The 132,459-nt window shown below is 40.8% G+C and overlaps 2 protein-coding genes and 1 long non-coding RNA gene across 4 annotated transcripts; 2 read left to right on the top strand and 1 right to left on the bottom strand.

Moving 5' to 3' along the window:
• The first annotated feature begins 21,180 nt into the window (after positions 1-21,180).
• Positions 21,181-60,656, top strand: LOC145509853 (putative adhesion G protein-coupled receptor E4P). 2 transcript variants are annotated; one of them, XM_081499303.1, is made up of 17 exons: positions 21,181-21,247; positions 22,816-22,909; positions 26,139-26,189; positions 27,265-27,381; positions 29,447-29,599; positions 32,011-32,051; positions 32,920-33,055; positions 34,529-34,636; positions 42,589-42,773; positions 43,345-43,512; positions 45,543-45,737; positions 47,501-47,736; positions 49,248-49,314; positions 49,882-49,973; positions 50,817-50,997; positions 54,963-55,058; positions 59,312-60,656. In XM_081499303.1, exons 2-17 carry the CDS (start codon positions 22,879-22,881, stop codon positions 59,420-59,422), a joined length of 1,968 nt encoding a protein of 655 aa, XP_081355429.1. In that variant the 5' UTR covers positions 21,181-21,247; positions 22,816-22,878; the 3' UTR covers positions 59,423-60,656. The 2 variants fall into 2 exon arrangements, with proteins under 2 accessions (XP_081355429.1, XP_081355430.1); XM_081499304.1 differs by lacking the exon at positions 43,345-43,512 and having other exon boundaries at positions 21,192-21,247.
• Positions 60,657-77,061: 16,405 nt separating this feature from the next.
• Positions 77,062-119,481, top strand: LOC145509852 (adhesion G protein-coupled receptor E3-like). The gene is made up of 19 exons (XM_081499302.1): positions 77,062-77,149; positions 79,438-79,488; positions 83,129-83,275; positions 86,070-86,216; positions 87,271-87,417; positions 88,474-88,620; positions 91,205-91,266; positions 93,270-93,368; positions 94,754-94,931; positions 98,355-98,474; positions 99,580-99,773; positions 102,373-102,531; positions 104,830-105,024; positions 107,710-107,945; positions 110,093-110,159; positions 113,949-114,040; positions 115,312-115,492; positions 117,276-117,371; positions 118,610-119,481. Exons 1-19 carry the CDS (start codon positions 77,116-77,118, stop codon positions 118,658-118,660), a joined length of 2,403 nt encoding a protein of 800 aa, XP_081355428.1. The 5' UTR covers positions 77,062-77,115; the 3' UTR covers positions 118,661-119,481.
• LOC145509862 (uncharacterized) lies at positions 101,623-104,451 on the bottom strand. Its single transcript, XR_014056503.1, has 2 exons — positions 104,025-104,451; positions 101,623-102,604 (listed from the first exon to the last, which is right to left on the bottom strand). It is a non-coding gene; the product is annotated as an uncharacterized LOC145509862 (long non-coding RNA).
• Positions 119,482-132,459: the final 12,978 nt, after the last annotated feature.

Genomic DNA, 132,459 nt, shown 5'->3' with positions numbered 1-132,459 from the left:
AATCCACTATGGGTGTACATGTTTTCCCCTTCCAGAACCCCCCTTCCACCTCCCTCCCCATCTCAACCCTCCAGGTCATCCCAGTGCACCAGCCCCGAGCACCCTGTGTCATGCGTCGAACCTGGACTGGCGATTCATTTCACATATGATAATTTACATGCTTCGGTGCCATTCTCCCATATCCTCCCACCCTCGCCCTCTCCCATAGAGTCCATAATACTGTTCTGTTTATCTGTGTCTCTTTTGATATCTTGCATACAGGGTTATCTTTACCGATTGACTAAATACCATATATATGTGTTAATATACAGTATTGGTGTTTATCTTTCTGGCTTACTTCACTCTGTATAATAGGCTCCAGTTTCATCCACCTCATTAGAACTGATTCGAATGAATTCTTTTTAATGGCTGAGTAATATTCCATTGTGTATATGTACCACAGCTTCCCTATCCATTTATCTGCTGATGGGCATCAGGCTGCTTCCATATCCTGGCTATCATAAACAGTACTGTGATGAACATTGGGGTACACGTGTCTCTTTCAGTTTTGGTTTTCTCAGTGTGTATGCCCAGCAGTGGGATTGCTGGGTCATATGGCAGTTCTATTTCCAGTTTTTTGAGGAATCTCCACACTGGTCTCCATAGTGGCTGTACTAGTTTGCATTCCCACCAACAGTGTAAGTGTTTTTCCACACCCTCTCCAGCATTTATTGCTTGTAGTCTTTTGGATAGCAGCCATTCTGACGGGTGTGAAATGGTACCTCATTGTGGTTTTGATTTGCATTTCTCTGATAATGAGTGATGTTGACCATCTTTTCATGTGTTTGTTATCCATCTGTATGTCTTCTTTGGAGAAGTGTCTGTTTAGTTCTTGGCCCACTTTTTGATTGGGTCGTTTATTTTACTGGAATTGAGCTGCAGGAGTTGCTTGTATATTTTTGAGATTAATTGTTTGTCCGTTGCTTCGTTTGTTATTATTTTCTCCCATTCCGAAGGCTGTCTTTTCACCTTGCTTATAGTTTCCTTTGTTGTGCAAAAGCTTTTAATTTTAAATAGGTCCCATTTGTCTATTTTTGCTTTTATTTCCAATATTCTGGGAGGTGGGTCATAGAGGATCCTGCTGTGGTTTATGTCGGAGAGTGTTTTGCCTATGTTTTCCTCTAGGAGTTTTATAGTTTCTGGTCTTACGTTTAGACCTTTAATCCATTTTGAGTTTATTTTTGTGTATGATGTTAAAAAGTGTTCTAGTTTCATTCTTTTACAAGTGGTTGACCAATTTTCCCAGCACCACTTGTTAAAGAGATTGTCTTTTTTCCATTGTATATTCTTGCCTCCTTTGTCAAAGATAAGGTGTCCATAGGTGCATGGATTTATCTCAGGGCTTTCTATCTTGTTCCATTGATCTATATCTCTGTCCTTGTGCCAGTACCATACTGTCTTGATGACTGTGGCTTTGTAGTATAGCCTGAAGTCAGGCAGGTTGATTCCTCCAGTTCCATTCTTCTTTCTCAAGATTGCTTTGGCTATTCGAGGTTTTTGGTATTTCCATACAAATTGTGAAATTATTTGTTCTAGTTCTCTGAAGTATACTGTTGGAAGCTTGATAAGAATTGCATTGACTCTATAGATTGCTTTTGGTAGTATTCTCATTTTCACTATATTGATTCTTCCCATCCATGAACACGGTATATTTCTCCATCTATTTGTGTCCTCTTTGATTTCTTTCACCAGTGTTTTATAGTTTTCTATATATAGGTCTTTTGTTTCCTAAGGTAGATATATTCCTAAGTATTTTATTCTTTTTGTTGCAACGGTGAATGGAATTGTTTCCTTAATTTCTCTTTCTGTTTTCTCATTGTTAGTGTATAGGAATGCAAGGGATTTCTGTGTGTTAATTTTATATCCTGCAACTTTACTATATTCATTGATTAGCTCTAGTAATTTTCTGGTGGAGTCTTCAGGGTTTTCTATGTAGAGGATCATGTCATCTGCAAGCAGTGAGAGTTTTACTTCTTCTTTTCCAATCTGGATTCCTTTTATTTCTTTTTCTGCTCTGATTGCTGTGGCCAAAACTTCCAAAACTATGTTGAATAGTAGCGGTGAGAGTGGGCACCCTTGTCTTGTTCCTGATTTTAGGGGAAATGCTTTCAGTTTTTCACCATTTAGGATAATGTTTGCCATGGGTTTGTCGTATATAGCTTTTATTATGTTGAGGTATGTTCCTTCTATTCCTGCTTTTTGGAGGGTTTTTATCATAAATGGATCTTGAATTTTGTCAAAGGCTTTCTCTGCATCTATTGAAATAATCATATGGTTTTTATTTTTCAGTTTGTTTATGTGGTGTATTACATTGATTGATTTGTGGATATTGAAGAATCCTTGCATCCCTGGGATAAAGCCTACTTGGTCATGATGTATGATCTTTTTAATATGTTGTTGGATTCTGTTTGCTAGGATTTTGTTAAGGATTTTTGCATCTATGTTCATCAGTGATATTGGCCTGTAGTTTTCTTTTTTTGTGGCATCTTTGGTTTTGGAATTAGGGTGATGGTGGCCTCATAGAATGAGTTTGGAAATTTACCTTCCTCTGCAATTTTCTGGAAGAGTTTGAGTAGGCTAGGTGTTAGCTCTTCTCTAAATCTTTGGTAGAATTCAGCTGTGAAGCCGTCTGGTCCTGGGCTTTTGTTTGCTGGAAGATTTCTGATTACAGCTTCAATTTCCGTGGTTGTGATGGGTCTTTTGAGATTTTCTATTTCTTCCTGGTTCAGTTTTGGAAAGTCGTACTTTTCTAAGAGTTTATCCATTTCTTCCAAGTTATCCAATTTATTTGCATATAGTTGCTGATAATAGTCTCTTATGATCCTTTGTATTTCTGTGTTGTCTGTTGTGATCTCTCCGTTTTCATTTCTAATTTTGTTGATTTGATTCTTCTCCCTTTGTTTCTTGATGAGTCTGCCTAATGGCTTGTCAATTTTATTTATCTTCTCAATGAACCAGCTTTTGGCTTTGTTGATTTTTGCTATGGTCTTTTTTGTTTCTTTTGCATTTATTTTTGCCCTAATTTTTATGATTTGTTTCCTTCTACTAACCCCAGGGTTCTTCATTTCTTCCTTTTCTAGTTGCTTTAAGTGTAGAGTTAGGTTGTTTATTTGACTTTTTTCTTGTTTCTTGAGGTGAACCTGTATTGCTATGACTCTTCCCCATAGCACTGCTTTTACCATGTCCCATAGTTTCTGGGTTGTTGCGTTTTCATTTTCGTTCGTTTCTATGCATATTTTGATTTTTTAAAAATTTCTTCTGTGATTTGTTGGTCATTCAGCAGTGTATTGTTCAGCCTCCATATGTTGGAGTTTTTAATTGTTTTTCTCCTGTAACTGACATCTAATCTTACTGCATTGTGGTCAGAAAAGATGCTTGGAATGATTTCAATTTTTTTGAATTTACCAAGACTAGATTTATGGCCCAGGATGTGATCTATTCTGGAGAAGGTTCCGTGTGCGCTTGAGAAAAAGGTGAAATTCATAGCTTTGGGGTGCAATGACCTATAGATATCATTAGGTCTAACTGGTCTATTGTATCATTTAAAGTTTGTGTTTCCTTGTTAATTTTCTGTTTAGTTGATCTGTTCATAGGTGTGAGTGGGGTATTAAAGTCTCCCACTATTATTGTGTTATTGTTAATTTCCCCGTTCATACTTGTTAGCATTTGCCTTACATATTGCAGTGCTCCTATGTTGGGTGCATATATATTTATAATTGTTATATCTTCTTCTTGGATTGATCCTTTGATCATTATGTAGTGTCCATCTTTGTCTCTTTTCACCGCCTTTGTTTTAAAGTCTATTTTGTCTGATATGAGTATTGCTACTCCTGCTTTCTTTTGGTCTCTATTTGCATGAAATATCTTTTTCCAGCCCTTCACTTTCAGTCTGTATGTGTCCCTTGTTTCGAGGTGGGTCTCTTGTAGATAACATATATGGGGGTCTTGTTTTTGTATCCATTCAGCCAGGCTTTGTCTTTTGGTTGGGGCATTCAACGCATTTACATTTAAGGTAATTATTGATAAGTATGATCCCGTTGCCATTTACTTTATTGTTTTGGGTTCGAGATTATACACCCTTTCTGTGTTTCCTATCTAGAGATCCTTTAGCATTTGTTGGAGAGCTGGTTTGGTGGTGCTGAATTCTCTGAGCTTTTGCTTGTCTGTAAAGCTTTTGATTTCTCCTTCATATTTGAATGAGATTCTTGCAGGATCCAGTAATCTGGGCTGTAGATTATTTTCTTTCATCACTTTAAGTATGTCCTGCCATTTCCTTCTGGCCTGAAAAGTTTCTATTGAAAGATCAGCTGTTATCCTTAAGGGAATCCCCTTGTGTGTTATTTGTTGTTTTCCCCTTGCTGCTTTTAATATTTGTTCTTTGTGTTTGATCTTTGTTAATTTGATTATTATGTGTCTTGGGGTATTTCACTTTGGGTTTATCTTGTTTGGGACTCTCTGGGTTTCTTGGACTTAGGTGACTATTTTCTTCCCCACTTTAGGGAAGTTTTCAACTATTATCTCTTCGAGTATTTTCTCATGGTCTTTCTTTTTGTCTTCTTCTTCTGGGACTCCTATGATTCGTATGTTGGTGCATTTAACATTGTCCCAGAGGTCTCTGATGTTGTCCTCATTTCTTTTAATTCTTTTTTCCTCTCTGTTTCATTTATTTCTATCATTCTGTCTTCTACCTCATTTATCCTATCCTTCATTATTCTACTGTTGGTTCCCTCCAGAGTGTTTTTGATCTCATTTATTGCATTATTCATTATATAATGACTCTTTTTTATTTCTTCTAAGTCCTTGTTAAACCTTTCTTGCATCTTCTCAATCCTTGTCTCCAGGTTATTTATCTGTAACTCCAATTTGTTTTCCAGATTTTGGATCATTTTCACTATCATTATTTGGAATTCTTTATCAGGTAGATTCCCTATTTCTTCCTCTTTTGTTTGATTTGGAGGGCATTTATCCTGTTCCTTTACCTGCTGTGTATTTCTCTGCTTTTTCATCTTGTTTATATTGCTGTGTTTGGGGTGGCCTTTCTGTTTTCTGGCAGTTTGTGGTTCCTCTTTATTGTAGAGATTCCTCGCTGTGGGTGGGGTTAGACAGGTGGCTTGTCAAGGTTTCCTGGCTGGGGAAGCTTGTGTTGGTGTTCTGGTTGGTGGAGCTTGATTTCTTCTCTCTAGAGTGTAATGAAGTGTCCAGTAATGAGTTTTGAGATGTCAATGGGTTTGGTGTGCTTTGAGCAGCCTGTATATTGAAGCTCAGGGCTATGTTCCTGTGTTGCTGGAGAATTTGTGTGGTATATCTTACTCTGGGACTTGTTGGCCCTTGGGTGGTGCTTGGTTTCAGTGTAGGTATAGAGGCATTTGATGAGCTCCTATCGTTTAATGGTTCCTGGATTCAGGAGTTCTCTGATGTTCTCAAGATTTGGACTTAAGTCTCCTGTCTCTGGTTTTCAGTCTTATTCTTACAGTAGCCTCAAGACTTCTCCACCTATACAGCACCGAAGATAAAACATCTAGGTTAATGATGAGAAGTTTCTCTACAGTGAGGGACACCTGGAGATGCTCACAGAGTTACATGGAGAAGAGAAGAGGGAGGAGGGAGATGGAGGTCTCCAGGAGGAGAAGATGGGAATCAAAAGGGGAGAGAGCAAGCTAGCCAGTAATCACTTCCCTATGTGCTCTCCACCGTCTGGATCTCTCAGAGATGCTCACGGAGTTACACAGGGAAGAGAAGAGGGAGGAAGGAGACAGAGGTGGCCAGGAGGAGAAAAGAGGGAATCAAAGGGGGTGAGACAGATCCAACCAGTAATCAGTTCTCTTAAGTGTTCTCCACAGCCTGGAACACACAAAGGGATTCCCAGAGTTGGGTAGAGAAGAAAAGGGGGAGTGGGAAGATGAAGGCAACCTGGTGGAGAAAAAGGAGAGTTAAAGGGGGGAGAGAGCAATCAAGCCAGTGATCTCACTCCCAAGTAAAAACGGGTTCTGAAGATTGGATTCTTGAAGATACAAAGTTGATAACAAATACTAAAAAGCAAAGATTAAAAATCTAGAGTAGAGGTTAGGTTCTCAAAAATACCATATTAAAAAAAGAGAAAAAAATAGAAAAAAAAGAAAAAACCCACCAAAGTCACAAAAATTATAAAATATATATATATATATATCAAGTTTACTTTAAAAATAAGGTCTTAAAGAAAAAAAATAGAAACAAAAATAGGGTCTTTTTTTTGCAAGTTATAATAGGTTATAAAAATGAAAATTGAAGGAGTAATAGGGGACTTAAAAATAAAAATAAAATACAATTTTAAAAAATAATAAAAAAAATTTTTTTAATTTAAAAATTGATAATAGTAAAAATATATCTAGGACTCTCTCTGGAGCTGTTATGGACAGTGGGGTTCAGTTCATTTTCAGATACTTCCTTGGTCCAGCTTGTACTTTTCAAGGTCTCTAGGCCCCTTTCTATGTAGTTGGTGCTAATTACAGGGTTTTAATCTGTTGCATCTGTCACTTCCAAAGCGATTCCCTCTGTTTCTTTTAGCTTCTTCTGTTTGCTGGTCTCTTTAGTGTCTAATTTCCGCCCTGACACAAGGGGGGCGGTGGTGGTCACTTTTATTTTTTTTTAGTCTCACTTGTTCAGTCGTGCTGTGGGGAGGGAGGAACACTGCAAACAAATCTCACTGGCGTGTGCTCACAATGTTTCAGCCACACTGGGTTTGCCCACACACAGCGTGTGTGCTTTCCCAGTCTACGCTCTCAGGCTCTAGGTTGCACTGCCGGGAACTGTCTGAAGCGGCCCCTGGGGTTGCCTGTACTTCCCAGGTCTAAGCCGCTCAGGTTCTGGTTCCCGGGTATTTCACAAAGACACAGACTTGGTTGAGCCTGGGTTTTGTGCCCTTCCCGGGTCCGAGCGGCTCTGGTGACCAGGTTTTTGGCTAGCGCGGTCGGGGGCTGTGCCTTTTCCCCTTCCCCCATCCAAGCCGCTCGGTTTTCTGGGTGTACAACGGGCGCAGCTTCCCAGGTGTGCCGTGCTCTCCCCTGGGGAGCTGATCTCTGGCTGTGACCCTCTCGGTGGGTGTCGACCCTCCAGAGTACCAGGAAGTCCTGGTTAACAGCGAGATCTGTTTGCAGTTTGTTATAGGATGCCTCTCTGGGGCCGCAATTCTGCCCTTCTGGCTCTGGCTGCCCTCGCCTGCCTGTCTCCTGTGGGGGATGGGCTGGTCCGCGGCCAGTTTACTCTGCTCAGTCCTTTGTTCTGTGAGTGGGTCTGGCGGTGTCTTAGGTTAAGGCTTTTCATGGGAAAGCTATCCCATGGTCTAGGTTGCTGTCTCAATCTAGTTCCCTCAGATTGCCAGCAGGGCATTCAGGCTCAGTCCTTACCTAAAGCAATGCAGCCCGCCCCTCCCTGCCCAGCCCCCGCTTGCTAGTTGGGGATGCACGCGTCTGCACTGTGCGCCCGCTGGGAATTTCTGTTAGGTATGTAAACCGTGGGTTTTAATTATCTATTTATTTTTCCTCCTGGTTATTTTGCCCTTTGCAATTCCAAGGCTCATCACAGACCCGCCGGAGAGAGTGTTTCCTGGTGTTTGGTAACTTCTCTCTTTTTTAAGACTCCCTTCCCGGGATGGATCTCTGTCCCTACCTCTTTTGCCTCTCTTTTTATCTTTTATGTTTTGTCCTACCTCCTTTCAAAGACAATGGGCAGCCTTTCTGGGTGCCTAAGGTCCTCTGCCAGCATTCAGAAGTTGTTTTGTGGAATTTGCTTGGCGTCTAAATGTTCTTTCGGTGAATTTGTGGGAGAGAAAGTTGTCTCCCTATCCTATTCCTCTGCCATCTGGTTATCCATTTTAAATATAGCAGTGTGTACATGTCCATCACATACTTCCCCCTGGTAACCATAATTTCATTCTCTAAGTCTGTGAGTCTCTTTCTGTTTTGAACGTAAGTTAATTTGTATTACTTCTTTTTAGATTCCATGTAGAAGTGATGTCATATGATATTTCTCCTTCTCTGTCTGACTTACTTCACTTAGTATAGCAATTTTTTGGTCCATCCGTGTTGCTGCAAATGGAATTATTTCATTCTTTTTAGCGGTCAAATAATATTCCATTATATTTACTTACCACATCTTCTTCTTTTTTTTTAAATAAATTTATTTATTTTAGTTGGGGGCTAATTACTTTACAATATTGTAGTGGTTTTTGCCATACATTGACATGAATCAGCCATGGGTTTACATGTGTTCCCCATCCTGAGCCCCCCTCCCACCTCCCTCCCCATCCCATCCCTCTGGGTCATCCCATTGCCCCAGCCTTGAGCATTTGTCTCATGCATTGAACCTGGAATGGTGTTCTGTTTCACACGTGATAATATACATGTTTCAATGCTATTCTCTCAGAACGTCCCACCCTCACCTTCTCCCTCAGAGTCCGTAAGACTGCTCTATGCATCTGTGTCTCTTATTCTGTCTCGCATATAGGGTTATCATTACCATCTTTCAAATTCCATATATATGCATTAGTATACTGTATTGGTGTTTTTCTTTCTGGCTTACTTCACTCTGTATAATGGGCTCTTAATATAGGAATTTTTGGTCCATCCGTGTTGCTGCAAATGGAATTATTTCATTCTTTTTAGTGGTCAAATAATATTTTATTATATTTACTTACCACATCTACTTTATCCATTTCTCTGTCCATGGGCATTTAGATTGTTTCCATGTCTTGGCTATTTTGTAAACAGTGCTGCTATGAACATTGGGGTACATGTACCTTTTCAAATTAGACTTTTCATCTTTCCCAGATATATGTCTGGGAGTAGGATTGCTGGATCTTACGATCACTCTGTTTTTAGTTTTTTTTTTTTTTAAGGAAGCTCTACACTGTTTTCCACTGAACATTACTATTTCTAAAATAACAACAGGTGACTTAAGTCAGGCTCCCTAAAAGCAGAACGTGGGAGGGGTGATTTTGGTGCTCATGATTTATTGACAGAATGCTCTGAAAAGAGAGAAAAAGTGAAGGAAACAGGATGAGGAACAGAAGCAGCCAGGCAAGTTTACAGTCTCAACTGGAACTTACTTTCAGCCTGATGCATGAATTGTATCTCAGCCTCATCCCATTTTGGCACAAGGGAACCAGTCATTTTTTAAAAAATCTCTGTCAGTCAGTTACTGGCTGTGTGCTGCCCCCACTGTGATGGGAAGATGTTTAACAGCTCCTGCTTCATGGAGACCAATTTCCAGCAGAGCATTGCAGGGCTGGTGGCTCAGACGGTAAAGAATCCCATAGCTAGAATGGAAATGCCTGCAATGCTGGAGACACGGGTTTGATCCCTGGTCGGGAAATCCCCTGGAGAAGGGAATGGCAACCCACTCCAGTATCCTTGCCTGGAGAATCCCTTGGACAGAGGAGCCTGGCAGGCTACAGTCCATGGGATCTCAAAGAGTCAGACACGACTGAGCACTTTCAGGAGAAGAGGGCAGACAACTGACCCAAAAAGGGGGTCAGGGAGACACACCAACAATAATAACGATTCTGCCCATCCTCATGACCAGCAAACATGACAGAGGAACTTGTATTAGCATTTAGATATGTGTTTGGAGCTCATTCTAATGAGAGTTGAACTGCACAAAAAAGATGTTTATTTCAAATGATGTTCCAAACTTCTTAGACATTCTGATAAAATCTTTCCCTTTCTAAAAGATCTTAGAGATTGTTTACCATACCATTTGACTTTTTAAATGATCTTTTAAATTTATTTTTAATTGGAGTATAACTTCTTTACAATGTTGTGTTGATTTCTGCTGTACAACATTGTGAATCAGCTCTATGTATATCGCCTCCCTCTTGAGCCACCCTCCCACCTCCCCCCATCCCACCCTTCTAGGTCATCATAGAGCTCTGAGTTGAGCTCCCTGTGCTATACAGTAGCTTCCCACTAGCTATCTATTTTACACATGGTAGTGTATATATGTCAGTGCTACTCTCTCAATTCATCTCACCCTCTCTTTCCTGCTCTGTGTCCACAAGTCTGTTCTTTACTAGGGAGTCTTCGTTCCTGCCCTGCAAACAGGTTCATCAGTATCATTTTCCATTTGGCTTTATTGAGACTAGAACACAACATGTTTTTTTTTTTTAATCGATGTATAGTTGATTTAAAATGCATGTTTCATGGAACTTTACTCAATGTTATGTGGCCACCTAGGTGGGAAGACAATTTGGGGGAGAATGTATACTTGTATATGTATGACTGAGTCCTTTCACTATTTACCCGAAGCTATCAGAACATTGTTAATTGGCCATATCCCATTACAAAATTTAAAGTTTTTAAAATGTGTTAATTTCAGGTATACCTCAAATTAATTCATATATATATATATATTCTTTTTCAGATTATTTTCCATTATAGGTTAGTTTGTTGTTCAGTCACTCAGTCATGTCTGACTCTGTGACCCCATGGACTGCAGCACTCCAGGCTTCCCTGTCCTTCACTATTTCCCAGAGTTTGCTCAAACTCATGTCCATTGAGTCGATGATGCTGTCAGACCATCTCATCCTCCATTGCCTCCTTCTCCTCCTGCCCTCAATTTTTCCCAGCATCAGGGTCCTTCCCAATGAGATGGCTGGCCAAAGTCTTGGAGCTGTAGCTTCAGCATCAGTCCTTCCAATGAATATTCAATGTTGATTTCCCTTAGGATTGACTGGATTGATTTCCTTGTGTACAAGGGGCTCTCAAGAGTCTTTTCCAGTGCCATAGTTCAAAAGCATCAATTCTTTGGCACTCAGCCTTCTTTATGGTCCAACTCTCACGTCCACCCATGACTACTGGAAAAACCATAGCTTTGACTATACTTGACTCAGACAGTAAAGAATCCACCTGCCAATGCAGAAGACCTAGGTTTGATTCCTGCGTTGGGAAGATCCTCTGGAGAAGGGAATGGCTACCCAATCCAGTATTCTTGCCTGGAGAATTCCATGGACAGAGGAGCCTGGTGGGCTATATAGTCCATGGGGTCTCAAAGAGTTGGACACGCAACGATTGAGACACAACTGAGCAACTACCACTTTAAAGGTTGCTACAAGATATTAAATATGTGCTTAGACTGCAAGGCTTTTATACTTCCAAATACATGTTCGATAAAGTGTTTTCATCTTTTAAAAAATAGGAAAAGCAGCTAAAGGAGACATTTCTAATGCTTTTCTTGGGAGGGAGCACATCTTCTCTTTTGCAGTTCTGTAAGGTACACGACTGAGCGACTTCACTTTCACTTTTCACTTTCATGCATTGGAGAAGGAAATGGCAACCCACTCTGGTGTTCTTGCCTGGAGAATCCCAGGGACAGCGGAGCCTGGTGGGCTGCCGTCTATGGGGTCGCACAGAGTCGGACACGACTGACGCGACTCAGCAGCAAGGTACAGCATCCAATGCTATTTGCTATTTTTACCCCCAGGTGGCGCTAGTAGTAAGGAAACTACCCGCCTCAGATGGTAAAGCGTCTGCCTACAATGTGGGAGACCTGGCTTCGATTCCCGGGTCGGGAAGATCCCCTGGAGAAGGAAATAGCAACCCACTCCAGTACTCTTGCTTGGAAAATCCCATGGACTGAGGAGCCCGGTAGGCTACAGTCCACAGGGTCGCAAAGAGTCGGACACGACTGAGCGACTTCACTTCACTCTAAGAGACGTGAATTCCATCCCTGGGTCTGGAAGATCTCCTGGAGGAGGGATCGGAAACCCACTCCAGTACTCTTGCCTGGAGAATCCCATGAACAGAAGAGCCTGGTGAGCTACAGTCCATAAAGTCACAAAGAGTTGGACATGACTGAAGTGACTTAGCACACACTCGTCTCACTTCTTTATAATCAATATTTCATCTTCCGAAACCTTACTTCGTGAATCATGCCCAACATTGATAAAAATCACCCAGTTTTCATGTAATTTGAAACTCTCAAGCTTCATCTGCCTTGGCTACAAATATAGGTTGGCTCGGTTTCCATATCTAAATTTGAACCACAGGATCTCAGATTGTCTTCCTTCCTCTTTCTTAGTTCTCAGAAAAAATTCCTCCTCAGGAGTTTGTGGGTGTTGCTGAAGTATTATTTGATATTTGCTCAGGGTGTGTTTCTCCTATTCTTTTCTCTGCTTTGTTCTTGAAAGTCCTTCATATGCCTCTTCAGGGTATCTTTCCCTGCTCAGCACAGCAATCTCTACCCACGACCAGGTCAAGCCTATAGAATGCTGAGATGCAGCTTGACCTGAGCTGTAAGAAGCAGTTCTGTACCCATTGTGGGGCTGCCATTGTCTCCCGGGCTCCAGAGCTGCTGCAGTTAGGCACAGAGTTAGGTACACTCATGAACACCACAGCACCGTCTCCCAGGCTTTGCTTAACTTAAGGGGCCTCCATGTAGCCACATAAGTCTTTTCAGTTCAGTTCAGTCGTGTCCGAGGTCTTTTGGACACACTGATACTCTCCACCCTTCTGACTTCTTTCTTGTCCTTTCAGTGGCAACTTCTCCAAACCTCCATATCTATCAGCTCACTCAGGTAGGTGTTTTGGAAGCTTTAGAAGGGTGTATCTTAATCATTATACAGGAATATGGAAATTCCATTTCTGGTTCAGTCCATATGCCGGGAAAAAAGGCAAGAAAATCTTTTAGGTAGCAGGAAAAACACAGGAGGCTTGGAGATGTTAAAAAATTTCATACTTTGCTATATATCTGAAACTAACATGTGTGCATGCTAAGTTGCTTCAGTCGTGTCTGACTCTTTGTGACCCTATGGACTGTAACCCATCAGGCTCCTCTGTCCATGGGGTTCTCCAGGCAAGAATACTGGAGTGGGTTGCTATGCCCTCCTCCAGGGGATCCTCCCATCCAGGGATAGAACCTGGGTCTCCTGCATTGCAGGCAGATTCTTAACCATCTCAGCCACCAGGGAAGCCCTCTGAAACTAAGGAAACACTGTAAATCAACTATATTTTATTGTTTTAATTGGAGGATAATTGTTTTACAGTGTTTTGCAGTCTCTGCCTTACATCAGCGCATATCAGTCATAATTATATATATATATATATCCCCACTCTCCTAAGCCTCCCCCTACCCCCCCCCATTCCACCCCTCTAGGTCATCACAGAGTGCAAGGCTGGGCTCCCTGTGTTATATAGCAGTTTCCCACTAGTGATCTATTTTACACATGATAGTGTATATATGTCAAAGCTACTTTCTCAATTTCTCCAAGCCTCTCTTTCCCCTGCTGTGTCCATAAGTCCATCCTCTATGTCTGCATTTCCATTTATTTGTAAATGGGTTCATCAGTACTTTTTTCCAGGTTCTGTATATATACATTAATATATGATTTTTTTTCACTTCCTGACTTACTTCACTCTGTATAATAATCTTTAGGTTCATCCACCTCATTAAAACTGACTGAAATGCATTCCTTTTTATGGTTGAGTGATATTCCATTGTATATATGTACCACAACTTCTTTATCCCTCACCTTTCGATGGACATCTAGGTTGATAGACATATATAGTTCAGTTTTTTAAAAAATAAGAAACTTCCCTGGTAGTCTAGTGACTATGATTCCAAGCTTCCATTGCAGGGGGTGAGGTTGGATCCCTGATAGGGGAACTAAGATCTTACCCACGCAGTGCAGTGTGGCCAAAAAATAAAATTAAGATTTTTAGAAATGTGCGCAGTCATTTATTCATCCTGTAATGAATCCATTTACTAAGTATCTACTCTCTAGATATGATACTAAGCAAGAAGTACATTGCTTTTTATTCCCCCATAGAACATACTTTCTAATGGCGAAGGAGACCCAATCAATAAGTGAATGAATATCTAAGTGGGCTGGATGTTGTCTGTTGACCCCTCCAAAGCCATTCAGTGGTCTGCCTGGAATGACAACATGTCTGGAGTATAACTGTGGACTTTCTTGGCCTCTGGCATTCAGTTGGTTTTGGCCAATGGGAAACACCAACAGAATATCATAAAAATGGAGGAGAGTGAGGTCAGGGTATTTGTTTTCTTAGCTCCTTCCTTACAGATCACCATGCAAGGGTTTCTGTCCATTGAATGGAGATCAGAGCTCCATAATCTGGTATACCAGTCTTTTCAATTACAATTTCTTACTCCTCGTCTGTTCTGATATTTTCTCAGTAGCTTGACATGTAATGTCTAAATGTCTTTAAAAAGAAAATGTAGAAAGGAATTGCCTGGTGGTACAGAAGTTAGGACTCAGCACTTCCACTGCCATGGCTGCTGCTGCTGCTGCGTCACTTCTTTGGGTTTAATCCCTGGAGGGGGAACTAAGATCCCACAAGCCATGAGGTGCAGTCAAAAAGATGTAGAAAGCGTCAGTTATGCAATTTTTGGAATTAATACTCACATTTTTAAGGGCACAAACTACAATACATTTGTTCTCCCAACCAGCATTTTGCATGTTGTAATAACTACACAAAGAAAGTGAAAGTTGCTCAGTCATGTCCAACTCTTTGTGACCCCATGGACCATACAGTCCATGGAATTCTCCAGGGCAGAATACCAGAGTGGGTAGCCTTTCCCTTCTCCAGGGGATCTCCCCAACCTAGGGATCAAACCCAAGTCTCCTATATTGCAGGAGGATTCTTTACCAGTTGAGCCACCAGGGAAGCCCAGGAATACTGGAGTTGGTAGCCTATCCTTTCTCCAGTAGATCTTCATGACCCAGGAATCAAACTGGGGTCCCCTGCATTGCAGGCGAATTCTTCACCATCTGAGCTAAAAAGGAATCCCAAATAACTACACAAATACCACAGAAAACAAAAGCCAATGTTTTATAAAATCCATTCTGGATTTTATGAAAAACAACATCCATCAAAATTCATGGATAAGGGATATGATTTTGCCAAAATCCAAACAGGTCAACCAGATTCTCTGTTTAAATCTGTATGGGACCAGAAATTAATTTAGTCTTAATTTTTTAAGAGATAAAAGTCACATAACATAAAATTTAACATTTAACCCATTTTATAGTGTACATAATTCAGTGTCTTATCAAAGAGTCAAAATGTGCAACCACATGGAGTCATGTGCAAATCACATGGGGTCATGATTTTAACCATCTTATGTTATAAGCTTAAAATTAAAAGGTGCTGGCTCCTTGAAAGGAAAGCAATGACAAATCTAGAGAGCATATCAAAAAGCAAAGACATCACTTTGCTGACAAAAGACCGTATAGTCAAAACTATGGTTTTTCCTGTAGTCATGCATAGATGTGAGAGTTGGACCATCAAGAAGGCTGAGCACTGAAGAATCAATGCTTTCGAACTGTGGGGTTGGAGAAGACTTTGAGAGTCCTTTGAACAAACCAGTCAATCCTAAAGGAATCAACCCTGACTGTTCATTGGAAGAGCTGATGCTGAAGCTGAAGCTCCAATACTTTGACCACCTGATGGGAAGAGCCGACTCATTGGAAAAAACCCTGATGCTGGGAAATATTGAAGGCAGGAGGAGAAGAGGGTGATGGAAAATGAGATAGTTGGATAGCCAACATGAACTTGTGCAAACTCTGGGAGATGGTGGAAGACTGTGGAGCCTGGTATGCTGCAGTCTATGGGGTCACAAAGAGTCAGACATGATTTTGTGACTGAAGAACAAAGAGGTTCCAAGCACACTTGATACAAAGGGTTTGTTTGAAACAGAAGTGATGGTATACTCTACAATCAAGGTAAAGTTCATGCCCAGTGAGCCAGGCAAAAAAAAAAAAATTTTGTATAAATCACTAATCAGGACTATTTGTCATCAAATCTAAGCTGCAATTCTAATAGGGCAGAGATACTGGGCTTTACTTTATTCTTGTGTCCTGCAGGATGAGACATCTTCATCATATTTTCAACCAATTCTCACACCAAAACCCACCATTTCAAAGTGTGCATAGTTCACTGAGAAACACTTGTTTGTAGATGACGGGCAATGGAGGAAGTGACATTTGTGTTTTGTGCTTTAGGTCCATGTGTTGGTCAAAGGAGAACGTTTCCTTCTTTTCTTGAAATGTAGCTTCTTCTTCCATGACAGTGGAGAAGAAAGGTTTAGCTTCAGCACTTCCCTGGTAGTCCAGTGGCTAAGAATCTGCCTGCCAATGCAGGGGGACACAGGTTCGATCCCTGGTCCAGGAACTAAGATCCCACATGCCATGGGACAACTAAGCCCGTGTGCCACAACTACTGAGCACAGGTTCCAGAGCCCATACTCCACAAAAGAAGCCACCACGATGGGAAGCCTAGGTACTGCAACTAGAGAACAGCCCCTACTTGCCACAACTAGAGAAAGTCAGCAACACAGACCCAGCAGAGCCCAAAATAAATACGTAAGATTTTTAAAAGACTATCTTTAAAAAAAGAGAAAAGTTTAGCTTCTTGGTAGAATGGTAGACATTCTAGAGTGCCAGGGTGTGTATTAGTTAGTGACCTGGTGAGAAGCAGCTGGACCAGTCAAGTGGATTAAACAGAGGGCTTAATGAAGAGACTTCATAGTGTGGGCAGACAGAAGCAGTTCTGAACCTAATTCCGATGTGTGTGGTTTTCACAAAACCATTCTCTGACACCAGCTGGGAGTCCAACAATTCAACTCAATTGTAATACTGTCTACCCAGAGGTAGCATTATAAGTTCAGGGCTTGGTCCTACAAGACTGCCCCATCCCTAGCTCCCAAATTCAGATACCAACACAAGTCCAGGTTGTCACCTGTGCTTCTGTCCAACTGACTACAGATCAGAGGTTCCCATGACCGACTCCATGAGTTCCATGAGTTTGCTAGAATGGCTCACAAAATTCAGAAAACATTTTACTTACAAGATTACTGGTTTATTATCAAAGGTATGACTCAATATTTGTCAAATGGAGGAGATGCATAGGACAAGGCACTGGGAAAGCACACATTATTTCTGTTCCCTCTTCCCAAATCTCTATGTGTTTGCCAACCCAGAAGCTCTCTGAATCCCAACCTTTTGAGTTTTTGTAGAGTCTCATTACATAGCATTCCCTGGTGGCTCAGCTGGTAAAGAAACTGCCTGCAATGCAGAAGACACAGGAGATGCGGGTTCAGTCCCTGGGTCAAGAAGATCTCCTGGAGGAGGAAATGGCAACCCACTCCAGTATTCTTGCCTGGGAAATTCCAAGGACAGAGGAGAATGTTGGACCACAGTCCAATGGAGTGGCAATGAGTCAGACATGACTGAGCATGAGCATGGGACATTACATAGGAATGAATGATTAAATTATTGCCATTGGTGACTGATTTGACCTTGAGCCCCTTTCACCTCCCTGGAAATCAGGAGGATGGGACTGAAAGTTCCTACCTTTCATTATGTGGTTGGCTCCACTGGCAACCAGCCCCAACCATTAGGTACTTTCCCAAAGTCACCTCATTAACATAAACGCAGTTGTGGTGGAAAGAGGCTTGTTATGAATAATTCATATTCACCTCTAGACAGCATATTAAAAAGCAGAGACATTACTTTGCCAGCAAAGGTCCGTCTAGTCAAAGCTACGGTTTTTCCAGTAGTCATGTGTGGATGTGAGAGTTGGACTATAAAGAAAGCAGAACACTGAAGAATTGATGCTTTTAACCTGTGGTGTAGGAGAAGACTCTTGAGAGCCCCTTGAACAGCAAGGAGATCAAAGCAGTCAATCCTAAAGTAAGCCAACTCTGAATATTCACTGGAAAGATTGATGCTGAAGCAGAAGCTCCAATACTTTGGCCACCTGATGTGAAGAGTCATCTCATTGGAAAAGACCCTGATGCTGGGAAAGATTGAAGGCAGGAGGAGGAGGGGGTGACAGGGGATGAGATGGTTAGATGGCATCATCGACTTGATGGACAGAAGTTTGAGCAAACTCCAGGAGATAGTGAAGGACAGGGAAGCTTGGCGTACTACAGTCCATGGGGTCACACAAAAAAAGTTGGACACAACCTAGTGACTAAACAACAACAATAACATATTGGGTGACCCTATCTCTAAGACCAGAATTATGGGTAGCCACTTTGCAGAAGTGGTAAACTGAGAAATGAAAGGATAATAGGGAACTGGGTAACATAAAGTTTATCACATTCTTCCACACTCTGGACTTCAACCCTCTCATTAAAGGAGCCTTCTCAAAGTTGGATCCATTTTCTTGGCATAGATGGAGATTGGGACCACTCGCCATTACCTGATTTTCTCCCTTGGCCACCATCATTGTTTCCAAATTCATTTTCTGAAGTATGGTCCATCCTGGCAATGTACTATTTGAATAACTTGGATGAAAAGAGAACTAATGGACCCTTATGCAATGAGAACTAATGGACCCATTATGCAAGTGCTCCGACTGAAAGGCTGTTACTGAGCCATGGAAAATGCCAGGATTCTTGGCCTCTGGAGGAGAGGAATTCAAGATAGGGCCAGTGACAAGGCTTGATCACTTGGAGCTTTTGTGTAATAAAGTTTTATTAAAGTATAAAAGAGATAGAGAAAGCTTCTGACATAGACAACAGAATGGAGCAGAATGAGTGCCCCCCTGCTAGTCTTTAGCAGGAAGCTATATACCTACTAGCAGGCTGCTAATTAAAGAACGGAAATGTCTCATAACTCAGAAAGGGGCACCAGGCCCCTCACCCACAAGATGCATTTTGAGATAACATTGGCACAAGGTGAGTCATCTCGGGCGATAAAACGATTGACATGAATCTTGAAGAAAGGCAGATTTCCAAGCAAATACATAGTCTCATTAATACAGCTTAAGAGAACATTTGCATGAGTAGAACATACTGGTTTGTTGAATAAAACATACTGATTTGTCAAGTCGGTTCTGAGTCTTAGGCAGAACTGACTTGAAGAAAGACAGAGTCTAAGATAAATACGTAGTTCATTAACATAGCTTAAGAAAAACATTTCCATAAGAAAAATGCATTGGCTAGCTCAAGGTATGAGAAAAGTTAAGTTTAGGTGTAACCAGGTGTTGTCATGGCAACACAGAATTTTAAAAGAAACCTCCTTTTAACTTTGTATAGAGAAGGGGAAAAAAATCGGACTTTTGTCCTCCTGCCGCTTAGTTCAATTCAGTTCAGTCACTCAGTCGTGTCCAGCTCTTTGAGACGCAATAGACTGCAGCATGCCAGGCTTCCCTGTCCATCACCAACTCCCAGAGTTGCTCAAACTCATGTCCATCAAGTCGGTGATGCCATCCAACTATCTTATCCTATGTTGTCCCCTTCTCCTCTGCCTTCAGTCTTTCCCAGCATCAGAGTCTTTTCCAAGGAGTCAGTTCTTCACATCAGGTGGCCAAAGTATTGGAGTTTCAGCTTTAGCATCAGTCCTTCCAGTGACTATTCAGGACTGATTTCCTTTAGGATGGACTGGTTGGATCTCCTTGCAGTCCAAGGGACTCTCAAGAGTTTTGTCCAACACCACAGTTCAAAAACATCAATTCTTCAGTGCTCAGCTTTCTTTATAGTCCAACTCTCATATCCATACATGACTACTGGAAAAACCATAGCTTTGACTAGACAGACCTTTGTCAGCAAAGTAATGTCTCTGCTTTTTAATATGCTGTCTAGGTCTGTCATAGATTTTATTCCAAGGAGCAAGTGTCTTTTAATTTCATGGCTGCAGTCACCGTCTGCAGTGATTTTGGAGACCAAGAAAATAAAGTCTGTCCCTGTTTCCATTGTTTCCCCATCTATTTGTCATGAAGTGATGGGACCAGATGCCATGATCTTCGTTTTTTGAATGTTGAGTTTTAAACCAGCTTTTTCACTCTCCTCTTTCACTTTGATCAAGAGGCTCTCTAGTTCTTCTTCGCTTTCTGCCATCGGGGTGGTGTCGTCTGTGTATCTGAGGTTACTGATATTTCTCCTGGTAATCTTGATTTCAGCTTGTGCTTCATACAGCCTAGCATTTCGCTTGATGTACTCTGCATATAAGTTAAATAAGCAGAGTGACAATATACAGCCTTGACGTACTCCTTTCCCAATTTGGAACCAGTCTGTTGTTCCATGTCCAGTTCTAACTATTGCTTCTTGACCTGCATTCAGATTTCTCAAGAGGCAGGTTAGGTGGTCTGATATTCCCATCTCTTTAATAATTTTCCACAATTTGTTGTGATCTACACAGTCAAAGGCTTTGGTGTAATCAATAAAGCAGAAGTTGGTACTTTTCTGATATTCTCTTGCTTTTTAAATCATACTTGATCTCTGGTTCCTCTGTCTTTTCTAAGTCCAGCTTGAACATCTGGAAATTCACGGTTCATCTACTGTTGAAGCTTGGTTTGAAGAATTTTGAGCGTTACTTTGCTAGCATGTGAGATGAGTGCAATTGTGAGGTAGTTTGAACATTTTTTCGCATTGCCTTTCTTTGGGATTGGAATGAAAACTGACCTTTTCCAGTTCTGTGGCCACTGCTGAGTTTTCCAAATTTGTAGGCATATTGAGTGCAGCACTTTCACAGCATCATCTTTTAAGATTTGAAATAGCTCAACTGGAATTCCATTACCACCACTAGCTTTGTCCATAGTGGTGCTTCCTAAGGCCCACTTGACTTCGCATTTTAAGATGTCTGGCTCTAGGTGAGTGACCACACCATTGTGGTTATCTGGGTCGTGAAGATCTTTTTTGTATAGTTCTTCTGTGTATTATTGCCACCTCCTCTTAATATCTTCTGCTTCTGTTAGGTCCATAACATTTCTGTCCTTTATTGTGCCCATCTTTGCATGAAATATTCCCTTAGTATCTCTAATTTTCTTGAAGAGATCTCTAGTCTTTCTCATTCTATTGTTTTCCTCTATTTCTTTGCATTGATCACTGAGGAAGGTTTTCTTATCTATTCTTTGGAACTCTGCATTCAAATGGGTATATCTTTCCTTTTCTCCTTTGCTTTTCACTTCTCTTCTTTTCTCAGCTATTTGTAAGGCCTCCTCAGACAACCATTTTCCCCTTTTGCATTTCTGCCACTTAAGAGAAAGATAAAAAATGTCTGACTCTTGCAGCCTATTTCCTCCATTTGGGGCGCCTTGGCCTTCCTGCATGTTACCATCTCACTACCAATGCCCGTAGTCATCTCATCCAGCCACAAGGCTCCTTGAGAAACTAAAGCTCAAGATAAGAAGAGATGTACTTCCTGTTTTGGTTGTTGTTAGCTTGGAGAAGCTGCCAGACTGGGTGACCAGCGAGAACTTTCATCTTGTGGGTAAGGAGGAACTGGTTTTGTGTTTTTTCCATGGAAAATACAAAGTGCTTTGCTTGTGATCTTGGGTCTTAAAAAAATACACTGGCTCTGGAAAGATTTTAAAGGATAGCTCGTTAGATGTCTTGTTGCTTTATTTTTAAATTTAAATTTATTTTAAAATTTATTTATTTTTAATTGGAGAATAATTGCTTTACAATACTGTATTGGTTTCTGCCATGCTTTGTCTCTTGAAAGATGCTCTAGGGACATTGTTTCATATTTATGTCCCTATTTCAGTTTAGTATGTACAGAACATAGTAAAATGTTTTCAAATACTCAAAAGAAATCATGAATTGTGTGTTGAGGGGCTTAAGGAGAACTAAAATAAAAAAGTTTCCATGAACAGAGTCTGAAGCAAATACTGCTTTGTGAAACTTGGTTCATTTTTCTCTCTATCTCTGTGAAGTAAAATGTATTTTTTATAATGGGTCTTGTTTAAAAAAAAACCACTCTCTAAATCAATGTTGCTAGATATGTGAAATAAACAGACCCAAAGAACAAATACAATATGATCTCACGTAGATCTAGAAACTACGGTAGTCAAACGCATAGAAGCAGAGACTAAAATGATGTTTTCCAGGGTCTGGGGAGGGAGGAAGATGGGAGGGGAAGTTCATAGAGTATAAAGTTTTAGTTACACAAGATGAAAAACTCCAGTGATGTGTCATACAGCTTAGTGTCTATAGCTAATGATACTGTATTGTAGACTTAAAATTTTCTAAGAGGGTAGATCTTATGTTAAGTGTTATTCACACACACACTCAAATCATAAAGAGTGCAGGAGGATATTTTCAGAGATGATGGATGTGTTTATGTCCTTAATGGTAGTGATAGTTTCATGTGTATATATTTATTTCTAAACTTATCAAGTTACATACATAAAATATGTACTTTTGCATGCTTCTTACATGATGACCATCCCTCAGTAAAGTGTTACAAAAAAAAAAAAGAAATCAAAGTCGCTAGAGGTCTCAGCTCTTCTGAAAAATATTATCACCATTTTCACATAAGATATTCACTTCAGTTAAAGTAGTTTCAAAAGAGTCTTAAAAAAAAAAAAAAGAATAACCACTAACTAGACTGGGTTTCTCTACGTTGAGAGTTTCTATAGTTTATCTTAGAGTAGGCTTTTGGAAGGGAAGAGAAGTATAATCAAAAAGAGAAATGAATGTTGAGAGAAGGGAAAAGATCAGAAAGTAACAAAGTATAACTCCTGGCAGATGCCAACATACAGAGTGTCTTGAAGTAAAGTCCATGGTCTCCAGATCTTGAGTTCTAATTATTCCCTCCAGATCACCAAATGGCCTCATTTATTTATATTCCAAGGAGCGACGACTACTACTACTAACCTTGCTCCTAGAAGCCATTATGCTATAATCATCCTTGCAGAACCTTGCTTATTTCCCAGAATTGGAGTTGTTGAGTCAAAAGACAGTTAGAAATGAAAGGGTTTTGACAAACATCAACCACCTGCCTTCTAAATTTTGTGACCATCCAAAATAAATCCTCATGGGGCTTAATTATCCCAGGAACCCTGTCACATCCCGCTTGGGAGCGCGTCTAAGGTTGTCATTCCTGGAACCTCGACTGCTATGGGGAGCAGGTGCCTGTTGCTGCTCTCTGGTGAGTAGAAGAAAGAATTCTTCCCACCCTCCAGTACCCTGGATACCCCAGCTTTGGTTGCTTTCCAGAATTTGGCACTTTCTCCAGAAATTCCTGCGTGCGTGTGTCCTACTCCAAACTCTGATTCTGAGTCTCTTAGTTGCTCTCCTTCAAAGCAGAACTGAGACAAAAACTTGGGTTTAATTAATTTAGGCTTCCCAGATGGCGCTAGTGGTAAAGAACCTGCCTGCCAATGCAGGAGACATAAGAGATGTGGGTTCGATCCCTCGGTGGGGAATATCCCCCGGAGAAGGACATGGCAACCCACTCCAGTATTCTTGCCTGGAGAATCTCATAGACAGAGGATCCTGGTGGGCTACGGTCCACAGGGTCCCAAAGAGTCGGACACAACTGAAACAGCTGAGCACAAACACACGTTTGGGAAGGAATCCCAGGAAGGCTTCAGGATCCTTTGGGAAGGGAAGCCGAAGAGAGAAGAGAGAAGAGTGATAGTGAGGGGTTAGCTCTGTGGGTAATTGGTACTCCAGTCCTTCTGGGTATCCTTTCAGTATGTAATGTGCCTTTGAAGGGCAAAGAATCTGGACTATGTGTCTTCCAGTCTTCCTCCCGTGCTTCTTAATACCCTTCATAGGCTGCAGAAAAACACCCTTTTACAGAAAGTTACAGTAAGTTATCTGCTTATTGTGCAGCCCCTTTCCGGGTAGGCTTAGGGGACATGGCAAGCATCTAACATGCTGCATATGGATATGTTTATGTCCTTGATGGTAGTGATAGTTTCATATGTATATATTTATTTCTAAACTTAGACCTGTATAGTGGTCCAAACTTGGAGGACCATCGCTTAATATATTATAGTGACTGGAACCTACCCACCCGTCTGCTCTGGGCTTTAGGGACTTCAAGATAATAAAAAAAATACCATTGGAGGAATCAAATACAGTTTAAGACTAGGCAGTTTATAAGCAGTTCTTACAGGCAAGCACGTGATGGTTATTACTTTATGACAGAAGTGAACATATTTTTTTTTCTGTAAAGAGCTAGGTAATCACTATTCTCAGCTTTGTGGGCCATTGTGATCTCTGTCTTAATGCCTCAACTCTGCTTGTTGCTTTATAAAAGCAGCCACAGAGTGGGACAGATCTTTTGGAATTTTTCTAGTGTGGTTTTCACAAAACTGCACTGGAAACCCCCCCCCCCAAAAAAAAGTAAATAAATAAATAAAAGCAGCCACCGACCTTTCGTGAACTGATGGGCACTGCCATGTTCCAATAAAGCTTGATTTATAGACATAGGAATCTGAATTTCAGGTAATTTTCACATTCCATGCATGCACTATATTCTCCTTGATTTAAAAAAAGAATTTAAAAGCCACTAAAAACAATTCTTAGCTCATGGGCTGCACAAAACCAGGCAGGGGTCTGCATTTGGCCCAAGGCCATAGTTTGCTGACTCCTGCCCTATGGTCATATTTCTTCTTTATGTGTCAAAAAAGCATTCATAAGGAAAATGCAGAGGCTTGAGCTTTTTTTTTTTTTAGCTGTGCTGGATCTTCATTACTGATTGCAGACTACTTTCTGGTTATGCTGCACAGGCTTCTCATTGCGGGGGCTTCTCTTGTTGTGGAGTACTGGCTCTAGGGTGCACAGGATTCAGTAGTTGTGGCACACTGGCTTAGTTGCCCCATGGCATGTGGGATCTTCCCAGACCAGAGATCGACCCTATGTCCCGTGCACTGGCAGATAGATTCTTGACCACTGAGCCGCCAGGGATGCCCAATGAAGTGTCTACAAAAGCACCAAAACAATGGGATTCTGAGAGCTTCTGGGTTGGTGAACACAGAGAGATTTGAGGAAAGTGGTGCCTGGAGAGGGCACGGAATCCCCACTCCCTTCCTCATACCTTGCCCAGTGTATGTCTCCCATTTGGCTCTTTCTGAGATATATTCTTCTATGCGTGCGTGCCAAGTCATTTCAGTCGTGTCCAACTGTGACCCCATGGACCGTAGCCCGCCAGACTCTTCTGTCCATGGGATTCTCCAGGCAAGAATACTGGACTGGGTTTCCATGCCCTCCCGGGAATCTTTCCCACCCAGGGAAACCCGCGTCTCTTATGTCTCCTCCATTGGCAGGCAGGTTCTTTACCATTAGTGCCACCTGGGTTGCGCAATATCCTTCTACAATAAACTGGTAATCCAGTAAGTAAATGATTTCTCAGAGTTCTGTGAGCTGCTCTAGCAAATTAATTGAACCCAGAGAGGGAGCCATTGGAATATCCAATCCATAGCCAGTTGGTCAGAAGCCCAGGGGACAACTTGGAATTGTGATGGGCATCTGAAGTCTTTGGGACTGAGCCCTTAACCTGGGATATTTGATGCTCTCTATGGGGAGTTAGTGCCAGAACTGAGTTGAGAGGGACAAATTCGGAGGTTGGGATTGACATATACACACTACTCTATATAAAATAAATAGAGGAATTCCCTGTTCCAGTGATTAGGGCTCTGAACTTCCACTGCAGGGAGCACAGGTCCAATCCTTGGTCAGAGAACTTAAGATCTCATGTGCTGTGCTGCATTACAAAAATAAAAAAAATAGATAACTAATAAGGACCTATTTTAGGCTTCCCAGGTAGCATTAGTGGTAAAGAATCCACCTGCCGATGCAGGAGACATAAGAGACATGGGTTTGATCCCTGGGTGGGGAAGATCCCTTGGAGGAGGGCATGGCAACCCACTCCAGTATTCTTTCCTGGAGAATCCCATGGACAGAGGAGCCTGGCGGGTCCATAGGGTCTCGAAGAGTTGGACACGACTGAAGCAACTTAGCATAGCACAAGGACCTATTTTATAGCGCAGGAAACTCTTCTCAATACTCTGTAATGGTCTATATGAGAAAAAAAAAATCTAAAAAAGAGTGGGGGGAAAAAAGAGAAAAAAAGAACTGAGTTTAATTTTAGGATATCCAGCTGGTGTCAGAGGATTGTTTATTGCTGTGGGAACTCCCGTCACACACACATTGGACTTGAGTGTAGAGTCTCTGATAGCTGTAATCAGTACTGTATGATGCCCTTCTGTGACATTAGTGTTTATAACCAGTCTAGAAGAATCTACAGTGAAGCTAGCACACGTATGACTTGACAAGAGAAGACAAAGCCCCCCGACTCACTCAAGCCTCAGCCAAGCAGAGCCTCAGAGCATCTCCCATCTGCTTTATCTGTGCCCTCATTCTTCTAGGTCTCAGTGTCATCCTGGCTCTGACAGGATTGGAAGCAAAGAAGGCTGGAGGTGAGTGTGTTGTTATTGTTCAGTTGCTCAGTCATATCCTACTCTTTGCGATCCCATGGACTGCAGCACACCAGGCTTCCTTGTCCTTCACTACCATTGCAAATACTTCATAGTTCAATGAGAAAAAAGACACCTTGGTTTGTTTTTGTAGTTGCATACATGAACCTCACTTTTCTACACTATTCACTTGTTGGTTATCCTCCTCGTGTTTCCTGCTTTCCAGCCCTCAATTGTTGTTTTTCAGTCACTAAATCATGTCTGACTCTTTGCAACCCCATGGACTGCAGCACACCAGGCTTTCCTGTCCTTCACCATCTCCCAGAAGTTGCTCAAACTCATGGGCATTGAGTCAGTGATGCTATACAACCATCTCATCCTCTCTCAACACTTTCTCCTGCCCTCAATCTTTCCCAGCATCAGGGTCTTTTCTAATGACTCAACTCTTCACATCAGGTGGCCAATGGATTGGAGCCTGAGCTTCAGCATCAGTTCTTCCAGTTAATATTCAGGGCTGATTTCCTTTAGGATCAACTGATTTGATCTCCTTGCTGTTCCAGGGACTCTCAAGAGTCTTCTCTGGCACCACCAGCCCCCAATACATGTAGCCCAAAACAGCTTTATTGTTGCAGTTTTTGTTTTTGTTGTTAATTATTCTGGTTAGCTGATTCATATCTAGAATGAGAAGCTGTTTTATTTTTAATCCACTGACTCAGTCAGTCCATCACTGTTTGAGGAAACTACTCCTTGGGGAAGAAGACCTTGAGAACCAGCATGTGGTGCACAAAAAGGATGCTAATGGCCAGAGGAAGCCCTCAGTAAGGAAATATAGGTGCTGAAATCTGGAAGTTCTACTGACAAGCAAAGGTGGTATTGGTGGCAGAGGTGGGGAATGGGGGGGGGAGCATGGTGAGCATCTATGTTCAGCAGTAGGATGAATTCCAAAAGGATGCCAATAAGCTATTCCCAAGAGGAGGTTCTTGTGACTGCAGCATCTGGTACATCATAGGTGCTCAATGAATATTTCTTGAATGAAATGAATGAACAAACGAATGAATGGATTCTATGTTCCTTGCAGTTTCCTGTCCTCCGTGCCCAGAAAATGCTAACTGCCTCAGTGGCACCTGCATTTGCAAAGATGGATTTCAGTTTGTGTCTCAGAGGTGGTACTTGAGCTCCCCTCAGAAATGTGAAGGTAAAGAAGAAGTCCGCATTCATCTTGGCATTTGAAAGGGACCAGGGGCAACCTTCTTAGTCTCAAATACTGTGTCACCTAGTGGTGCTGGTACTGCAATGATATAATGATATTACAAAGTGGAAAATATCAGGACTGCCTCAATATCCCTATAGAAGTCCCCAGCCCTTGCCTTCTTCTCACGTGCATCCTAATGCTGGCTTAGTGAGCCCTGATATTGGCTTGGTTTTTCTTCAGAAAAAAGTGGAGTTCTCAGGACACTGGACCCTTAAAGTCTCAAGCACTGGTGATTTTTTTGGGGGGGGGCAGTTCTGAGGCTTCCACAAAGGCAGAGAGAACCTCTTTTGTTTATCACTCAGTACATAGGAAAAAGAACAATATCACATGGCAGATGCCCAACAAATAAGTGTTCCCCAAAGGAACAAATGAATAAACTCTCTCGTCACTCAGCATCTTCCGTGATGTGGTCCCAACTTAGCTTTTCAGTTTCACTTTTCACTACTCTCATCAGCTCTGGCCAAATCTCTTTTTCATTTCTACAAATTCTAAAGGTCAATCTAAATGCCAAGGGCAATACCACTTCTGAATCCTAATTGCTGGAACTGGTTAACTGTTTGATGGCGTTGTCATGTCAATTCATTAGGTGAAATAGAAAATAGTAGACTATTTAAGATGTATTTATTCCTTTTGAACTTCATTTTACTGTGGAAAAATGTATAAATTACAATTACCATATTGCTCAGTTGTGTCCAACTCTTTGAGACTCCATGGACTGTAGCTCACCAGGCTCTTCTGTTCATGGGATTTCCCAGGCAAGAATATTGGAGTGTGTTGCCATTTCTTCCTCCAGGGGATCTTCCCAATCCAGGGATCAAACCCACATCTCCTGCGTAGGTAGGCAGATTCTTTACCACTGAGCCACTTGGGAAATCAGGTGTATCTTTCAGTGGTGTTTAATACATTCACATTGTTGTGCAACCATCTCTACCATCCAACCACAGAACTTTTTCATCATCTCAAATGGAACTTTTTACCCATTAAATGCTAAATTCCCATTCCTACTCCTCCCCTAGCCCTTGGCAACCACCATCCTATTTTCTATCTCTGTTAATTTGAATCCTTTAGGGCCCTCTTATAAGTGGAATCATATGATAATGTATTTATTTATTTATTTAACTTGTTTTTTCTCAATTATAGTAAAATATGTATAATGCAATTTACCATTTTAATCATTGTTATTTTTATTCACTGGTTTTCATTGACTACTTTGTTATTGTACTTCACTGTTATTTAGTACATTCACACTGTTGTGCAACCATCACTGTCTTTCATCTCCAGAACATTTTTCATCTTGCAGAACTGAAACTCTTTCCCCATTAAACACTAAGTTCCCTCTTCTCTCCCCCTAGCCCCTGGTACCCACCATTCTACATTCTATCTTGGAATCATATAATATTGGATATTTTTTTTTAGACGTTGTATTTTGAAACAGTTTGAGACTTAAAGAAAAACTGCAAAACAGTGCAATGAATTCTGTAAACCTTTTACTCAGTTCTCTAAGGTCAGCCAATGATATGACTACCATCATACAGTGAGCAAAATCAGAGGATGAATATTGGTACAATAATATCAACTGGACTACAGACTTTATGCAAATTTTACCAATTCTCCCCCTAAAATCCACCCTCCCTTTTTTTCCTGTTCTAAGAGCCATTTCAGGGTCTCACATTCCATTTAGTCATCTTGGTCTTGCCTCATCTAATATGTGACAGATTCTTAATCCTTCCTTGTCTTCTGTGATCTTGATCCTTTTGCTAGGACATCAGAGAAGGCCTTCTGAACTTTATTGCACTCAACAGTACATCCTAGAAATTACTTTGGCTTTATAAAGTAACTTCAGGAGAATTGTCATCTTTATATTGAATCATCTTAACCAAGGACAGACGTTCTGGGTACATTTATCAGTGATATTGGGTAGTAGAGATCTCATGAGCAAGGGAAAACAATATGGTATCACGAGAATAAAAAGTGATATTTTCTAATGATATTTTCTCTTGATTCACAGATATTGATGAGTGTGCGACTGGGCTGGCAAAGTGCAAGCAGAAAGCATATTGCATAAATGGAATTGGAAATTACTACTGCAGCTGTGTCCCACATTATCCTTTCCTCAACTGGATGGCTGGTATCTTTACATTGGATTATGCAGAATGTTATGGTAAGAATCTCCAAATACTCCAGTAATCAAATACTCCACCATGAAAAAGGAGGCAGGAGAAGATTCCTTGAGAGTTTCACCAATTTCAGGCCAGGGTAACAGGGTAGAGATCTGTCCTGGTCCTCACCCTTCAATCCATTGTTGTTCTTGGTAACTGTTTCCTGGGAGATTTCACTCAGCCCCATGGCAACAGTCACCATCTCCAAGTAGATGCCTTTGTCGTTGTTGTTCAGTCATGTCCGACTCTTTGCGACCCCATGGACTGCAGCACACCAGACTTCCCTGTCCTTCACTATATCCCTGAGTTTCCTCAAACTTATGTCCATTGAGTCGATGATGCCATCCAACCATCTCCTCCTCTGTCATCCCCTTCTCCTCCTGCCTTCAATCTTTCCCAGCATAAGGGTCTCTTCCAATGAGTCAGCATTTCGCATCAGGTGGCCAGTGTCACTTAAAATATGATGCTAGGTAGACAACAACTGATTGTTTTTATCTCAGTTAACACCTATTTCTTTGGGAAGGGTTTTCCACACCCCAAACATGGCCTTTTTCTGTATACTGCCAAGTCGTCTCATCCTATGTATTAATATGTTGGACTCTTATAATCACTCAATTATTTACTTGGCAACTTTGCCATAGGCTGCAGACTCCACAAGGGAACATATTTTGTCTCTCTTTTTAAAAAACTAGAGTATAGTTGCTTTACAATGTTGTGTTAGTATCTACTGTACAATGAAGCGAATCAGCTCTGTGTATACACATATCTCCTTCCTCCCATCCCCCTCCATTCCATCCATCTAGGTTATCACAGAGCACTGAGCTGAGCTCCCTACACTATACTGCAGGTTCCCATTAGCTGTCAGTTTTACACATGGTAGTGTATTTAGGTCAGTCCCAGTCTCCCAGTCTCCCAGTTCATCTCATTCCCCCTACCCCTTCTGTGTTCACATGTCTGTTCTCTATTTCTGCCCTGCAAACAGACTCATCCATAAATTTTTCTAGATTCCACATAAATGTGTTAATATACAGTATTTGTTTTTCTCTTTCTGACTTACTTTACTCTGTATGACAGACTCTAGGTCCACCCATGTCTCTACAAATGACCCAATTTCATTCTTTTTGTATGTTTGCTTTGTTTCTTCTACTTATTTATTATTATTTAATATTTAAATTTTACATTTTATCTGAAAATGTATTTTATCTTAATTCTTAGTAATTTTTTTTATCACTTTAAAGAAATCATTGTTTTCTAGATTCTATTGTTTCTGATGAGATGTTAGCTATCAGTCTAATTGGTTTTCATTTGAATATAATCTTTTTTTCTCTTTGTCTTTGATTTTCAGCAGATTTTTTTTTTGAGGTTTTTTTTGCTTGTTTTTTAAAAATTCATTTTTTTTTAATTGAAGGATAATTGCTTTACAGAATTTTGTTGCTTTCTGTCAAATCTGAACATGAATCAGCCATAGGTATACATATATCCCCTCCCTTTTGAACCTCCCTCCCATCTCCCTCCCCATCCTACCCCTCTAAGTTGATACAGAGCCCCTGTTTGAGTTTCCTGAGCCATACAGCAAGTTCCCATTGGCTACCTATTTTACATATGCTAATGTAAGTTTCCATGTTACTCTTCCCATATAATCTCACCCTCTCTTCCCCATTCCCCATGTCTGTTCTCTATGTCTGTTTCTCCATTGTTGCCCTGTAAATAAATTCTTCAGTACCATTTTCCTAAATTCCATATATATGCATTAGAATACGATATTTTCTTTCTCTTTCTGACTTACTTCACTCTGTATAATAGGTTCTAGGTTCATCCACCTCATTAGAACTGACTCAAATGTGTTCCTTTATACGGCTGAGTAATATTCCATTGTGTATACGTACCACAACTTTTTTATCCAGTCATCTGTCAATGGACATCTAGGTTGCTTCCATGTTCTAGCTACTATAAATACAGCTGCAGTGAATATTGGGGTACTTGTGTCTTTTTGAATTATGGTTTTCTTAGGATCTGTGCTCAAGAGTGGGATTGCTGGGTCATATGGTAGTTCTATTTTTAGCTTTTTAAAGAACCTCCCATCTCGTTCTCCATAGTGGCCATATCAATTCACAGTCCCATCAACAGTAAAAGATCATGGCATCTGTCTCTTTATTCACCTATGTCTATAAGATTTAGCCTCCTTCTTAGTAGGTGCTCCATAAACACTACTGACTGAATTTTTGAAAGAGAAACACCATCCTAGTGCCCTTTGAAAATTCTACTGTAGAAGAGATTTGGGAATTCTTAAAATGAAATTAGGATGGTTATTTCGGTACAGAAGGAAACACCCAACTTGAATGTGATTGGAAGAAAGATCTGTTAGAGTGTGTTGTTTCTCATATTTCATTTGACTGTTACTTTTCTTTCTCAGATGATGCCAGTAATCGGACACAGGTACCAGGGGACATTTGGGTAAGTAAGGTGTAGCCTAAGTTTGAAAAACAATCAGTCTTACCATACCTTTCTCTTACTCAAATACTACCATGGTCTCTATGCCTTTTGTTGTTGTTATTGTTCAGTTGCCAAGTCATGTCTGACTCTTTGCAGTCCCATGGACTGCAGCATACCAGGCTCTCCTGTCCGTCACTAGCTCCTGGAGTTTTCTCAAATTCATGTTGGTTGAGTCAGTGATGTTATGTAACCATCTCATCCTCTGTTGCCCCTTCTCCTTTTGCCTTCAATCTTTCCCAGCATCAGAGTCTTTTCCAATGAGTTGGCTCTTTGCATCAGGTGGTCCTCCAATGAATATTCAGGGTTGATTTCCTTTAAGGTTGACTGGTTTGATCTCCTTGCTGTCCAAAGGACTCTCAAGAATCTTCTCCAGTCCAGAGTTCAAAAGCATCAACTCTTTGGTGCAATGCCTTTTTTATGGTCCAGCTTTCACATCTGTGCATGACTACTGGAAAGACCATACATAGTCTTGACTATATGGACCTTTGTCAGTAAAGTGATGTCTTTGCTTTTTAACACACTGTCTAGGTTTGTCATAGCTTTCCTGCCAAGATGCAAATGTCTTCTAATTTCATGGCTGCAGTGATCATCAGCAGTGATTTTAGAGCCCAAGAAGAGGAAATCTGTCACTTACCCTTCTATTTGCCATGAAGTGATGGGACTGGAGGACATGATCTTAGTTTTTTTTAATATTGAGTTTTAAGTCAGCTTTTTAACTCTCCTCCTTCACTCTCATCAAGAGGCTGGCTCACTCAACCACACTTATGTATATTCCTGCTTTTCAAAGTTTCAATAACCATCTACCTAATTAGTTTTCTTTCTTTGAAAGGAAATTCTGAGGAACAATGGAAGCAAACAGTACATTGCAAAACAGGTGACCGAACTACTTCAATTTGTAGAACTGACCATATGGAACAAGAGTTTTGTTTCTCCAGGAAAGCATGAAAGTTCTGAATTTGACATAGGTAAGAAACACTAAGCATTAGTTTTAAAACCAGAAAATCTTATGAAGGTCATCTTTCATCAGGCCTTGCGTTAATATGTTCACATAACATGAACAGAGTTCACTTAAGTGATTTTTCCAAAATGTAGAAGATCACTCCCAGGTGACTATTCCCTTGGAAAATTTTTTATTTTTTCTTGTTAAATTTTAAAAAATTGAATTATAGTTCATTTATATTATTGTGCTAGTTTCAGTTATATGGCATAGTAGGGCTTCCCAGGTGGCACTAGTGGTAAAGAACTCACCTGTCAATGCGGGAGACATAACAGATGTGGGTTCAACTCCTGAGTCGGGAAGATTCCCTCGAGGAGGGCATGGCAACCCACTCCAGTATTCTTGCCTGGAGAATCCCATGAACAGAGGAGCCTGGCTTCAGTCCATGGGGTTGCAAAGAGTCAGACGTGACCGAATTGACTTAGCATGCACACATGCATGTATAGCATAGTGATTCAGTACTTTTGCAGATTACATTCCATTGTAGATTATTATGAGATATTGGGTATAATTTCCTGTGCTATTCAGTAAATCTCTGTTGCCTATCTATTTTACATATTGTAATTTGTACCTGTTAATCCCATAGTCCTAATTTATCCCTCCCCACTGCCTCTCTGCTTTGGTAACCATAAATTTGTTTTCTATGTCTGTAAATCTATTTCTATTCTGCACACACTCATTTGTATTATTTTTTAGATCCCACATGTAAGTGTTATCTATAGTATTTGTCTTTCTATGACATTTTATTAAGTATTATATTCTCTAGGTCCACCCGCGTTGCTGCAAATGGCAATATTTCATTATTTGTAATGGCCGAGTAATATTCCAATATGTACCACATTTCCCTAAGTCAGTCATCTGTTGATGGGCACTTAGGCTGCTACCATGTCTTGGCTATCATGCATAGTCCTGCTGTGAACACTGGGGTGAATGTATCTTTTCAAATTAGAGTGTTTGTTTTTTCTGGATCTATGACCAGAAGTAGAATTCCTGGTAGCTCTGTTTCTAGTTTTGTGTGTGTGTGTGGTGTGTGTGTGTGTGTTTAATGAAAACTGTTTCTTGGAAAACTTTTAAATGCTTAGCTTCCCTTGCTTAAAAAAAATTAGTTCTCCTTTCCCCAGGCACCCCATTACACATTGTTAAAGAAAAATTTTCCCTTTAAATATTCTATGGTAAAGGCTGAGCTTGCCTATTTTAGTTCCAGCTCTAGGAAGCATGACAGTCTTCTCTCTTCCCCTAAGTTGTGTGACCCATATGTGTTGCTTATACTTTCGACATTTCATCTCCACCAGTCAGAAATATTAGGGGAGGACCAAATGGTCTACCTTGCATGTAGTAAGTAAAATGACTAGTAATGGATCTGTCAAAGAAAGGAGTTATTAGCAAGTTTTTTAGGCATGAGAACTGAGCAAAGCAGGACTCACTTTCCTAATGTTTCCAGTTTATGAAACCAAGAAGTGCAATGAGACAAATGAGAAGACTGTTCTAGAAGCTGGAAACAACACGATGGATATCGACTGTCCAAATGTTTTCAAAGGAGCCACAAGAGGTACTGTGTCTAAGATGACCTATACTCTTGACCTATAACTTCTAGGCACTGTTGTCTCATTTCTAGGTGATGGAGCCAAGCTTCCAAAGCATTCAAGGTAAGAAGATTCTTCTGGCAGAATTTAAAGAACTGCCTTGACCACTAACCAGGCAATTTTGAGGACACAGTTTGTATGGATTTTGTGATACACACTGAGGTTCAAACAGGGATTCCTTGACTTAGCTCCTTAAAAGGGATGGGCTGGTGCATGCTCAGTTTCATGTGCTGACCCAAAAAGCTCACTCTTTTTTAAAAATTTTATTTTTTAAGTGAAGTCCCTGGTGGCTCAGCTGTAAAGAATCCACCTGCCATGCGGGAGACCTGGGTTTGATCCCTGGGTTGGGAAAATCCCCTGGAGAAGGGAAAGGCTATCCACTCCAGTATTCTGGCCTGGAGAATTCCATGGACTCTATAGTCCATGGGGTCGCAAAGAGTTGGACACAACTGAGTGACTTTCACTTTCATAGTTGATTTACAATGTCATGCCAGTCTCTGCTATATAGCGAAGTGACTCAGTTAATACACATTCTTTTTTTTTTTAATATTCTTTTCCATTGTGGTTTATCACAGGATATAGAATATAGTTGCCTGTGTTATAACAGTAGAACCTTGTTGTTTACCCATTCTGTATATAATAGTTTATATCTACTCACTCATCCCACACTCCCAGTCCTTCTCTCCCCTATCCTCCTCCTCTTTGGCAACCTCAACTCTGTTCTCTGTGTCTGTGAGTCTGTTTCTGTTTTGTAGATAGGTTCGTTTGTGGCATATTTTAGATTCCACATGTAAGTGATATCATATGGCATATTTGTCTCTCTTTCTCACTTACTTCACTTAGTATGATAATCTCTAGGTCCATCTGTGTTACTGCAAATGGCATTAGTTAATTCTTTTTTTTTTTTTGGCTGAGTAATATTCCATTGTATATACATACCACATCTTCTTTACCTATTCCTATGTTGATGGATATTTAGGCTGTTTCCATGCTTTGATTTTTTTTTTTTTTTTGCTTTTGTTTGATAAAGTTTTATTAAAGTGTAAAAGAGATAGAGAAAGCTTCTGACATAGACATCAGAAGGGGGCAGAAAGAGTGTCTCCCTGCTAGTCTTTAGCCAGATGTCATATAGCTACTAGCAGTCTGCTTAATTAGAGAAAGGAAATGTCTAAAAACTGAAGAGAATAGCACCAGGCCCCTCACTCACAACATGCATTTTGAGATAACCTTGACACCAGGTGAGTTGTTCCCGGCCATAAAATGATTGACAAGAATCCTGAAGAAAGGCAGGTTTCCAAGCAAACACAGTTTCATTAACATAGCTTAAGAAAACATTTGCATGAGTAAAACATACCGGTTTGTCAAGTTGGTTCTGAGTCTTAGGCAGAACCACTTGAAGAAAGAGTCTAGGGTAAATACACAGTTCATCAACATAGTTTAAGACAAACATTTCCGTAAGAAAAAACATATTGGTTAGCTCAAGTTTTGAGAAAAGTTAAGTTCAGGTGGAACCAGGTGTCGTTATGGCATTCCCCCCTTTTCTTTTAGGAGAATTATGTTACCTAGGGAAAGGGGCGTCGTTCTCATTCCATAACTGCTTCTGAGCTGATAAGGGGCATTGACCCCAAATTAGTGAGGCAACATGTTCTCCTAACCCTCATATTGAGGGTCTCTGATCGAGGGGCCCCAAGTAGTAGTTGGAGGAAGCTGCAGCAGTTGCAGGAGTTTGAGCAATCATTTGTAACTTAAAAGCCTTCATGCGACTGTTGTAGCCAAGCGTTTTGGGAAACAAACTCACTCAGAAGGACAATGCAGGTAGTGGAGTGCAGTTTATTACACTGGCTGGCCCAAGGCAGAGTCTTCTCTTAGCCGAGGACCCCGACCAGCATTTGTGAAAATCTTTTATACCCCATGTGTACATGTCCGAACTCACCACCCCAAATTCCTTGAGACTTACATAAACAAAGGAAGGGTAAATACAATCACAATAATCTCATCATTTATGTGTTATGTGTTCAAACAGTTAAACAATTGGCCAATAATCAATAAGCCCGAGGTTACACTCCGATAGGTACAGAAAAATTTATGGCCTGTCCAGAGACAGGGGTGATTAGTGTATGTTTTCTCTTAGGCAATGAGTAACCTGGATATGATCTTCAAGTTTCCCCTGTCTGGCGGGGGTCTTATCCTTTTATTGTCGTTTCCATAGACACTAAGCACAGAGTTTAGAGTCCATTAGAGAGGTGGCCAAGCATGATCAGCATAAACAGGCCTAAGATGGAGTCCAGGTCCTATGAATTCCCTCTTCACAACTAGAAGCAAATCTAGCTACACAGTTACAGATACAGGGAGCAAACAGCAAAAACAGAACAATAAGCAAAGTTAAAAGTCACATTATGCCCATAGTTAAGGTACAAATTGTTGCACTAGTCCATTTTAGGATTGTTAGATGTCATCAGATGAACAAGAGGCATTACAAATGATTGTTGTTTTTGAAGGTAGTCAGAGACTTGGAGAAAGTCCTTTCCCTGAAGTGGAGGAAGTTTTCCACTGATATAGAGGGGAGCGCTCCGCAGACCCAGCAGTTAGACTGATTGTGGAATGCAGCGTAGGAGTGAGCCCAGGACAGAAATGCATTGTCTTGAGGATCAAAGGGCAGGATTTTTGGAGTCAGCAGAAGCAGGCGCACATAGATTATCAGGCCCATCTGAAAAGTACAAAGTCAGAGCATAGAAAGTGAAGACATAAAATGACATCACTTAGTTCTTGTCAGGGTGACACCTCTTAACACAAATGTGGTGCACCCACAAATCAATTTCTGGCACCTTGAGATCTGTGGGAGAAGAAAGAATAACCTGGTAAGGGCCTTCCCAGAGGGGCTCGAGGGATTAGCCCCCAGATCCTAATGTTTTTATCAGGGCCTCGTTTCCAGGCTCAAAGAGACATTTGCTTGACTCACAGGCTGGGTCGGGAGTCACCTCCCGGAGTTCCGTCAATCCTTGTTGAAAAACTGAGAGCTGAGTTACATAATAAGTTAATTTCAAGGCTTTAGAAAAACTTTTCCATTGAGCATTTTCAGGAATTATTAATCATCCATCCTCAGACTGTAACCATCTTTTATCAGTAATCTTTGCTCCTCTTTTCTCATATCTTTCTAATTCTTCCTCAGTATATTGTGGTTTTTCCTGTTCCGTGGGACCCGTCCCGATCAAAGGCATCTGCAGTGAAGGGGTTTTGTAAAGTGCCGCTTTTCTGGCTTGACAATCAGCCAGCTGATTACTTTCAGCTACTTTACTCCAGTCCCTGCTGGGCCCTTTGCAATGCGTAACAGCTACTTCTTTAGGACAATATACAGCAGTTAAAAGTCTCTCGATCTCTCTGATATGCTTAGTAGGTTCTCCTGCTGCCATTTTAAAATGTCTTTCTTTCCATACTGCAGCATGAGCATGTTAAGTCAAATAAGCATACTTACAATCAGTGTAGATATTTACTCGCTGCCCTTTGCTTAACTCTAGAGCTCGGGTCAGAGCCACAAGCTCCACTAGCTGAGCACTCCTTCCCTGGGGGAGAGATTTCACTTCTAAAACCTGTTCAGCCATCACCACAGCATAACCTTCTTTATGCTTCCCATTCCGAACAAAAGATTGTCTAATGGGGTATCCATCAGATCTTCATAGTTTAGTTAAAAATTGGGAACAATCGTGATCAGGTGTTTCATTTTCCTTTCTCAGGAAGGAAAGTGGAAGGATTTACATTTCCACAAACTTTAAGCTTAGTTATCGGTCTTTCTAACAACAATGACTGATATTTAAGAAGCCTACTGTCTGTCATCCATATATTAACCTTAGAGTTTAAGATTCCACTCCTATAAGCTGCTGGTGAGGCCCTCGGGCTTGTGTCAAAACTTCCAGGGCCATGCCTTTTCTTTCAGTGACAAACAAATTAAGTTCTGACCCTGTGGGCAAGCTCAAAGCGGGAGTTTGCAGGAGAGCGGGTCTGAAGACCTTTTTTAAAAAGCCTTTGAGTATCTGGAGACCAAACCAGTTTGTCAGTTTGGGCCTGTTGAGTTTATGTAAAGACTGGGCAAGTTCCTCATAACCCGGAATCCAAATGCAGCAGTAGCTTGTGAATCCTAAAAATCCTCTCAATTGTCTTAAAGTCATAGGTAGCGGATGATTTAGTATAGGTTTAATTTTCTCAGAGCCTATGACCCTAGTCCCTTCTGATATGATTAGGCCCAGATATCTAACAGATATCTCTGATTCTAACAGATACCTAACAGAGTTCTCTGTTGATGGATATTTAGGCTGTTTCCATGTTTTGATTATTGTGAACACTGCTGCTATGAACATAGGGATACATGTACCTTTTTAAATTATAGCTTTATCAGGAAATATGCCCAAGAGTGGGATTGTTGGATCATATATTGGTTTTTGAGGAATCACCACACCATTTTCCATAGTGGCTGCACCAACTTTCATTCCCACCAAATGTAGTGTAGAAGTGTTTCCTCAGAGAAGCTCACTCTTGATGATGGCACATGAGTTGCCTCAAACACTCTTTCCCTTGAGAAACATTTTATAATCTTTCTATTTAAAACAGCCACCTAGTCTTCTGCTAGCCTACAAGTTGGCAAACTTTTTCTGTAAGGACACAAGATGATAAATATTTCTGGTTTTGGGGCCAGATGATTTTTGTTTTATCTACTCAACTCTCGACATTGTAGTGTGAAAGCAGCCATAGGTGATATGTAAATGAGGGGACATGGCTGTGTGCCAATAAAACTTTATTTACAAAAAAAGGTGGTAGGCTGGATTTGACCCGCAGGCCATAATTTGACATCCCTGCTTTATTCTATCATTTTATTTAAGTCTTTACATCACATCCACACTATGCAACCCTTTCTAATTTATTTATTTGTTTGTTGTCTATCTCTCCCACGACATCATCTCCCTGATGGAAGGGACTCTGCCCGTTTTGTTCCCTGCTGTGTTGCAATGCCTGGAACACTGTCCAGTACACAGTAGATGCTCAGCAAACATGTAACAAATGAATGAATGAATGAATGCATGAAAAGTATTTCAAAAAGAAAGACCCAATTACTTTGAGAGAGTGAAGTACATGTTCCTATGATTCCTCAAGAAAATTCCTGGCTACTGGTTAATCTTCACTGTTCACTGTGAGCTGTAGAAGAGAGGAGGGAGAGGGGAAAACATAAAAATGAGTTGATTTCTATTATTTTTTCAACCATTCGCTCCTTTTTAAATTTTATTTTTTTATTTATTTTTGGTTGTTCTGGATCTTTGTTACTGCTTGAGGGCTTTCTCTAGTTGCAGTGTTCAGTGTTCCTCATTGTGGTGGCTTCTCCTGTTGTGGAGCACAGGCTCCACAGGATGCATGGGCTTCAGTAGATGTGATTCACAGGCTCTAGAGCACAGGCTCAGTAGTTGTGGCTTAGTTGCTCTGCAGCATGTGGAATCTTCCAGGACCAGGGATTAAACCCATTTCCCCTGCATTGGCAGGTGATTCTTATCCACTGGACCACCAGAGAAGTCCAGCTGAATTTTTAGATTGAGTAAATAGTTATATAGGTGGTAAGTGGTTTGGGGTAAAACTGGGATGGTGGCACATGAATGATTGCAGTTTAGGAAATTGTGTCATACTGTGCATTTAACTTCTATGACTTAAATTCTTCTAGCATGAAAAGGGGAAGGGAAGAGGGTGGGAGGGAGACAGAGGGAGAGAAAGAGAAAAAGAGAGAGACAGAGGCTGAGAGAGAGAAGTAGGAGGAGGGAGTGAGGGAAGGATTAGAGAATAAATTAAATAGAATGGGACTTTCTGCATACTTTTCCATTCAATTATTTTATTTATTTATTTATATTTTTACTTTACAATATTGTATTGGTTTTGCCATACATTGACATGAATCTGCCATGGGTGTACATGTGTTCCCCATCCAGAACCCCCCTCCCACCTCCTTCCCCATCCCATTCCTCTAGGTCATCCCAGTGCACCAGCCTTGAGCACCCTGTATCATGCATCAAACCTGGACTGGTGATTCGTTTCACATAAGATAATTTACATGCTTCAATGCCATTCTCCCATATCATCCTGCCCTCACCTTCTCCCATAGAGTCCAAAAGACTGTTCTATACATCTGTGTCTCTTTTGCTGTCTCACATACAGGATTATCATTACCATCTTTCTAAATTCCATATATATGTGTTAGTATACTGTATTGGTGTTTTTCTTTCTGGCTTACTTCACTCTGTATAATAGGCTCCAGTTTCATCCACCTCATTAGAACTGATTCGAATGTATTCTTTTTAATGGCTGAGTAATATTCCATTGTGTATATGTACCACAGCTTTCTTATCCATTCATCTGCTAATGGACATCTAGGTTGCTTCCATTTCCTGGCTATTATAATTAGATACCCAAGAATCAGCTTGAGATGGAAGATGGGAATTATTTGGAATATTTTTTTAAATTAATTTTTATTGGAGTATAGTTGCTTTATAATGTTGTGTTAGTTTCTACTATACAGCAGAGTGACTCAGTCATGTGTATACACATATCCCTTCTTTTTTGGATTTCCTCCCCATTTAGGTCAGCACAGAGCATTGAGCAGAGTTCCCTAGCTATACAGTAGGTTCCCACTAGTATTATACATAGTATTGATAGTGTATGGGGCTCCCCAGATGCTGCAGTGGTTAAAAATTCACCCACCAGTGCAGGAGATGCAAGAGGTGTGGTTCAGTCCCTGGGTTGGTAAGATACCCTGGAGTAGAAAATGGCAACCTACTCCAGTGTTCTTGCCAGGAAAATTCCATGGACAGAGGAGCCTGGCAGGCTACTGTTCATAGGGCTGCAAAGAGTTGGACAAGACTGAGCAACTGAGCACACACACATCAGCAGTGATATATGTCAGTTCCAATCTCCCTGTTCATCCAGCGCCCCACTTCCCCCCTTGGTGTCCATGCATTTGTTGTCTAGGTCTGTGTCTCTGTCTCTTTTGCAAATAAGATCATCTGTACCATTTTTCTAGATTCCACATAGGTGTGTTAATATACAATATTTGTTTTTCTCTTTCTGGCTCACTTTACTCTGTACGACAGTCTCTAGGTCCATCCATGTCCCAACTGTATTTCATTTTATAGTTGAGTAGTATTTCACTGTACATACACACCACATCTTCTCCATCCATTCCTTTGTTGATGGACATCTGGGTTGCCTCCGTCCCTTGGCCACCATAAACAGTGTACAGGAATATATATGAGGGAGTCATCATCTATTCAGAAACATTTGATTTCTTCATCCCACATGAGTTCCAGGCTTCCCAGGTGGTGCTAGTGATACAGAACCTGCCTGCCAATGCAGGAGATGTAAGAGATGGGGGTTTGATCATTGGGTCGGAAAGATCCCCTGGAGAAGGAAATGGTAACTCACTCCAGTATGCTTGCCTGGAGAATCCCATGGACAGAGGAGCCTGGCGAGTTACAGTCCATGGGGTCACAGAGAGTTGGATGTGACTGAACGTGCATGTGCACATGTGCACGCACACACACACACACACATGCACGCACACCTGAGTTTCACTTTCTGGAGACAAACATCTGGCTTTATGATTCTCCTTTTGATGTCTAATGTTCATATATAAATATTTTACAACACATCGATAGAATATTTTGCACATATATCCCTTATAATGTGTGATACATTAGACTATATATTACATATACAGAATAATAATCCCTAAGCCACATGTAATGCATTGATTGGGCAATGGAAAAGACTTCCAAGTGCAATTTTGACTTTATATAATATTTGCCTTACAACCCTCACACAGAACACTAATGTACCAATTCCCCAACCTCTAGACACCCTAGAGAACGTGACTTTTCTTCCATTTTCTCAGATAGGAGTGCAGTGGCGCTTATCACTTATCGATCTCTTGGGGCTGTTCTAAATGGATCCTTTTTCAGTGATAGAAGAGGGATAAAAGAAGTCAACCTGAACTCTCAAGTGATAAGTGGCTCCATTGGTATGAAGGAAAAAGTTTATCTATCTAAACCTGTGTTCCTGACCTTCCAACATACTCAGGTGAGCAAAATCTAGACTTTACCTTGAACAAGTGAATTGTCAAGAGTCCTGGCAGGAAACTGAATTCAACTCTGATCACTCAGCGTTAACAGAACTAACAAATGTTGAGGCACTCAGAGAAGGCAAATGTGGGACAACTATTATCACCTTAAAGCATAAAAAGGCAATGGTAGGGGGAGCAGTGGGGGGGGGGGATGAGCATTGCCCAGTGAAGGCTGCAGGTATACAGGAAGATTGCCCATTGGAGATGGAGGCAATTTGCAGCAGAAAAGCAGTACAGAAGAAATACCAGAGCTGCCTCTTCTCCCTCTCATCCGTTTCTCTCATTGGTCTTATCAATGACAAACAACCTGGGAAAAGCAGTGCATAACAGTCAGTCCCAGAGATAACCAGAGAAGAGCGCAATAAATGAAGAACAAACCCACAGTGAAAGTGGGGTATGCAACACTTCCCCACAAGGGTTTCAGAATTTTTCCAATCTGGTTTCCAACCCAGTACACCTCAATTAACCTATAAAGTTGAAATGATAAAAACCAGAAGGAGATCCACTTTCATGCTCTTCTTTTTCCAGCCAGGTGGTGGGAGGAGAAAATATTTCTGTGTCTACTGGGAAGGATCGAAGGATGGGGGCAGCTGGTCGACGCAGGGCTGCATTCATTTGGGCAGCAACGATTCTCACACCCAGTGCAAATGCTCCCATCTTTCCAGCTTTGCTGTCCTCATGGCTCTTGCTCCCAAGGTACAACAATTTATGGTCCCTTACAGTGAACTTGATTGTGTCCAGGAAGACTCCCTGAGTCTCAGGGGGGAAAAAAGCAACTCTGAGATAAGGAGTCAAGCAGAAGTAGATTGCTTGAGAGGCAATTCCAGGGAGCATCAGCAAGGGGCTGGGAAATGAAATGGGAAAGAGACAGAAGCCAATCAGAGAAGCCAGATGCCAGGTACCACTATGAGTAACTGAGCTTACTTCTCTCTGGGAGATTTTTGGAGTCATTGTAGAAGACACACCTCAGAGTCATCCTAACTGAATGGAGAGAAAGCTGGGTTATTTACACACCACCTCCCTTCAGTCATTTGTTGAAAGCTATATCATCGACTCATGGATATGAATTTGAGAAAATTTCAGGAGATAACAGAGGACAGAGGAGCCTGGCGTGCTGCAGTCTATGGGGTTGCAAAGAGTCAGACAAGACTTAGCAACCGAATAACAACAACATACAGGGAGTAGTCATTCTCTTGACATGTCCATGGGCATGGGCAGAGTGTGCTCAAGCCAGCAGAGAAAGCCCTCAGTCGTTGAAAAGTTGGTTGTCAGCCCCTGTGGTGGAAAGGTCCATGGAGATCTGTTACTCTGTGAGAAATAGAGCTAACCCCCATCACCCAGTCACACCAGAACAAAGGCAACTGACCATCACCCAGTAAAAGCATAGCCCCCTAAACTTCCCAGGTCCCAACCATATCTCAGATAACTCAGATTTAAAGAAATAGATCTAACTTGCTTCCCCATTTATTTTAAACTCCCATTTATTGAGCATTGACTGGAAGATAACACCATATTTCTTATTCAAATGCATAACCTCATTTTGTTCATTTAACAGATTTATATATAAGTACTTTTCTTGTTGTTGTTCAGTCACTAAGTTGTGTCTGACTCTTTGAGACCCCATGGACTACAGCGCATCAGGCTCCTCCGTCCTCCACTATCTCCTGGAGTTTGCTCAAATTCATACCCATTCATAGTCAGTTGATTTAACCAACTCAATGGGCATGAATTTGAGTAAAGTACTATATGCCTGATGCCATTCCAGGCATTGTGGATACTACAGAGAACAAGACAGCCTTCATAAGATTATTTTTGATTGCCATCTTGTCCAATAGGATTGCCACTCGTGGTTATTGAACACTTAAAATGTGCCTAGTGTGACTGAAGAAACAAACAATTCTATTCCATTTGAATGTATTTAAATTAAGAAATAGCATAAAATATTTTTCCACTAAATACAACTTTGTTGTTTGGTGGGACCATGCTTTACTTTCGCGCTTTAAAATATAGAATTTGATTGAGATGCTTGGTAAGTGTAAAGTACACACTGGATTTCAAAGACTGAATATGGAGGAAAAAGGGTACCAACTATTTCGTTAATAACTTATACACTGAGTGTAATTTGAACTGATTATATTTTTGTTATATTATTATATTAATTATATGACATTCAACACATTGAACTGATAGTATTTTGAACAAGTGTACATGAGTGCTAAATTGCTTCAGTCGTGTCTGATTCTTGTGAGTGTAGCCTGTGAACTATAGCCCACCAGGCTCCTCTGACCATGGGATTCTCCAGGCAAGAATACTGGAGTGGGTTGCCATGCCTGCCTCCAGGGGATCTTCCTGATCCAGCGATTGAACCTGCTTGTTACATCTCCTGAATTGGCAGGCAGGTTCTTTACCACTAGAACCACCTGGGAAGCCCAGTATTTTGAACATATACTATTAAATCAATTTGACTTGTTTCTTTTGACATTTTCAAAAATATGCCTACTAGAAAATTTAAAATTGTGCACATGGCTCATCTGTTTCCATTTGTCAGTGCTGGTCTAGCTCTGTGTGGTAAATGCTATAACTGCCTGTATTTTGAAGAGGGAATCACCAAGTCTCAGAGAGATTAAGTCATTCTTTGGGAGCTGAACTGGAAAGCCCATCTGATGCTCCATCAGGAATATACCTATAGAGCTGGAATAATAGATTCCTCCTTTGGTGTCTCCTAGGATGATCCAGTGCTGACCATGATCACCTATGTGGGGCTGAGCCTCTCTCTGCTCTGCCTCCTCCTGGCAGCCCTCACCTTCCTCCTGTGTCGGTCCATCCAGAACACCAGCACTACCCTCCACCTGCAGCTCTCCATCTGCCTGTTTCTGGCCCACCTCCTCTTCCTCGTAGGAATTGATCAAACTGAACCTGAGGTAGGTTAACATGTTATTAACATATTATTTATTTCGTGGTCTTAATCCAATCTAGCCAATTAGTTTGGAGGAAAGATGGGATGAATGATGATAAACACCAATGATTGTGTAGGGCAAAAAGCAAGAGTTCCCATTTCATCTCTCTGTATAATTTTGAACAAGACCCATAATTTCTTTCTTAAAATTGTATTTTTCTAATTGAAGTATAGTTGATTTACAGTGCTGTGCCAATGACCATAATTTCTGAGGGGTTATTTAGCAAAATGTTTGTGTGTCAGACTGATGGTGTTAGTTAGGATTACAATAGCTGCTGCAACAAATAAACTATAAAATATCAGTGGTTTATCACAAGAGTAGTTCATTTTCCCCTGTGGGTCAGTAGAGGGTGAGTGAACAGGTGTAAAATGTATTTCTCCTCCAACCTCAGGCCAAGGGAGGCTCTCTCATCTTCCATATACAGCTTCCAAGGTCATCCTGAGATTCTTTCCATTTTGACCAAGTGGAAAGAGAAAGAGCGTGGTGGAGTCCTAGTAGAGGTGTTTATATGGACCTCTCAAATCCCATTGGCTAGAATCCAGTCACATGGTCAAACTAACTGCAAGAAATGCTGGGAAATGTAGTCTCTGCTTGGTAAGTCGAGTCCTAGTGACAAACAGAGGGTAGATGGAGGCTTGGCATTTTGGTGGATGTGACTTTGCTGGTTTCTGCCATACATTTCATAAATAAAATTTATTGGAACCATGACCTTTGATGTCTGAGAGCTAGAGAAAATGGATGTCCCAGTTCAAGCAGAGAGAGCAAATGCTCCCTTTCTCCAACTTTCTGTTCTATTCAGGCCCTTGACAAATTGGATGATGCCAATCCTCATTGGTGAGGGCCATCTTTGTTATTCAGTCTATTGATTCCGATACTTATCTCTTCCAGAAACATCCTCACAGACATGCCCAGAAATAATGTCTTATCAGTTATCTGGACATGCCCTAGCCCAGTCAAGCTGAAACAAAATGAACCATAACCCCCCCCCCCAAAAGGCAAGGTCAATGGAGTACTGATTTGCTAACTCTTGTCTATTATGGATTTGAGTGCTGCTCCCACAGTGGCTCAGATTGTAAAGAATCTGCCTGCAATACAGCAGACCCAGGTTCAATCCTTGGGATGGAAAGATCTCCTGGAGAATAACATGGCTACCAATCCAGTATTCTTGCCTAGAGAATTCCATGGACTGAGGAGCCTTGCAGGCTACAGTCGATGAGGTTACAAAGAGTCGGACACAACTGAGTAACTAACACTTTCACTTTTCACCCATGGCATTCATTTCTTGGCACTTCTGGCTTGCCCCATGCACGAGATAGGCAGAGTTCAATGGTTGGTGGAAGTCCGTAGAAGATGTGTTGCCCTTAAGCAAAATGGCACAAGTGTAAGAATTGAAATTCCAGGCTAGCATGCAGGAAGTAATAAGTGCTAAGGATATAATTTGACTTCCCAGGTGGTGCTAGTGGTAAAGAACTTGCCTGCCAGTGCAAGAGACATAAGAGATGCAGGTTTGATCCCTGGATGGGGAAGACCCCTGGAGGAGGGCATGGCAACCCACTCCAGTATTCTTGCCTGGAGAATCCTATGGACAGAGGAGCCTAGTGGGCTACAGTCCATGGGGTCGCAAAGAGTTGGACCCAACTGAAGCAACTTGGCATGCATGCAGGCAAGGGTATAATCAGGTACAGACCACATCAGCTCCATGTTCCTAACTCAGCTCTCCCCTCCAGGTGCTGTGCAAGGTCATCGCAGGTGTACTGCATTACCTCTACTTGGCTGCCTTCACCTGGATGTTCCTCGAAGGGCTGCACCTCTTCCTCACTGTCAGGAACCTCAAGGTGGCCAACTACACCAGTGCAAGCAGATTCAAGAAGAGGTTTATGTACCCTGTAGGCTACGGGGTCCCAGCTCTGATTGTGGCTGTGTCGGCAACAGTAGGACACAAGAATTATGGAACGTATACTCAGTAAGCATGATGAGTGCATTCATGGTGGAAGTGGTGTCCATTACCAACACAAAATCTGAAACAGTGGGGTAGAGAGGGGTTGGCAAACTTTCTATTAAAAAAAAAGAAAAACAACAGATGGTAACTGTTATTGTTTTGCAAGCCATATGGTCTTTTTGGAAATTACTCAACATTGCCCCTGTAGTGTTAATAGACAATTTGTAAATTAATGGATGTGATTGTGTTTAAATAAAACTTTATTTACAAAAACAAAGAGTGGACGAGATTTGGCCTGTGGGCCATAGTTGTAACCCTTGGAATAGAATCAAGTATGGGAGATTTTCTGCCTACTGAGTATTGATAATTGCTTACTTTTATCAGTTTCATATTGTCATGTCCTCTTTCAGAATAAATTATATTGATAAATTATACTATCTTTGCAAATATAAACTATGACAGAATACAAATCATTGGGCATTAGAGTGCTTGGTACATGAAATATGCTTGATTATTAATGTTGATAGTTTTTGTAGCTGAAAATTATTACTTTTACTCTCTTATTTTAGCAATCATTATTATTAGAATGCACCTGTAATGTGGGAAACCTGGGTTCAATCCCTGGGTTGGGAAGATCCCCTGGAAGAGGGCATGGCAACCCACTCCAGTATTCTTGCTTGGAGAATTTCATAGACAGAGGAGCTTGGTAGGCTACAGTCCATCGGGTTGCAAAGAGTCAGTCATGACCAAGCAACTAAGCATAGCACATTATTAGAATACATTTATTGGGATTCCCTGGTAGCTCAGCTGGTAAAGAATCCACCTACAATGCAGGTTCGATTCCTGAGTCAGGAAGATTCGCTGGACAAGGGAACGGCTACCCACTCCAGTATTGTGGCCTGAAGAATTCCATGGACTCTATAGTCCATGGGGTTGCAAAGATGCAGACAAGACTTTCACAGTTCACTTTCACATGGTATTAGATTACGTTATTAGCTACAGTCATTGATCTTTAATTCTGTCAGGAAATGTATTAAAAAATGTATGCACATTATCTCATTTAATCTTTACTATGAGAGCTATGTGATGAAAACTTTGATAAAAGAAATCAAAGTAAATTCAAATAAATGAAATGATAGTCCATGTTTATGGACAGGAAGACTCAATATTGTCAAGAAGTCCAACTTGATCTATAGATTGAATGTATTCCCAACTAAAATCCCAGAAAATTATTTTGTGGATATTGACAACCCGGTTCTAATGTTTATAGGGAGTGGCAAATGACCCAGAATAGCTAACACAATATTGAAGGAGAAAAGCAAAGTCAGAGGACTGATAATACTATCTGACTTCAAGACTTGATATATAGTCACAGCAATTGCAAGAAATGAGGACCCATGTTTAATTCCACCTAAGATTCAGATCTGAACTAAACGGGTATGGACACTGCTCAGATATTGCTACAGCAGCCTGAATTCATCTCCTTTGCTTTCTCCTAAGAAATCAGCAGCTAATGCTTATCTTTCTCTCAACAGCTGCTGGCTCAAATTTGATAAAGGGTTCATCTGGAGCTTCATGGGACCAGTAGCACTCATTATCTTGGTAGGTGACCGACCATTGATATTTACTGGCCAAACACAGAGTGTGTTTCTTATCTGTTAAAGTGGAAATGAGATGTGATAAGGAAATACAGCCTAATGTAATCAACCCTTCTTGCTGGAAATACTGTCTTCACATGTCTTTCCTCGGCTTCCCCCAGCTCCCTGGTTCCTCTGATATAACATAACCCTCTGTTGGGATTTCTTTTAAAAATCCAGTATTTGTTCATTTGACAAACCTTTAGAAAATAGTCACTTTGCATAGAACATTTTTCTGTTTGCCAAGAAATTCCTGATTACATCCATCATCCTGGTATAGATATGAATAGCAGCCTTTCACTTTTAAAGTGTCCTGGCTTGAATGATAAATTATACAGTCATGCTAATCAACCATCAGATGCTATGGGTTCTATAGTCTGTGCTGTATAAAAGACCAGAGCCTATGTGCATATCACCACCCTTATAAAGCCAGTATATTTTGGGAAAAGATTCTTAGGTCTGCCTCAAGTTGGGTTGCATGACATAGCTTCAAAAGACAGTTCCAAGTCAATTTTCCATTCTGTTTCCACAGATAAACTTGGTGTTCTACTTCCAAGTTCTGTGGATTTTGAGAAGCAAACTTTCTTCCCTTAATAAAGAAGTTTCCACCATTCAGAACACCAGGTAAGAATGCATACCAGAATTAGTGGTACCCATAGATTTTTTTCCTATAGGACCACATTTTCTGGGACCACCCATACAAAAATAAGGTATAAAACTTCCAGGTAAAAGACTTTGCAGAGGAATAATTTTCAAGAGTGAGAAAAAGCATTATTCTCAGAGGTCATAAACGTTAGGTTTTCCATTGCTGCTGTGCAAAAAGTTTCATCAGTACCATCTTCTTAGATTACATGTATGCATTAATATGAGATATTTGTTTTTCTCTTTCTGACTTACTTCACTCTGTATAAAAGGGTCTAGGTTCAGGGATACGCAGACACAGAGAATAGACTTGTGGACACAGCAGGGGAAGGAGAGAGTGGGATGAATAGAGAACGTAGCATTGAAACATATACATTACCATATGTAAAATAGATAGCCAGTGGGAATTTGCTATATGATGGAGGGAGCTCAAATCTGGTACCCTGTGACAACCTAGAGGGGTGGGATGGGGTGGGAGGTCTGAGGGAGGTTGAAGAGGGAAGGGGCATACCTATGGCTGATTCATGTTGATGTATAGCAGAAACCAATACAATATTGTAAAGCAATTATCCTCCAATTAAAAATAAATTTTAAAAAACTACTTTTAATTTCAAAAGAAAAAACAAATTGGGTTCTGCCTTCTTCAAGTTGCATGACTTCAAGAAAGACACTTAGCCACATGAGCTTTTCGTGAGGTTTAACTAAGGTAATGCATGAGATGGCTTCCCGGGTGGTGCTAGTGGTAAAGAACCTGCTTAAAGCCTTTAGTGCAGTGCACACTATGTAGTGATAAATGAGAGGTATTAATCTGTTTTCCTTTTTCAGAGTCATGACATTTAAAGCCATCTCTCAGCTGTTTATCCTGGGATGTTCTTGGGGTCTTGGTTTTTTCTTGGTTGAAGAAGTTGGGAAGACCATTGGATCAATCATTGCCTACATGTTCACCATCATCAATGTCCTACAGGGGATTTTGCTTTTTGTGGTATACTGTCTTCTTAATTGCCAGGTAAGGCAAATCATTTTGTGTCTCACCAGCTTAATCTGAAAGTCTTGTTGAATTGTTGCTCATATCCTCGCCCTTCTAACCTCGTGAAAGTTGCTTAGTCATGTCTGACTCTTCGCAACCCTGTGGACTGTAGTCCATGGGATTCTCCAGACCAGAATACTGCAGCAGGTAGCCATTCCCTTCTCCAGGGCATCTTCTCTCTGACTTTGTATACTTATATTTTTGGAGTTGCCTTGATTCTAGGAAGAAGGTTTAGGTGCTTCTTGGGTAAACCATGTGCTCTGAGTCTCATCCATTCATTATTGCAATCTGGATCTGCCATATGGAAAAAAACAGATTGTTACTCTAGTTATTAATAACTTCTTTTTAAGTAAACTTTTTTATTTTGGAATAATTTTAGAATTATAAGAAAGTTGCATACATTTGTCTGCTGGTGACTGCCATAAAAAATACCATAGACAGAGTGATCTGATCAATAGAAATTTATCTTCTCACAGTTCGGGAGACCAGATGCCTAATATCAGGGTGTCAGTATGTTTGGGCTCTGAAGGCAACTCTCTTCTTGGTAGATGGTCACTTTCTGAAAGTGTCTTCACATGGGAGTGAGAATGAGACTTTTCAGGTCTCTTAAGGATGTTGTTAATCCTATTGAACATGGACTCAATGCTTATGACCTCATGCATGCTAAGTTGGTTAAGTTGTGTCCGACTCTCCACAACCTCATGGACTGTAGCCCACCAGGCTCCTCTGTCCATGGGATTCTCCAGGCAAAAATACTGGAGTGGTTGCTGTGCCCTCCTCCAGGGGATCTTCCTGACCCAGGGATTGAACCCGAGTCTCCCATGTCTCCTGCATTGGCAGGCAGGTTCTATACCGCTAGCACCACCTGGGAGCTTATGACCGCATTTAACCTTAATCACTTCCATCAAGATCATACCTCCAGATATAATCACATTGGGAAGATTAGGGCTTTCACATATGAATTTTCGGGGGACACAATTTAATTCATAGCAGAACACATATCAGTCTGGATAAGGGAGATTCTGCTGTAGTAACAGTTAGCTCATCCCCCTCTGATTTCAGTGGCTTACAATGACAAAGGCTTATTTCTTGCCTATGCTACATAGCTGTGGTTTGATATGTATTGTCTTCATTCTATGATGGAGGCTGAAGGGGCAGCCCTTATTTATTAGTAGAACATTGGTGTGTTCACAGCAAAGGGAAAGAAGATTATGGCAAAGCACAGTTCAGCTCTCTTTCATTGGCCAAAGCAGACCCCATGGCCGTACCTGAATTTGTCAGAGAGAGGATGAATAATCCTCCTAGTCAGGTGCACTGTATGGAAAAGTGCTGGTTTATTGGCATAATTTTATATTACCACAAACCCAGAAAGACCAGCTCTAATTCTGGTATTTCCACTACCTGGGTTGCTGTGTGACTCTGGGAAGGCTGCTTACTCTCTCTGAGCCTTGGTTTTTCTCATCTGCAAATACGGCAATACCTGCCTCACCGGATTGAGAATTAAATGAGATATCATAAAACAAATGTCTTAGTAGTTTGTAGCACACATGTTCTCAGTGAGGGTCATTATAATTTCACTCTTTGTAGGGTAAAGATTGGAAATGAAGGAAAGTTACATGGCTCAAAATAGCCTGGAGTTAAAACTCCCCTCCAGGTCCTCCCCAACATTCTATGCAAAACAAAGAAATCTCTCACCTGAAGAAAAAAATGGACATTAAGGTTGATTATGCCCAGCCTCTGGCTGGTCTCCAAAATTCCTTGCCCCAGCCATTTAAGAGATAACTACTCCGAACAACCTTGGAGAAGAACAGGCCCCCTTAAGACAGTAACTTTCCACATACATGCCTGTATATCCTTACTCTTTTCTTGGGTTAGTGCAGCAGCTCACTAATCTGACTGCTGGCCCTTCTTGCCTCATTAAAGGTGATCTGTTCCGTAAAGTGCCGGTCTTGTTCTTTTTCTGAATCTCGCCTTCTCTAACTTCCTTACTGCCAGAGTCCTGCTCCAGCTGATCCAGGAGTACCCAAAGCATGAACGGCATTGGCGAGAGGAAGGAAGAAACCGAGTTTTTTTTTTTTTTGATGGCCCAAGGACCATAATCTTTATTGCTTTCAGTTTCTACTTATATAGTACATGCTCTTCTACGTAATGACTCTTAACAATATTTTTTCGTTCAGATCAACATCCCCTGATTCTAAGATGTGTTAAAAGTTTTTGTTCCTAGCCCTTTGTTACATTTTGGTTACATGTTCACCCCGAAACCTATTTTTATTCTACTAAAACATAGTCTATGAATCATATTATTCCATCTACTTATTCTGTACAGCCTGCTACTACAGCAAATACAGCGTATTGCTTCAGTGAGTTAAGTACTACAGCGGCATCTAAGGTCAAAAGTTCCTCATACTATAGCCATTGTCAGTGGTGATTTGTTTACCATCTACCCACATACCACAAGACTATTTCTGGCAGGGACAAGTCTTTTGCAGTTTACCTTGAAACTATTTACAATACAATTCATATATTTCTTTCTGTTTACACTTAGATTCTAAGGGGCACAAATATCTCTAGCGTCCCAATCTTTATGAGAAAAGGCAATTGGCTTAGTTTCTGTAATTTTCCCTGATACATGACCCAAGTTTTCCAGTCATCAATAATGATCTCCTCATGAGGCCAGGTCACAATAGGCTTAGGGTTTGTTTTCCAAATGAACACAGCCTTATTCCCTGGCTGAGTGTTAGGGACCCACCAGCCAGGGGCCCCAGTAGGTTTAATCATTTTTGGAATGTTTCTCTGGGGCAAGGGATCATTTTTCTTCTCTCTGGACTCTCGTGACCTCATCATGGAAGCCCCTACAACTCCAGACATCAAAGAATGAAACAGAGTTAGCCCCAACAAAAGCATAGAAACAGGAACGAGTGAAGGTTCCGATCCTGGAGAGAAACCACTTTGCAGTTTCTTCTTGAGTGGTGCCGTGACTTTGTCATCCAGCAGTAGATCCAGAACAGCTCCCAACACCTTACCCTACAGGAAACAACTTTCCTGGCTTTTTTCCCTTTGCTGTTGAGTAGAACTACCAGCAGTTAAGATGCTGGCGGTGAAAAGACCATCTTAACACTTTACAAATTTCTCTTTCATCTTTTAGTGCCTTAATGCTTGGTACTCCTCACACACAGAAGTAAAATAGAACTTAATGCAAGTTAATGTTGAGTATTAAGAATTTAGATGTCTTTTAAAAAATATGATAATGTGGTTAAAGGAAGGCAATTCGTGGAATCACAGTGGATGGTCTAGTGTCAGGGCTCTAAGTAAAAATGACAAGGTTTTGCATGCGGGCTATGTGATCTTAGGCAAGTCAATTTACTTCCAAGAGTCTCAATTTCTTCACATTTAATTGAGGGTAAGAGAAGTATCTTTCTTCTGTTGTTTCTTCTGAATGTTGCATTGCATTGGTTAATGTATTAACTGATACATTGTCTATAAAGTACATTAAACATTGCTAGTGTTCAATAAATAAAGGCCTTCATCATCGTAATCATCACACCACCATTACCTTCTTTGTCATCATCACCATCATGACCATAATCCTTTGCATCATTATTACTATCATATCATCACCACCACTGCCACCACCTTCATTATGGTCACTATCATACCAACATCATCATCATTTTCACTAACACCCTCACCACCATCAACATCATCATTATTATTATCCTATATAGAATCCTTATGGTGCCTTTCATTTAGTAAATGCCTCATTAACAACCAAGCAAATCCAGTCTAAATTAAATGAATCAGCATGAACATGGCAATATTATACCAAGAATCAGTATAAGGGTGGCAGAGAATATGTCTTGGCATCTATACCTTTAATTTCCTATTTTAGGATCTTTTCTCCCAAACCAAGCTTTGGATGTAACACAAGCCTCCATATTCCTTAGGTGCAGATGGAATTCAAGCGATGGTTTACTGGAGTGCTGAAAGGGGGTGAAACTGAAAGCTCTGAGGTATTTCGCTCTACTACTCAGACCAAAATGGTAAGATGGGCTCTTCTGCAACGCATGTACTTGTCTGAACTCAGTATCTCCTGCTACTAGGAACTTCCTGGTTGATCTGAAAAAAAAGAGAGCAATTACATTAGATTTCTGCATTAAGCTGTGGAAGTTTCTGGGTTTTGAGACCAAATCCAGAAAATCTCTTCTTTCCCTTTTTCTTCCTCCCTTTCTTTCTTCCTTTCTTCCCTCTTCCTCTCTTTCTTCCTTCTTTCCTTTCTTTCTTCCTCTTCAGTCCATTAAAAAATACCCAATGATATTTAACAGAAATATTACATTTATTCAACAACATTCTTTTAACAAAAATTAACTGTGTTCCTAGTTTGTGCCAGCCACTGTTTTAGATATTGGGGGAAAATCCTCACCTTCAGAAAGTTGATATTCTAATATGGAGTAGACAGACAGTAAACCACCAAAAGTAGATTATACAGTGTGCTACAAAATGATATATGCTATAGAAAAAGTACAGAACAATGGACTCACAGATATAGAGGACAAATTCATGGTTGGACTTGAGGAGAGGCACTGTATGGGGTGGGGACATGGGAGGTACAAACAGTTGGGCATAAGATGGGCTCAGAGATCTATTGTACAACACAGGGAATATAGCCAATATTTTATAATAACTGAAAATGGAAATTAACCTTTAAAAATTATATTAAAATTTTAAAAAGAAAATAAAAAGGAGAAAAATTTAGAAAGCAATCAGGAATGCACCAGGCCGAAAGAGTTTTGTTGTTCTTTAGTGGCTCAGTCATGTCCAACTCTTTGTGGCCCAATGGACTATAGCGTTCCAGGCTCCTCCATCCATGGAATTTTTCAGGCAAGAATACTGGAGTGGGTTCCCATGTCCTCCTCCAGGGGATCTTCCCAATACAGCAATTAAACCTGCATCTCCTACACTGCAGCTAGATTCTTTACCACTGAACCACCAGGGAAGCTCTGGGAAAGAGTTTATTTTTAAATAATGTGGCCATAATGAACCTCCCTTCCCAGGTGGCTCTAGTGGTAAAGAACCTGCCTGCCAATCCAGGAGACGTAAGAGATGCAGGTTCAATCCCTGAGTCGGGAAGATCTCCTGTAGGAGGACATGGCAACCCACTCCAGTATTCTTGCCTAGAGAACCCCATGGACAGAGGACCCTTGTGGGCTACACTTCATAGAGTCACACAAAGTTGGATACAACTGAAATGACTTAGCACACAGCACAGTGAACCTCCCTAAGACTCTGGCACTTGAGTCCTCAGTCGTGTCCAACTATTTGTGACCCCATGGGACTGTAGCCCAGCAAGATCCTCTGTCCCTAGAATTCTCCAGGCAAGAATACTGGAGTGGGTTACCATTTCCTTCTCCAGGGAATCTTCCAGACCCAGGGATCTTAGGGCTCTATGCTTTCACTGCTGAGGGCGTGGAGTCAGTCTCTGATGAGGGAATTAAGATTCCCTAATGCTAAGACCCTAATGCTGGGAAAGACTGAAGGCAGGAGGAGAAGGGGGCAGCAGAAGATGAGATGGTTAGATGGTATCACTGACTCAATGGACATGAGTTTCAGCAAACTCTGGGAGATAGTGAAGGACGGGGGAGTCTGGCATGCTGAAACCCGTGGGATCACAAAGAGTCAGACACGATTTAGCAACTGAACAACAGCAACAAAACAAGAAATTAAGACACTCAAATCCAGTGAGCAATTTCCACTGGCCAGGCATTGCCCTAGGCAGAAGGAAAACAATAGTGACCAAAACAATGAAATTTATAGATAGTAGAGATTGACCAAATACCTTTAGGGGCAAGACAAATATCATACAATGAGACAGAGTATGCAGAGAATTAAAATAGAATATAGTGATAGGTAGTGAGGAAAAGACTATTATGGAATGAATGGTTAGGGAAAAACTGAGGAGGTGGCATTTCCAGTAACTATGTAGTTTTTAATGTAGACTATAAAGTCCACATTCTTGCTTGGGAAATCCCATGGATAGAGGAGGCTGATGTGCTACAATCCATGGAGTCTCAAAGAGTCAAATGCAATTTAGTGACTAAACAACAGCAACAACATTTTTAAAGTCTTTACTGAATGTGTTACAATATTGCTTGTTTTATGTTTTGGTTTTTCGGCCCCGAAGCATATGGGATCTTGACTCCCCAGCCAAGGATCGAACCCACACCCTCTGCATCGAAAGGCAACGTCTTAACCCTATTGGGGGTCCTTTAATGGACTGGAACTTGGGGGTACAGAGTCGACCGATAAGAAAGTGAGAGAAGGAAAAAAAAGAGGCTGAGCAGCCTGAAGGGGACAGAGAGAGAGAAAGAGAGAGAGATGAAGAAAGACACGGGGACCAGAGTTCTGGTGGAACAAAGGCGTTTATTCAGCATATTTTGAGCATATATATACTCTCTTACAAGATAACCCTTTTTAGCAGAGACAGGGATAAAAAAATCTTACAAGTTATTCAGGAAGCTGGAGGCTAGAATCATTTTCAAGGGAGGGAATTGTAAAAGTTACTTTCTGTATCAGAGGGGAAAAGAGTAGTAAATGGCTGCTATTTACCGTATGGAGAAGCTATTTTCCATACGAACGAGATGCATAAATTCCTATTATTCTGGGAACCTGCGTGCGGTTCCTCCAGCGCCTGCTTTCAGGTGCTATGAGGAACAAAGGATTTATGCAAGACTGAAAGCAGCATACTGGAAGCCTTCTGTTAAATGCTACCTTACAGACCCCCCAAGAGAGTCTCATAATCCCTGTCTTTGGACAACATGTTACATTCTAAAAAGCACATAATCAGAGACTTTCCTGGTTGTCCAGTGGTTAGGACTCTGCGCTTCCACTGCAGGGGCATGGATTAGATACCTGGTCCAGAACTAAGATCCTGCATGCTGTGTGGTAGAGCCAACAATAAATAAATAAGTAGCACATAATCAACCTAACCAAGCTTGCAACCTCCATTAATCCTCTATAGCGTTTAAGTGATACATCACTATTGGGTTTATGTAGAGCCCAAGTGTCTGGATTCGGATCCCAGATTCTACCATCTCCAGATTCTACCATCTCCAGGCTGTGTGATCTTGCACAAGCCACTTTAGTATCTCTGAATCTCAGTTTCTTCATCTGTAAAATGGGAATGATAACAGTATCTGTCTCATCGTGAGAATTAAATATCTTATAGGTTAAGTGCTTCAAATGCTACCTGGCATACAGTGTGTGTTAGTTGTCAGTCATGTCTGACTACTTGTGGCCCCATGGACTGTAGTCCACCAGGCTCCTCTGTCCATGGAATTCTCCAAGCAAGAATACCGGAGTGGTTGCCATTCTCTTCTCCAGTGGAACTTCCTGACCCAGGGGCTAAACCCAGGTTTCCTGCATTGCAGGCAGATTCTTTACCTCTGAGCCCATAACACTTTATGTTTGTGAAGAGATAAAAATTTTAAACCCCATCATAGATAGTGTTATGGGGTGTTGAGTAAAAAAAAAAGACAAAAAATGCACAACCTAAAAGTTGAGAATTTATGTTTTATTTGTCAGACTTTCCGAGGACTTCAAGAAGAGCTCTGAGGGACTGCTCCAAAAAGGCAAGGGAGGAGTCAGGTTATATAAGAGTTTTTACAACAAAGATCAGGCAGTCAGAACAGCAAAAGATTACTGTTAATTAAGGGAAATTAACTTAAGGGACATTTTAAGTTAAGGAATTTAGTGCTTTTCTATGTACAGGAAAATGCAAGAGTCTGCGTGTGTGCTACAGGTCCCTTCAGTCGTGTCCCACTCTATGCGACCCTATGGACTGTAGCCCTCCAGCCAAGACTACTGGAGTGGGTTGCCATGCCCTCCTGGATCTTCCCGACCCAGGAATAGAGGGTCTTCCAGACCCAGGGATGGAACTCAAGTCTCTTAAGTCTCCTTCTTTGCAGATGGGTTCTTTCCCACTAGCACCACCTGGGAAACCCACAAGAGCCTGGGCTCATTGAAATAATTCCTTGGATAAGCACCTTAGCTATTTACCTTCGTATCCCATTCTTTCTCATCCTGAGTCCCCTCAGGGTGCACCTTTGAGTGTGGCTGTACCATCCTTTGTTTACTGATACATCAGGCAACATTTTTCAGATATTAGCTTTGGATTTACTGAGCTTTGAACCGTAGGGCAATTCTAGCTTGTCACTTCCAAGCACGCTTAGAAGTTTTGCTGAATTTCTGAGGTGTTCATTTGCCTTCAGCTTTTTCTTCATTTGTTTCCCCCAAATAGGAGAAACTGGAGAAGTCATCGGAATTCTTTTGCAAAAGAGACTCTGTGTCTATCCAGCCACCGCCTGGGCCTCACCTTGTTAGTGTTTCCTGGCTCAAAACACACAACTGAACTGCGTGTAGACTGCGCCCCTTTGTAGTCATGTGTGGATGGGACCAATGCCACTGTTGACCTTGCCTGTGCAAATGAGTCCTAACTGATTTCCTCATCTTGGTTTCTCTCTCCATAGAAAGAAAGGGACACCTGGGAGAATTCTTAGATCCAGAATCCAGTATTGTGTGTCAGGTGCAATCAAATGGTTAAGAAATCCTTCTTAATGATGACAGAAATAAGTGGATTTTCCTCTGCTAGACATTACCAACTTGCCTATGACTGACTAACATCTGGATTCAGCTTACAGATTCTCGTCTGGCTTCTCCTTTGCATTTTATGATCCCCAAGATTTTGCATCTCTGGACATCTGCATAATTCAATAATTCTCATATGGATTAATATGAAAAGAGGGTTTCATGCTTAGCAATGCAAAAATGGGACACCACCAGTCCCACTTAGGGGTTAATTGTCTCCGGGAAGAATTTTGCGGTCAGAACACCAGCACTCTTCAGTTTTCTTTGCCCGAAGACTTTTTTGAACCTAGCCTATTCTCTGATTAAATATAATTTTATTTTCTCAGTTTCATCTCTGAAGGAAAGTTACATGGCTGAAAATAGCCTGGAGTTAAAATTCCCCTCCAGGTCCTCCCCACCATTCTATGCAAAACAAAGAACTCTCTCACCCAAAGAAAAAATGGACATTAAGGTTGATTACGTCCAGCTCCCAGCTGGTCCAGCCTTTGGCCAATCTCCGAAATTCCTTGCCCCAGCTGTTTAAGAGATAACTACTCTGAACAAATTTGGTGAAGAACAGGCCCCCTTAAGACAGTAGCTTTCTACATACATGCCTATATATACTTACTCTTTTCTTGGGTAAGTGCAGCAGCTCATTTATCTGGCTGCTGCCCCTTCTCGCCTCATCAAAGGTGATCTGTTCCTGTAAAGTGCCGGTCTGGTTCTTTTTCTGAACCTTGCCTTCTCTAACTCCCTTACCCTACAATCTCCATGTCCTGGTATAAATGCTCCCAAACTAAAACAGTGTGGCATATCACATCAGTAATTTGATCTGATTTATTTTGTTCTACTATTTCTAAATTCATTTCCAAACATGTTGGGTTTTAGGTGTGTTTTTCAGCATTAGAATTATTAAGTGTGTGGATAACTTTGTGACCAGACAATGTTTCCAAGACAATTTTAAATTGTAATGACAGTACAATTATAGTTCATTTTTTAAAAAAAGTGTAGAACATACTGCAAAGTTAAGCATATAGTCAAATTCAGAATACTCCAATGCTGTAATTACAACAGGCTTCCCGAGGGGCACTAGCGGTAAAGAACCCACCTGCCAATGCAAGAAAAGTAAGAAACACAGGTTTGATCCCTGGGTTGGGAAGATCCCCTGGAGAAGGAAATGGCAACCCACTCCAGTATTCTTGCCTGGGAAATCCCATGGACAGAGGAGCCTGATGGGCTACAGTCCATGGGGTCACAAAGAGTCAGACAACACTGAGCACACGCACATACATAATACTGTAATATGGTGGTATGTTAACAATTTAGTCTAATGTAAAGGCTAAAGGAAGAGATATTAAAAATAACTGTAGCTACCTTAATTTGTTAACAAATATAAAAAGAGATTGTAATTGTGATATCAAAGACAAAAAAGGAAAGAAGAAGAGTGGAGCTTTTATGTGTGATTGGGGTTAGTGAAAATGAAAGTCACTCAGTCGTGTCCTACCCTTTGCGACCCCATGGACTATACAGCCCATGGAATTCTCCAGGCCAGAATACTGGAATGGGTAGCCTTTCCCTACTCCAGGGGATCTTCCCAACCCAGGGATTGAACCCAGGTCTCCCCACATTGCAGGTGATTCTTTACCAGCTGTGCCACAATAGAAGCCCAAGAATACTGGAGTGGGTAGCCTATCCCTTCTCCAGCAGATCTTCCCGACCCAGGAATCAAACCAGGGTCTTCTGCATTGCAGGTGGATTCTTTACCAACTGAGTATCAGGGAAGCCCTGGGGTTAAGTTGCTATCAACTTTAAATGGATGATTTTAGCTGTAAGATATTTTATGGAAGGCTTGGGATAACCACAAAAACAAAAACATTTAGTAGATTCACACACACACAAAATGGAATCACTGTATACCACCTTGGAAAATCATTGATTCATAAAGGTAGGCAGAGAGGAAAAGGGAAACAGTGGAGCTACAAAAACATTTCCAGGTAGCAACTAATAAAATGACGTTAGTATGTCCTTAACTAATAAGGACCTACTGTATAGCTCAAGGAACTCTATTCAATACTCTGTAGTAGCCTACATGGGAAAAGAATCTTAAAAAAGAGCATATGTGTGTATACATATAACTGATTCACTTTACTGTACAGTAGAAGCTAACACAACACTGTAAATCAACTATATTCCAATTAAAAAAACAAAAATAACATTTATACAATGGAATATTACTCAGCTGTTAAAAAGAATGAAATAATGCATGGACCTCTAAATTGCCATACTGAGTGAAGTAAGTCAGGCAGAGAAAGAGAAATATCTTTATTATGACATCTCTTATATGTGGAATCTAAAAAGAACTAAATCTAAAAAGATACAGATTAACTTACTTACAAAAAAGAAACAGATTTACAGACTTAGAGAATGAATTTATGGTTGCCCACGCATGCTAAGTCTCCTCAGTCATGTTCAACTCTTTGCTACCCTATGAACTGTAGTCCACCAGGCTCCTCTGTCCATAGGAATTCTCCAGGCAAGAATACCAGAGTGGTTTGCCATGCCCTCCTCCAAGAGATCTTCCCAACCCAGGGATTGAACCCGTGTCTCCTGTGGTTCCTTCATTGCAGGCGGATTCTTTACTGCTGAGCCACCGGGGAAGACCATGGTTGCCAGTACATACTCTTATATTTTAAATGGATGACCAAGTAGGGCCTACTATACAGCACACGGAACTCTGCTCAATGTTATGTGTCAGCTTGGATGGAGGGGAGTTTGGGAGAGAGTGAATACATGTACATGTATGGCTGAGTCCCTTTGCTGTTCACCTGAAACTATTGCAACGTTGTTAATTGGTTAAACTCCTATACAAAATAAAAAGTTAAAAAAAAATAAAGCTTCACTGAGAAATAAAATGGACTTTTACATAAATATAATTTTTAAATAATTTTTAAAATAAACAAAACTTGTAACAACAGTAAGTGTTAAAATAGCCGCCAAGAGTCACCATAATTCATTTGAAGAGATTTTGTGTGCATTTTTAGGGTCATAGACAAAGGACTCTGTCCCTTTTCTGTTTAGGGGGCTCAAATATCTCCTCCATGTGGTAGCAATATAACCAGAGTGTATGAACACTTCCCTTCCTGGCTTTGAAATTATGTGATTTCTCTTGAAAAGCTGGCTTATCCTATGGCTCAGTGGATAAAGAGTCTGCCTGCAAAGCAGAAGACACAAGAGATGCAGGTTAGATCCCTGGGTCAGGAAGATGCCCTGGAGAAGGAAATGGCAACCCACTCCAATATTGTTGCCTGGAGAATCCCATAGATAGAGGAGCCTGGTGGACTACAGTCCATGGGGTCACAAAGAGTCGGACACAACTGAGAGACTTAACACTTTCACACTTTCTCTTCCTTGAAAAGTTAAAATTTAGGGAAATTCACATGGTTTCACAATGTGTGCACATAGAGTAATTTTTTTATATTGTGCAATTTCAAATTTACATAGATGGAACTTGCATAAAACAAAATATTTTTCAGGAGGACAATTTGGCACTAACTCTCCAAATTTAATGATTTCATAAATCTTCCGTTTGAAACCTTCCTTGCTAGGAATCTATCCAGGAGATATTGTGATAAGTGTAATTTATAAATACAGGGATGTAGGATATATAAATTCAGGTCAATGATGTTGAATTTAAAAAAAATTTCAGCCTTAAAGTTGAGAGTTGGGCTTCCCTGGTGGCCCAGTGGTTAAAAATCTGCCTGCCAGTGCAGGGGACATGGGTTTGATCCCTGGTCCAGGAAGATTCCACATGCTGTAGGGCAACTAAGCTTGTGCATCACAACTACTGAGCTTAGTGCCTAGAGCCTGTGCTCTGCAACAAAAGAAACCACTGCTTTGAGAATCCTGTGCACTGCAACTAGAGAGTAGCCCCTGCTCGCTACAACTAGAGAAAACCCATGAAGCAACGAAGACCCAGTACAACCAAAAATAAATAAATGTAATTTTTTTAAAAAAATGAAAGTTGAGAGTTAAGTTTTATTTGGTGAAAAATCTCAAATAACTTTGAGTGACTGCTCCAAAGAGGCAAGGGCAGGACCCAAGATACATAGGAGTTTTTGCAATAAAAAACCAGGTAGTTGGAACATCAAAAGTGACTTAAAGTGAAAGTCGCTCAGTCGTGTCCAACTCTTTGCAATCCCGTTGACTATAGAGTCCATGGAACTCTACAGGCCAGAATACTGGAGTGGATGGCCTTTCTCTTCTCCAGGGGATCTTCCCAACCCAGGGATCAAACCCAGGTCTCTCGCATTGCAGGCATATTCTTTACCAGCTGAGCCACAAGGGAAGCCCAAGAATACTGGAGTGGATAGCCTATCCCATCTCCAGCGGATTTTCCTGACCCAGGAATTGAATTGGGTTCTCCTACATTGCAGGTGAATTCTTTACCAACTGAGCTATCAGAGAAGCCTTGGAACATCAAAAAGTTACCGTTAATTAAAGAAAACCAGATATCTCAAGTTAAGAAATTTAGTGCTTTTCTATATATGGGAAGATGCAAGAGTCTGGGCTCACTGAAATCATTCCTTTGACATGCACCTCGGTTTACCTGTGCTTTCTCATCCTGAGTCTCCTCATAGTGGTTGTCTGCGGTGGCTGAGGGCTTGATGGCGGGCATCCTATTTTTTTTTACCCTGAGTTCCATCAGGGCTCACCATCTGGATGGCTGCAATATCTTTTGTTTACTGACATGGCAGGCAAAATTTTTCATTCACAATGTGATTTGTTCTATCACCCTGAATTATTTGCTGTGATGTATCAGATGGAGGAAAAAGGAACACTTTGTACAGTAAATGTTGCCTTAAACTTGTAAATACAGTTACAAAATCACTAAGCTATCATGCTCAAAGATAACCCAGGCTAGCATGGCTTAACTTTTGTTGTTGTTCTGTCGCTAAGTCATATCATCGTGTCAGACTCTTTGCAACCCCTTGGACTGCAGCACACCAGGCTTCCCTGTCCTTCACTGTCTCCCAGAGTTTGCCCAAAATCATGTCCATTGAATAAGTGATGCCATCCAACCATCTCGTCCTCTGTCGTCCCCTTATCCTCCTGCTTTCAATCTTTCTCAGCATCATGGTCTTTTCCAGTGAGTTGGCTCCTAGCATCAGGTGGCCAGAGGGTTGGAGCTTCAGCTTCAGCATTAGTCCTTCCAATGAATATTCAGGGTTGATTTCCTTTAGGATTGACTTGTTTGATCTTCTTGCAGTCCAAGGGACCCTCAAGGGTCTTCTCCAGCATTGTAGTTCAAAAACATCAATTCTTAAGTGCTCAGCCTTCTTTACGGTCCAACTCTCAGCTTTGCCTATACGGACCTTTGTTCGCAAAGGTATGTCGCTGCTTTTTAATATGCTGTCTGCTGCTGCTGCTAAGTCGTTTCAGCCATGTCCGACTCTATGTGACCCCATAGACGGCATCCCACCAGACTCCCCCATTCCTGGGGTTCTCCAGGCAAGAACACTGGAGTGGATTGCCATTTCCTTCTCCAATGCATGAAAGTGAAAAGTGAAAGTGAAGTTGCTCAGTTGGGTCCAACTCTTAGCGACCCCATGGACTGCAGCCTACCAGGCTCCTCCGTCCATGGGATTTTCCAGGCAAGAGTACTGGAGTGGGTTGCCATTGCCTTCTCCAATATGCTAAGGTTTGTCATAGCTTTTCTTCCAAGAAGCATGCATCTTTTAATTTCACAGCCACAGTCACTGTCTGCAGTGATTTTGGAGCTCAAGAAAATAAAGTCTGTCACTGTTTCCACTGTTTCCCCATTTATTTGCCATGAAGTGATGGGACCAGATGCCATGATCTTAGTTTTTTGAATGTTGAGGTTTAAGTCAGATTTTTCACTCTCCTCTTTCACCTTCATCAAGACACACATACACACACACATATATCAGATGAATGCATATATATGGTATGTCATTAAAGTTTTGAAATAAATTTTCCCAATTATTCAAAACAATGCAGGTTTAAAAAATAAATAAATAAAGACTTATCACAGGAACTAGATGACTTACAATTTTTCTCCCTTGACAAAAATTTGGGTATAGATGACTCATGTAGTCCTGACCTGCCCTCATGTTCTCAGTTCAATTTACAATCTAAATTTATGTTCTGTTATCAAAGCCTCACAGAATTGGGGGTGGGGTGGTGTATGATTGTGTGTATTCCAATGTACACTTGCCTGTCTTTACAGTGCTAAAAAGTTTAATACCAGTTTTGGAAAATCATCTTGCAAGTTATCATCATAGCCAGGATGATAATACTACTATATATATTAGTATATGATATGTATATGTTATTATATATATAGACACCAAAATTGGTGTCAAACCTATGTCTCCTACATTGGCAGGTGAATTCTTTACCCTAGAACCACCAGAGAGGCCCACATATATATATATATATATATATATATATATATATATGTATGTATAATGACAAAGTTTGGTGTGATGTGTGTGAGTATGTGTGTCTTCAAGCAAAATTGATGAGGTTCGTTGTTTCACTCACTCATTACTAAAAAAAGAAAAGAAAAAAGAAATACCTGAGTTTGTTATGTTCACCTGTTTTCCCACATCCAATGTTTTTACCACATATAATGTTTAGGAGAATGAATAGGATATGTAATAAAAGTGTGCCTAGCTGAAAAAGTCAGTGTATTATTTCTACCATTCTGTGGATATGGGTGACTTTTAAAGAAAATTTTGATTTTTTTAGAGCAGTTTTAGGTTCACAAAAAAAGTAAGCGATGGGTATAGAGAATTCCCATGTGCCTGCCACCTGCCCACAGGCACAGAGTCCCTGACTGGCCCACACACAGCGGTACATTTGTTAAAACTGATGAATCTGCATCAATACATTGTAGTCACCCCAAATCCATAGTTCACCAATTAGGGTTCACTCTGGGTATTGTACATTCCAAGGGTTTACATAATTGTGTAATGCTCTGTGTCCATCATTATAGTATCACACAGAGCATATTCACTCATGAGCCCTAAAACTCATCCACCTATTCATCATGTTACTGCTAATGTCAAATTTTTGGTTTTTTTAATAGCTAATATCACATTGTATGTTTTTAAATATTTATTTATTTACTGGCTGTGGTGGATCTCTGTGGCTACTCATGGACTTTCTCTAGTTGCCTCCAGTGGGGGCTTCTCTTTGATGTGGTGCTAGTGCGTCTCATTGTGGTGGCTTCTCTTCTTGCTGAGCACAGGCTCTGGGGCGCACGGGCTTCAGTAGTTGTAGCACACTGGCTTAGTTGCTCTGCAGCATGTGGGATCAAACCCGACCAAGGATAAAATCCGTGTCCCTTGCATTGCAAGGCTTAACCACTGGACAATCAGGGAAGCCCAGCTCATTGTTTATTTCTATATATATATAAAAAATATATAAATATATCAAATCTTTTTCCAATTTAATTATAGTAGATTTACAATGTTATGTTAGTTTCAGGTGTACAGCAAAGTGATTTGGTTATATATATATATATATTTTTTTTTTTTTTCCCTTGGGCTTCCCAGGTAGTGCTAGTAGTAAAGAACCTACCTGCCAATGCAGGAAACATAAGAGATGCAGGTTAGATCCCTAGATCGGAAAGATCCCATGCATAAGGAAAAGGCAACCCACTCCAGTATTCTTGCTGGGAAATCCCATGAACAGAGGAGCCTGGGGGTCTACAGTCCATGGAGTTGCAAAGAGTTGGACACGACTGAAGCGACTTAGCCTGCATGCACACAAATTCTTTTTTCAGGTTTTTTTTCCCCATATAGGTTATTACAAAATATTGAATATAGTTCCCTGGGCTGTACAGTAGGTCCTTTTTTTATCTATTTTATATGTAGTAGTCTGTATATGCTGACCCCAAACTCCCAATTTATCCCTCCTTCCTGCCTTTCCCCTTTGGTAACCATAAGTTTGTTTTTGATATGTGTGAGCCTGTACCCTCTTTTAAGATTCCACATGTAAATGGTTTCATATGATATTTGCCTTTCTCTGTCCGGCTTACTTTACTTAGTATGATAGTCTCTGGGTCCATTCATGTTGCTGCAAATAGTATTATTTCATTCGCTTTTATGGCTAATATTCCATTATATATGTATACTACATCTATTTTATCCATTTGTCTGTTGATGCACACTTCCATTGCTTCCATGTCTTGGTGTTGTTAAGTGGTGCTGCTATGGACATTGGGGTGCATGTATCCTTCCAAATTAGCATTTAAAATTTTTTAGATATATACCCAGGAATGAAATTGTGGGTCAGATGGTAGTTCCCACATTGAAGATTTTTTTTTAATTTCAAAAGTTACTCAGGTGACCTGGGGCATAATACAATATCACATACAGGCAGTTCTTTCGACCTCTCCTCTACCCCCACACCAAGGTCAGACAAAGACACTACAGAGCGAGAGGAAGTCACAGGGGAAGTTAGAACATGAGACATTCTCAGGACTCTTGTCCACTCCCTCCTCCCCGGGTGGTGGTGCATGTGCGGAGCAATCTATATAATTTGGCAGGTGCAGAAGCAGAAGGAATCTCTTTCAGAATGAACTGGCTGATAGCATCCCAAACACGGTCCCCAATAATGCAGATTGACAAAAGAACGAAAAGATGCTACTGAAACATCCAGAGCAGTGTCAGTGATGTAACATCAGCCAGAAGCCAGAATTAGAAGAGAAAGGGAGTAGAGACCATGAATGATTTTTTCTAGCTTCACTGAGATGCAATTGACATATAATATTGTGTAACTTTAAGTTTACTTACATGTTGTGTAAGTAAATTGTGTGATAATTTGACACATATATAACTGCAAAATGTTTACCATAAGATTAGTTAACACATCCTTCACTTCACATAATTAACATAATTTTAAAAGAACTGTTTCAGAAGGTGCTCCTCATTGCTAATTATTAGAGAAATGCAAAGCAAAACTACAATGAGGTATTACCTCATCATTCTAATGATGGTCAGAATGGCCATCATCAAAAAGTCTACAAATAAAAATTGCTGGAGAGGCTGTGGAGAAAAAGGGGCCTTCTTACACTATTTGTAAGAATATCAACTGGTGTAGTCACTATGGAGAGCAATATGGAAGTTCTTTTAAAATTAAAAACAGAGCTACCATATGATCCAACAATCCTACTCTTGGGTATATATCCAGAGAAAACTAATTTGAAAGGATCCATGCACCATAAATCTGGAAAGCTCAGCAGTAGCCACAAGACTGGAAAAGGTCAGTTTTCATTCCAATCCCAAAGAAAGGCATGCCAAAGAATGCTCAAACTACCACACAATTGCACTCATCTCACACGCTAGTAAAGTAATGCTCAAAATTCTCCAAGCCAGGCTTCAGCAATACATGAACCGTGAACTTCTAGATGTTCAAGCTGGTTTTGGAAAAGGCAGAGGAACCAGAGATCAAATTGCGAACATCCACGGGATCATCGAAAAAGCAAGAGAGTTCCAGAAAAACATCTATTTCTGCTTTATTGACTATGCCAAAGCCTTTGACTGTGTGGATCACAATAAACTGTGGAAAATTCTGAAAGAGATGGGAATACAAGACCATCTGACCTGTCTCTTGAGAAACCTGTATGCAGGTCAGGAAGCAACAGTTAGAACTGGACATGGAACAGCAGACCGGTTCCAAATAGGAAAAGGAGTACGTCAAGGCTGTACATTGTCACCCTGCTTATTTAACTTCTATGCAGAGAACATCATGAGAAACGCTGGGCTGGAATAAACACAAGCTGGAATCAAGATTGCTGGGAGAAATATCAATAACCTCAGATATGCAGATGACACCACCCTTATGGCAGAAAGTGAAGAAGAACTAAAGAGCCTCTTGATGAAAGTGAAAGAGGAGAGTGAAAAAGTTGGCTTAAAGCTCAACATTCAGAAAACTAAGATCACGGCATCTGGTCCCATCACTTCATGGGAAATAGATGGGGAAACAGTGTCAGACTTTATTTTTTGGGCTCTAAACTCACTGCTGATGGTGATTGCAGCCATGAAATTAAAAGACGCTTACTCCTTGGAAGGAAGGTTATGATCAACCTAGATAGCATATTTAAAAGCAGAGACATTACTTTGCCAACAAAGGTCCGTCTAGTCAAGGCTATGGTTTTTCCAGTGGTCATGTATGGATGTGAGAGTTGGACAGTGAAGAAAGCTGAGCACCACAGAATTGATGCTTTTGAACTGTGGTGTTGGAGAAGACTCTTGAGAGTCCTTTGGACTGCAAGGAGATCCAACCAGTCCATCCTAAAGGAGATCAGTCCTGGTTGTTCATTGGAAGGGTTGATGTTGAAGCTGAAACTCCAATACTTTGGCCACCTCATGCGAAGAGTTGACTCATTGGAAAAGACCCTAATGCTGGGAAGGATTGGGGGCAGGATGAGAAGGGGACGACAGAGGATGAGATGGTTGGATGGCATCACTGACTCGATGGACATGGGTTTGGGTAAACTCCAGGAATTGGTGATAGACAGGGAGGCCTGGCATGCTGTGATTCATGGGGTCACAAAGAGTCGGACATGACTGAGCAACTGAACTGAACTGAACTGAACTGATACACTGTAATGTTCATAGCAGTACTATTTACAATAGTCAAAATATGGAAGCAACCTAAATGTCCATCCACAGGTGAATGGATATCAAAGATGTAATACATGTATACAGTGGACTGTTAGCCATAAAAAAGAATGAAATAATGCCATTTGTAGCAACATGGATGGACCTATAGATTCTCATATTAAGTGAAGTGAGTCAAAGATAAATATCATATGACATTGTCTCTATGTGGAATATAGAGAAGAATGATACAAGTGAATTTATTTACAAAACAGAAACAGATTCACAGGTACTGAAAACAGACTTATGATTACCAAATGGGAAAGGGGAAGGTGGAGGAATAAATTAGGAGTTTGGGATTAATAGATATATACCATTATATATAAAATGAACATCAAGAACCTACTATACAGCACAGGGAACTATATTCAGTATCTTATAACAACCTATAATGGAAAAGAATCTGAAAAAGGATAGATATTTACACTAGAAACTAACACAACATTGTACATCAACTATACTTCAGTAAAAAAGAACTGTTTCAGATTTACAGAAATGTGATGATAATACCGATATACCCAGCACCCGTGTACCCCCGTGAGTAACATCTCCGTAGACGCTGAGCATCTCCTTCATTTCTTCTCTCTCCTGTGAATGTCTTAGGAACAGGGATAACATTTGTATTCCCAAGGCAGATTAACAGACTAGTTGGAGCTCAATAAATATTTGAGAAATGAAGGAACAGAGAGCCAAAGGAGAAAAGAAAGAACCACTTAATTCAGATTCGTGAAATCTCAATCTTTAGTCTCCTGCTAACCCACAACCAAATTCTGATCTTTTTCTTGAAAAAAAAAATCTGTTTTTTAAAGAAAAAAATTAAAACCAAGGAATTACTATGTAATATATTAAACATTTATATACCCATCACCTAGAAAGGACAATTAGTAACATTTTATTGTGCTTCCCTGGTGGCTAAGTGGTAAGGAATCCACCTGCCAATGCAGGAGACCCAAGTTCAATCCCTGGGTTGAGAAGATACCCTGGAGGAGGAAATGGCAACCCACTCCAGTATTCTTGCCTGGAGAATCCTATGACAGAGGAGCCTGGCGGGCTACAGTCCATGGGGTCGCAAAAGAGTCAGACACTACTTAGCAGCTAACCAGCAACAACAGCAGCATTTTATTATATTCAATTTGGGTCTTGTTAAACAAAGAAAATAACTTTTGACAGATCCAATGACTCCCTTTGACTTTCCAACCCTAAGTTCTGTTTTTCTTTCCATTTCCCCCAAGGTGCCAAATAGTATTTATTTAACGTATACCCTTCCTTTCTGATTTTCACACATGTGTGTTATATGCATCCAAACACGTGTGCATCTCAACATATATTCATACATGAAACACCCATATCAGTGAACAATATCTAGCATTGCTTTGTGCATTTCCATTTTTATCTGCTGCTGCTGCTGCTGTTAAGTCGCTTCAGTCGTAGCCGACTCTGTGCGACCCCGTAGACGGAAGCCCACCAGGCTCCTCCGTCCCTGGGATTTTCCAGACAAGAGTACTGGAGTGGGGTGCCATTGCCTTCTCTGCCATTTTTATCTATATTTGCCTAAATATGTAATAAATATACTTACAGTTCATCTTATATTTTTAAGTTCAACTGGTCTATAAAGATGATGTCTGTGAAACTGGAATGTCATATTGCATATTATATTAGCAACCAAACACACATTCATCATTTGTTTGCACCCTGAGTTCTGCTAGTTACCATAGGAAGAAAATGGGGGAAGTGGGTTTTTGCAGCAACATGCACCAGGGTGCCACCCTTACAGAGCTAAATAATCTAGTCTGAGAAAAAAATACCCATCAGTATCTAGGAAGCAAGTATAGCAACCAGACAGCACATAATTAAAGCACCCCATTTCTCAGTGCATGTTATTTTTAAAATGTGGGGAAAACACTAAATGCTGGTATAAAAACTGGAAAATTATTTGGCCATATCTACTGTATTTCTGTGATCTTTATATCTATCTATAGTCATCTGTATATACTTTTTGCTGTGTGTGTGTAATTTCACTCCTAGGCATATTCCCAAAAGAAATGAGTATCCATATACATCAATAGATATGCATGGATAAATAGATTGGGACATATTCATGGAATGGAATCCCATATACCAATGAAAAAGGACAAAGTAGAGCTACGTGCCCCAACATGGATAAATCTAATAGACCATGATTACCAAAAGAAGAGCAATTGAAGAGACAACAGATGGTATGAGTCTACTTATATAAAGTTCAAGAGCAGAAAAAAAATAATCTGTGGTGGTGGAAATTGGTTAATTCCAGGGTTGGGAGGATGGTACTGACCAGAAGGGGGCATTGGAGAATATTCTGAGGGACTGAAAAGATTTCCACATCTTGATTATCCTCCCTCTGGAGAGAGGAGAATACTTCCTGAGACACTAGCTTGATGTACTCCCTCTTTGCCTGACAAAGAATAAATCTATTCTTTCTTTCTCCTTCGAAATTCTGTCTCCATATCTCATATCAGCATTGTGTACAGAGAACCAATATTTTGGCATCAGTAATGGTCTGACTATGTACTAATCTATAGACTCATTGAGTTGCATATATTCATTATGCACAGCTTTTTTTGTATGTAAAAATTACTTAGTTAAAAGAAAAGAAAATAGAAATATCCTTCTATGAATGAAAGGCGTTGATCTGGTCTCTGACGGAAGTAAGTAGGATTCAGGTGGAGAACATAGCATGATAAAGTTGTTGTTGGGCCTCTGTTGGGGCCGAGAGGTGAATGCAGAGAGAAAGGCCATAGTGGGACATTCAGCATCTCACAAACTTGGACCTCCATCTAGAAGAGATGTGTGATTTAGCTCTAGAAGAGCTCAGTGATTTGATAACTTCATCTTTGTAGGACTTGATCAAAAAGCAGCTTATAAGTAATAGCTAATGTGAAGACATCTATAGCTAAGATATTTCTTTAAAAAGCAGAAGAAAAGAGACTTCCTTCTTCTGATCCCTTCCCCTGCTCGCCCCAAATCTGCAAGTTTATTTTGGTCAGAAATAGCAGATCAGAATGGAAACTAACACCATGGTACTCTTGGCCCTGTTCGGACTTTGAACTTCCAGCCTGGCTGGGTTGTTGGTCCATGAACTAAATTCTGAATATTGGCCCTTATGCCCACTTACTCTGGAACTCATCATTCTCCTTTATGTGTCAAGGCTTAATTAATCTCTCCAGTATCATCTGAAATCACATATCCTTCAAGAAACCATTTATTTTGGATTATCAAAAACACTAATTTGAAAAGATGCATGCACCCTAAAGTTCATAGCATTATTGACAATTGCTAAGATATGGAAGTAACCTGAGTGTCCATCAACAGATGAATGGAAAAAAGATGTGGTGTACACACACTGGAACACTTCTAAGCCATAAAAAGAAATGAAAATTTGCCATTTTCAGCAACATGTATGAACGTGGAGGGCATTATGCTAAATGAAATAAGTCAGACAGAGAAAGCCAAAAACTGTATGATATCACTGAGAGGTGGGATCTGAAAAATATAAGAAACTGGTGAATATGTATAATAAAAAAGAAGCAGACACACAGATGTAGAGAACAAGCTAGTGGTTTCCAGTGGGGAGGAGGGGCAATGCGAGGATGGGGGTATGGGAGGTGAGACAGTGTTTTCATTGTCACATATGGGGGGTGGTACTGCTAGCATCTAGTGGGTGGGGCTTACAATAGGCTCCCACAGCAAAGAATAATCCAACTCCAATGTCAATAATCCCAAGACACAGAAAAAATATGCCGAATATAATTAAAATTTTCTAACATTAGTAGGAGCTCTGAGCATAGAGATTAGATGTAACTTCTATTTTCTTTTTTTTTAAATCCATGTTTCTAAGATTTCTATAAGAAATGTACTTTAAGATTTTTAAACATCATTTTATTATGAAAACTTGCCAAGCTGCAAGAATTTTACAGTGAATGCCCATGTACATGAGAGAGGCTGGGACCTGAGACCCTTTGTTGCAGTGGTTACACCTGGAGAAACATCTCCCTGAACAACAAAATGCAAAGAAACTACACGGGACTAATAACTTCACACATGCACAGCTGGGGGCAAATTATGAACAATAAGATACAAAAAGGCCCCAAGCCAACTGCCATTTCTGAGGTGTGGGAGCAAAGTCAGGTCCTGCACATGAACCTGGAATCTTCAGTGAACATTTTACTTGCGTTTTTCAATGTATCTCCATGTCTGCAATGACCTCTCATTTCATTCATTCATCTTATTTTTTTAATTAATATTTTTAATTGAAGGATAATTGCTTTACAGAACTTTGCTGTTTTCTGTCAAACTTCAACATGAATCAGCCATAGTTATGCATATATCCCCTCCCTTTTGAAGCTCCCTCCCATCTCCCTCCCCATCCCACCCCTCTAGGTTGATACAGAGCCCCTGTTTGAGTTTCCTGAGACATACAGCAAATTCCCGTTGGCTATCTATTTTGCATATGGTAATGTAAGTTTCCATGTTACTCTTTCCATACATCTCACCCTCTCCTCCCCTCTCCCCATGTCCATAAGTCTATTCTCTATGTCTGTTTCTCCACTGTTGCCCTGTAAATAAATTCTTCAGTACCATTTTTCTAGATTACATATATATGTGTTGCTGCTGCTACTGCTAAGTCGCTTCAGTCATGTCCGACTCTGTGAGACCCCATAGACGACAGCCCACCAGGCTCCTCTGTCCCTGGGATTCTCCAGGCAAGAACACTGGAGTGGGTTGCCATTTCCTTCTCCAACGCATGCACGCATGCTAAGTTGCTTCAGTCATGTCCGACTCTGCGAACCCATGGACAGCAGCCCACCAGGCTCTTCTGTCCACAAAATTCTCTAGGCAAGAATACTGGAGTGGGTTGCCATTTCCTTCTCCCATATATGCATTAGAATATGATATTTCTCTTTCTGACTCACTTCACTCTGTACAGTAGGTTCTAGGTTCATCCACCTCATTAGAACTGACTCAAATGCATTCGTTTTTATGGCTGAGTAATATTCCACTGTGTATATGTACCACAACTTCTTTACCCATTCATCTGTCGATGGACATCTAGGCTGCTTCCATGTTCTAGCTATTGTAAATAGTGCTACAATGAACAATGGGATACATGTGTCTTTTTCAATTTTGGTTTCCTCAGGGTATTGCCTAGGAGTGGTATTGCTGGGTCATATGGTGGTTTTATTCCTAGTTTTTTAAGGAATCTCCATACCATCTTCCATAGTGTCTGTATCAATTTACATTGCCACCAACAGTGCAAGAGTGTTCCCTTTTCTCCACACCCTCTCCAGCATTTATTGTTTGTAGACTTTTTGATGATGGCCATTCTGACTGGTGTGAGGTGATATCTCATTGTAGTTTTGATTTGCATTTCTCTAATAATGAGCGATGTTGAGCATCTTTTCATGTATTTGTTAGCCATCTGTATGTCTTCTTCAGAGAAATGTCTGTTTAAGTCTGTTTCCCACTTTTTGATTGGGTTGTTTGTTTTTCCGGTATTGAGTTGTATGAGCTACTTGTATATTTTGGAAATTAATCTTTTGTCAGTTGTTTCATTTGCTATTATTTTCTCCCATTTTGAGGGTTGTCTTTTCACCTTGCTTGTAGTTTCCTTTGCTGTGCAAAAGCTTTTAAGTTTAATCAGGTCCCATTTGTTTACTTTTGTTTTTATTTCCATTACTGTAGAAGGTGGGTCATAGAGGATCTTGCTTTGATTTATGTCATCGAGTGTTCTGCCTATGTTTTCCTCTAAGAGTTTTATAGCTTCTGGTCTTAAATTTAGGTCTTTAATCCATTTCGAGTTTATCTTTGTGTATGGTGTTAGGAAGTGTTCTAATTGCATTGTTTTACATGTAGCTGTCCAGTTTTCCCAGCACCATTTATTGAAGAGGCTGTCTTTGCCCCTTTGTATATTCTTGCCTCCTTTGTAAAAAATGAGGTACCCATAGGTTCATGGGTTTATTTCTGGGCTTTCTATCTTGTTTCATTGGTCTATATTTCTGTTTCTGCACCAGTACCATATGGTCTTCATGACTGTAGCTTTGTAGTATAATCTGAAGTCAGGAAGGTTGATTCATCCAGCTCCATTCTTCTTTCTCAAGACTGCTTTGGCTATTTGGGATCTTTTGTATTTCCATAAGAATTGTGTGATTTTTTGTTCTGGTTCTGTGAAAAATGTCATTGGGAATTTGGCAAGAATCACATTGAATCTGTAGATTGCCTTTGGTAGTATAGTCATTCTCACAATATTGATTCTTCCTACCCAGGAACATGGAATATCTCTCCATCGGCTTATGTCGTCTTTGATTTCTTTCAATAGTGTCTTATAACTTTCTGTGTACAGTTCTTTTGTTTTCTTAGGTAAGTTTATTCCTAGATATTTAATTCTTTTTGTTGCAATAGTGAATGGGATTGATTCCTTAATTTCTCTTTCCAATTTTTCATTGTTAGCATATAGAAATGCAAGTCATTTCTGTGTGTTGATTTTGTATCTTGCAACTTTGCTAAATTCGCTGATTAGCTCTAGTAATTTTCTGACATTCATCTTATTTTTTAAAATGCATTTCAGAGTAAGTTGAAGCCTTCGGTTGACTGTCTCTGTTTCTGTATTTAAAAAAACAACAGCTGTTCCCTTTAGTTTCTCATTAGAATACTAGAAGATGGTCCCACAATAGCTATTACAAAATCCCCAGTTCTCCTTGAGAAACACCAGAGATAAAGGCACATAAGTTCCTATTTCTGCTCTCATTTTGTCATGATGGCTCAAAGTCTCTTTTTGCCTTTGAATGGTAAGTCATTAAAATATTTTATTCTCTCTTAAGAAAAACAGATATTGTATATTAATGCATATATATGGACTCTAGAAAAAAGGTGCTGATGAATCTATTTGCAGGGCAGGAATAGACACAGGCATAGAGAATGGACTTGTGGACACAGGGGGAAGGTGGGGGGGGGGAGGTGAGAAGTAGGTGGGACAATTGAAAAATAGCATTGAAACATATACATTATCATGTGTAAAATAGATAGCTAGTGGGGAGATGCTGTATAACACAGAGAGTGCAACTCAGTGCTGTGTGACAACTTTGAGGGGTAGACTGGGGTGGTGGGCAGTGGGGGTGAAGTTCAAGAGACAGGTGACATATGTATACTTATGGCTGACTCACGTTGTTGTATGGCAGAAGCCAACACAACATTATAAAGTGATTATCCTCCAATTAAAAATAATTTTAAAAAAATAAATAATAAAAAATCAAAAAATATATATTTTATTCTCTTTAAATGGAAATAGCAAGGACACTTCACCTCTCACACTCTTTCTTGTTTTCAACACTGTGGCTTGGGCAGGGGGCATCCACCTGGTTGCCCATGGTTTTCTCTTTTAAATCATGGCTGAGATATGTCTCCTATGGAAATACCTGGAGGAATTAAGATGGGGCATTTCAAAATGATTTCATCAGGCAATGGGGCTCTTCAAAGCTTGCAATCTCTTATATTCCGTCATACAAGGATAGGATCAAAATGAGTTTCTGGAGTGGTTGTTGTTGTGTTGTGCTCAGTCGTGTCCTACTCTTTGCAACCCCATGGACAGAGGAGCCTGGCGGGCTACAGTCCACTGGATTTTCCAGGCAAGATTATGGAGCGGGCTGCCGTTTCCTTCTCCAGGAGATATTTGCCACCTCGTCTCCTGTGACTCCTGCATTGGCAGGCAGATTCTTTACCAATGAGCCAATTGGGAAGCCCTTGCAAAACATGAATCTCATGTAAGAATGGATACTTTCGTGTCAGGGCGAGGTTTTTGGCATGGAAAGCTGTCCCGTGCTCATTTTTCTTCCTGAAACTGAGTTCGATTCTTCCGGATCTATTTGCTTAGTGAGCCAGAATTTCTGGACTTGGGTCCTCTAGGTCTCCGAACTGACCGCTCAGAGGATGCAAATTGCTCATAAATTTACTGAGCATGCAAACTGCTCATAAATCTACTGAGCATGCAAACTGCTCGTAAAACTGCAATGTTGCTCTTTCACTATGAACGTACCTTGATGGGAAGTAAAAATTGATGAGCATCTTTCTTCTGTTTCAGAGAAATCACATTTGCTTCCTGCTCCTAATTTTGGAAGCCCCAACATGTATTTTATAAAACATACTGAAATTGTTCCTCATTCCATGCTATGTGTGTTTTTGTTTTTGTTTTACTAAAAATACCAAGAGGATTTCTAGAATTATATTTTTTAATTTACTTGCCCACGATAAACTCATTTAATTGTCCAAGTCCTGTGACTTTCTTTTTCTGGCCACACTGGGAAACACAGGATCTTAGTTGCCAGACCAGGAATCCAATCTAGCCCCTCAGTAGCAAAAGCATGGAATCCTAACCACTGAACGACCAGGGAATTCCCCAACTCCTTTGACTTTTATGAAACACTTGTCCAGTGAGAAAACCTAACTTCTGTATTATTTTCAAATAGAATAAACCGCTAATGAATGTTAAATTCAACAATTGATGAAGCCACATTTTGCTACCTATATAACTATATGTATATAGGGGCTTACTTGGTGGCTCAGACTGTAAAGAATCTGCCTGCAATTCAGGCAGCCCAGGTTTGATCCCTGGGTCATGGCAATCCCCTGGAGAAGGAAATGACAATCCTCTTCAGTATTCTTGCCTGGAAAATCCCACGGACAGGATAACCTGGTGGGCTATAGTCCATGAGGTCACAAAGACTGAGCAACTAACACTTTCACTTTGTTTTCTTTCATATACTTATAAAAGGCATTAAAGTAAATATTTATTCATCAGTATTAGTCAGCTTTCTAAATTTTTCCCTGTTTCATCCATTTTTATCCTTGACATCTCAAAAACATTTTTACAAATCTGTGAATGTTTGTTGACCATGATCAACTGACTTTTAGCTCTCAACGATCAGTCTCTAGAGGGCTAAAATTGTGTTGAATGTGCTCAATGAGTTTAGAGAAACTATTCAAGAGCTATTTGGGGGAGGAAAGTAAAGTCAACCTCAACAGATTCAGGCCGCCAGAAAGTATTTAAAAAATTAAACTCCCCTTTTGTTTTCTCCCCCAGGAATTTCCTGCTTAATTTTCTTTCTGAATATTCCTAACTCATCATTTCAAGGTATGTGGGTGATGGGCAGAACGAATCTGGAATAGTTTGTGTAGCCTGTGTTTCTACAGATGTTGCTATTTTGTTGTTGTTGTTGTTGTTGTTGTTTTGACTGCACCCCGAGGCATGTGGGACCTTAGTTCCCTGACTAGGGATCAAACCCACAGCTCCTGCACTGGAAGGTGAAATCTTAACCACTGGACCACCAGGGAAGTCCCTATAAATGTTTCTTTACAAAGCAGTTTGAAGATAAGCAGAACATGTTTTGCTCTCCCCAAATTCAGACTTAAAAAGAGAAATATGGAAATGGTAAGCATTTGCTCAAACTCATGTGACTCTCCAAGTAATTCTAGCCTTCACAGTTTTTCCTACCACGTTATACTTATGACACTTAAAAAGAAATAGCTTTATTGGCTCATTCTTACTATGCAACTGAGGCTATTTACACAACAAATCTACAAAAGTCAGGAGAACAATTATATAGAAATAATAAAGAGAAAACTATTCTTTTTATTATGCATGCTTGCTAAGTCTCTTCAGTTGTGTCTGACTCTGCGAAACCCTATGGATAGTAAGTCACCAGGCTCCTCTGTCCAAGGGATTCTCCAGGCAAGAATACTGGAGTGGGTTGCCATGCCCTCCTCCAGGGGAGCTTCCTGACCCAGGGATCGAACCTGTGTCTCCTGTGGCTTCTTCATTGCAGGCAGATTCTTTAACGCTGAGCCACCATCCATAGGATCGCAAAGAGTTGGACATTACTAAGCAACTAAGCACATCACACTGGGGAAGCCCTCTTTTTATCATGGTGCGTGTGTGTGTATATATATATATATATATATATATATATATAGGTATGCTCTTTTACCTACATATATCTATAAATAAATATACACCTATGCTAATATATTTCTGTATAGCTATGCCTATATACATGTATATATATACATATACCTATATGTACTTACTTACCTATATATAAATACATAAAATATATGTTTATTTTTATATTTAAATATATATATATACCTATTTATGGGCTTCCCTGATGGCTCAGTGGTAAAGACTCTGCTTGCAGTGCAGGAGACACAGGAGACACAGGTTTCATCCTTGGGTTGGGAAGATCCCCTGGAGTAGGAAATGGCACCCCACTCCAGTATTCTTGCCTGGAGAAGCCCATGGACAGGGTAGCCTAGTGGGCTACAGTTCACAGGGTTGCAAAGAGTTGGACATGGCTGAGTGACTGAGAATGTCGTACTTATTTACTTGTTTATATAGTTATTTTAAAAGTATATATTAATACAAATATAGACAAATAGGTGTATATTTAGGTAAATATACATACATAGGTATAGACATTTATAAATATATATTATATATATATACATAAATAAGTAAATATGTGTGTATTTAAACACATGAGTCACAGTAAAAGGAGTGATCATCTTTTATTATTTCCATATAATTTTTGTGGGTTCTTTGTGCGAATAGCCGATGTATGTTAAATAGTATGTACATAAATATAAACATGCTTTTACATACATAAATAAGTAAATAGACATAGATACAGACCAAGATTTGATAAATACATATATGACTATGTATGTATTATTTACAAATGCAGTCATAGTTTATGTATTTTACAATATGCTTTTATTTCACCTAATACATCCTGACTATCTCTTCTTGTCAATCAGACATAGCATTCCATTTTGTTAATATACCACAGTTTATTGATCCATTTTCCTGTTGGTGAACTCCTGATTTTCTGATGGTTGACTATGATGAAGAGGGCTGCTGTGAAGCCTATTGTAAAAAGACTTCATGTACAAGTCTTTCTGTGGACATATGTTTTCATTTTTCTTGGGGGAATTTCTCTAAGAGGAATCACTGGATCATAGGATGACCAAATATGTAGAATTATTTTCTTCATCTTGTAAATGATAAAATGAAAGCAAAAAATTAAGAAAATGCAATCTAGCCTGGGAAACTGCAAATTGAAAATCATGAGACTTGCCTGGGGGTCCAATGGTTATAACTCTGTGCTTTTACTGCAGGGGGCATGGGTTTGATCCTTATTCTGGGAACTAAGGTTCCGCATGCTGTGCCTCCTGGACAATAAAAAAAAAATAAAATAGTAAGGAAGTATTATCTTCATGAATATTTAGTGGGAGATTGCCTTGAGACATTAACTTTTTAGGACTACTTTTTTAAAATTTTCATTTTGGCTATCCTGGGTCTTTGATGCTGCACGGGCTCTCCCCTAGTTTCGGAGAGTAGAGGCTCGTCTCTTGCTGTGGTGTGGAGGCTTCTCACTGTGGTGGCCTCTCTTGTTATCGAGCTTGGATTCTAGGGCACTTAGGCTTCAGTACTTGCAGCACATGGGCTCTGTAGTTGTGGCAAATGGGCTCAGTTGCTCCGAGGCGTGTGGGATCTTCCTGGACCAGGAATTGAACCCACGTCTTCTGAACTAGCAGGTGGATTCTTCACCACTGAGCCACCAGGGAAGCCCCTAAGATTAAATTTTGAACTCAGGGATGATTAGTCTGTCTCCCTGTTCACTCCTGTCTACCATTCCATGCCAAGATGGTCTCCACCTCATGGCTAGTTCCACTGCTCAAGAAAACCTTCTGCTGGAGACTTCCCTGGCTGTCCAGTGGTTAAGATTCCACACTTTCAACACAAAGGACCCGGGTTCAATCTCTGGTTGGGGAACTAAGATCCCACATGCCATGAGGTAGGGCCAAAAAAACCCCACCTTCTGCTAGATTTTCTCATATTTAGTCATCTCAGTCATACTTGCCCTGATCATCCTACAGAATTTCTCTTCCTGACCCTCTCTTAACCTCTGGCTTCTTTTTTCATATTTATTTATTTTTAATTGGAGGATAATTGCCTTATGGTATTGTGTTGGTTTCTGCCATACATCAATATGAATCAGCTATCAGTTCAGTTCAGTCACTCTGTGCCCAATTCTTTGAGATCCCATGGACTGCAACGTGCCAGGCTTCCCTGTTCATAACCAACTCCTGGAGCTTGCTCACACTCATGGGTGTACATATGTCCCCTCCCTCTTTAACCTCCCTCCCACCTCCCACCCCACCCCACCCCTTTAGGTTGTCACAGGGCACTGGGTTTGAGCTTCCTGCTTCCTACAGTAAAATTTTCACTGGCTATCTAATGCTACTTTCTCAATTCATCCCACCTCAGGCTTCTTCTTGTGGTTGTTCAGTCACTAAGCCATACCCGACTCTTTGTGGCCCCATGGACTGCAGCACACCAGACTTCCCTGTCCTTCACCATCTCCTGGAGTTTGTTCAAACTCATGTCCATTGAGTTGGTGATATCATCTAACCATCTCATTCTCTGTCACCCCTTCTCTGTTGACCCCCTCTCCTCTTGCCCTCAATCTGGCTTCTTATATCTATTTGCAATCCTTTCCATATGGGATAATTTGTTCCCTTGTCCCCTCATAAAAATACAAGCTCTGTGGAACCAGGACCTGGCGTGCTTTCATTAACTGGTGGGTAAGAGAATGGTAAACCAAGTGCTGGGAACCTAAGGATTCCTCCGCAGTGGACTGAACGCCTGCATGATAGGATAGTGACATGGACTGAACTCACTCATTTGACCTTTGATGGATCCTTAATCACAGATGTGGATGAATGCCTGGATACCCAGGCCTGCCCTTCGAAAGCCACTTGCACTGACACTGTGGAAAGCTACTTCTGCACCTGTAAACCTGGATATGAATCAAGCAATGGGAAGAGACATTTTAATGATCCTGGAGTAAGATGCATAGGTGAGTGTTATTTCAGTAAGAACATTCTTGAAAAAAATTAGGTCTACTCATCCCTCCTATTGAGAGATTGGACCTAAATTTTTATAATAACTGATCAAATCAATGGCTTTGATAGTGGATACCTACTGCTAGGCATGAAAAACAATTTTTTGTTGAATAGCATTAAAGAGCCCTTAAATTCTTTAGCTCAAGAATATTTTTCTTTAGACTGCATAGTCTTTGGATCTAAGTACTAAGTAAGAAGAAAAGTTACCAGGGATGTATAAAAGGGGTTTGTCCTCAATTTGGAATATTTTTAAGTCCATATTAATAAGGGGTTGGCAGACATGTATAGCCTAATGAGTTTTTCTCATTTGGAAATGTTGTTGTTCAGTTGCTAAGTCATGTCTTACTCTTTGCGACCCCATGGACCGCAGCATGCCAGGCTTCCCTATCCTTCACTGTCTCCAGAGTTTGCTCAAATTCATGTGCATTGAGCCGGTGATGCCATCTAACTGTCTCATCCTCTGCTGCCCACTTCTTCTTTTGCCTTCAGCCTTTCCCAGCATCAGGGTCTTTTTCAATGAGTTAGCTCTTCACTTCAGGTGGCCAAGGTATTGGCGCTTCAGCTTTAGCATCAGTCCTTCCAATGAATATTCAGGACAGATCTCCTTTAGAATTGATTGATTTGATCTCCTTGCTGTCCAAGGGACTCTCAAGAGTCTTCTCCAGTGTCACAGTTCAAAGGCATCAATTCTTCGGTGCACAGCCTTCTTCATGGTCCACCTCTCACATCCATATACGACTACTGGAAAAATCATAGCTTTGACTATACAGACTTTTGTTGGCATTGGCAAAATGATGTCTCTGCTTTTTAATATGCTGTCTAGATTTGTCATAGCTTTCCTTCCAAGGAGTGAGTTTCCTAATACACTAAAAAAAAAAAATAGAGTTCACACAAAATTTTATTGCTACCATTTTGCATTTTAGGGTTTCAAAAAACTGTTAGCACTTGCATTTATGTTTATAGCAAAAAATTAATGAAAAGTTTATAAAGATGTGTGCATGGGAATTTGTTTTCATTATATGTTCCAACATGTTATTGCTTCGGTTTAGAAAGTAGTTTTTAGAAAGTGTTTTATAAGAACTTAACTTCTAAAATACACTAGTGATTTTTCAAATGTTGCTCCTGATTTTTTCAAATGGAGAAATCAACTCATTTTAAAAAGTTGTTTGTATATTTATTTTTTAGGTAGAGAGAAATTTTCTCAGGAGTAGGATTATGGAATCATATGATAACTCTATTTTTATTTTTTTTAAGTACTCCATACTGTTCTCCATAGTGGCTGTATCAATTTACATTCCTACCACCAATGTAGGGGGCTTCCCTTCTCTCCACATCCTCTTCAAAATGTATTGCTTGTAGACTCTGAACATAAGAATACCAACTGTGATCAAGACACAGAAAATGTGGACTCATTGTAAAGTCGTCTTAGTTCTTCCACTGTTTTGTACACAGATGAGTTCTATGTACGCTCAGTTACTCAGACATATCCCGACCCCATGGACTATAGCCCACCAGGCTCCTCTTGTCCATGAAACTTTCCAGGCAAGAATACTGAAGTGAATTGCCATTTTCCTCCCCCAAGGGATCTTCCTGACCCAGGGATCAAACCCACATCTCTTGTGTCTCCTGCCTTGGCAGGTAGATTCTTTACCACTAGCATCACCTGGGAAGCCCAATGAGTTCCATTCTGTTTTCTAAATCTTACCTCACTGTTTCCTTTGGGAATTTCTTGTATGGTGTATTCATATTCTCTTACACTTTGTCACTTCCTCTGAGACATATTTTCTAAACTCATACTTTAAAAATCTACTCATCACTCTCTGTTCCTTCTACTGTTTTTTAAACAATAAATAAATATGTATGTTAGCTACTGTTAGTCACTTATTCATGTCCAACTCTGCAACGCCATGGACTATAGTCCACCAGGCTCCTCTGTCCATGAGATTTCCTAGGCAAGAATACTAGAATGGGTTGACATTTCCTTCTCCAAGGGATATTCCCGACCCAGAGATTGAACCTGGGTCTTACACATTACAGGCAGATTCATTACAGTCTGAGCCACCAGGGAAGCCCATATTAAACTATTTTTTTAAGTAATATGTATCAAACTATTTTTTAAGTAAAAAATTTTTTGAGGTATTTATTGTTGTTTTTCAGTCACTAAGTTTTGTCCAACTCTTTGCAACCCTGTGGACTGCAGCACGCCAGGCTTTCCTGTCTTTAATTGTCTCCCAGAGTTTGCTCAGATTCATGTCCATTGAGTCAGTGATGCTATCTAACCATCTCATCTAATTGATTATTCTACTCTTATTTTCCTTGCTTGTAGTTACCCTTCATTAACATGGTATTAGGGCTTCCCTGGTGACTCAGACAGTAAAGAATCTACCTTCCTGTCATCATCCTCATGGACGGGCTCCACCACTAGAAAAAAAAATGTTCTATATAACCCAATAAAAATTGATTTTAAAAATGGAAAATAAACATGAGTAATCCTGTTCACTGCTCTGATACTGGCTGACCATCTCCGTTGGGTTGGTACTTAGCGGTTTTCTAGATGCAAAACTTTCAACTGTATATTGGGACAGTCTTGAGCAAACCAAGGTGAGTGCCTTGAAATGCACAGACTGTGACCTGTGTGTGGTGGATATGCCACAAGCGTGGCATGAAGAAGTGAACCCATGGAGCCCTGAGTGACCCCATGGAGCCCTGTCACTGACTGATTCACTTTTCATCCTTTTCCTGCCACAGATAAGAATGAATGCCTGGACACCACAACGTGCCCACTGACAGCCACGTGTAAGAACACCCGGGGAAGCTACTTATGTGTCTGCAATCCTGGGTTTGAGACACCTGATGGGAGAACTCAATTTACTGGCTCCAGAGGAACTTGCATAGGTAAGCAGATTCTCTGACACCTTCTGGTGAAAATTTCCTTAGAGAAAGAGTTGAGCAAAACAAATGAAGAAAAACAAACAATGCATCAGTACAGATCTTACTTCAATATGCTAATAACCTTTGGATTCCTCAGTATCTAAACACTGTCATTTGATAGAGCTGTTTATGTGTGCATAACATGTATGTGTGTGTGCTCAGTCGCTTCAGTTGTGTTCAGTTCTTTGCGACCCCATGGACTGTAGCCCACCAGGCTCCTCTGTCCATGGGATTCTCCAGGCAAGAATACTGGAGTGGGTTACCATTCCTTCTCCAAGGGATATTTCTGACCCAGAGATCAAACCCTGGTCTCCCGCATTGCAGGCAGATTCATTACAGTCTGAGCCACCAGGGAAGCCCAAATATGTATTAAACCTTTTTTTTTTAATTAAAAAAATCTTTATTGAAGTATTTATTGTTGTTCAGTCGCTTAGTTGTACCCAACTCTTTGCAACCCCATGGACTGTGGCACACTAGGCTTCCCTGTGTTTATCTATCTCCCAGAGTTTACTTACATTCATGTCCATTGAGTCAGTGATGCTATCTAACCATCTCATTTAACTGATTGTTCTACTCTTTAATTTACCTTGCTGGTAGTTACCCTTCATTAACATGGTATTAGGGCTTCCCTGGTGACTCAGACTAAAGAATCTACCTTCCTGTCATCATCCTCATGGATGGATTCCAGCATTGGAAAAAAAAAATGTTTTGTATACCCCAATAAAAATTAATTTAAAAAATGGAAAGTAAATATGAGTAATCCTGTTCACTGCTCTGACACTGGCTGACCATCTCCGTTGGGTTGGTACTTAGCGGTTTTCTAGATGCAAAACTTTCAGCCGTATATTGGGACAGTCTTGAGCAAACCAAGGTGAGTGCCTTGAAATGCACAGACTGTGACCTGTGTGTGGTGGATATGCCACAAGCGTGGCATGAAGAAGTGAACCCATGGAGCCCTGAGTGACCCTATGGAGCCCTGTCACTGACTGATTCACTTTTCATCCTTTTCCTGCCACAGATAAGAATGAATGCCTGGACACCACACTGTGTTCACCGACAGCCACGTGTAAGAACACCCGGGGAAGCTACTTATGTGTCTGCAATCCTGGGTTTGAGACACCTGATGGGAGAACTCAATTTACTGGCTCCAGAGGAACTTGCATAGGTAAGCAGATTCTCTGACACCTTCTGGTGAAAATTTCCTTAGAGAAAGAGTTGAGCAAAACAAATGAAGAAAAACAAACAATGCATCAGTACAGATCTTACTTCAATATGCTAATAACCTTTGGATTCCTCAGTATCTAAACACTGTCATTTGATAGAGCTGTTTATGTGTGCATAACATGTATGTGTGTGTGCTCAGTCGCTTCAGTTGTGTTCAGTTCTTTGTGACCCCATGGATTGTAGCCCGCCAGGCTCCTCTGTCCATGGGATTCTCCAGGCAAGAATACTGGAGTGGGTTGCCATTTCCTTCTCCAAGGGATATTCCTGACCCAGAGATCAAACCCTGGTCTCCCGCATTGCAGGCAGATTCATTACAGTCTGAGCCACCAGGGAAGCCCAAATATGTATTAAACCTTTTTTTTCTAATTAAAAAATTCTTTATTGAAGTATTTATTGTTGTTGTTCAGTCACTTATTGTATCCAACCCTTTGCAACCCCATGGACTGTGGCACACTAGGCTTCCCTGTGTTTATCTATCTCCCAGAGTTTGCTCACATTCATGTCCATTAAGTCAGTGATGCTATCTAACCACCTCATCTAACTGATTGTTCTACTCTTTAATTTACCTTGCTGGTAGTTACCCTTCATTAACATGGTATTAGGGCTTCCCTGGTGACTCAGACTAAAGAATCTACCTTCCTGTCATCATCCTCATGGATGGGTTCCAGCATTGGAAAAAAAAATGTTTTGTATACCCCAATAAAAATTAATTTAAAAAATGGAAAGTAAATATGAGTAATCCTGTTCACTGCTCTGACACTGGCTGACCATCTCGGTTGGGTTGGTACTTAGTGATTTTCTAGTTGCAAAACTTTCAGCTGTATATTGGGACAGTCTTGAGCAAACCAAGGTGAGTGCCTTGAAATGCACAGACTGTGACCTGTGTGTGGTGGATATGCCACAAGCGTGGCATGAAGAAGTGAACCCATGGAGCCCTGAGTGACCCCATGGAGCCCTGTCACTGACTGATTCACTTTTCATCCTTTTCCTGCCACAGATAAGAATGAATGCCTGGACACCACACTGTGTTCACCGACAGCCACGTGTAAGAACACCCGGGGAAGCTACTTATGTGTCTGCAATCCTGGGTTTGAGACACCTGATGGGAGAACTCAATTTACTGACTCCGGAGGAACTTGCATAAGTAAGCAGATTCTCTGATGCCTTCGGGTGAAAATTTTCTGAGAGAAAGAGTTGAGGTAAACAAGTGAAGGAAAACAATGCATCAGTATGGATCTGACTTCAGTATGCTAATAAATTTTCAATTCCTCAGTATCTAAACACTGTCCTTTGATATAGCTGTTTATGTGGGTTTGTGTGTGCATAACATGTATGTGTGCACACAAGTTTATGAGTGCTCAGTCGCTTCAGTCATGTTCTATTCTTTGCGACCCCATGGACTATAGCCCACCAGACTCGTCTGTCCATGGGATTCTGCAAGCAAGAATACTTGAGTGGATTGGTATGGCCTCCTCTATGGGATCTTCCCCATCCAGGGTTCGAATCCAGGTCTCCCGCGTCTCCTGCTTTGGCAGTGCAGCTCCTGTTACGGTAACACAAAAGACTCCCCCTAGTGGTTGCCAATTTATTAGTATTTTAACTTGTCTTTCTGACTTCTATTGAAATATTGAAACTTAGGGCAACTCAATTAAAAAATGAGAAGACAAATTATTTTATAAAAAAATAGAGACATATATATATAACTAAAGCACTTTGCTGTACCCCTGAAACTAATACAACATTGTTAATCAGCTATACTCCTATATAAAATAAAAAGTTAAAAAAAAAACGAAAAGATAACCCACATAATAGGAGAAAATATTTACAAATGATAAGACGGATTAGGGATTAGTATCCCTCAGCAAAAGACTTGAATAGACATTTTTCCAAAAAAGAAATACAGATGGCCAACAGGCACATGAAAAGTTGTTTAACATTGCTGATCATCAGAGCAATGCAAATCAAAACCACAATGAAGTAACACCTCACATCTGTCAGAATGGCTATCATCAGAAAGTCTACAAATAAATGTTGGGGAGGATGTGGAGTAAAGGAAACCCCAGTGGAATTTGTGTAGTCACTATGGAAAACAAGGGATTCCCTGGTGGCTCAGAGGGTAAAGAGTCTGCCAGCAATGTGGGAGACCTGAGTTCGATCCCTGCGTCGGGCATATCCCCTGGAGAAGAAAACAGCAGCCCACTCCAGTATTCTTGCCTGGAAAATCCCATGGACAGAGGAGAAGCCTGGCAGGCTACAGTCCACAGGGTCACAAAGAGTCGGACATGACTGAGCGACTTCTCTTTCACTTTATGGAAAACAGTACAGAGTTTCCTCAAAATACTAAACGTAGAACTGTGATATGATCCAGCAATTCCACTCCTGGGTATATATCTGAAGAAAACAAAAATATTAATTTGAAAAGATACATTCATCCCAATGCTCATAGCAGTAGTGTTTACAATAGCCAAGATACAGAAGCAATCTGTGTCCAGCAGATAAATGGATAAAGAAGATGTGAGATATAGAGACAGACAGATAGATATAGATATACACAGAATGGAATACTACTCAGCCATAAAAAAGAATGAAATTCTGACAATTGCAACAATATGGACTAGAGAGTATTATGCTTAGTGAAATAAGTCAGACAAAGACAACTACTGTATGATATTACTTACATGTGGACTCTAAGAAATAAAACAAATATGCCAGGGTCTCAACTCTATGAGATCTCTTTCTTTTTGCTGTGGTGTAGCTGAGTGTAAGGCATTGGGCAGAGGACTCTGAAGATACCCTAGGACAAGGCAGAGTCACTGATGGGAATATCTGGGATTTTTGTCATCGTTTGAATGAAAACTGCTGATCAGGAATGTCTGATTTGACTTTGTATATAAGAACTAAATCAGGTGGTATAAAACCAATGAAATTTTGGGGTTGCTTGTCATAATACTTGGTCACTCTTAAATTCTTAAGAAATATTCAATAACTAAATGAATAAAGTAGAAAAGTTTACCAAAAATAAAAAATAAAACAAATAGATATGTAACAAAACAGAAACAGACTCACTGATATAGAGAACAAACTAGTGGCTACCAGTGGGAAGAAGAAGAGTGAGGGGCAAGATAGGTGTATAGAATTAAGAGGTACAAACAAGTATGTATAAAATAAATACACAACAAGGATATATTATATACCAGAGGGAAATACACCCATTACTTTGTGATAATTTTAAGTGGGGTATAATCTGTATAAAAATATTGAACCACTATGTTATATACCTGAAACTAATACAATATTATAAATAAACTATACTTCAATCTTGGGCTTCCCTGGTTGCTCAAACAATCTGTCTGCAATGCAGGAGACCCAGGTTTGATCCCTAGGGAAGATATGTTGGAGAAGGGAATGGCAATCCGGTGTTCTTGCCTGGAGAATTCTATGGAGAGAGGAGTCTGGTGGGCTACAGTCCATGGGGGCACAAAGACTCAGATATGAATGAGTGACTAACACACACACAAACACACACATACACACACAAACACTTCAATTGGCTAGCAGGCATGACAACCAGCAGGCATGACTGAGAAGCCGAAATCTCACAATCCCTTTTGTAAAGAAAGCTGGAAGGAAGTTGGAAAAAGGAAAAGTTGGGAGGGAAATTTTCCCAATTTCAGACTGGGAGGAAACATTTCTGTTTTTCTTTTTTTGAATTCTCATTCTATTTCTAGGAATCAACCCTAGGTCCCCTATCCCAACCCAAGTTACATATTGGGAAGACTGTAAACAACAGGTATGTTTCCATCTTTGTAAATCTGTGTTTGGTGCCCACCACCAGTATGTGGAAATAAACAATAATTACAAATAAAATGCTCTCTAGAGGGAATATGCCTAAATATAAAATATAAAACAAGGGTTCAAATCAACCCCCCACACCCACCAGCACACATACACATAATGGTCTCTGGGGATAAAAAGGTGTTTCTTGATATTAATATTTTTGCATTCTCTCCTATTTCTTCCATATTTTGTTTTATCGATTGCTTTCTTTCTGAGCAACAATGTATTGTTCGGAGAATATATGGTAGCCATGAAGTGTTCTCAGTCAACACTAGTTCTCTACAGAATTAATTACAAAAAAGAAGCCATCTGGGATGTCCATGGTGGTCCAGTGGTTAAGACTCAGTGCTTCCAATCCCTGGTCACAGAACTAAGATTTCACATGCTAAATGGCATGGCCAAATTATTGTTTTAAAAAAACAGTAATCACCCACACCCCCTCAATTTAACCATCATTATGGTTGATATAATTTCATTGTTGTAAGTGCTGTGTGTTATTGCAAAGGAATCTTTCAAAAGTGACTTACAAAACAAATGTATGTTACATTGAGACAATATGGAAATCAATATTACACCCGTCAGATGAATTTTCAAAATTCAGTCCTTTCGTTAAAAGTTATTTGTAGTTTGATCTAAATTGTCCAGTGTCATATAGAACTTATAGGACTTAAAAAATCTGCCTTCTAGACCATTTAGGTTAAAGTACACTTTTGGAAAACAGACTGTCTCTAGTCACAATCAAGAATAAAGGTGAATGGAATATTATTTAGCTATAAAAAAAGAATACATTTGAGTCAATTCAGTGAGGTGGATGAAACTGGAGCCTATTATACAGAGTGAAGTAAGTCAGAAAGAGAAACACCAATACAGTATATTAATGCATACATATGGAATTTAGAAAAATGGTAATGACGACCTTACATGCAAGACAGCAAAAGAGACACAGATGTAAAGAACAGACTTTTGGACTATGTGGGAGAAGGTGAGGGTGGGATGATTTGAGAGAATAGCATTGAAACATGTATATTACCATATGTAAAATAGATGAACAGTGCAAATTCAATGGATGAAGCAGGGCAGTCAAAGCCGGTGCTCTGGGACGATGCAGAAGGATGGGGTGGGGAGGGAAGAGGGAGGGGGGATTCAGGATTGGAGGACACATGTACACCCATGGCTGATTCATGTTGATGTATGGCAAAACCCCCCCAATATTGTAAAGTAATTATACTCCAATTAAGATATATTAAGTAATTTTTTTAAAAAGAAATTACACACACACAAACCAGAAAAAACAGTAGAGTAGGAGGAGAATAAATAAAGCTGGGAAAAAAGATAATAAAGGTAAATATGCTATGAAGATTGTTTTTATTAAAATGGAGAGTGGAAAGACATGTCTACATCAGTATCTGTTATACACAAAGGTTATATAGAAATAAAGATTTTATATAAAATATATAAAAATAGAAATAAATTTTAATATTTTGACTATTATGAATGGCATTTGCTTGTTTTACTTCCATCCCCCAAAGTTGATATATTTGAATTGCTCCTCCTCCAATTTTAATTTGTTTTAATTTTCTCAGTGGCAAAAAAAGAGATTAACTTAATAGTTAGGAATATTTAGGCATTTTAGACAGGTAAGTTCTCTAGAAATTATTTTTGAGAACAATGAGGTGGGTGTTGAACTGATTCACTCTTTTCAAACGGATACCCACTACTCCCAAAACAACATATTGAACTTATTTATATTGTGTGTGTGTGTGTGTGTGTGTATTAAACTCCAACAAGTGTTTAATTTTGCAGTCTTGTATTCACAGATATGTCAGAGTATTTCTCTGCCAGGACCAACTGTTTTAATAAAGCTTCTGAGAACTTGAGAACAACCTCTGGATGCTTCTAACTGAATTATATGTTAGACTATTGTACCAATTATATGTTTCTATTCTTTCCTTTTAGGACACCACCAAGGACCCAAATAACGACAAGAGGATTAGCTCTGTTACCATGGTGACAAAAGGAGTACCAGAAGATAACAATGTCACACTTGTGTTACAGGTTTGAAATCATTCCCTGTTTCTGTGAATGTTTTCTCACAGTAGATAGTTCTCCATCTTTTTCTTCCTCCAATATGCCTGAAGGAATTAATTATAAGTTAGGTGGGACAAGTTCTTTTTCCTTTCTGGGTCTCCACATCACAGGAGAAATCCAAACTGCACGTGTAGATTTTTAACCTTATTTCTATCGGACACAGAGGGCTCTCCCTTCCTACTTTTCTGAAAATAAACATTTTCCCATATTGGATGACAACTGACTGTTTCTTCAGGGGTATACTAAAAAGCTGTAAGAGAAAGTACAAAGGCAGGGGAATTTAGCAGAAAAGCAAAGGTGAAACTAGGTAGCATGTGTGCGTTCTCAGTCTCTCAGTTGTGTCCGACTCTTGGCAACTCCACCGACTGTAGCCCACAAATCTCCTCTGTCCATGGGATTTTCCAGGCAGGAATACTGGAGTGGGTTGCCATTTCTTCCTCCAGGGGATCGTCTCCACCCAGGAAACCAGGTAGAGGTGATGCAAAATCTAGGACCAGTGAATTAAAAATATTCAATTACTTCACAATGGAATGAAGTGACAGTGTAAGGTCTGAGTTTCTTCCTGCTTTGTTTAAACATTCATGCCTTTTCCCTACACTGTTCCCTTCTTCTGCTATTAGGCAATGGAAATATTCCCAGAGAAAGCTCATAGTTACAGAAGCTTTCAAGAAATATCTGGAAAATAGAAACTGTAATCTTAGTTTCCTTTTATGATTTCCTCCTAGACAATAGGCATTTTCACATCCACTACTTTTTTGTTTATTCATATTTCATTCTTTTTAAAAATTTTTTATTGGTGTATCGCACTCTATTTTTTTATTCCTAAGTATTTTACTCTTGTTTAAAAATTTTATTGGAGTATAGTTAACTGACAATGTTGTTAGTTTCAGGTGTACAGCAAAGACATTCAGTTATATGTATATATATTCACTTTTTTACAGCTTCTTTTCCCATATAGGTATTGTGGAATGTTGAGTCTAGTTCCCTGTGCTATACAGTAGGCCATGTTTTTTACCCTGTATATGTTAATCCCAATTTCCTAATTCGCCCCTCCCTGCATTCTCTGTTTCCCCTTTGGTAATCATTAGTTTGTTTTAGAAATCTGTGAGTCTGTTTCTATTTCATAAACGCACTCACAATTTTTAAATTTATTTTTTTCCATATGGTTTATCACAGGATAGTGAATGTAGTTCCCTGTGCTCTACAGTAGGACCTTGTTTTTTATCCATCCTATGTATTATAGTTTGCATCTGTTAATCCCAAACTCCCAGTCCCTCCCTCTCCCAACCCTCTCCCCCTTGGCAACCACAAGTCCATTCTCTATGTCTGCACACTCACTATTTGTATGGCAGGAAATAGCTGATTCTTTTGGCAACTTCAGCAACATCACCACCAAGCCATCTCAGGAACACAAGGAAGAAACTGCCCTTTTTGCTACACAGTATCTTCACAGAGTGCAGTCGGCAGCCTATGAAGCTGCCCTCAATCGACCCACAGGAGGAACGCTGAGGAGAGAGTCACAATTTATGGGTAAGCTGCGGTCCTAGATACTCAGATAGACTCTCAAACTTAATTGGGTTCAGGAAATGCTGGTTGAGCTACAATTTCATTGGCAGAAAACAGCCTTCTCTTTCTTTACACTGGCAAAATCTGTGTGTGTGTACTTGACACAAAGTATCTTATTTCTCTTCAGAACCCTAAGTTTGCATTGGATGAGGCTTGAAAGTTCATTTGACTGGACCATCCATTCATCTTTCAAGTCTAATCTATTTTTAAAGTGAATCTTTTGTGGCTGTGTGTACTGTCACTTTTAATCCAAGAGTCACCCTAGGGTTCTTAGGTACAATTCTTTATCAAGGATACACTGAAAGATAAAGCAGTCTTTACTCTTAGAATTAACAAGGCTTCCATGGGCATAAAGAGCACCTAGTAAAGTGTCTGATACCTAGGAGGATTTGTGCTTTGTACTTAGCCACTCAGTCATGTCAGACTCTTTGTGACTCTGTGGACTGTAGCCTGCCAGGCTCCTCTGTCCATGAAATTTCCCAGGCAAGAATACTGGAGTGGGGTGCCGTTTCCTCCTCCAGAGGATCTTCCTGACTCAATGAACCCAAATTTCCTGTGTCTCCTGCATTGCAGGCAAATTCTTTACCCAATGAGCCATCAGAGAAGCACCCTAGAAGTATTTACTAATTGTCAAATAAATGAATGAATATATTAACAGAAAAGTTGTGGTGTTGTTATCAATTAGAGGATAAAATTCCACTTTAAAAAATTACTTTGTTGAAGTATAGTTGTCCCCCTCACAACCTCTAAGTTTTCAGGCTCTTTTTTCCTGCTGACATCATGCGTAAGCAATGATATCTCACTATAGTTTTATCTGCATATCACTGATTACTAGTGGATTAGATGTCTCTATTTTATGCTGGCCATTAGGTTTCTTTTTTGTGATTATTCTGATCTACATTTTTTGTCCATTTTCCCTTATCCTTTTGCTCTTTGTCCATTGTGTTTTTGGTTTTTATCTTATTGATATTTAGGAGCTCTTTACATATGATGGACCTCATTTATGTCTCTAAATATCTTCTGCCAATCTGTGGTTTGTTGAAAGGATGTTTGAGTGGAGACGTTTTCATTTTTGATGTAATCAAATTTGTCTGCCTTAGAGAGGAGGTGAGGGACACAGTAAATGTCAGGGAAGCAGTTTGTGATGCTAATTAGAGTGAATAGAGTAGGCTTGGAGAGAAGGCAAGATTTGTGAGAAGACTTGAAGAAGAAGGAGTGAGCTGTGTGCATATCTAGAGGAGAATGATCCTGGGCAGAGGGCTTGAGGTGAGCATTTCTGGTGTGTTGGAGATACTTGCAGAGCAACTGAAGGTGACTGGTCAAGGAACTGATGCAAGGCAAGATCAAGCAGGGTCTGCCTGGGAATTGTAACAACACTGACTTTTATTCAGGGAGACCCTATCTGATTCACACTTTGAAAGGATCCCACTGGCTGCTCTGGGGTAACAGTGAATGCAGTTAGATGATTTGGATGAGCCAGGAGAGATCTACTGGTGGGCCAGATGAAGTCAGTGCCCCATATCATATTCACACCAAGGTTGGTGTCTTTTCAGTAAAAAGTCTGGATTTGCTGCCAGGGTGGATGTGGAGTTTGAGAGAAAGAGAAAGTTTGGTGCTGAAGTTGATTAATATGTAGATGATGAAAACATTTAGCTTATTCAAAACAAAAGAGGCAGAAGAGTGAGTATGGAGAGATGAAGGGAAGAAAGAAGATGTCTTATGATTCTTTTTTTGATTAATTTTTTTTGGGGGGAGTATGGTTGCCTTACAGTGTTGTGTTAGTTTCAACTATACAGCAAGGTTAATCAGCTACATATCCTCTTTTTTTTAATTTCCTTCCCATTTAGGTCACCACAGAGCACTGAGTAGAGTCCCCCGTGCTATAAAGTAGATTCTCATTAGTTACCTATTTTATTTGTTGTTATTTTTTAGTTGCAAAGTCGCATCCAACCCTTTGAGACTCCATGGACTGTAGTCTTCCAGGTTCCTTTGTCCATGGGATTTCCCAGGCAAGAATACTAGAGTGGGTTGCCATTTCCTCACCAAGGGATCTTCCTGACCCAGGGACGGAACTCCCATCTCTGGCATCTCCTGCATCGGCAGGCGGATTCTTTACCACTGAGCCACCTGGGAAGCCCATAGTATCAATAGTAAATGACATATTGTTGTTGTTCAGTCACTCAGTAATGTCCGACACTTTGTGACCCCATGGACTGCAGCAGCCAAGCTTCCTGTCCTTCACTGTCTCCTGAAGCTTGCTCAAACTCATGTCCATTGAGTCAGTGATGTGATGCCATCCAACCGTCTCATCCTCTGTCGCCCCCTTCTCCTCCCGCCTTCGATCTTTCCCAGTATCAGGGTCTTTTCTAATGAGTCGGTTCTTCGCATCAGGTGGTCAAAGGATTGGAGCTTCAGCTTCAGCATCAGTCCTTCCAATTAATATTCAGGACTGATCTCCTTTAGAATTGACTGATTTGATCTTCTTGCACTCCAAGGGACTCTCAAGAGTCTTCTCCAACACCACAGTTCAAGAGCATCAATTCTTCGGCGCTCAGTCTTCTTTATGGTCCAGCTCTCACATCCATACATGACTACTGGAAAAACCATAGCTTTGACTATATGGACATTTGTTGACAAAGTAATGTCTCTGCTTAATATGCTGTCTAGCTTTGTCATAGCTTTTCTTCCAAGGAGCAAGCATCTTTTATTCATGACAGCAGTCACTGTCCACAATGATTTTGAAGCCCAAGAAAGTAAAGTCCATCACTGTTTCCATTATTTCCCCATCTATTTGCATGAAGTGATGGGATCAGATGCCAGGATCTTAGTTTTTTGGATGTTGAGTTTTAAGTCAATCTTTTCACTCTCCTCTTTCACCTTCTTCAAGAGGCTCTTTAGTTCCTCTTTGCTTTCTGCCATAAGAGTGGTGTCATCTGCATAAGTAAGTAAGTTCAGTCACTCCTTCGTATCCAACTCTGCAACCCCATGTGCTGCAGCATGCCAGGTTTCCCTGCATATCTGAGGTTATTTATATATTGAATTTCTTCCCTCCAGTAAGAGACTGGGTACCCAAATAAAGCCAACAGCTTCTATGTGTCCACTCCAACTCCATCACCCAAGCTCCAGTTTACATCTGAAGCTCCTACAGTTGTCATTTTTTAAATTTAATTTTTATTTATTTTTCTGCCACACCATGCAGCATGTGGGATCTTAGTTCCCTGACCAGGGGTCAAACCCATGCCCCTTGCATTGGGAGCATGGATTCCTAACCATTGGGCACCAGGGAAGTCCTTGTCATTTTTTAAATGAGATGGACAAGGAGATTATAGTTTAAAATAAGTGTTTATAAGGATTTCCAACATTCATGTAGATTTTCTGTTTTTTTAGTTATTGAAGCACTGACCATCAAGAATGGCTGCAAAACAGAAAATGAGATAGTTAAATTACAGATTGAAAATGAGTCAATGGACATCGATTGCACTGTTGTCACTGGAGGAGGAACTGGAGGTAACAGAAATTACCTAAATTATCTCAACATCTCTAGAGTTTGGGGCAGGGGAAATTTACTCTTATTTTTTATTGAGTTATATTAACAATTAATACACAATATTATACTAATTTCATGCATGCATGAGTGCTAAGTCGCTTCAGTTGTGTCCAACTTTTTACCACCCTATGGACTATAGCCCACCAGGCTCCTCTGTCCATGGGGATTCTCAAAGCAAGAATACTGGAGTATTCTTGCCTTGGGTTTCCATGCCCGCCTCCAAGGGAACTTCCCGACCCAGGGATCGAACCCATGTCACCTGTGGTTCCTGCATTGCAGGTGAATTCCTTACCACTGAGCAGTAATTCTTTATCAGGGAATTCTTTACCAAGGAAGCTCAATTTCAGGCATACAACAGGCTGATCTGATACTTTTATACATTATGAATGATCACCTCACTATACGAAATTGTTACAGTACCTTGACTATATTCTCTGTCTGTAATTACATCTTTGTGACATATATTTTGCAGCTGAAATTTGGTACCTCTTAATCCCCATCACCCTTCTTCTCCCCATGCCCCCTTCATATTCTTTCCTCTGGAAACCACCACTTTGTTTTCTGTGTCCATGAATCTGTTTCTCTTTGTCTTGTGTTTTAGATTCCACACAGAAGTGAAATCATGTGGGATTTGTCTTTCTCTGTCTGACTTATTTCACTAACATAACATCATACCATCCAGGCCCATCCATGTTGCTGCAAATGGAAAGACTTCATTCTTTTTATGGTTGCGTAATATTCCATTTTGTATATATACCACTTCTTTATCCATTCATCTATGGGAGGACACTTAGATTGCTTCCATATCTTGACTATTGTAAACTGTGCTGCTAGGGACAGAAGGGATATCTCTACTAGAATCCAGACATAGACTTAACATCCTGCAAGTGGAAAGATTTTGGAATCTCTCCCATCTATTTTTCAAAGATGTATGGTCTAATAAATTAGGATTCAGAGTCCAACATTTCGTATCTGACTCCTAAGAAACTTGCCAGATAATTCCTTAACTGGTAACACATTCCCCAGTCTCCTCATCAGGTTCATCGGTTCTTTGCTTCCTTTCAGGTGCTGTGGTCTTTATTTCTTACAAGTCTTTCGAGTCCATCTTAGATGGCTCCTTTGTGTCTAAGGAAAACCTAACTCTTGATCAAAAGCTGGATCACTTTCAGCTGAACTCCAAAGTGATAAGTGGTACCACAGGATGCAAGAAGAACTGTTCCCTGGCCAAACCCGTGAACTTCACGTTTCACCATATACAGGTGGGCAAAGTATCAACTTGTTTGAGCACCTAGAAATTTCTACTGATCATACCTATAAACCCAGTAGTGAAAAAGTATGGCTTTTACAGGCAATTCTTTCTGCCCAGGCTGATTTATCAGGAATTGCTGATGGAGATTTGAAATTCAACCCAGTCCTTGGTTAAGAGTTACTCCAAAAATTACATGATGGGAATTATTTCTTCAACAGACTAAAAAGTGATAAAAAAAAAAAAAACACATACATAACTGTAGCCTTATTTACTTTAGGAAATGAACAGATAAATATGACTCTTTGCAATCCCATGGACCAGATCCAGCCAGGCTCCTCCATCCATGGAATTTTCCAGGCAAGAATACTGGAGTGGGTTGGCATTTTCTCCTCCAGGGGATTCCTCCTGACCCAGAGATCGAACCAGTGTCTCCTGCACTGGCAGGCAGATTCTTTACCACTGAGCCACCAGGGAAGCCCAAGATGTTCACAGTAAGGTCTCTTAAAGTGAAATCATCAAGTCACATACTTTAAGTATGTACAGTTATATTTGTCAAGTATTCCTCAATAAAGTTGGAAAAAATAAAAGACTCAATTTAAAAAATTAGAAGTCAGATGAGAGCTTCCCTGGTGGCTCCGTGGCAAATAATTCACCTGCCAATGCAGGAGACATGGGTTTGATCCCTGGTCCGGGAAGCCCCATGTGCCTCAGGGCAACTAAGCTTATGTGCCACAACTACTAAGTCTGTGCTCTAGAGCTCTCAGGCTGCAATGATGAGCCCATGTGTTGCAACTACTGAAGCCCAAGTGCCCTAGAGCCCGTGCTAAGCAACAAGAGAAGCCAGCTATCACAGTGAGAAGCCCGTGCACCACAGCTTGAGAGTAGGCCCTGCTCTCTGAAACTAGAGAAAAGCCTCCACAGCAACAAAGACCCAGCACAGCCGAAAATAAATAAATAAATAAAAATTTCTTAAAAGTCAGATGAAAGATTTTTTTTTTAATATTAGGATTTCATTTCTGACCCAAGAATTGAAACTTGAGCCTCTAATTAATTGAAGAAGTATTTGAAAATACGTTCTCTGGTGTTTCAGTTCTAAGTAAAAGATACTTTATGTAACAAAGCCTATAGTGAATATGGTATCATGCACTTCAAAATTTGTTAGGAGGGTAGATCTCATAGTCAGTGTTCTTACCACAAAAACAAACAAACAAAAAAAGCAGAAACAAAGGGACACAGGAAACTTCAGGAAGTGTTGAGTTTGTTTTGTTACTTTGATGGTGGTGATGATGTCACAAGCGTTTGCATATATCCAAATTCATCATGTTTTACAGAGTGTGTTGTGTGTTCAGTCGTGTCTGACTCTTATGACCCCATGGACTGTAGTCCACCAGGCACCTCTGTCCATGGGATTCTCCAGGCAAGAATACTGTAGTGGGTTGCCATTTTCTATCCCAGGGGATCTTCCCAACCCAGGGATTGAATCCACATCTCTTGCGTCTCCTGCATTAGCAAGCAGATTTTTTACCTTTGTATATCAATTATACCTCAGTAAAGCCATAAAAAATAAAAACTGAATCCTATGATTTTTAAAACACATTAAAAATTGTCCTCACAAGATATTTAATATACTTCCCCATGCTATATATTAGGACCTTGTTGTTTATCCATTGTAAATGTATAGTTTGCATCTACGAATGCCAAACTCCCAGTCCATCCCTCTCCCTCCCCATCCCCTCCACCCCCGGCAACCACAAGTCTGTTCTCTACGTCTATGAGTCTGTTTCTGTGTAAACAAAATTTTGCAATTATTGTAAATGGAAAGTAACATTTAAATTGTATAAAAAATTAGAACACAAAAATTTTAATATAACAAATTTTATTGGAGTATAGTTGATTTAGAATGCCGTATTAGTTTCAAGTATACAATATAGTGGGCTTCCCAGGTGACTCAGTGGTAAAGAATCTGCCTGCAAGTGCAGAAGACGAAGGATGCTCGGGTTTGATCCCTGGGTTGGGAAGATTCCCTGGAGGAGGAAAAGGTAACTCACTCCAGTATTCTTGCTGGAAAATTCCATGGACAGAGGATCCTGGTTGGACACAACTAAGCATGCACGTATTCATACAATACAGTAATTCAGTATTTTTGCATATTATATTCCATTATAGGTTATTATAAAATAATGGAGATAGTTTCCTGTGCTATATAGTAAATTGTAGTTGCTTATCTCTTTTATGGATAAGAGTTTGTATCTGTTAATTCCATAGTCCTAATTTGTCTCGCCCCTCTTCCTTATCCCCTTTGGTCATCTTAAGTTTGTTTTCTATGTCTATGAGTTTGTTTCTATTTTGTATATTCCATTCATTTGTTTTATTTTTTAGTTTCCACATATAGGAAATAATGTAAGTATTTGTCTTTATCTGCCTGACATTTTACTAAGCATAATATCCTTTAGGCCTATCTGTGTTGCAAATGGCATTATTTCATTTTTTATGGTTGAATACTATTTCATTGTGTGTGAGCATGCATGCATGTGTGTGTGTGCATGTATATGTGGAAAGCTTCAGATTTTAAATGATAGTGTCTCATGAGCCAGCAATTTTCTTTCCAGATGATAGGGGAAAACAAAAAGTCTCTTTGTGTCTTCTGGGATGAGGTGGTCTGGTCTAATGAAGGGTGCCATGCAATCTTTTACAACGGAACTCGAACTGTATGCAGTTGCAGCCATCTATCCACCTTTGCCATCCTCATGGCCTCGGTCGAGCTGAAGGTATGTGTATAAACACACATGACACTGAAAATCACCTCTGCTGTAGGATGGTGCTGGGATGGAAGGCAGGGATCTTCAAAAAGAAGATGAAAAAATATTAACAGAGTAACAGCTATGTATCTTCCTCTCTTCTTCCTCTTTTTCTTTTCATTTTTTTTTTAATTCAAGGATAATGCTTTACAATGCTGTGTTAGTTTCTGCCATACACCAACATGAATATGTACACCAACATAAGTATATATATATATGTGTGTGTGTATATGTATATACTCCCTTCACTTTTGAGTTTTCCTCTTACCGAACCCCCATCCCACCTTATTAAGTCATCACAGAGTACCAAGCTGAGCTCCCTGTGCTATACAGCATCTTCCAGCTAGCTATTTATTTTACACATGGTAGTGTACTTGTTTCAATGCTACCTGAGAAGCCACAGTGTATATGTTCCAATGCTGCTCTCTCGACTGGTCCCACCCTCTCCTTCCCCCGCTGTGAACACAAGTCCATTCTCTATGTCTGAGTCTCTATTCCTGCCCTGCAAATAGGTTCATCAGTACTGTTTTTCAGGAAGATCCCCTGGAGAAGGAAATGGCAATCCACTCCAGTATTCTTGCCTGGAGAATCTCTTGGACAGAGGAGCCTGGCCAGCTATAGTCCATGGGGTCGCAAAGAGGCGGACACGACTGAGTGACTAACCCGTTCTATATACACATTAATATAAATTTCTCTTTTTCCTGTTAAAAATATACAATCCTTTTAGGAGGTGTATAGTGGTATCTCATTGTGTTTTTAATGTATATGACCTTGATGACTAATGGCATGGAGCCTCTTTTCATGTTTTTGTGGGGTAGAACTTGTGAGTGAAACACCCCTTGTATCTGGAAAACCTAGTCATCCAAAACCACTGCATTCAGCCTTTGGGAATTTCTGGTGGATTTCTTCACATGCAGTCCTGTAGCAACCACATGTTCCTTCTGTGCTCTGTTAAGACTGAAATAGTTCTGTCTCAACTCTCTTGGGAAGAACGCGAGTTAATGTTGCCTCTTTGCTGTGCAAACTTGGCTCTCCAATGAGATCGAGAAAAGTTAAAATTTTTTTAATTAGTTTATCTATTTTCTAACTTTACAATACTGTATTTGTTTTGCCATACATTGACATGAATCCACCATGGGTGTACATGTTTTCCCCTTCCAGAATCCCCCTCCCACCTCCCTCCCCATCCCATCCCTCCAGGTCATCCCAGTGCACCAGCCCCGAGCACCCTGTATCATGCATCGAACCTGGACTGGCGATTCATTTTACATATGATAATTTACATGCTTCAATGTCATTCTCCCATATCATCCTGCCCTTGCCCTCTCCCATAGAGTCCATAATACTGTTCTATTTATCTGTGTCTCTTTTGATGTCTCACATACAGGGTTATCTTTACTGATTAACTAAATACCATATATATGTGTTAGTATACTGTATTGGTGTTTTTCTTTCTGGCTTACTTCACTCTGTATAATAGGCTCCAGTTTCATCCACCTCATTAGAACTGATGCGAATGTATTCTTTTTAATGGCTGGGTAATATTCCATTGTGTATATGTACCACAGCTTCCTTATCCATTCATCTGCTGATGGGCATCTAGGCTGCTTCCATGTCCTGGCTATTATAAACAGTGCTGCGATGAACATTGGGGTACACGTGTCTTTCAATTCTGGTTTCCTCAGTGTGTATGCCCAGCAGTGGGATTGCTGGGTCATATGGCAGTTCTATTTCCAGTTTTTTGAGGAATCTCCACTATCGTTTTCTTATTGTTGGGATGAGAGTCATGTTTCACTGTGATTTTCTAAATCTTTTTAAGAAATTAATTATTTACTTTCAGCTGCCTGGGTCTTCATTGCTGCACATGTACTCTCTCTAGTTGTGGTGCCCAGGCCTCTCATTGTGATGGCCTCTCTTGTTGCAGAGGAGCCCAACAATGGGCCCTAGGGCATGTGGGCTTCACTAGTTGCAGTACACAGGCTCAGTAGTTGCAGCAAGTGGGCTCAGTAGTTGTGGCACATGGGCTTAGTTGCCATACACCACGTGGGACCTTCCTGGACCGGGGATGAAATCCATGTCCCCTGCATTGGTAGGCCAATTCTTCACCAGTGGACTATGAGGGAAGTTCAGTTTGGCCACTATTGATCTGTTCAGTTTCTCACAAGGAAATTAACACCATGCATTGAGGGTTCTAAGACCTGGGTTACTGGGAACCACAGCATCCAAAACAAAAATGAGTTGGAGTCTCTTTTCTCCTGCTGCATCTAGGAGGATCCGGTGCTGACCGTGATCACCTACGTGGGGCTGAGCCTCTCTCTGCTCTGCCTCCTCCTGGCAGCCCTCACCTTCCTCCTGTGTCGATCCATCCAGAACACCAGCACCTCCCTCCACCTGCAGCTCTCCATCTGCCTCTTCCTGGCCTACCTCCTCTTCCTCACAGGCATCAAACGGACAGAGCCCGAGGTAGGAGAATTAGCCAAAACCCTTTCTTACTTATTTTTTATTTTGGCCACACTGCATGACTTGTAGGATGTTAGTTCTGCAACAAAAGATTGAACCTAAGCCCACAACAGTGAAAGTGCCAATTCCTAAGCTGGACTGCCAGGGAATTCCCTTCTTCCTTTTTTAAAACAGCTTTTTCTTTAATTTTTATTGGAGTATGGTTGCTTTACAAGGTTGTGCTTGTTCCTGCTGTACAGCAAAATGAGTCAGTCACACATATACATATATCCCTCCACTTTGGGGCTTCCTTCTCACTCAGGTCACCAGAGTGCATTAAGGAGAGTTCCCTGTGCTATACATTAGGTTCTCATAAGTTATCTATTTTATACATAGTATCAATAGTATAATTCATACATATATAGTTTGCCCTTTTTAAAAGTACATGTCAGTAGCTTTCAGTATATTCATGGAACTGTGTATTCCCTTGGGTAATTTATTATTCGTTATACATTCATACCCACAAATTACATCAGCCTTATCATCCCAACCCCTACCTCTGTCTCCTGGCAATCAGGTTTTTATTCTTTTTTTTTTTAATGAATCTGAGATTTTTCGATTCCACGAATAAAAGATTATACAGTACTTATCTCTGTCTGACAGTCTCCTGAGCATAGCTCAAGGTTCACTCGTGTTCTTCCAGAAGGCAGGAGTCCTCCTTTCTCATGGATAAATGGTACATTAGATATGTTTTTGGAAAATTCCATAGACAGAGGAACTTGATATTACCTATGTCTATAATAGATATAGATATGTTGTTGTTGCTTAGTCGCTAAGTTGTGTCTGACACTTCTGCAAGCCCATGGACCATAGTACACCAGGCTCTACTGTCCATGGGATATCTCAGACAAGAATACTGGAGTAGGTTGCCATTTCCTCTTCCAGGGTATCTTCCCGACACAGTGATCAAACCCACATCTCCTGCATTGACAGTTGGGATCTTTACCTCTGAGCCACCAGGGAAGCCCAAATATAGAGACAGAGATAAAAAACCGTCACCCTGATCAAGATATAGAACATGCCCAGAACTCAGAGTTTTCTTCATGTCCCTTTCCCCAGTTAATTGTCAATTTAAAAACTTTTACAGACTGAATGAACAATGCATAGTGGAGCTGGGTCCTGAGGGTCACTGATTTATGATTCCAAGCTAGAAAGTTTGATATCAAACAAGTGTTTCATGCAACAGCATCTCCAAGGAATGAGGGGGAGAAACCAGGAAGTGAGTGGAGTTTTGCAAAGAATGAGAAGTTGCTATAAAGACTCAGGACCTGATTCTTAACAGAGGAGGGTCTTATTCATTGGTCCAGAAGAGATCATGAGAAGTGTAGAGGAAACCCACTTACCCTCAGACAATGGAAAACGGTCACTGTTCTCTTGAAATGTGTGGAAAGCAGTGTCCTCAAACAAAAGCCAGGTTATACTTTAATCAAAGACATGGGATGTGGGCAATCATTTCCCTGGTGGTCCAGTGGTTAAACTCCACACTTCCAGTGCAGGGAGTGTGGGTTTGATCCCTGGTCAAGTAACTAAGATTCCACATGCCGTGCTGTGCAACCTAAAAAGAGGGGGAAAAAATGACTTTTTCAAGTTCCAGTGGTCCTAAAGACATAGAGGGAACATTCAGTGGACATGAAGAAGGATGGGAGAGGGCTTGCTTACTACAGAAAAGGTCATTCAGAGCAGATGCTTTCATGGTGGAGGAAACCATGAGCTGTTGACTCAAAAGAGAAAACTATGGGGCTTTATGGGGATAAAAATATTGGAGGAGTCACTCATTCACTCATTCATTCATGTACCCAACATATATGCCACAAAGACCAGAGTGACTTCAGTTCTGGGCAGTGACCAAGATGGAAGAGACGGTGATCATGGCAGGACAAGCAGGCCATAAGCTTTCTACGAGGATTAATTTCATCCTCAGAAGGGGAAAGGGGGCAGGGAGGTGGTTAAGGGTTCTTGGGATGGAGACAGCCCTGGCCAGCACTAGCTTCATCCGACTCAGAGAAGGCTAGCATCCATTAGCCAACAGGCAAAGAGGTATCTGATTTCTGCAGTCCTTAACACACTTTGAGTATTGTCTTCTTTCATTTTAAGATGGGCAAAGATCCCTTTGAACTTTAGTTAGCTAGTTAGCTATTTTTGGCCCCGCTGGGTCTTTGTTGCTGCGAGCTTTTGCTAGTTGCACTGAGTGGGGGCCACTCTTCCTTGAAGTACTCGGACTTCTCACTGCGATGGCTTCTTCTGTGTCAGAGCATGGGCTTTAGAGCTCTCGGTCTCCAGTAGTTGTGGTGTTTGGGCATAGTTGCCCCATGGCCTGTGGAATCTTGCCAGACAAGAGATCAAACCCCTGTCCCCTGCATTGGCAGATAGATTTTAAGCCCTGGACCACCAGGGAAGTCCCCCATTCAACTTTAAACATGATACATTTTCAGTTTTTCTTGGGTGGCCCAAGAGACACCCTGCCAAGGCATGGGAATAGACAAGAGGAACCATCCATCCATTTGGAGACATGACTCTAAAGAGAAGGACATGTGAAGAAGGCTAAGGAGCATCTATCACCAAAGTTACTCAGAGACAACCCTGGTGAAGAGCAGATGGTGAGGTCATTGCACCCAGGAAACACTCCAATGGCTCCCCTCTCCCCTTCAGGTGCTGTGCAAGGTCATTGCAGGTGTACTGCATTACCTCTACTTGGCCGCCTTCACCTGGATGTTCCTCGAAGGGCTGCACCTCTTCCTCACTGTCAGGAACCTCAGGGTGGCCAACTACACCAGCGCAGGCAGATTCAAGAAGAGGTTCATGTACCCTGTAGGCTACGGGGTCCCAGCGGTGATTGTGGCTGTGTCTGCAGGGATCAACCCCCAAGGATACGGCACCACTAAGCAGTGAGTACGGGGCTGAAAATGTGCTGTCAGGGACACGGGGACACACTTGTCTTCGTGGGAAACTGAGGGTGGAGGAAGGGTTGAGTAGATCATGACTCAGGTTAGGAATAAAGATGATGAACATTTATTTCTCCAGCCCCTGGGGCAAAGTGTTTTGTATACATCATTTCTCATCTCTATCAAAACATCCCTAGAGGAAAGTGCTCCAATTGTTCCCATTTTGTATACTAAGCAAACTGAAGTTTAGAGAAAAAAGGTGAACGATTAGTCTAAAGTGACACAGACAGTAGACTGGAAGGAGCATGAATTCTTATTTTTTATATAAATGTCTGTATTTATAAGTGTCACATGTTTATAAATCTTTACTACTTCTATTAGTGGAAGTAATAACTGGTTTTATAAAAAATAATACTCTAATAAAGAACCTCTGTAATACCACTAAGCCCAGTATGTGTTAGTCACTCAGTCACGTCTGACTCTGCAACCCCATAGACTGTGGCCCACTAGGCCCCTCTGCCCATGGAATTTTCCAGGCAAGAATACTGGAGTGGATCACCATTTGCTACTCCAAGGTATCTTCCCGACCTAGAGTTTGAGCCCATGTCTCCAGTGTCTCCTGCTTTGGCAGGTGGATTCTTCACCAACTGCACCGCTTGAGAAGCCCCTTCAGTCAGTTCAGTTGCTTAGTCATGTCCGACTCTTTGCGACCCCATGAACTGCAGCACGCCAGGCCTCCCTGTCCATCACCAACTCCCGGAGTCCACCCAAACCCATGTCCTTTGAGTCGATGATGCCATCCAACCATCTCATCTTCTGTTGTCCCCTTCTCCTCCCGCCCTCAATCTTTCCCAGCATCAGGGTTTTTTCCAGTGAGTCAGTTCTTCTCATCAGGTGGCCAAAGTATTGGAGTTTCAGCTTCAACATCAGTCCTTCCAATGAACACCCAGGACTGATCTCCTTTAGGATAGACTCGTTGGATCTCCCTGCAGACCAAGGGACTCTCAAGAGTCTTCTCCAACACCACAGTTCAAAAGCATCAACTCCTCGGCTCTCAGCTTTTTTTATAGTTATATAAATATACATATAAATATATATTTTTATAAAAATGGGATCATGATAAAGATACTGCATGTAATTTGTTTATTCCCTTAATACTCTCCAGACCAGAACACTGGAGTGTGTAGCCTTTCCCTTCTCCAGGGGATCTTCCCAACCCAGGGATCAAACCCAGGCCTCCTGCATTGCAGGCATATTATTTACAGCTGAACCACAAGGGAAGCCCAAGAACACTTAAGTGGGTTGCCTATCCCTTCTCCAGGCGATCTTCCTGACTCAGGAATCAAACTGGGGTCTACTGCATTGCAGGCGGATTCTTTACCAGCTGAGCTATCAGGGAAGCCCAATATATATAATATACATGTAAATGTATATTTTTTATAAAAAGCAGGATCATGATAAAGGTATTGCATGTAATTTGTTTATTCTCTTAATAATATGTAGTAGACTTTTTCCACATTAGTAGTACAGATATACATCATCATTCAATGTATTACTTTGTATATTCTTAGCATATTTATAAAATTAATCTCTAAGTGATAGACATCTGAAATTCTTTACAAATTTTTGCTGTCATAACCAAATGCTTCCATAAACTTGAAGGAGCGTGAATTCTAGACTTGATTACCTGATTCCAAATTCAAGGTTCCTCACTTACTAGCCTGGTGACTCTGGTGACAGTTAAATTCTTTCCTAGGTTTTCTCACCTGTAAAATGAAGGCAGTAATACTCTCTACTTCCAAGTATTAGAATGGTACCTGACACATGTAAATGCTATATGCATGCTCAGTTACTTCAGTTGTTATCCAACTCTTTGTGACCTTATGGACTGTAGCCCACCAGGCTCCTCTGTCCATGGGTTTCTCTAGGTAAGAATACTAGAGTGGGTTGCCATGCTCTTCTCCAGGGGCTCTTCCCCACCCAGGGATCAAACCCACGTCTCCTTCATCTCCTGCACTGCATACAAATTCTTTACCAGCGAGCCACCTGGGAAGCCCAAAAAATCCTATATAAATATTATCTATTGCAGATTATTTATTGTATTCCATTACCTTTTTAAAACGCTGCTACTGTTGCTTTCTGTTTTTCAGTTGCTGGATCAACATAGAGAAAGGATTTATCTTGAGTTTCTTAGGACCCATATCAGCAGTCATCTTGGTAGGTTTGTAGTGTGTGTGTGTCTGCCACAGGTGCCATGTATATATAGAGTATGTGTGGTGGTATGTAGTATTCAACTTAATTTGAAGATCAAAAGAGGTACTATTTTTTAATGCAGTATAGCTGATTTACAATGTTATGTTAGTTTTGGGTGTACAGTAAAGAGATTCAGCCATACATATAATGGAAAGTAAGCTGAAAAAGTATATATATATGTATGTGTATGTATATATATATATACTTTTCAGATTCTTTTTCATTATAGATTATTACTAGGTATTAAATATAGTTCCATATGCTATACAGTAGGTCGTTATTGTTTACCTGTTCATATATAGTAGTGTGCATATGTTAATTCCAACCAACTAATTTATCCTTCTCTCCACTTCCCCTTTGGTAACCATAGTTTATTTTCTGTTTGTCGGTCTATTTCTGTTTTGTATTTAAATTCATTTGTATATTGTTTTTAGATTCCACATATAAGCAAGAGCATATGATATTTGTCTTTCTCTGACTTAACTTCACTTAGTATGATAAACTCTAGCTGTAACCATGTTGCTGCAAATGGCATTATTTCATTCTTTTTATGACTGAATAATATTCCATTGTATTTATGTACCACATCTTCTTTATCCATTCCTCTGCTGATGGACATTTAGGTTGCTTCCATGTCTTGGATACTATAAATAGGGCTGCAGTGAACATTGGGGTACATGTATCTTTTCAAAGTGTTACTTTCTCTGCATATATGCTCAGGAGTGGGATTGCTGAATCATATAGTAGTTCTAGTTTTACTTTTTGAAAGAATCTCCATACTGATTTCCATCCTGGTTTTACCAATTTACATTCCTACCAACAGTGTAGGAGGGCAAAATAGGTACTATTTTAACACTCATTTGTTTCCTTTTATTAGCAGATCTTTGAGCATATGTCTTTATTTAAAATTTTTTGAGTATATTTTTGCCATCAAAAAGTCTACAAACAATAAATGCTGGAGAGGGTGTGGAGAAAAGGGAACACTCTTACACTGTTGGTGGGAATGTAAACTAGTACAGCCACTATGGAGAACAGTGTGAAGATTCCTTAAAAAACTAGAAATAGACCTGCCATACAACCCAGCTATCCCACTGCTGGGCATACACACTGAGGAAACCAGAGTCAAAAGAGACACATGTACCCCAGTGTTCATTGCAGCACTGTTTACAATAGCTCAGACATGGAAGCAACCTAGATTTTCATCAGCAGACAAATGGATAAGGAAGTTGTGGTACATACACACAATGGAATATTACTCAGCTATAAAAAAGAATGCATCTGAGTCAGTTCTAACAAGTGGATGAAACTGTAGCCTATTATACAGAGTAAAGTAAGTCAGAAAGATAAGCACCAATACAGTATATTAACACATGGAATTTAGAAAGACAGTAACGACAACCCTATATGCAAGGCAGCAAAAGAGACACAGTTGTAAAGAACAGACGTTTGGGCTATGTGGGAGAAGGCAAGAGGGGGATGATATGAGAGAATAGCATTGAAACATGTATATTACCACATGTAAAACAGATGACCAGTCCAAGTGTGATGCAAGAAGCAGGGCACTCAAAGCCAGTGCTCTGGAACAACCCAGAAGGGATGGCGTGGGGAGGGCGCTGGGAGGGGGCTTCAGGATGGGGAGACACATGTGCACCCATGGCTGATTCATGTCGATGTATGGCAAAAACCACCACAATACTGTACAGTAATTAGCCTCTGATTAAAATAGATTAATTAATTTTTTAATGATAAAAATAAAAATCTTTTTAAAGGAAAAAAATTTTGAACACATTTAAATGCTGATGAATAGAGAAGAAATCATCCTTGTATCTCTAATATCTAGCATACCATACATACTTAATATATATTTGTTGAATAAACAAATGAGTGGGTATGTAAAAATATAATTGTGAATATGATAGAATTATGTGATTTGGAAGTGATTTCACCAAGCGTTCTTAAATCTTCTTCAGTTTTTATGTTTGTTCGACTCAAGATATAGTCTGATGATTAGTCAGTTTAGGCTAAAGTGTGCTACAGTGACAAAGAAGTCCCAACATCTCAATGGCTTGACAGAGCAAATATGTTTTTTGTACTGTTTTTGCAAAGTCCAGTGTGGATCAAGAGACTCCTCCTCACGTGAGATTCAGCTTTACTTTTTTTTATGACTGTGCTGGTTCTTCATTGCTTTGTGCAGGCTTCCTCTTGTTGTAGTGAGTGGGGGCTACTCTTTCTTGGGTGCTCACGTTTCTCACTGAGGTGGCTTCTCTTGTGGAGCACAGGCTCTAGGCATGAGGGCTTCAGAAGTTGCAGCACATGAACTCAATAGTTCTGGCATGTGAAGTTAGTTGCTCCAAGGCATGTGGGATCTTCCCAGACCAGGGATTGAACTCGTATCTCCTGCATTGGCAGCCAGATTGTTAACCCCTGTGGCACCAAGGAAGTCCTCAGCTTTTCTTTTATGATTCTATTATTTTGACACATGACCACATTGGTTGTTGCTGGAGGGGAAGAGAATTGAAGACTGTAGGATTCAGGCATATATCACTGCGGCCAACATCTCATCCACTAAAATTCAGCCACATGCCCCAGACTATCTGAAATGAGCCTGGAAAATAACAGCGCATGGCCCATGTGTGCAAGGAAAGGCATTGGTGGAGACACCACATTGAATTGTGTTTCTGCCACCTGACCACCCACACATGTTCTTTTGTGGGCTTTCAGGAGCTCCTCAATGGTATTGTACAAGTATCCCCAGTCTGCTCCAAAGGAATTTCAATATATTCTTTTTTTAAACTTTTTGGCTGTGCTATGAGGCATAACGGATCCTAGATCCTGACCAGGGGTGGAACCTGCACCCCCTGCATTGGAAGCATGGGGTCTTAACCACTGGACCACCAGGGAAGTCCCCAAGTTTCAGCATATTCTAACTATAAAATCTTATACCTTTCCCCATAATCTTCAGTGCTTTCTACTTTGACTCTCTCTTTATTTTTTTTTTTCCTTAAGGTATAGTTGCCTTGCAATGTTGCACAACAAAGTGCATGTAGCATGTTAGTCACTCAGTCATGTCCGACTCTTTGCAACTCCATAGCCCACTAGGCTCTTCTGTCCATGGAATTCTCCAGGCAAGATTACTGGAGTGGGTTGGCATTCCCTTCTCCAAGGGATATTCCTGATCCAGGGGTTGAACCCTGGTTTCCCACACTGCAGGCAGATTCTTTACTAACTGAGCCAGCACATATATACCCTCTCTCATGGCCCTCCTTCCCACCCACCCCCATCTCACCCCTCTAGGTCATCATAGAACACCCAGCTAAGCTCCTTGCACTCTACAGCAGGTTCCCACTAGCTATCGGTAGCTATCTACACATGGTATCTTTACACATGGCAGTACACATACGTCAGAGAAAACCATAAAAAGAAAACAAGCCTCAGAATGGGAGAAAATAATGGCAAACAGCAACTTACAAGGAATGAATCTCCAAAATATACAAACAGCTCATGAAATTCAATATGAGAAGAAACACACCCAATCAAAAAATGGGCAGAAGACCTATGTAGACATTTCTCCAAAGAAGACACATAGATGGCCAAGAGAAACATGAAAAGATTCTCAACATCATGAACTAGTAGAGAAGTGCTGATCAAAACTACAATGAGTAGTTCACCTCACACTCGTCAGAATGGCCATCATAAAAAAAACTGCCTCTGTATATTGGTCCTCAGTTAGTATCTTATTTTTTTTTCTTTCAGATAAACTTAATCTTTTATTTGATAACCCTGTGGATTTTGAGAGATCGACTTTCTTCCCTCAATAAAGATGTGTCCAAGATACAAAACACAAGGTAAAATGGGTTTAGACAGTTTAATGGGCTTAGCATAAGTTGTAGTTCTAAAGGATATTTTTTTCAAGCATGCATGCATGCTCAGTTACTAAGTGGTGTCCAATGCTTTGCGACCTCATGGACAGTAGCCCACCAGGCTCCTCTATCCATGGGATTTCCCAGACAAGAATACTGGAGTGGGTTGCTATTTCCTCCTCCAGGGAATCTTCCCAACCTCGGGATCAAATGCACATCTCCTGCATCAGCAGGCAGATTGTTTACCTACTGAGTCACCTGGGAAGCCCCTAAGCAGTCATCTGTAGAGAGTTGCCTACCATGTTAGGAACCACTGTCAAATGAGAATCAGCCTTAAAGTCATATGTATTTGAAACCTTGAAATTAATGAGAAGATTCATAGAACCAGAAAGTAGAATTGATGTTGCCAAGGGATGAGAGTATGAAGAAATGGGTACTTATTGTTTAATGGATACAGAGTTTCAGTTCTTCAGAGTGAAAAAAAAAGCTCAGTAGAAAGATAGTGTTGCTGATAGGGCAGCAATATGAATGTATTTAATGCCTATGAATTGTATGTTTAAATATAGCTGTAGTAAATTTTGTGTTATGTGTATTCTGCTGCATTAAAATAAGTAATGGTAAAATACCATTCCTGGAGAAGGAAATGTCAACCCACACTAGTATTCTTGCCTGGGAAATCCCATGGACACAGGAGCCTGGTGGGCTACAGTCCACTGCGTCACAAGAGTTGGACACAACTTAGCAACTAAACAACCACCACTATCACAAAATATCATTCCAGTTATAAACATTCATGTTAGAGGAAAACACCCATGGAATAAACTCATGTTCATCTATTAGAGTTTTTACAATGAAAATGATAGCATTACTTCCAAATACTGCACTCACAACCACATTTTCTCCAAGTCCATCTTGGCTTGAGAAAATTTCACCAGTAACTGGAGAAAATGGGCTTCCCAGGTGGCTCAGTGGTAAAGAATCTGCCTGCCAATACAGGAGATCTAGGCTCGACCCCTGGGTTGGGAAGATCCCCTGGAGAAGGAAATGGCAACCCAATCCAGTATTCTTGCCTGGGAAATCCTACGGACAGAGGAGTCTGGCAGGCTACAATCCATTGGGTTGCAAAGAGTCAGATATGACTTAGCAACTAAATAACAACAACCGGAGAGGAAGGCAGATGGGATCTGAAGACAGAATAACATACTACACAAGAGAGAAGGTGGTGAGTTGGTGACTCTCCTTCTTGGTGTTAACAGGATGCTGACGTTTAAAGCCATTGCTCAGCTCTTCCTCTTGGGCTGTTCCTGGTGCCTTGGCTTCTTTCTCGTTGAGCTGATAAAGGAACCCATCAGATCCATCATTGCCTATGCTTTCACCATCACCAATGTCCTGCAGGGAGTCTACATCTACTTGGTCCACTGCCTCCTCAGCCAGCAGGTAATGGGACCCATCCTGTCTTCTTCCCAGCTCCCAGCTGGTGTCCTCTCATGCATTTACCTGGCTAGCCCTTCTCTCCCACATGATGCCCTCCTGCCTGATGGTGTGTTCCCATTTTCCCCAAGCCTACCATTCTCCACTGAGTCCTGGAGTTCAAGCCCCTGCTTGTAGAAGCATTTTTTATGTATCTGTAGGATGAGGTGAGTTCCACATCCTACCACTCCGCCATCTTGATTCCCCTTTGGGAGTTCAAGTCTCCATTTTCCTATTTTCCAGTTTCCCAACACATGAATCTGTAATGAGTATTGGATGGTAGCTTCCCCATTCTTCTCAGATCATGAATATGGGGTCTGACGGCAGCAAAACTAACGTTTGGGAGACAGTGGTTTCCATTTCTTAATATTCACATTGTATATTAATGGTTATTAGTTGCTTGGCTCTGGGAGATCCAGGGGGTGCTTTCTGAACAGTGAAGAAATCAGAGATGGGAAACAACATAATTAGACATTAATAACCAACTGTGATTTGCACCATGGGGAAAATTGTTAGGTGGACATTAAACTACCAAGTAGGGCTTCTTTAGACTTGACGGTGAGGGGCTTAAGGTGAGTAGAAGACAACCAGCCAAAGAAGGGAAGCAAAGCTGATGTGGAAACCCTTGCCAGTCCCAGAACCCAAAGATTTGTAGTGAGGGCAGTGCTCTGAGTGTAGGAGAATGTGGTGGTAGTGATGATCCAGGTGCCAGCATTGGCTGGACTATATAAACTTTTTAAGCAGTGATTTTGCACTGCATTCTGACTCGATAAATAGATAGATATTGCTAGGTTTCACTCCAACAGGGTTGTATGGATCTCAGAGAGACGTGTAGTCAGGTGTAAATGTAAGAGTTGAACCATAAATAAGGCTGAGTGCTGAAGAATTGATGCTTCAAACTGTGGTGCTGGAGAAAACTCTTGAGAGTCCCTTGGACAGCAAGGAGATCAAACCAGTCAACTCTAAAGGAAATCAACACTGAATATCCATTGGAAGGACTGATGCTGAAGCTGAAGTTCCAATACTTTGGCACCTGATGCAAAGAGCCAACTCATTGGAAGACCCTGATACTGGGAAAGATTGAGGGCAGGGGGAAAAGGGGGCAACAGATGATGTGATAGTTGGATGGCATCATTGACTCAATGGATGTGAGTTTGAGCAAATTCCAGGAGATACTGAAAGACAGGGAAGCCTGGTGTGCTGCAGTCCATGGGGTCTCAAAGAGTGGGATAAGACTTAACAACTGAACATCAACAACAACATTGAGAGGAGGAATCAATTCTCAGTGGTTACAGAAAATTGCGCATGCTCTTAAGGATAATATAAATGCTGTGTTATCATTAGCATAAAGATGCATATAGGCTGATCCACAAATAATATCTCTGTAATCACTCATAGGGGCCTCCCTGGTGGCTCAGATGGTAAAGAATCTGCCAGCAATGCAGGAGACCTGAGTTTGATCCCTGTGCTGGGAAGACCCCCCTGGAGAAGGGCAGGGAAATCCATTCCAGTATTCTTGCCTGAAGAATTCCATGGACAGAGGAACCTGGTGGGCTACAGTACATGGGATCACAAAGAGTTGGACATGACTGAGCGACTAACACACAATCACTCATAGATCAATCTATCTGATGTAGCCTTTATGGACCATCTGCAAATAAAAATGGGGGAAAGTACTATTTTCGGTAGCATCCGTGCATATAGCCAGGAAGTATTAAAAGGCAAGATTTTTGTTTGCCATCTTTTTCAGGTGAGAGATGAGTACGTAAAGTGGCTTAGGAGGATGAATAAAAAGACAGAGTCTGACAGCTACATGCTTTCCAGCTCTACCAGCCAAACCCACATGGTAAGATGATTTCCTCTCTTAGTCCATGCTGTTTCCTAATTTGAATTATTCTCTTCAAATCAGCCGGCAGTTAGGTCTGCCCCTCCCCCAATAGTGCGACTGGACCATACGTTGATTCTTGGTACAAGAACCTGTTAGCATCTCTGTCTCAGCTTACTGTGCAATATCTGACACTGAGCATCTCTAGGGTGGGGTAATAGCATACTTACCCACATATAATCTGCACAGTGAAAGATTTTGTTTTTCTGGGATTATTGGTTTCTGAGTGCAAGGGCTTCCCCAGGGGCTCAATGGTAAAGAACCTGCCTGCCAATGCAGGAGATGTGGGTTAGATCCCTGACTCAGGAAGATCCCCTGGAGAAGGAAATGGCAACCCACTCCAGTATCCTTGCCTGGGAAATCCCATGGACATAGGAGCCTGGCAGGCTGTGTAGTCCATTGGGGTCCCAAAAGAGTTGGATACAATTTAGCAACTAAATAACCACATCAATCTGAGTCCAAACCTTGGAGTTACAAAATAGTGAATGGAACTTTTTCTTATTTTTGTTATATTGTAACTAAGATATATTTGTTCCTGAGTTCCAGGAAGTTGCCAAACAGGTGTTTCACTGCTGGTATGCTCTGAGCATTAACCATGCCTATGCTTTGTAAACCTTCAAAGAAGCCACAGAACTCTGGACTTGCCAAACATCTTTGGCCAGGATTATTTTTTCCTGTAGAAAACGTCTTCACATTTTGTAGAACACTGATTTTTTTTTTTAAAAAAAGACGTAATTTAAGGACTGTTGTCATAGGCAAAATAGTACTTGAAGAAAGTGATAGACATTACAAAACACTTTTCTTCTTTTACTTGATAATGTGAAGGAAAATGAATGAAGGGATAAATAAGATGAGTTTAGTTAGGTGAGATGTGAGAGTATGAGACCTTGGTTTTAGACCTACTTCTGAAATTAATTTGCATGTGAATTTGAGGTCAGTCTCCTCATGGGTGAGCTAAGGGGGCCAGACTTCATCATCTTATGCTTACCTTTGTATCTTCAACTTTCTGAGACACAAAAAACAAAGTTAAGTACATTAAGCCTGGAAGAAAAACACTCAGATTTTCCCTGGGATCCATGCTTCAATATGAATCTCATCTTTTTGTCAGGAAATTTCCATCAAATGATTTCAAAAATTACTTTCAGCAATATTTCAGCATTAATTATATTTCTGTCTCTCTCACAAATTCACACATGAAGATGGAGAAATCATCCAACTTACAGGGGAAAAGAAGCAATACTTCAGTCTGACTATGACAAGCTCTTCCATCTCATCCTCCCAATCACCCTGGAGAAAGAATTAGCCATATGACTCAGTCGTCCATGAGAACTGATTTATCCTACAGGAGAATTGTTGGCAGAATGTATACATAGGTTGCATAATATTTTGTGTAGTGTTGCAGTGTTATTTGCAAATAATTAGGAATAATGTTTTCAGTTATTTTACACAGAGACATGTAGATCTTAAATTTGGTGAGTTTCCAAATGTATATACATGTATTTGTTGTTGTTGTTGTTTAGTTGCTAAGTTGTGTCCAACTCTTTGCAACCCCATGGACTGCAGCCCACCAGGCTCCTCCATCCATGGAATTTCCCAGGCAAGAATAATAGAGTGTATTGCCATTTCCTTCCCCAGGGAATCTTCCCAACCCAGTTTTGAACCCACATCTCCTTCTTGTATATCTATCAGCTATATCAATCAAATCAAAATATGGAGTATTTGCATTATTCCTGAAAGTTCCCACATAATTCTTTTAATCATTTATCCCCAGTCTTCCACCCCAGAAACAATTATTCTGATTTCCATAGCACCAGATTAAATCTGTCAGTTCTTAAAGTCCATATACATGGAATACTACACTATGTACTCCTGGTGTCTGCCATGTTTCTCTCATCATGATGATTTTAGAATTCATCCATTTCATGCATATGTTGCTAGTCTGTGCCTTTTTATTGCTAAGTACCATTTCACACTATTGTATATCACAATTTGTTTATCCATGTTCCTACTGATGTATATTTGAGTTATTTCCATTTTTCTACCATGAATAAAGATACTATGATCATTCTAATATAATATTTATGTTTGTGTGTGTGTGTGTGTGGCCGCATGTCTCATTTTTCTTGGGTAAATACTTTGGGTGTAATTGCTAGGTCATATGTTAATGATCCACTTTAAAAGAAACTGACAAAATTCCAAAATATTTGCAATAGTTTACAATAACCCAGGAATATTGAAGAGTTTCACTTCCTCCACTTCCTGAACACCACTTGATATTATCAGTACTTTGACTTTTAGCCGTTTGCATGGGTAAAGGAGATACCTCACTGTGGTTTTTAAAATGTTGAGTACCTTTTCTTGTGTTTCTTTTTCATTTGCATGTCACCTCTCATTAAACATTCAAGGATTGTTTGCAGGAATTGTGCATATATGAGGCATATGAGTCTTTATCAGGTATATGCATTCAGATCATTTTCATTTTCTTAATTGCAGTATAGTTGATTTTATTGTTGCTGTTGTAGTCGCTCAGTCCTTTCTGACTCTTTGTGACCCCATGGACTGTACTCTGCCAGACTCCTCTGTCCATGAGATTTCCCAGGCAAGAATACTAGGGTAGGTTGCCATTTCCTTCTCCAGGGGACCTTCCCAACCCAGGGATCGAACCCATGTACCTGTATTGGCAGACAGATTCTTTACCACTGAGCCACCAGGGAATCCCCACTGTATAGCAAAGTGAGTATTTTTCCTAGACTGTGGATGGTGTCATCCTTTAGGTAGTGTCTTTGCTCTGTTTTTAGCTCTCTCTGCAATGTGGATTTGGTTCTAACAAGACATCAGAGCTATTGTCTTTGCAAACATTATAATGCAGTATCTCCTTGCTGTCCAAGGGACTCTCAAGCATCTTCTCCAGCACCACAGTTCAAAAGCATCAGACACCACTAGGATGATGATTTCATGAAGTCTAGGAAAAGTCCCAGCTCACATCTGGCTCTGGGTCTAACTCCTCTGAATCCTGCCAATGCCAAGAGGCACCCAAAGTCCCTGCAAGGGGAGAGGCCAGAAATGGGTGAAGTGTGTGGACCAAACTGTCTTTCTTCAGTCACCTTTTCTGGTCTCTTTGACCATTTCACTACTGCCTGAGGAGTTAGAAATACTAACCAAACATGTCAGAATATAGACTTTCAAAGGACTTGGAATCCATGCTGTTGGTTGTTTCATCATGCACTATAGACAAGAGCATGTTCAGTAGCTAGGTGGAGCTCTAACTCCCAGAAGGTCTCTCAGGCTAGAAGTCACTCTCTCAGCTGCCTGACTCAGGGACTAGTGACCTCAAAGTGAGTCTTTATCATGGCTGTGCCTCCGATCTATGTGGACAGGAGTCCTGCTGGTGACCATGAGATTTTTGAGGACACAGATCAGGAATCCCAGGATCTGGTGAGATTGGAAGTGCAATGAGCTTTTTCCTTTGGTAACACTAGCTCTTAGCAGACCAGAAGAGGTTCTCTGGTGACTTTAGAAGGATTGGCCCTAAGAGCTCAAGGAAAAAAATCACTTTTTCCTCACTGGCTAGCCCTTCACCACCTCTTTCACTATCACATATACTGGTGTGGTGACACTCAGAAGAGACATTTTGAGTTTTGTGTTTGTCCTTTATGATTTACCAGTTCTACTGTGGTCAGGAATATACTCAGGACAATGGCACCCCACTCCAGTACTCTTGCCTGGAAAATCCCATGGATGAAGGAGTCTGGTAGGCTGCAGTCCACGGGGTCGCTAAGAGTCGGACACGACTGAACGACTTCACTTTCACTTTTCACTTTCATGCATTGGAGAAGGAAATGGCAACCCACTCCAGTGTTCTTGCCTGGAGAATCCCAGGGACGGTGGAGCCTGGTGGGCTGCCGTCTATGGGGTCACACAGAGTCGGACACGACTGAAGCGACTTAGCAGCAGCAGCATGCACAGGCATGCAGGAGATGGATGTTTCTCCTGGCAGTCTTAGCTTGGGAGGCATTCCAAAAGGCTACTCTCTTGAACCTTGGGTGGCATCAGAGGAGGAGCAGAAATCAGGTAGAGGTTTTAATGGTAAGGAACTGGATATCAACCTGGGATGCCACTAGGTCTACCCCTGGTGCATCTCCACCCTGCCTTGGTGGTAGAATGGGGAGGGATGGTAGTGGGACACCTGCATCGGTAAGAGACAGGTTAACTCCACCCAGGGAAGGAAGTTTAGGTGGAAGACCTGTCTCCACCCCCACCTAGAACAGGGAGGGACACCTATGGTAGAAAAGGTCGCTGGATGCTGCTTTTTCTCTCTTATAGATGGGAGCTAACAGTTCCAGCCTCACTCCTTTGAACTGCATCCTGAAAAACTGAGATAGATTCAACCCACAGGGCTTAAAAAAGACTCACCTGATCTTCCTATGTGATACTGCATGGCCATGGTATCCATTGGAGGAAGGGGAACAGTGGCCAGTTGGAGCATCTTTAATTATAATAATGTCTTACAATTAGACCAGTTCTGTAGAAAACAAGGGAAATGGGTAGAAATAGCATATGTGTTGCCTTTTTTTCTCTCTGTGAGACATGTCAGACTTATGTCCTAAGGGTATAGATTTGAGTGTGAAACCTTCAGCTCCCTCCTGTCCTCCTACTTTGCCCCCGTATTGGTGGCTTCCAACTGAGCAAACTGAAAGTCAGGGCACCCCTCAGGGGAGGGTTGCCTCTGTCTCAGTAGAAACTCAAACTGAATTTCAAACTTCTCCAGTCTCATTAGCAGTTCAAACTGCTGTCTCAATATGACCTCAGACTACTCTGGTTTCAATTGAAACTCAGACAATTGAAGTAAAAGAAGCTCAGACAGCTAAAACTAAGAGTGCCATACAGGATGAGATGGAGGATAGGAGACAAAGAGATAAGGAAAAACAGGTTTCTCCAATCTATCCTTGGGATCATATGTGAAGGGCAGCCAAAGAGGCTAAGGAACAGCCAAACAAGATGTTGCCTCTCCATGAAGCTGCTGCTGCTGCTAAGTCGCTTCAGTCGTGTCCGACTCTGTGCGACCCCATAGGCGGCAGCCCACCAGGCTCCACCGTCCCTGGGATTCTCCAGGCAAGAACACTGGAGTGGGTTGCCATTTCCTTCTCCAGTGCATGAAAGGGAAATGTGAAAGTAAAGTCGCTCAGTCGTGTCTGACTCCATGAAGCACCCACCAGTAAAAATAATCAATCTATGAGAGTTAATGAGCCCTTTTCTTATCAAGAAATAGAAAGAATCAAGGAAGACCTGGGAGACTATTTAGAGGACCCAGAAAAACATATTAGAGACTTTAAGGGTGTTACTCTGCTTTATGACCTTACTTGAAAGGATGTGATGTATATCCTGGGGTAGATGCTAACTCCTGACTCAAAAACTTGAGTTTTGGAGAAAGTTATTGAGTTATGGAGTTATGGAGATGAATGGCTTGGTAATGAATCAGCAGGAAAGAGGTAAGATGAGATAGCCACCCTCCCTACTGGGAATCAGGTGGTCCCAACTATAGAATCAAATTGGGACTATAACACGGCTAAAAGGAGATGGGGTCAGAGTCATTTTGTCAGATGTATTCTCAAAGGACTCAGGCAAGCACATACTAAGACTTTAAACTATGCCAAATTGGCAAACATAGAACAGGAAGAGAAGGAAACACCTGGTAAATTCCTAGATAGACTGTGAGAAGCCCTTCACAGATTCACTGAGATTGATCCTGAAAGTGAAGAAGGAAGAGTGATCTTAAAGGATAGATTTCTCACTCAGTCTGCTCCAGATATCTGCATAAGCTACTAAAACAAGTGTATGTATCAAATCAGTCTTTAGATAATTTGTTGCAACTGACTCAGGCAGTTTATTACTGCAGGGAATATGAGGAGAGGAAAGAAAGGCAGAGAAAGACCAAGGAACAGACTGAAACCCTAATAATGGCGATCAGAACCATTCTGAGACAGCCTGAAAAAAGTACCCAGAGGGACCCAGGTGGAAAGGGATGGATTTGTTATTACTGTGGAAAGGAGGGGCACCTCAAGTGGAATTGCCTTCAGGCTTCTAAGCGCCCCTGGGTGCATGTCCTGTCTTCAAAGGACCACACAGGAGGAGAGACTGTCCCCAGAGACATAGGCCCCAGAGGTCAGACTCTCAGGACAATCAAGACTGAAGGTGTCCACACAAGCTCCCATCCTAAATACACCTGAGGAACCCTAGGTATTAATAACTGTTGGGGGGAGGTAATCTGTTTATTTTCTTTTGGACACCAGGACAACTTACTCTATGCTTACTGAGGCCCCTGACCCACTTTCCCCCGATCCACTACTGTAATGGGACTGTCTGGACGAGCCAAATGTTATTATTTCAGTTGTCCTCTAAGCTGCAACTGGGACTCTGTGCTGTTTTCATACAAGTTTCTGATCATGCCAGAGTCTCCCTCACCCCTTTTGGGGAGGGATATGCTGAGCAAGGTCCATGCCTCTGTTTTCATGAATATGGAGCCCTCTCTTTCTTTCCCATTAATTGAACAAAATGTAAATCCTAGAGTGCGGGATGATGGAAAACCTGTGGGTCAAGCCCAAAATGCTATTTCTGTCACTCTCAAGCTCAAAGACCCACACATATTTCCACATCAAAAGCAGTATCCTCTAAAGCCCAAGGTTAAGGAAGGGTTAAAACATATCATTGAATGTTTAAAGGAGCAGGGGTTATTAATTCCCTGCACCAATCCATGCAACACTCCTATTTTGGGTGTGAAAAAGTCAAACGATAAATAGAGACTAGTTCAAGATTTACAAATAATAAATGAGACTGTGGTTCCTTTACACCCCATGGTGCCTAATTCTTATACTTTATTGTCTGAAATTCCTGAATGAGCCAAATATTGTTCAGTCATTGATTTGAAGGCCTAATCATACCCAAAGAGATGAGGGCCATAGGCCCCAAGAGAATTAAACCTATACTGAATTATCCCCTACCTATGACTTTAAGACAACTGAGAGGATTTGGGGGCATCACAGGCTACTGCGGCATTTGGATTCTGGGTTATGGGAAACTTGCCCAGCCTTTATATAAACTTATAACTGAAACTCCACATGCCCAAACCGACAAGCTGATTTGGTCTCCAGAAACTCAAAAGACTTTTAAGGCTCTTCAAACTGATCTCCTGTAGTCTCCTGCTTTGAGCTTGCCCACAGGATCAGAGTTTAATACGTTTGTCACTGAAAGAAAAGGTATGGCCTAGGGAGTTATGACACAACCTCAAGGACCTCAACCTTTAGGATACCTGAGTAGAGAATTAGATGTAGTGGCATGTGGGTGGCTACAGTGTCTAAGAGTAATTGCTACTATTGCTTTAATAGTACCTGAAGCTCTTAAGTTTTAATGAGCAAAATCTTGCTGTAATGACTTCTCATGATGTCAGTGAAATCTTAAGCTCTAAAGTTAATATCTGGATGACAGACAGTTGGCTTCTTAAATATCAGTCATTGTTGTTAGAAGGACCAATAACTAAGCTTAAAGTTTGTGAAAACTGAAATCCTGCCACTTTCCTTCCTGAGAGAAAAATGAAACACCCGATCATGATTGTTCCCAATTTCTAACCTTAAACTATACAGCTTGGGAAGATCTAATGGCTACCCTATTAGATAATTTTGACGTGAAAATATTTACAGATGGAAGTTCTGTTGTTTGGAATGGGAAGCAGAAAACAGATTATGCCGTTGTGGTGGCTGGACAGGTTCTAAAGGCAAAGTCTCTCTCCCCAGGAACTCCAGGAAGGGACTCGTGACTCAGCCTCTGAGTCAAGCAAGCCACTGGTTGAGCCAGGAACTGAGGTCCTGATAAAGACATTGGGACCTGGGGGGCAATCTCTCAAGCCATTTTGGGAAGGCCCTTAACAGATTACTCTTTCTTCTCTCACAGCTGTCAAAGTGCCAAGAATTGATTCATGGGTACACCACACTTGAGTTAAAAAGTGGCATACTGACCTCTCAGACTAAGTGATATCATTTTTATGTCTTTATTCTCTATGATTTTACCTTTCACTTCTCAGATGGGCCTGATAATCTCTGTGGCCCTGCATCTGCTGACTCCAAAAATCTTGACTCCACTGAATGACTCTCAAGACAACGCCTTCCTGTCCTGGGCTCATTCTTAAGCCACATTCCACAATAGGTCTAATTGCTGGGTCTGCAGAGTGCTCCCCTCCTGATCAGTGGAAGGCTTCCCATGGTGGACATCTCTACATCAGGGAAAGGACTTTCTCCAAGTCTGTAATTACCTTTGACAACAATAATCATATGTGATGCCTTTTAATCTGATGACATCTAACAATCCTAAAATGGACTGGTGTAACATTTTGTACTTTAACTATGGACACAAGGTAACTTTTAACTGTGTTGATTGTTCTGTTTTAGCTGTTTGTTCCATGCATCTGTAACTGTGTAGTTGGATTTGTTTCTAGCCACATGAAGGCTTTTAAGTTACAAACAGTTGACCAAATTCCTGCAAGTGCCACAGCTTCCTCTAACTACTACCTGGGGCCTCTGGATCAGAGACCCTCAATATGCGGATTAGGAGAATATGTTGCCTCACGAATTTAGGGACAACAACCCTTATCCATGGAAGCAGTTATGGGATGAGAACGCCACCCCATTCCCTAGGCAACATAACTCTCCTAAAAGAAAAGGGAGAAATGAGAGGGTAATAGGTAGGAGGCCAGAGGTCCCCAGGCAGCAGGAGAAAATAAAGTGCAAGTGACAGATTTTTTTTCCCCCCCTTTTTTGTTGACAAAACCAGTTCTGCCTAAGACTAACCATTTTTTTCTTTTCTCAAACCTTGGGCTGATAATGGCTCAACAAACCGGTGTTTGTATCAATTGTTTTATGGCTGGGGTATGACACCTCATGCCATTCCATCTCAAAAATGCATATTGTGAGAGAGGGGCCTGGTGAAACTCCCTCAACCTTGAAGTGTCTCATTTATCTGATTAACAGCTCACCAACAGACATAAAACACCTTGCTAAAAACTAGCAAGCAGCACTCTTTCTGTTTCCTTCTGATATCTGTGTCAGAAGCTTTCTCTATCTCTATTATATTTTAATAAAACTTTGCTGCACAAAAATCTCCAAGTATTCAAGCCTTGTCGCTGACCCCAGATTGAATTTCTCTCCTCTGGAGGTCACAGATCCCAGTGTAACACATGGCTTGCAGCTGCAGCCCTTCAAGAGCAAGACCCAGATTCCCCCACAGCCAGTCCCTCCCATCAGGAAGCTTCCACAAGCCTCTTATCCTTATCCATCAAAGGGCAGACAGAAAGAAAACCACAATCACAGAAAACTAACCAAACTGATCACATGGATCACAGTCTTGTCTAACTCAATGAAACCATGAGCCATGCTGTGTAGGGCCACCCAAGACAGATGGGTCACGGTGGAGAGTTCTAACAAAATGTGGTCCACTGGAGAAGGGAATCACAAACCACTTCAGTATTCTTGCCTTGAGAACCCCATGAATGGTATGAACAGTATGAAAAGATATGACACTGAAAGATGAACTTCCCAGGTCAGTAGGTGCCCAATATGCTACTGGAGAAGAGCAGAGAAATAACTTCATAAAGAATGAAGAGGCTGAGCCAAAGTGAAAAAAATGCCCAGTTGTGGATGTGACTGGTGAGGGAAATAAAGTCCAATGCTGTAAAGAACACTATTGGTAAGAATATCAACTGGTGGAGCCGCTATGTAGAGCAATATGGAAGTTCTTTTAAAAAACTAAAAATAGACCTACCATATGATCCAGCAATCCCACTCTAGGGCATACAGCCAAAGAAAACTAATTTGAAAAGGAACATCCACCCTAATGTTCAGAGCAGCACAGTTTACAATAGTCAAAATACAGAAGCAACCTGAATGTCCATCCACAGATGAATGGATATCAAAGATGTGATACATGTATACAGTGGACTGTTAGCTGTAAAAAAGAATGAAATAATGCCATTTGTAGCAACATGAATGGACCTATAGATTCTCATATTAAGTGAAGTAAGTCAGACAAAGATAAATGTCATATGATATCGTCTCTATGTGGAATCTAGAAAAAATGATACAAATGAATCTATTTACAAAACAGAAACAGATTCAGATTCACAGACACTGAAAACAAACTTATGGTTACCAAATGGGAAAGGGTCGGGTGGAGGAATAGATTAGGAGTTTGGGATTAGCAGATACATACTATTGTATATAAAATACACATCAAGAACCTACTGTATAGCACAGGGAACTATATTCAAATCTTGTAATAACTTATAATGGAAAAGAATCTAAAAAAGAATAGATAAATACATCAGAAACTAACACAACATTGTACATCAACTATAGTTCAGTAAAAAAGAACTGTTCCAGATTTACAGAAATGTGATGATAGTACCAATGTACCCAGCACCCATGTACCTCATGAGTGACATCTCCTTAGACACGGAGCATCTCCTTCACTTCTCTCTCCTGTGAATGTTTTAGAAACAGGGATAACATTCATATTCCCAAGGAGGATTTACAGATTAGTTGGAGCTCAATAAATATTTGAGAAATGAAGGAACAGAGAGCCAAAGGAGGAAAGAAAAAGCCACTTAACTCAGACTCATGAAATCTCAATCTTTAGTCTCTTGCTAACCCATAATCAAAGCCTGATCTTTTGCTTGAAAAAAAAATTGCTTTTTAAAGAAAGAAATTAAAACCAAATAATTACTAAGTAATATATCAAACATTTACATCTCCACCACCTAGAAAGGAGAATTAGTAACATTTTATCGGGCTTCCTGGTGGCCCAGTGGTAAAGAATCCACCTGCCAATGCAGAAGACACAGGTTCAATCCCTGGGTTGGAAAGATCCCCTGGAGGAGGAAATGGCAACCCACTCCAGTATTCTTGCCTGGGAAATCCCATGGACAGAGGAACCTGTCGGGCTACAGTCCATGGGGTCCCAGAAACACGATTTAGCAACTAAACAGCAACAACAGCAGCATTTTATTATATTCATTTTGGGTCTTAATTAGTAACATTTTATTATATTCATTTTGGGTCTTTTTAAACAATGAAAATAACATTTGATGGATACAATGACTCCCTTTGAATCTCCAACCTTAGGTTCTATTTCTCTTTCCATTTCCCCAAGGCGGCAAATAGTATTTATTTAGCATATACTCTTCCTTTCTGAATTTCACAGATATGTGCATTATATGCACCTGAACAGATAAGCATTTAAACATAAAGTCATACATAAAACACCCCTATCAGTGAACAGTATCTAACATTGTTTTGTGCATTTCCATTGTTATCTATATTTGCCTAAATATGTAATAAATATACTTATAGTTCATCTTATATTTTTAAGTTCATCTGGTCTTTAAAGACGATGTCTGTGAAATGGGAATGTCATACTGCATATTACAATTAATGACCAAACACAAGAGAACAAGATGGCAGAGGAGTAGGTGGACATGGAGTACATCTCTCTCCAGAGATATATCAGGAATACACCTTCAGACACAGAAGTGCATGCAGAACACCAGCTGAGAGCAGACAGGAGTACCTGACCAGTGGAAAAGAATATATAGAACCACGCAAAACTTGGTAGGATGAAGGAGCTACGGGGAAAAACAGGAGCGTTAGTAGGACTGGACCTGCCCTCAGTGGGTGGGGGAACTGAAGCAGGGGTCCAGTCCCCACATCGGGGCAATTGTCTTGAGTCAGAGGAGAAACATGTGAAGGATGAGAGCGAAACAGCTGATCTGTGGCAGCCTAAATGGAATGAGAATCAGACAGTCCTTGCCACAGCCATACATACCCAGGACAGGAATGCTGGCCGCCTGGAAGGTGCAGCAGCTGGGAGCTGGAGCTTAGGGATTGTGGAGCAATCCCAGGGGAAGAGCCTCTGTTGACCGCGGAGAGACGGATTGAGAGGATGTGAGAGAGGAGATCATGATGGGAAATGACGATGGAGGAAAGCCAGGTAGCCATGGAAGCAAGGCGATACTGCTGAGTCACATGTAGGGGGTGGAACAATCACCATAGCCTCTCTCCCCCTACATGTCAGCATTTGCAGCTGAACAATAGAGAGGCTGGCTCATCAAAACCCTGGGGATCGGGGAGCCCCCCGCACTATGTGCCTGACTTACCAAAAAACAGAGAAGGACCCCAGGCAAGGGACCCCTGTAAGTGCCTGAACAGGTGGAGCTACGGAGAAAGAGTGGCCAAAGAGGCCTTCTGATCGCCAGCTACAAGAGATTCGAAAAAAGACTCTGATAGGACCGTAACTCCTGTGGCAGAGGCAGTCCGTGTCCCTGCACACTTGGTGCCGGCAGGGTTCCCGCAAGCCAAGCAGCTGCGCCACCTTCACATTCAACTCTCATTGGAGCAGAGCTGCCACAGGCAAAAAAAGTCTTGCGTCTATGCGTGCAGGGTTGCTTCGGTAGTAGTGTTCGGCTCTTTGCGACCCAGTAGACTGTGGCCTGCCAGGCTTCTCTGTCACAGAGGGGGTTCTCCAGGCAAGAAAACTGGAGCGTATTGGCCAATACTGGTTGCCATACCCTTCTAGAGCACTGTATTTCCTGCTGCCCTAGCCACCAAACCCCCCGAGTACCTGGTGCTGACAGAACCCCTGGGACCCAAAAAGCTGCATCATCTCCACATCTGGCTCTCACAGGGGCAAACACAAGCCCTCCAGGGCAGCCTCAGGAGCAAAACCCCAGTGGACGACCCACATGCAGAGGTGGAAATAAAACCACAATTGAAACCCAGGGGCAGTGTGGCTAAGGAAGAAGACCCAAAACTCCTACCAGCTGTACAAGCTGCAGATTAAATCCACATGATCAACTAGGCAAACTCTGTGTCTATGGAATATATAAAAGGCCATTGAGAACTCCCACACAAAAAAACGCACTGGTTCTGATAGTTGTGGACATTGGAGGCAAGAACACACAAGAGTAAGACCAGATTAGAATCTGAGTTGCCCCCACAGCAGGTCCAGAGATCAGCACAGTGTTGGAGGGCATCCTAAGGAGGTGAGGTGGACTGTGACTCCCAGCGAGGGAAAGGACTCTGACAGCAGTGACTCAAGAGAAACGTTTATTATTCTTATTTTTTGACTTGTTCTGTAGATTCTTTTGGATTTTTTCTTTTTCCCCTTTTTTTCCCTTTCTGTTGTAGTTGTCAATTTTATTGGCACTAAGAAATCCAATTAAGCTCTTGAGCTTTTTTTTTAATCTCAGTCACATTTTTTATTGTTGTCACAAGCCTCTGCCTCTACATTGGGCTTTTGCAGTTCTGTGGAGTTTTCCTCAGTTTTTTTCTTTTCTATTTTTTTAATTTTAATTTTTTAAACCTATAATTATTTTTTCTACATTTATTTCTTTGCTTGCTTTTCCTACTGTTCTTTTCCCCTTGCAGTTAATCTTTAACATATATGAATCTTCTTTATCTACCTCTATTTAACTTTGCATATCTAGTTTTCTTTTGTTTCTCTCCTTTCTTCTCAACATATTTGTTAGTTTTATTTTCATTGCTTTATTCCCCAATTGGCACTTGCTTTAGTTTTGTTTTCCAGTTTGTGCTTTAATTAGTTTTGTTCTGGTAGATATAACTTTTGGTTTCCTTTGTTTGCTAGGTCAATCTATTGTACTTTATTTCTGTCGGAATGTTTTGATTTTGCTTATGGGTGTATATGTGTATGTGTATATTCAGTCACACTTTCTATTGTTGTTAAAACCTCTGTCTCTACATTGGGCTTTTGCAGTTCTGTGGAGTTTTCCCTTTTTTTTTTCTTCTTTTTTCTCTCTTCTTCCATTTTTTTTCTTTTCTCTTTTTTTATAATTTTAATTTTTAACTTTTTTAAACTTATCACTTTTTCTACATTTATTCCTTTGTTTGCTTTTCCTACTGTTCTTTCCCCCTTATAGTTAATCTTTAATGTATATAAATCTTCTTCAACTACCTCTAGCTTTGCGTATCTATTCTTTCTTTCTTTTCTTTCTTTCCTTTCCTCTCAACATATTTGTTAGTTTTGTTTTCATTGCTTTATTCCCCACTTGGCACCTTGCTTTAGTTTTGTTTTCTAATTTGTGCTTTAGTTAGTTTTGTTCTTAACTGATAAATATAATCTTTGATTTCCTTTGTTCATCAGGTCAGTCTACTGTACTTTATTTTTGTTGGACTGTTTTCACTTTGCTCATGGGTATATATGTATATATGTATAGTCCATTATTTTAATTATAATTTGCCTGATTCTGTCTGGGGCTCATTGTTGGTTTCTCATTTTTTGGATATTTGTTTTAATCTCACTTAATGCCATAACAAACTACTTGTGGAATCTCCATTCCTGACCAGAGATCAAGCCCTGAGCCTTTGGAGTGGGAGCACTGACTCCAAGACCCTAGATCCTAAGTATCAAATAGTGAGAACTCACACAAAGGAAACCACTTGAATACAAGATCCAGCAACACCCAACCACCAATAGCACCCTGTGCAGGATGCCTCATCTAAACAACAAACAAAACAAAAATACAAACCCAATCATCAGCAGACAGGGTTACCACCTCATTCAGCCTTGCCCATCAGGGGAAAAACAAACAAACAAACAAAAAACTCAGCACAAATCTCACCCCATCTTAGTTCCCCAGCCTGGGATGGAACCCATATCCCTTGCAGTGGAAGCCTGGAAACCTAACCACTGGATTGCCAGTTAAGTCCCCTCTCATAGCTCTTTAGTTTTTTAATCATTTTACTTGAAAATAGAAAATATAAATAGAGAAAACCAGGGTAATGATCAACCAAATGTATATAGCAAGGAGCCAGAGCATGTGGGCACATCCACAGGTATTTGTTGATTGATGAAGAGAGGAAAACTACTGGTAGACTTCAGGGCAGGGTTCCAAGCTTCCCAGATGTAGAGAGACTGAGGGGTCAGCTAACTCCATATTCTGCAAAAGAGGAAGCAGTGGACCAGAAAGATAAATGATTGGGCTCAAACTTGA

Source organism: Giraffa tippelskirchi, chromosome 6 (assembly GCF_054371585.1).
Source record: "Giraffa tippelskirchi isolate mGirTip1 chromosome 6, T2T-mGirTip1v1.2.pri, whole genome shotgun sequence".
Taxonomy (NCBI): domain Eukaryota; kingdom Metazoa; phylum Chordata; class Mammalia; order Artiodactyla; family Giraffidae; genus Giraffa; species Giraffa tippelskirchi.
Note: the sequence above shows the minus strand (reverse complement) of the source record. Positions and strands in the feature narration are given on the sequence as shown.

Bases quoted from the DNA above. Each gene is read 5' to 3' on its own strand.
- LOC145509853 (XM_081499303.1), top strand. From the start codon at position 22,879: ATGGGGAGCAGGTGCCTGTTGCTGCTCTCTG. The intron at 29,600-32,010 runs GTAAGAATCTCC...TTTCTTTCTCAG, and splicing joins GGATTATGCAGAATGTTATG to ATGATGCCAGTAATCGGACA. The intron at 34,637-42,588 runs GTACTGTGTCTA...CCATTTTCTCAG, and splicing joins TTTCAAAGGAGCCACAAGAG to ATAGGAGTGCAGTGGCGCTT.
- LOC145509852 (XM_081499302.1), top strand. From the start codon at position 77,116: ATGATGGCTCAAAGTCTCTTTTTGCCTTTGAATG. The intron at 102,532-104,829 runs GTATGTGTATAA...TGCTGCATCTAG, and splicing joins TGGCCTCGGTCGAGCTGAAG to GAGGATCCGGTGCTGACCGT. The intron at 117,372-118,609 runs GTAAGATGATTT...TCACACATGAAG, and splicing joins CTACCAGCCAAACCCACATG to ATGGAGAAATCATCCAACTT.